Genomic DNA, 144,179 nt, shown 5'->3' with positions numbered 1-144,179 from the left:
TGATGACTTTGACATAAAACAATTGTCAACGAAACGAAGACATCGAATGGAGGGTCTGGGCGAATGATGGAACGGATGGTCAATTAACTTTACGCTTTTTGAGTTGTATCGAAAAATTCGAAAGGAGGAATCACAAAGTGATGATGGCAGCTGAGTCAGGATATGATGAAAGCCTTAATGAAATACTTTCTCCATCCTAGCCGAGACGAGGCAAGCAATTGGTGGTCGCCTTTACATCAGGCCATCGTGACAGGCATCATCGTTGCTGCTGCTGATGATGGGGATGATGATGCCTCCTGCTTCGAAATCAGTAAAAATCGAATGTGATGATGTTACCACAGAAAGGACAAAAATGTTTAAATAAACACGAACAAGCGCCAGCCACTGAGCTACACAAAATAAATGGGGCGAATAAATGCCATGGCGGAACAGTACAAGGATACGGTCGCGGCCTGGCTGGCTTATGGATTGGTGGGTGGGTGCTTGGTTGCATAAAATAAGCAAACAGCCACAGCACACCACAAATGTGATCTCTGATCCGTGTTTGAGTAGCCGTAGTCTGGTGTACACTTAACCATTATTCAGGACATTGTAATGCGGCAGCACCCAACTCTCCTGCTTATCTTCCGGTGCTCTGATGGTGACGGCACCATAAAAAGCATTGACAATTAAAATGTTCGGATACAGTTGGCTTATAAAATGTCATTGGAACAAAAAGTGGCTGACAATTGTTTGTTTATTGGCCAACGGCATCAGGATACAATTGTACCACGAATAATGGTCATTTGGTTATCCTGCCATAACATGAGTGGTGGTGGCAGGGTGCCATAGAGTATACAAACACACAGAATTGTCAATAGACAACATTTTCTGTGCACTTTTTTTGGATAAACAAAAATATTCCAACTATGAAAGAAGACAATGACAAAGTAAATACGAAGATGACTATTTTAAGACAAACGCAAATATGTACACTTATATTGCCCCCACGACAACAAAACAGCAGCAACAACAACGACTGTAGCAACAAAACTAAATAGCACAACTCTGAGAAGGACTAAAACAATTAACAAATGATGTCTAAAAATGCACTGCAATAAGAATAAAGTTAACAGAAACTGTCAACGAAATAATGGCACAGCAAATGTTCTCGGATGCCACGAAAATGGAACAGATAAACAAGGAAGTCGGAGTCGTGGAGGCAAGGAAAAAAGGACACAACACAGGAAACAAATAAACAAATGGGAAAAATAAGCCTAGACCATATTCTGTAAATAAATACAGCCTGATTTACTATTGAATAGAAATTGGGCAATGCGAACTTTTGGGTTCAATGTGGGAACAAGGACTAATAGATTAGTTAAGTGGAAATTTACGAAACTGTTTCTACTACGGCTAGCCGCTAACCTTATATGGGAGACATAGACGTTTAGAGATGCGTTTCAGAAATGCCTTTCAAAAGATGAATGTGTCAATTTTTAAAATCCTAAAAATCTGAACGAACAGTTATAGGGGGCTATATTGAAATCTGGATATGTAAACATTGCAATTTCATCTCAATTCGGGCTTTCTTTGAGCGTTTTGTTTTTCAAAATCTTGAATCCTATGGGGGTTGGGTGTCACCAGGTCTTGTGTTGATGGAAATATTGAGATGTACCAAGTCTGATTGGAATCGGATGTTAATTTCGCGTTTTATGATACTCAAAATATTGACCCTTTGTGGAGGAGGTACCAGAAGCAGTGGACCGATATATCCCATCTTCACAGCATATCTTGTGTTAGTAGAAATAAGGGAATGGGTGAAATATGAAGAGAACCGTATGCATATTTCGGATTTTATATTCGTTTTGGTTATTCAAAACTTTGACCCTGTGTGGGAGAGGTACCAAAAGAAATGGTCCGACCTCTACCATCTTTGTTGTGCCAAATATGAATGGATTCGAATGTTAATTTCGCATTTTATGAGCTTCATGGATACTCAAAATGTTGACCCTTTGTGGAGGAGCTACCAGCATATCTTGTGTTAGAAGAAATAATGGGATGTGTGAAATACGAAGAGAATTGGATGTTGATTTCGGATTTTATTTGCGTTTGGTTATTCAAAAATTTGACTTGTGTTTATGGAAATATTGAGATGTAACAGGTCTGAATGGAATCGGAAGTTAATTCCGTGATTTATGGGTTTCAAGGATATTCAAAATTTTGACCTTTATGAGGGAGGTACCAGAGGACCGATATATCCCATCTTCACACCAGAGCTTGGGTTAAAAAAATTATTGTGATACGTGAAGGGTGAAAATAATCGGACTCTAATTTTATTAGATTTATAATTATCACAAAATTTGACACTTTGTGGGGTAGGTTCTTCATGGAGTCGTCCGATATTGTCAATTTTCGCACCTACCACTGGCAAAAATATTACGATTTGCTAAGATTGTACAAAATCGGATGATCCTTTCCTGTTTTATACGGAAAAATATATTTTTGAAAATTTCGACCGTTTGCTGGGGAGGTACCAGAAGGAGTGGATGTTGTCTATATTGCCCACCTCCGAACTTGATCTAAGTTTGATAACAATATTACGATGTATGAAGTTTGGACCAAATCGGATGCTTCCTTCGAGAGATATCGTGCGCCCCAGCCAGGCAGACAGACAAATGGAACAAATGATATAGCCTCTATAGCCATAATGTAGAGGGTATAACAAGTACGCAAAGGCAATAATTTTACGGAGCCGAGCATGCAATGCCATACATCGCTATAATATATAGGAAAAACTAATATTTGACCTTTGGTTTTACCGATTGTATTGCCTTATATTTACAACATCTGCTGTGCGGCTAGGTAGGTATTCCAAGAAAAAAAGTCACACAGGAGTCGAAGTCCACTTCACCCTCTATATATCATCGGATGGCCATTCCAAATTCTAGGCTTTTGTCATGTCCTAAATTTTAACCTCTTACGAAATTCCGTGTCGATTAATCTATTTTTGGTACATTTCAAGCTTTCAAAATGGATCATTGATTGGCCTGTTTTTGGTCCATTTCAAGCTTTTAATATTTTGCGATCATCTCCAAAAACAATAGGTTTCTATTTTTATCCTAGCTCAATGGAAAATTTGTGAGTATAGGATCATACTTGCCATCTGTAGCTTGATTATAAATTAACATCGGATTACCTTCCACCATTTGTAACGAATTGGAAATTTTCAAAAAAAAAAAAAATCAGTTAAAAATGCTGTTAAAATCTTAAAAAATACCGAATGAAGAAGTCATATTGGGGTCTATACGAAGACGAGTACCTGCATAGGTAACTGTTGTCATAGGTCATTACAATATTCAAATACGAACTTTTAAATACTTTCGGTGAATAATGTACACAAAAATCTTCAAAATACTGAACACAAGGAGTTACTGATATATGGGGCCTATACCAAGACGTGAGCCTTCATACGCAATATTTTGTCATAGTCTGTAGTACCCATTACGAACTCTAAATAGGGAATTTGAAACGATTCCTGTGAATAATGTCGCTAAAATCTCCAAAATATCGAATTTCAAAGGCTACCGTTGTATGGGGGCTATACGATATTGTATACCTATGCAGACAATTTTCTTCCAGGGGTAAAGTGCTTAGAAAGAACTTGTGTGGATTTTCGGAAAATTCCATTGAAAAATGTAGCTAAAATCATCACAATACCCAAAATCGGGGGTACCTTAATATAAAGGCTATGCGTTATCGACCAACGAAATAGCCCATCTTCGAACTTGACCTGCCTGCAGACAAATGACTGATCTGTGCAAACTTTTAGCTTTCTATCTTTATTCGTTTTGACTCTAGCGTGATTAAAACAGATGGACAGACGGACTGACAGGGCTAAATCGTCTTAGAATGTTACGCTGATCAAGAATATATATATATATATGCTTTGTTAGGTCTAAAATTATTATTTCGATGAGTTACAAACGGAATGACAAATGGGTAGAAAAACAACAAAATTCCAAAAACCGATAGTAGTGGTTATATGGGGCTATACATATATACAGTTTTATATGTATAAAGTTCTATGGGAGTTTGGGAACAAAAAGGCGATAGACAACCATTATATTTATTGTAAGGCGGTACCGTCCGGTAGAGCAAAACATGTATACGTTTGACAATTCCCTGCATGAATAATTTCAACCCTCTGGGATAATAATAAGTTCTTTGCAGCCTATCCGATTTTAAAATGTGACTTAAACCACCAAAAATTAAATAATTATTTTGAGTTTAAACCATATTTTCAACCGAATTGTAAATTGTTATCTAAAGAAGTGGAAACGATTTTTGGAAAAATTGGTCGATATAGGTCCATTAAATAACTATATTCTGTCAACATTATCTTTGTTTAGAACCATATTAATTATATTTTATTTTATATTAATTATGCTTTAATTTTTCAAATTTCTCTAGATTGTTCTATTTGTATGGAAACCAGGCACTGAAATCCTTTTCTATGAAAATTTATGTTTTTTAAACCTTTTTGATTTGACTTTTTCACTTCATATTTTTATAAAACTAGAATTGAGCCCCAGAAATAGCTTCCGAAATACTAGGATTTTCTAATTACTACGGGAATTGGAGGTGATTTCTGTAGTTATCCTTGGTAAATATGACCCGCATCCTCAAAACCTTCTACATTATTTTATTTATATGTGTCTACATACACAACCCAATTCCCAATTCTCTCAATGAATTAGGAATTCATAATAATTATGAAGAACATTCATTATGGGGGGAGGGGTGGTAAGTGATCAATCCTTTTTCATTTGCCCCTGGAGCACATACATATTCATTTTCATTCTCAGCTAAGCTTATTAATGTTGGAAATTTATAATGATTTGTTTGCCAAGGTACATGAATCAAACAAGATGTTTATCAAGAGAGGAAGAGGAGAAAAAGAAAACACTTCATTTTGTAATTCAGTGATTTCTATCCATGGTTCGCCATTGCTAATAAAGGCTAGTAATATTTCTTTCCAAGGAAAACTTAAAGAAAACAAATTACCCTTGCTTTTGGGAAATGTGCTGACCAATGATTTGTCTAATATCTCCTTCCCTTCCCCACTTCGTCCCGAAACGGTGAACAGGGAATTTCACATTTAGATTTCTAGTTCAGGACCACCGCAAACCGATGCCTCACTGCATATTGACAGTCAAATCAAAATCACTCGATTCGTCATCATTATTTTCTTGATTTACGAGCTAAAAGTACTTCAAGTCATATTTAAAGAGGGACGTAACGTAAAACAGGAATAAAACCACAAGAAAACTCAAGGATATTCCATTGCGAGCAGCGATGGTTAAGAAAGAAGTTGCTGCTGACGATGATGATGATGACGAGAATGCGAACAGGAATAAGTCAACATGGATGTTTGACTGCTGCCATTCTCCATTCATTCATTCATTCTAGAAGAATAACTGCGAAGAATAAGACAAATTGATAGTGCTCTTATGGTTTATTTCATTTGATTTCACAATCATTCAGATAGAGAGAGTTGGCATAAGTTTTTTTGCATTACTCCCTCCCCACACCCGCAAGACCTCGGCACTTAAGTAAAAGTAATCAATATTTTTTCATTTGATCCTGCTGCACTTAATGATGGCCGCTGCATAGAAAATATATTTCAATAAAAATATGTTTGGAGTAGAGGTCAACAGCAATTTTCAAGTTTTCATAGTTCACTTATTGTTTGGGGAGGTTATTAATTGCATTTTCATGGAGGACGGAATGCACACACACACACACCCACACAAAAGACCGGCCAAAAAGTTAGGGAACCAAAAATTTGGAATAATTTTTCAATGGAAAATAAGAAGAAGGGATATAAAGGGTAGGGTGGTGAAATATACTTTTGGTTTTTATATAATGTAGTGGGCCAAAGATGAAGTTCATTAATTTCAGGGTATTTGTACTATTAGTAGTACGTCTGTTTGGTCCATACGCACGTTGATGAGTATTCCTTGCATTCCAGGGTACAATTCTATATTTTCTGTGAAATTTTTTACAAGGTCTTAGTCCTGTGGACTTATTTAGGAATATATTTTGGATTGCGCGCCCATAAGTCATGACATTTTTAAGGACTATTTGAAAAAAATCTCATCCTGTTAAAAATTATTGTTTTTTAGGCTTCGTGGGTTTTTTATACGAATATCTTTTCCGGATCTTCGTGAACAAAAATTATGTATTTTTTAAGAAATTGTTTAAAAGTTATTTCAAGAAAGTGTCGAAGGATAAAAGTCTTGGATTTTTTAATTTTTTTTTTAAGTATGCTTGGATATTAATCTAATTATTCGGTATTTTTATTGAACAAAACTAGTGTTGTATTAAAAAATCCTGGTAAAAAAATATTGAATTTCTATAATATTTTTCGATGACTTCGAAAAAAATCTACATTTGTTGGAGAATTTTTTTTAAGGATTTGCTGATTACAAACCCTTCGAATTATTGAAGAATATTGTTAAATCCTGCTGTCCAAACTTCCTGGAAAAAACATCATTGACTTTTATAATATTTTGAAGATTATTTCGTTTTTGGAGGCTTCCTGGCCAAAAGTCGGGAATTTGTAGAAGTTCATTTAAAACGCCATTCAAGAATTTCTCAAAAGACCTTCCAGGACAAAAAATCATGGATTTTTGAAAATACCTTTTTGGGAGGGCAAACACAATGCCAGAATTGGGTCCGTCAGTATAATCCAGGCAAGGAGGGTATATCATTAGACGGTAAGTGACGAATTTAAGTGTTACCTTTTGACAGCTTTCCATTGAGCACTCATCCAGGTCTTTAAGTCCTGAATCCTAAGTCCTGAATCCTATCCTTGTACACCACGCTTGAGTACTTTTAAAATTCTCTGCAGCAGTAGTCTCGCATATCCTTGCAGATTCTGCTTAAATACTTATTAAGGTCTCTTGCAGGCATAGCCTCATATATCCTAAAAAATCTGACTTGAGTACTTTTTAAGGTCTCTTGCTGTCCTTCTAACCTGAAAACCTGTCGTTTCCTTTGATAATATATTCCTGGATACAAATTTTGGTTTTTCTTAAAGAGAACTTCTGACCAATAACCCAAGATCTATTAAGAACATTTTTTAAATTTCCTGATCGAAAAACGGTAGCTTCGGACATCCTTGTAGATCCAGCCTGAATACTAATTTAAGTCTCTTGCAGGCGTAGCCTCATATATCCCAGAAATTTTGACATGAGTACTTACTAAGGTCTCCTGTTGTCCTTCTAACCGGAAAACCTGTCGTTATCTTTAATAATATATTCCTTGATACAAATCTTGGGTTTTCTTAAAGAGAACACCTGACCGAAAACCCAAGATATATTTAAGAATAATTTTAAAATTATCTGCTCCAAAAAAGGAATTAGTCGCGGACTTCAAGAAGTACACCGCGAGTCCTTTGCATATTTGCTCCGGTTATTTGTAAACAAAAATCGTGGATTTTCAAGAATTTTAGAAAATTTTTCTTTTTTTTTTTTGGGGGTATTTAAGGACAAAAGTCATGTTTTTTTAAGAATATTTTTACAAGACATTTCTGGATAAAAATCTAATATTACCATCAGCCTTTTGATACGCAAAAATATCTGTCTGTCTGGTGCTCAAGATAACTCTCGAAAGGAGTATCCGATTTGGCCCAAACTTGGACCATCCTAATATTTTTTGTCAAACTCAAATCAATTCCGAAAATGGGTAATATTGGTCTACTCCTTCCATTTCTGGTACCACTGTAAATTATAAAAATTGGCATCTAGTGTACAGATGTTATATGGCGGCCAACTCCTTCAGGTACCTCCCATACAATGGGTCACAATTTTAAATGTCTTTAACTATCTTAAAATACAAAATGACGATCCGATTCTTTTTAACCTTGGCACATCCTAATATTTCTACTAACACTAGATCTGTTCTGAAGATGGCATATGATGATTCATTCCTTCTGGTATCTCCCCAGGAAATAAATGAATATCTCCCTCAAGGAATCGGCCAACTTACCTCTTCCACAATTGACAAAGTATTTAATAATAGTAGAATTCATAAAGTATGACATTTGGATCCGATATTGATAAAAGCACGTGACAAATGTTTACCTATATTACACAATTTGTTAAAACACCGCATAAATTTGATTCCTAGTAACAATTCCATTAGATTTAGATCAGGAGGCAACAAGGAAAATATTGGCCTCCAATTTCTCGTACCTCCCCTCAAAAGCCTTGTTCGTCGACTTCTTCTGTTAAGTCTTCCAGAAAGGACAAACAATTTTAATAATTTTTTAATTGCGGAATTTTCTCTAGTTTTCATCAAAGTTACACTACATTGCAGGGACGTACACAGAAATAAGTTTTATCATCAATTTCAGAAAAAATTATTATATTGGAGAGGTCCCAGCCTCCACTCTGTAAACGTTAATTCAGCAATAAATTTATAGATAAATATATTTTGACTTGTTTTTTTTTTACATTTCCCTGTCCGACTTAATTAAGAATATTTTTTGAGATTTCTGCCCGTAATTAATAGATTTTATAGGGAATGCCTTCTAAAACATTCTAATTTTTGCAAGATTTTTTTGAGGTCTTCGTGGCAAAAATCGTGTACTTTTTTTAACCGTTCTATTGTAATACCAATTTTGTCAAGAAATTGTGAGTTTTACGAGGACCTTTTTAAGGATTTTCGGAGAAAAATAAATATCTTAGTATAAAGAAGCATATATAAATAGTCATAGGTTGTCTGCACCTCTCTAACTTGTTTAACAGGATTTTTTGTATTTTTATCCACTTTATTCCAAATAAATTTCAACATATTTGTCTCATCAAAGAACCATTAGCTTCGGTTACTCTTATGCTTCCATTTCATTACAGTAGTGCTTTGGTTGTTAGCATGTTAGTTTTTGTTGTTTTTTTTTTTTTTTTTCTTATCAAATTCCATGAGAGTTATTGAAATCATATACAAATAATATGTGAGAGAAATAATTAAAAACAAAAAACTATCAACTATTCTATGTTAACATTTAAGCGAAAAAAACCCACATTCATTAGTCGAAGTAGACGTTTCCATACAGCGTTTCTTCCCATCGCATCTAGTGATAAGGAGTTTTTTCGCCTCTGAATGCAGTAAGGCTTCTCTTTTGCCGGCGGTTTTTTCTTTTTGTGATTTTTATCACAGAAAATACAAACGAAGTTTTTCCATAGAAAAATTCTAATTAATTAGTCTAATTGAGGGTGATGCTTTTCCTCTCAATGATGCCACTCGTGGCAGACATCATAGGTGACTTTGGTTACGGACAGAAGGAAATTAGATGCACATATGTTGGTGTTCAAGGCTTGTTTTTTTCCACACATACCCGAGATTTTATGAAAAAATTAGGATTTTACAGAAATATTCCTGGAATATATTTGGTTAATATTAAAAGTCCATGCAATATTCATACCTTTAAGAAGCCCATGAATATAATTTTTGGCAATCCTTTGAGATGAAAAAACTGCAATTAACTTCAAACTGCTGTCATTTCTAAGCCACTCGTCCGACAGCTGTTAAAATCATTCCAGTGGAAGCTAATTATATTGTTAACAAGCGTATAAAAGCATTTTGGTGATCATTTTCCAGAAAAAAGTTATTTGTGATGGAATTCAAGCGTGTTAGTGTGATCTCTTACCGCAACAGAAAGAAAATAGACTCAAAAGAGCTAAAGAGTTGCTTCGCTTGGCCGAAAGTGGTAATCTGCCAAATGATCGTGTTTACTTGCCAAGAAGGTCAGCTGAAAATGTGCACCTTCAGTTGGTCACCAGAACTCAAGCGCCGGTCATGATGATGGTGTGGGCCGTCATGACAGCCGATGGTAGCTCTCCGCTCGTATTAATCGACCTTGGCATCAAAATAAATGCCGAATATTATTGCGAAAATATTTTGGAGGGTGTATTAAAGCGGCAAACATTTGAAGGCCATAATTCGTGCCAAAGGTGACCAATTCTAACAAATCTAAACTTATTCTAAAATTTGATGCTATGTCCAACGTGTTTTGCTTTCATTCAATAAAATGGCGTTTGACTTTGTTGCAGTTTTTTTATCTCACTCTGTATTTCAAATATCTTTCTCCCAATTCCCACTTTTTTCAAATTCCCAAAAATTAATGATTTTTTCGACTCCATTGACACCCCATACATAAACTCGTCACATGTGTTTCGACATATGCTTTTGCAAAATAAAGAAAAAACAACATGTATATATGCATGAAGCAATAATGCCTTACGTAAATTATATTTCAATTTGAATAAATGAAAGAAAAAAATAAACCAAGATGCCGTTCCGATCCGTTATGGCAACAGCAGCCTTATAACCGTCATCCAAAATGATACGTTAATTCGCATACGATGTCATTTAAAATAATCACCCAGTTAAAAACAAGCAGGAAAAACACTTTGTCGAGGCAACAACCAACCGAACCGAACGAACGAGCAACAGCACAAATGTGTGCCTGCTCGAACAAACGTTGCGGCGGCAATAGCCTGCCTGCCTTCCCATCTGACTGATGCTAAAATGTTTTTCCATATTATTAAAGCATCATTTTGAATGACACACATTTTTTTTTGTGTTGCGTTGTGTCCTCCTCTATGCAAATTGGAAAAATGAAAATAGCAAATTGAACAAAAGACAGCAAAAGCGCCGCTTTCACATCGAGCAAAATCATAACCGGTGAGGGGGTTTTTGGGTACATCAAAACAGCGAATGGGTATCATTGCTCTCCAACCCTCCAAAATGTGATGCAGATGTTTCGAATATGAAAGTTGAAAGCAGAAAAAAGATAATTGTCACTGATATTATAATCACATCGTAATGATTATCAAATTGTAATTAGAAATAAGTAAAAATATGACGGGAACATGTTATGTTTTTGTGAGCAGAAACAGTGGGGTGATTCACATAAATTTAACGGGAAATAACTCTAACCAAGAATTTTAAGGTTTCACTTGGTTTTTATTCATTATCAAAAAGACTAAGCTCGAATTTAAAATGTATCGAACTCAAACGTATTCCATTTTAAACTAAAAATACCAGTAAAACCATAGAGCATCATACACCCAAAGGCTGTCATGGGCACTTGGTGAGTGTAAAACACAATTACAGTTCTTAAAGTAAACTCACCGTCGATCTGTTAACCTCACCACCAATCTTACCGTTTACTAATATGAAGATAGTAGCTTATGAGCTTTCGGTGAAACGATTTTAGAATACTATGAGCTCGAGAGAAAGAGTTACTCTCCCAACGTTCATGTCTGTGAGCAAACATAAAAAAAAAACATTTGTAACATTTATTTAGAGCAATCCTCCAAAAACTAGAAACATAGAAAAAACCTTAGAGAATATTTTGGTCAGAACAAGTTCCTGCCCGTCAGATATATTTCTTTGACTTTCCCTAGATTGTCTTACAAATTCTAACAAAAAATCGAAAAAAAACTCCAATTATTTTTAAGAACTTTTAATTTGCCTTGACGAGAGGAACGGCATAAGAACATTTTTAAACCTGAATCTAAAACAGAAACTCTAGCTGAATGTCATAAGAGAACTCGTCAAAAAGAGACTTAAGGATCTGCGTCACACTAGAACTTGATGTCGATATTCCATAACCTTTCAAATTGATCGTTCCATACATCCTTATATTTTTCCTGTAGACCTTTGAGACTATGATGCAAGGAAACATCGGCTTATCATTCCGCTGAAATCTTTCCATTATATATCAAAAATTCTTAAAAACCTTTTTGTTATGGATCAAGAATTCTCCCTTTAAGAAAATTCAAGAGAAATTATTGTGCACCTTAGAAGGTGTTTCCAATCTTATCTATAGAGCTTTAAAGAAACATATAACTCCGTGAATTTGAAAAATGCTTCATTAACTCAATGAGATATGATTTAATCGTTTCGGTCTATATATGGTGGGATAGGGATATATCTCACTGAACAATTTCTTTTAAAGATTATATTTTTTACTAACGTTACTTTAAACTTAAAGTTGATAAATAAAGAAACAAAAAAATATCCATTTCATATGCATGCATAAACATAAATTGTGTACACTCAGCGTCTTTTTTATGTCCACTGATCTCATAATCATCTCATCATATTTTGTACTTTATGACGCGGAGGTAGGTATTCCACACTTCTATCGTAAACACAAAATATGCAATTTAGTAAAGACAACATAACCCTCAATCATCCAGCCTGATTGGGAGTGAAAAACACTCACACACACACGTTCGCACACGAACACACAATTTTAGGCAAGGCAACCGTCTCTAATGCTAAACATCTGTAAACTTTAAGGTGGGAAGTTATAACAAATGCCAACATACACCTAGGTGAACTATATAAGGAAACATACGTTGATATATACATACATATTTTTGTATAACCGTTTCACAATATCAGACACCAAACTCATGCCTTAAAATATTTAACACTGCAATTGGCTACCTCCACGCTCTCTCTCTCTCTCTCTACGTACGTATGTTGGTATGTAGGGCCCACCGAAGCGAGCGAGCGAACTAAGTAAACACAACCAGCAACAGAATTTTTAAATTGTTGGCTTTTATTACCTGGATCACCTTCATTCATCCATACCTGGAGAAGGTGATGGTGATGGCAGTGGAGCCTTGTGCAGCCCCTGTCGATGTTGCTGCAGTAAAAATCATGAATGAAGAAAATGTTGGCTACATTTAGAGCATGAGTTATGCTCACGGAAGTTATACTGCCATCGCCATGTACATATACATGATGGAACGAGGTCTTCGGCACTATGTATATACATACATATATTAAGTATACGACTTTCTTCTTTATTTTTTAAAAAATATGTTTCTTAGATGTGGGTAAGACAAAATTTAAAAATACCCTATACGAAAATTTTCCGAAATAGGACAAGTAAGTAAAAGTCAGTAAAATCAGTCTTGATATGTATTTCCGTTGTTCCCATATTTAAAGCTAAACTATTAACAAAATGTCCTTTACCCCTTTCTATCTCATTAACGTCCCTTACTGTTCCATACTTGCGCCTTCCCGCTGCGATATGTTTTTCTCTGTTTCTGTCAATGTGCTTATACCATAAATAAAACTGAAACCTGGAAAATTAGTTTCATTTATAAGGCCATAATGAGTTGTTTACCATATTCACAAGACTTAAAATTAACACCAAAAATATGGGTTCTATGCGGATTTAAAGAAAATGAAATAATACCACAGCGACGTTAACTTCATAGCTTAGCACAGAAAAAAGCAATTGCTTATCGTTTAAACGTGGTAAGCGTGGAAGCGCTTAAAGAAAGAAATTGTGTGTCATCAACATGGCTGCCAACTTCCTGACTGGAGCAAGTTTAATGTAAATTTATTTCAATCAATGTCGGCTGCAGAGTTAAGAAGTGAATAAACTCAGTGGCTTTTCTTGAAGTAAAGGTAAGCGGAGAAATTCAAGGAAGGTTGGAATAGTGAAAAGAATGATGTTGTCAGAGAACACAAACTTATTGATAGACTATGTCACTATAAACAGGAAGGGCTAAATCTGCGGTAGTTAAAATAGGTATAAGGGAATTTTGTACGAAGTTCATTTTGACAATTAAAATATTTTAATTATAAAGTCAAAATTAAAATTATTAATTCATAAATATAAATCATTACCTGAAATCCGAGATGACAAAGAAAAAAGCTAGAATTAGTTTACCTACTGCTGGTATATAACTACATAAATCTATTAACAATTTTCAACGATTAAATACCAACAACTTTGAAATATTTTTGGCCATCTTTACACGAGGGGTAACCATTATAAAAAAAATAATTGACGAATTTGGGTCAGCATAAACGTATCACGGTTAAAAATAAATGTCGAAGGAAATGTCCTAATGGACCCAAACTTTGCGCATAGTAATCCTTTTATCAAAATTAGCGGATTTGTCATACAAATCTACTCCTTCAGGTGCTTTAATAAGTTGATACGTTCCACCTAAACTTCACACACTCAAATCACCCTCACCTCTCATACATCACATAATAATTCTAAGGACTTTAAGCGTAGAGAATACCTGTTTTTGTTTAAAAATGTAATATAAGACATTTTATTTTATTATTCGCTCGTTCTTTTAAGATACGGATTTTTGAATAATTATAACGCGAATATCCTAAAATCTTCAACAGTATATAATAACTTATTAGAAGCGAACTGAGTATCAAATGGGGTCTAAACTTCGTAATCGTAATATTTGTATTACGCTGAGGAAATGGAAAATACCTGTCCACTTTACGTACCTCTCCCTCAAAACATTCAGCACAGGAAATGCTCTGATTAAATGTTAAATTATTGGTAGGACTTTGGTTAAGGCCTTCAAATTAACTTAAAGTTGGGATAGTTGGCAAATATAAGAAATCCTTTATCAATATTGAACTTTTTTCTCATTTTGAAATTTTTTGTTTGAGTTTCTTTCAAAAATTTTCGGTATGAAAATTTAGATTGTCATGTATTACACTCGAACCGATAAAAATGATTATTTATGGAATAGCTTTTTCTATAAGCTTTAATATGATACACATATTGTCAGAGCCGAATATTTTATTTTGTAATAAAAAAAATTGAAATTATTCGAGTAGAAACCTTAAACACAGCTTGCTCTAAAACCAGATATGTCAAACTACAAAATCCTAACAGTTTGAAGGTCTAAATCTAAAATGAAATGGAAATATCCGAAAATCCCTTTGCAATGTAGGTCAGATACGTTGATAGGGAGTTTTGAAGGGAAATGTGTCATCTCATTTCTCGATTATAGGTACAGTCTCAAATTTTCACAAAGACCAATATAAATTTTCAAACCGACATAAATGTATGCCATCAAGGCAAAGACAAAGGTCAAGCGCCGCAGATTTCAGGATACTCTACACCACTATATAAATTTAGAAGAGCTATTTCAAATTTTGAAATCGGGTGGAACTAATGCTTGAGAGCAATATATCTTAATCTGAATTGATAGTCACTAAGGGCCTGTTTTAGTATGACGATACGAAAGTGAGAGCAAAATTGGATTTTTTTAAGTTTTTTTAATTAAATTCAAAATATGTACAACACATTTGGTATAGGAATTTTCTTTCGCTTTCGTCATACAAAAACAAATTTTTTTATGCTGTATGTGACCCCTCGTACCTTTTTAGTGCGTATTATGACTCTAAGAAGGCTCAAACATAACATTAGACAAAACATACATGTGGTCCAGATTTTGCAGACTTTTTCCTGGTCGGATATTGATGTTGTAAACCAAAACTCAACTTAATTAGTGCGTCATATGTGTTTATTTCGTTTAATTTATGCATGTTCTATGTAAAAACATAAAAATGCCTATTTTATTATGTAAAAATTATGGTAGAAGAATATAGGTAGACACGTCGACACAGCTGCTGGGGCAATGAACTGTCAAACAAATTTTGTAATTGGAAATTTTGAATGAAAAATTATTTAAATTTGTACAAATTCCTGAAAAATGCATATCAAACAACTAAGAAAACTTATAAAAATCTGTTTATTTTTGAAAAAAATTAAAAATTCCTTGACATATCAATGTTCCCAAGCGTTGATGCATCAACCTGTATTCATCTACCAATGTAAAAATCCTATCATCTTCAAATAAAAAATATGTTTCGGGCGCCATCTTCACGCCACAATTACCCTTTATATTACCCGTATTGCATTTACCTTGCTACATATCAATAATCTTTGAAAATTTCGCAACCTTTCGCTCGACACCCCCTATATTTAACAAATTCGCACAAATAGCGATTCTGTAAAGTTGATTCAATAAAAAAGGAAAAATGTCAAATGAAAAAATTTAAAACAATATTTCTCATTCCATATTTTCATTAAATAAATCCAGCCGCTAGTCTTTAATAATCATAAAAATTATAAAATATCTTACCTGTTATCCAAATAATCGTTCAACAAAAGAAATAATAAATGAAGCATCTCTTTTATTTCCTAATTTCAATCGAAAACTTTTTATAAATACGATATTTTAGACCGACACATTGTACGACGATGAACAATTCCATTTAAAACTCATTAACTTTGTACCGCGCAAAGAACAATTCTTCACCATCTTATTAAAAATTACGAACGATTACACACACGCACGAACATTAAACACAATCAGCTATTTCCGCCAAAAACGAAGTTAAGAAATACCCGCAGTTAAAATCGCGCTTTTTTCACGTCTCACATACATTTCAGACAATTGTCATGCTTCCTTCATTCTCTTGTGTTTACCAAATCCACAATTTTTTTTGTCTATTGATAAATGCATTTTAATGGCGCACATGCTCTCTGACGAGTTCCCAAGCACATACGTTGACAAACGCGACGGCTACACTTTTGTTAACAATTTGCCACAACAATAATTTATCCATAGTCAATTTTTTTCATGACAAAAACAATATTGCCATGCTTTAATTACTATATTTTATTTGATATTTTCCATATGTTTTGAGAAATATGCCAAAAGTTTTACAATGAACAGTGCTTCCATATATCAATTACATTTCTAATTTGCCCTCTCAAAATACGAACGGTCACACACGAACGAAACTTGCATACTCATCTCTTACTACGAAAAACATAACACATCAATTGACCCGTAACAAAATCCTGACACCGATTGCTTATTGCCCGTTTATCAATTCCTTTACACACATATTTGTGCTGTTTCTTCATTCCCTCTGATTCACACACTTTACAGTCCCTGCCATTGTCCATTGCCTACTTCTCAGAATGGCTCTAGTTGAGACTCCAACAAATGCACTCCTCACACAAATATAGCCCCATCGACTAGTTCGTTTTACCGACGACAAACACGACGAAGAGACACTCATTACATTTTTACACACCTTTTATAAATAGTTTTAATCTTTACCGGATAAATTCAAACGAAATATGTTTTAATTTTTAATTTGTAAATTGTTTTAATTTTTGCCAGCCATTTTATTAATTTTCTCTAAAGGAAGTAATAGAACAAACGAAAGAAGTAAATGAAATGCGCGAATTGATTACCGACTGTTCTTCGTGCAAAACTGTTGCTCTCAAAACCTTTCTGTTTCTCTCCCTCTCTCTCCATTTCCCCCTGTGGCAAATAAGAAAACGAACACGAACTACAACACATCAACCACCGGCTCTTTGCAATCCCGATGGCATTTATTTTCTTATTGGAATCTACTTTTTTAACTTAAATTACCAAACACTTTCCGGCAAAACGTAATTTATCCATTTTCTTCAATTATTGCAATAATGCACACACTCCCGCAAATATGTAATGCTTTTTTATGAATTATTTAAATTATTTTCTATGAAACACAATTTGTGTTGCTACGAACGAAAACGACAACCGAACCGATCAAAGGAAATACGCGAACTACTTGCTAATTGAAGGGTTCACAGCTATACCGAACTAAGTCATAAAAACATAATTCGAAGATATTTAGAGGTAAAGTAAATGCACTGTCATTAATTTCTAGAAGGAATATTTCAGTCTACTAAAAGAAAATGTAAAAGTCTATATTCAAAATTAACTAATGATATAAATTTAAAAACAAAAATATATAAATATATTACTTAAAAAATATTTAAAAACAAAAAAATCTACTTTGGTTCATTATTATTCTGAATAAAATTTGAATGTTTCATAGCTAAAGCGAACCAAGTCAACAAAATATAATAAAGTGTTCGCTATATGACTAAATATAGTTGATGTTCCGCTTGTAATAAGCAACTGATGTTGATAGCTTTGGAAAAGGCAATGCTTTTTTAAGGTCGAAAGTACAGATATAGTGTTCATCAGATGGTACTTCTGTATTCAGTGAGTCTCGAGCTAGCTGTGCTGCTTTTAAATGAAGTTCCTGTTGCCAAATTAAATTTGTAGTTTCTTCTCCATCGAATTTTATTCTTATGTCAAGTCCATCACAAATTCGACAGGTATCCTTATTCGGAGACTTAAAATGTAAATAGAATTTCGTGCTGAATACTTTATAATAAAAATACATTTTATTTTGCATAATCTGCAAGTTTCCAAAATGACTTCTCTGTCAGATTCATTCACCTGGCTGTTACATTTTATTTTGCATCCACAATCATAATTAGGTATAAACGTTTTTGCGGAAATCGTAAGACCCTTCTGATTTGTGTATGCTTTTCCACTGTTGCAGCGAAGCTTACGCACATTGTGCTTCCACTTTGCCGGGATTATTCATCTTTTCAAAACGATTATATTTTTAAAAATTATAAAAATAGCGAATATAGGGAGTTACCGTAATATGGGGTCTATACGAAAACGTGGACCTGCACAGGCAAGTTTTGTCATAGTCCATTACAATATTTAAATGGGAAACTGGAAAACATCCGTTAAATAATATCGCAAAAACATCAAATTTCTGAATACGAAATACGAAAGTCACCAAAATACCGATCATTTTCAATACCAAACGCCCTGTAGACCAAACACACATCTGAGTAAAATTTTATCAACCTACCTCAATTGGCTCGGAAGCTAGAGTGATTTCCACCGATTGATGGACATCGCAAAACCGACATTGAATTTTATGCTGATCAAGAATATATATACTTTGTAGAGTCTAAAATTTATATTTCGTGGTGTTACAAACGGAATGACAAACTCAATATGCCCTCCATACTATACCCTCCACGTACTATGGCTGAGGGTATACATACCTTTTAACTAGTTTTTATACCCTACACCACAAGGGTATTATGTCTTTGTGCATTTGTTTCTAACAGGTAAATGGAAACGAAATAGACCCATAGTTCCTTTTGATGATCTGCATAGAATCACATTCTGAGTCGATTTATGCATGTGCGTCCGTCCGTCTGTCCATGTATTTTTGTAAACAAAGTACAGTTCGCATTTATTGCCCTATCCAGATGAAATTTTGCACAAATCATTTGTTTGGCCCAAGGACGAACCCTATTGAAATCGGTCAACATTTAGATATTGCTGCCATATATTTCTTCGTCCGATTTGCCTTTTATTGTGCACCAAACGTGTAATATCAGCCCGAATAGTATGGAATTTTGCACGTACGATTAGATTGGACCTGAAAATAAGTATGCCAAATTTGATCGAAATCGGTTCAGATATAGCTATAGCTCCCATATATATTGTTCATCCGATTTGTTATTTTTGTTCTCCGCAGACGTAATATGCACTCTGTAACAACAATGTTTGGGGAAATATATCAAATACAGCTCAGAAATACATTTGCTAAATTTTATCGACATCGGTTCAGATTTGGATATAGGTCCCATATATAACTTCGTCCGATTTATCTTTTATTTTGCACCAAACGTCAAATATTTCTCCAAATTAGATGAAATTTGGCACTTACGACCGAATTAAGTCTAAAAGCTGGTGTGTCAAATTTGGTGAAGATTGGTTAGATATTGCTATAGCTCCCATATATATTTTTAATCCGGTTTGTTATTTTTGTCCTCCGCAGCCGTAATATGCACTCTGTAACTACAATATTTGGGGAAATATATCAAATACAGCTCAGAAATATATTATTATATATGGATATAGCTCCCATATATACTTTTATCCGATTTCAAATTAATTGTGCAAATGGGCAATACAAGTCCGAATTTAAAAGATGCAAATGCTTCGGAATATTTAGTCCTTTGAACCTTAAATTTTAATTATAATCATAGCGTGTATGATTGAATTCTCACATCAAAAATTTTAATTGTTATGCGCAGCTCTACTAAATTAGCAAAGTGGTGTAGGGTACTGGTTTTTTTAATATTGCTGAAAAATGAACGGCAATATGCACTTGCTCACTAATAGTACTGATTCAAAGTGAAACACATTGACTTGGTTCATTTTTGCTTTGAATAAAAACGAAAAGGACAGTCGTTGACTTAGGTTTTTTACCGTTATCTTTGAAACGAAGCACTTTTTGACATTGTGCTTTGCAGAGTAAATAGATTTGCCACATGCGGGGACATTGGCACTAGTTTCGGCATTTTTTATTTTTCATGACTTGGTTCGCTATAGCAGTGAGCCCTCCAATTAACAACAGGTCGTTAGAACAAGTGTTGTCAATCAAAATCGCAGAATAAAATAGCGACATATGAGAAAAAGTGATGCCAACACAACAATAGATATCGATAAATGCAAATTAAAAGCAGAACTCATATAGTAGTTTATGTAATTTATCAATTAAAGTGGCTATTTTGTGCAAACATTTTTCATCCTTGATTGAAATAAACAATTTCTTTAAATAAAAGATAAACTGATTTATAAGAATTTTTATCTCTTATATATATTCTTTTACCATGATACGTACTATAAAGTTTTGCATATGCGTAAGTTAAAAATAATGAGTATGACTTATGTTTATCTGATACATGATGATAGATGAAATGGAATTCGGAAACCGGTTAAAAATAGTAAAAAAATATATAAAAAATAAAGCTGGAATTTCGAAGCAATTCTGACTATTATAAGAATAATAATAGAGTATAAATTTTAGAAATTTAGCACATGTTAATATAGGGAAGAATTTAACAATTTTTTGCAAGTTTTTACTAGAAAAAGATAAAATGGGAAATATAATTGTATATAAATTTGACAACAAATTCTTTTTTGGTCGCGCAAAAGGGTTGCCAATAACTCATAACCTGTTTTTGATGCCAATTTTTTTTAATATGCAATCGCCCTTATAAGTTAAAATTTATATTTATTACACCATTATCCAATACAGTAGATCATAATCATCAAATAACATAAAAAAAATTGTATTATTTTAATAATGATGTAAAAACTATTTTTTTCTTTTTGTCATACATATAAAACATATAAAAGAGATTGCCAATTCCAGTGGATTTGAAGGTCAATTTCATTTGACGTGTACGCAATGTCCTAGACAGTTGAAGTGTAGCTCCCTTAAGGCCAAAAGGTTACACTTTTCTTTTTAAACATCAACTTTTTCTTTGAAATGTCGACCAGGTCGAAACAATTCTAAATACCACTCTGAAGTCCAAGCATCCTTTTCATACCGAAAGGTCTGTTTAATTTGGTTTTTCGAGCCGCATCCAATAGACAAGTGTAGTAGTAGTTTTTTGGTTTTGATTTTATATATCAAAAATGATAAGTATGGACTCCCTGAAAGAGATTTACTAATTTAATTGTATCCGGAGTTCGCAAAATAGTTCATATTGAAGTTTCTTACAAGTTATGCAATAGAGAAAATATTACCAGACAAGCCCAATATTTCATTTACAACATTCAGAATTAAATGTTAAAATTACCTTCTTCGAAGTGTCCGCGTAGCAGTACATAAAATATTGATTTGTTTGGCATCTTACTATACAATCAAATTGTAAATAGATCGCGAGAACAATGCGGATCATAAACTAGAGAAAATTATAATTTAACCCTTAACTACAGACGTCAAATTACACGAACGTTAGTACAGACCACCGATAATTTTTACCGGTTGAGCAAAGATTTTCTGTAAAACAATTGAAAAATTTGTTTAATATATATCGTTTTATATTTCTTGTATATCAAGATCTTGAAAAAGTATTAAAACTATTTTAATAAAACCGCACAAGTTTTTTTAAAGGAAAATATATTATTATCCCCGAAATTAAAAAATTGTAAATGCTTACCGGTAAAAAATACCGGTCATCTGTAGTTAAGGGTTAACTTTGACCGATAAAATGATCTGATTATACCATTTTCGGTTTTTTTTTACTTGTCATTTTTAATTTTGAAAATTAGAGGTTTTTACTGAAATTTTAGGAAAAAATGAATATTATATGTTAGTCTGATACTACCTTGCATAATTTTGCCATTTCATTTTTAATAATTTAATAAAAAGTCTTGCAACTTGCTTGCTTGCTTTCAAGATAAACAATAATATTTCAACTTCACATTCTCTACCTTTTGATTTCGCGTTAATTTTAAAAGTCAGCCACAAAAATTATTTGCCTATAGTTTGGTAAAAAATTTACTAATTTTTGTTCAGTGTTTCTTTCAAAAAAAAAAAAAAATAATAAATAATAATAATAAATAAATTTAAGCAAATTGAAAATAGAATTGTAAAACATTCGTTTTTAAATGTCAAATGTCTTAAAACACGCTATAATGGGCAACACTGTTGTCTCTTCCTCCTTGCTCAATTAACACTTGTCAATTATCAGTTCGTGGATTAATCGTGTGGCCTTCGGTTGTTTTTTTCTTCGGTTTCTCAAGAAATGTTTAAATTCATAAAATTAACCAAGGATTTTGTATTGTATTTTTGTTTCCGGTATTCTGCTTGATTAAATTAAGTCGCGGATGTTAAAAGTTATTGAAAATAAAGTTAAATTCTGTGAACATTAAATGGATTTATGTAGAAAAGAATTACGCATTTTTCTCGTCGTTTTTTTCATTGCTGTGTCGTGTGCCTTTAATTGTTATTGGTGTTTTTTTTCGGTCGTGTCGGTAATCGTATGTGTTTGTGTGTGAACGTGGAATAGAAAAAGAAGAGCTAAATTGTTACTGAGATTAAAAGAGTAAGAGAGACTCAAAAACATTTTCTCTGAGAGTTGCAGTTTCTGATCCAAGGGAATATTTTGAAACAACAACAATGAACAAAACGACGATAAATAAGGTAATACATATTTGCAACATGAAAGAATTATTAAAGTATCATTGAATTTGTGGGGAATTTTGTCATTGTTTAATTATAAAAAGAACTAGAAGCTGCGTGTTCCAGCAAAACAATTCCTCTGAGATTGAATTTTCTGATTTTAAAATACATTAAGCAAAGACTGAATTAAGTGAAGACAGAGGGTGTTGTTATTTTTATTCCATCAGATAGTGCAACAACGGTTTCGCCCATTGAGTCCGCGGCCAGCTTTCTCGACTCAGGAAACAATTTATTCTTTTTTCAATGCAAATAAGGTAGAAAAGGAGAGGGAATCTACTAATTTGAGGACAACTTAGCTACATATTTTACCATTCTGAAGCAAAAATTAATTATCTGAGCATCAAACTTAAGCCTCCATTTTCTTCGAAGTATTTTACCTCTTTGAAAACGCACTTCTATCAGTGTCGACAAAAATTATTAAAGCTTTTATTTGCATGTCATCCTTTGAAAGCCAAAACTGCATTAAATTTCATATACTTTATGAGGCGACAGCCATAAAAATATTAACTTTTCGTAGCATTTCCCCCAATGATCGTCAAAAGGACAAGGGTAAAATGTGAAAATTCCCTAAGGCCAACCACCCATCGACATAAGCAAACATTCTCAGCATCTCTACAACCAATATCACCACAGGTTAATATTGCTCCTCCTGTTCATCTTTGCTTTTAAGCTTGTTAGCCCCAAAGAAGGACATTACTGCGTGCATTATGGTGGCAAATTGAAGGTAATTGACAGTTATTGGACAAGGGAGCCAGGCAAAAAGGAAGCTGTACTGAAATCCCGGTAATACCTTAAGAAGATAAGATTGTAAGTTTATCTGAAAATTCGGAAACCAGAAGGAGAAGAAACAATAGCACGGAATGACAGCATTATGGTTGATTGTGAACAGATGTCTTATTTGGGGGGAAGGAAAATTGACACATATTATTTTTCAGGAAAAAATATTGTACACAAAGTGTTGAAAGTAAATAGACCAAAAATAATCTTTTTTTGCCAAATATTCTTGGAGGAGCATTAAAGAGACATTTCTCCAAATTTATTTTCAATTATGAAAATAGATATCATTTAGTTTAAACAATTTTCTATCAATTCCTTTCTTGAAATGGAATAAATTTCAAAGCATTCGCTTTTTGCCAAGTTCCAAGTTAATGCTTTGGATCTGCTTTTTGTACATTTAACAGCCTCATAATTACGCTTGACTTGTTTGCAAGAAAATTTATGATTTTCTGTAGAAATAATAATAATATTCTGTAGAACCAATTAAATTAAACTGCCATTTGTTGCTGGCTTTTGTGCATCAAGAAATTAGAAATGGTTTTGAAATTTATTGATTCGAAAGCACTCAATTGTTAAAAAGTTTATTAGCTAAAGAAATTACTTTATAGGTCAAATAAAATGGAAAATAATTGCCACATCTGTCGGCAATAGTAAATACTTTGGAAATTTGATTTGATTAAGAAAACATTTACGACGAAACCGCTTCTATTAATAAATAGGAGAAAAACAAAATTAGGATTCAGCTTGACTATTTTGAAAAAATAAAACTAAAAGCTATGTATATTCTATGGAAAATGTTGGAGAATGTGAGGTATAGAAAAAACTGTCAACAACAAAAATCGTTAAACTGATCCTCAAAGGAGAGTCCAATACTTATAAAAGTATTAAATGTATTTTGCCAATTTTTTGTATAGGTAGTGGACAGTTATAGTGCATTTCACTGTTTGATAGGGAGAAGCATGATTAAAAAACTGGAACCTATCTGGTGGAGGTTCCAGAATGAGTTGACGAATATATTCTTCTTCTAATTTGGTCCAAATTTGATAGATATTTCAACATTTTGAAACTGTTCACTTGATTACGTTGAATGATTTGAAAAATATTTCTTAAATATTTTTTCCAACTTTGAAAGTCTTTCAAAATATTCTGGAAGTGTCAGAAAAAATCCGCGTTAGTCCAAAAATCAACTATTTTTGCCTCCTACAAATCTTTAAGTCTTTAAAAACATGTTTGTTGACTTAAAAGAAAATTAATGAAAAATGTATATGTATGTTTTTGGTTTAAAGACATTTTATTATTATTATATAAATACCTCTTTTTTAATTCCAAATTTTTGGTGCGGGGACCTTAAAAAATTCTTACGATAACCACATATTTGGTACTCACTGAAAAAATACTTCGTCGTCTAAAACAAACTATGTAGTCGTAAAAATCGCTGCAATGGGCAACACTGTACTGAGCCTTCTCCTTACTTAATTTTCACTTGTCAATTATCAGTTCGCGGATTAATCGTATGGCTTTCGGTTGTGCATTTCGTCGGTTTATTGAAAAATGCTGAAATTCATGAAATTAACCAAGGATATTGCATTGCGTTTGTGTTGTCGGTATTCTGCATGCTTTAATAAAATCGCCGATGTTAAAATTTATTGAAAATATACTTAAATTCTGTGAAAGTGGATCTATGTAATGCAAAAGTATTGGGCCTTTTTTCTCGTCGTTCATTTCATTGCTGTGTCGTCTGCCTTGAATTGTTATAGTTGTTTTTTTTTCGGTCGTGCCGGTAACACGTATGTGTTTGTGTGTGTGAAAGTGCATTAGAAATAGAAGAGTTAAATTGCTACAGAGATTAATACTGCAAGAGAGACTCAAAAACATTTTCTCTGAGAATTGTAGTTTCTGATCCAAGGGAATATTTTGAAACAACAACAATAAACAAAACAACGATAATTGAGGTAAGACTGAATACATTTACATTTATAACATGAAGTAATAATTAAAGTATGAATGAATTTTGTGAGGATGTTTATTATTGTTTATTGAGAAAATCAACCTGCTAGGATTATTAATAGAAATGGAAGTATCGTGTTCAGGCAAAAGAATCCCTTTGCGATGGAATATAAAATACTATAAGCATAGACTAAATATCGTAGATTCTAAGATGGGCCACACTGCAGATTCTTCCTACTTGTTAAATTAAGACTTGTCGTTGAAAAATTACGTTTATAACGTACAGGTTTTGAAAATTCTAAATAAAATGTACATCTTTTTTATTGAATAACTCTATAGGAAACCCACGTTTTTAAGTTGAAAAGCCTTTGAAAAAAATCTTTAAAAAAATCTAAATTATTTTGAAAAATTGTTCATTAAATCCATTTTCGAAAAATTCCTATCTTTGTTTGTGAAAAATTTTTTCGAAAATCCACATTTTTGTCTTGGAAAGTCCTTGAAAAATATTAAAAAAATTCATTGGACGATCCAAGGTTTCAGATTCGAAATCATTTACAAAACTCTTTGGAAAATCTGATTTCCATCATTGTATGGATGTATATTAAGTTTGTCATTCCGTTCCGAAATATATATTTTAGTCTCCACAAACTATATATATTCATGAAATTCTAATTTAGCAATGTCCGATGTACTAGCTTCTATGACAGAAAATTTCCTGTACTGGTTCACACCTTGGGATAGCCCCATATAGCAGTACCTCTCAATATTCAGTATTTTAATGATTTTAACTACATTTTTCAACAGAATTATCTTAAGCTTGGTAGTTGGAGTTCGAATGGTTTGTGGAAACTCCATGTTTATAAAAAATCCCTATTATGTTTAGAAAGTTCACAACAATTTCAACGTTTCTAACTTCGAGGGTCTTTTAAAAAAATCTATAAAAAAAAAATTGTCGTCTTTCGAAAATTTATTTCATGTTATTATCTTTAAAAATTCCTCAATCTTTAGAGACCTTCTCATCTTTGTCTTCGAAAGTCATTGAAAAACTTCTTAAGAAAACATCCGTTTTTGGCTTCCAAAGTCATTAAAAACTTCACGCTTTTGTCGAAAAATGTCATTGTTAGAAAAAATGCATTGAAAGTCCATTGGCTGTGAAGGTAGTTCTTATCTTAGAGATCTTACATCGAAAACATCGTTTTAGGTTTTAAGAGTAATTGAAAAAATATTTTTTCAAAAATGCAAAATTTTTGGAATAAAAATCTCCTGAAAAATATTGTTGTAAAAAATTAATGAAATGACCGTCAAATCGGCGCAAAAAGTTTCTTTGAAAAATCTTTAAATATTAAAATAGTAATTCCTTTGAAGGCCCCTATTTGTGATTTTTTTTTTTTTTTTGGGAATCGTTGACAAAATGTTCGTTTAAAAAATGCAAGTTTTTGGTGCTAAAAGTCCTTGTAAATAAATCGTTAAAAAATCGCAGTCTAAAATATTTAAAAAATTATATTAAATATTCACGAGTTGACTTTGATACGTTCACATATAGTGAACGTAGCTGAGCAAATTTTTTAAAATATATTCTTTAAAAAATTCTAGTTATTGATATTGACATTTCTTGAAAAAAATAACAAATAGATAAGTCAGACACTCGATTTTGAATCTTGAAATACTTAAAAGATCTCTAAAAAATCTAAATTAAAGTTGTCTTGAAAAATAATCTTTGAAAATTTCGAATGTTTTTAAACATATTTTGAAATCTTTATAAAAAGTGTTTAGAAAAACAAGGCTGTTAGGTGGCTCTAATGGTAATTTTTTTAAAATAATGTTATTTAAAAAATCAATTTTCAATAATATTATTTTTAATTAAATTTTCTAACATTGAAAGTATAAAAAAAGGAAATCTAAAATATTCAGGTTTTAGCTTTAAAAAATCTTTGAAAAATTTCTGACAAATTAAAATTTTTGCCTCTTTGAATGAATCTTCCGAAAGTCCTTCAGTCAGTCTCGATTCTTTAAAAAAAAACTTCGTCTTGTTTTTCTTAAGTGAATCCATCTTTTTTCTCCAAATTATAATATATTATTATATATATTTTTATACCCTACACCACAAGGTGGTCAGGGTATTATGTCTTTGTGCATTTGTTTGTAACAGAAAATGAGATAGACCCATAGTTCCTTTTGATGATCTGCATAGAATCACACTATGAGTCGATTTATGCATGTCCGTCCGTCCGTCTGCCCAAGCATTTTTGTAAACAAAGTACAGGTCGCATTTATTGCCCGATGAAATTTTGCACAGATCATTTGTTTGGCCCAAGAACGAACCCTATTGAAATTGGAGATAATCGGTCAAAATTTAGATATAGCTCCCATATATATCTTCGTCCGATTTACCTTTTGTTGTGCACCAAACGTGTAATATCAGCCCGAATTGTATGGAATTTTGCACATACAACCAAATTGGGCCTGAAAACAATTATGCCAAATTTGATCGAAATCGGTTCAGATATAGCTATAGCTCCCATATATATTGTTCATCCGATTTGTTATTTTTTTTTTCCTTCGCAGCCGTAATATGCACTATGTAACAACAATATTTGGGGAAATATATCAAATACAGCTCAGATATACGTTTGCTAAATTTTATAGAGATCGGTTCAGATTTGAATATAGCCCAATATATAACTTCGTCCGATTTACCTTTGATTGTGCACCAAACGTCTAATATTTGCCCAAATGGGATGAAATTTGACACTTACTACCGAATTGTGTCTAGAAGCTAACATGTCAAATTTGGTGAAGATCGGTTCAGATATAGCTATAGCACCCATATATACTGTTCATCCGATTTGTCATATTTGTTACCCACAGCCGTAATATGCACTCCGTAACAACGATATTCAGGGAAATATATCAAATACAGCTCAGAAATACTTTTGCTAAATTTTATCGAGTTCGGTTCAGATTTGGATATATCTCCCATATATAACTTCGTCCGATTTATCTTATATTTGCCCATATGGGATGAAATTTGGCACTTACGACTAGAAGCTAGTATGTCAACTTTGGTGAAGATCGGTTCAGATATAGATATAGTTCCCATATATACTGTTCATCCGATTTGTTATATTTGTTACCCACAGCCGTAATACGCACTCCTTAACAAAGATATTCAGGCAATTATATTAAATATAGCTCAGAAATATTTTTGCCAAATTTTATGGAGATCGGTTCCGATTTGGATATAGCTCCCATATATATTTTTATCCGATTTCAAATTAATTGTGCACCAAATGGGCAATACAAGTCCGAATTTAACAGATACAAATGCTTCGGCATATTTAGTCCTTTGAACTTTAAATTATAATTATAATCATAGAGTATATGATTGAATTCTCCCATAAAAACTTTTAATTGTTATATGGAGCTCTACTAAATTAGCAAAGTGGTCTAGGGTATCATAAGACTTTCTTTACTGGTTAAAATTATATATGTGCTTCACGTTTTCCATAATGAACATATTCCACTGCAATAATCTTCTAAAATATAGGTTATTCTTTCCACTATCACAACTCAAAATATTTCTATCAGTCTTCTCACTGACATATGACAGACCATTTTATATTATTCATTCATTTTAGCTGCAACATCATTTGAGAAATTGAAATTCCTCTACAGAAGTAATACAGAGTTTTGTTGCAAATTGCAATTTGCTTAACAAATTCTCGGAATTTGAATGACATTTTTGGTTGGTCTGCCAACTGAAAATTGGGTCAGGTGAAAATTAAATAAAAAAAACAACAAACAAACAGAACGTTCAAATTTATTTAACTAATGTTATGAATACCCTGTGAGAGACTAGTAAATAATATTATGCGATTAAAATGTTAGAAACTAATTTTAAAATTTAAAAGTTTTCAAAAAATAATGTGTGATAGTTTTAATTGCAAAACCTGTGATGTTGAGGGGTGGGGAAGATAGTTTGCCCCCACAAAATGGGTTTGATTTAGTTACTTTATTTCCTATGTTAATTTGTTAAACAGACAATAACTTAATATTTGTAATCGTTTCAAAGTCCCTGTGTGAGTTTGACATTTCGGAGGCACTTGAAAGCCAATATATGATAATGAGGTCTGAGAGTACAACTTAAAGTGGATCCCAAGCCATTATAAAACCATTAGCCCTCAATTTGAATTAAATGGCAATTCCTCCATTGACATGAAACAAAAAAGCAAAACATTTGAAATGCCCATTGCTTCTGCGGACCTCTTACAATTAATTTAATTCAACGAATATTTGAAGTGGTCCCAACAACTTTCATCCCCCCCCCCAAGGGCAACAGGCCCAGGTCCACTCGACGCACAAAACTAACAATGAATGGTCAAAGGATGTGCATTGTTTTGTGAACGACATTTGCGTTGAATTGCTTCCTAAAGTGTCCTGTTACTGTCATGTTAATGTCATTTGTAAATGTCAGCTGTTTGGTTACACTCAAGGATATAATTATCCTTTGGCATACACACGCACATCTATTTACGCACATAATCATCATTGCCATAATAATATCAAGAAAATTAGTAGACAATGTCTTTATGAATGCAAATGTACATGTGTGTATGTATGTATATGTGCAAATATAAAATGTATCGATATTATGGTACATAAAAATACCATTCCATTGAAATGTCATTCTAGTGTCAATTAGTGTTAATTTGGGTCATTTCAAAAAACAAATGATATTGTCGTAACGACTGCCAGCATTCCAGTTTGCCATCCAAGCAGGCCAACCAACCATCCGACACTGCACTTCCCCATGATATTGGTGGGGGTTTGCATTCTTCCCAGGTCCATATTGAATACGAAGAAATGGCGAAAAAGTAAGTGTTTTTTTTGTTGCATTTTGAAACCATGAAAAGAATAATTGAATTCGTAGTAAATCGTCAGTCAATGGACAATCAATAAAACTGTACTATCGAAGAAATCATTTTGTATAAATTTATTATTCGTTTCTATCAGATAAATATAAATGAGTCATTTAAAAATCGATGATATACATTTAAGAATGCAATGAATACAGAGATAAAAACTGGAGTTTTACAGGATCTATTGAATGGCAGAATTGATTTTTGGGCTATCAGGATTATTTGTACACCATTCACTTCCACATTTTAGGAAACATTTTTTGTGATTCCTTCAAGGCTATAATCGTTTGATCCAAGAACCTTTTTCAGAGGACTTGAAGAACTTCGATATGGATTCGATTGTAAAAACTTTCAAAGGATCAGAGGAGTTTTTTCAAAAACAGTTTTTTCTAGACATGTAGAGCTCCAAACGAGGATTTTTATAAAAAGTTTTCAAAGAACTAGCTCTATAAACGTGAATTTTTAAGAACAATTTTAAAGACCTTGTCGAGGTACAAGCGCTGATTTTCAAGTTTTTTAGGGCCTCCAGTGTTCCAAACATGAATTCAACTTGGAGTTGTTAAAAATTATTTTTTAAGGACTTTTAAGTGTATTTACAAAAAAAAAAAAAAAAAATAGCTTGGGCTCCTAACCTCGGATTTTTTATATTATTCCCCAGTTCTTGCTGAGTTATAAACATGGGGTTTTTAGAAAAATTCACATAGACTTTAGGAAGTTTTTTCGTCGATTTTTAAGAAATATTTTTCCGATTATCCATCTTTGGATTCTAATCAAAATTTCGGAGCTCTAGGACTTCCATAGTTATAAACGTGGAATTTAAAGTGCATTTTGAAAAGACTTATAGACGTAAACTTTAGGCGTGACTCTTTGGAAGGACTTGTCGAGCCTTAAAAGTGTTTTTTTTTTAATATTCTTTAAAGAACTTGATGAGCTACAACCTAAAAAAAGTTTTCAAAGAACTTGCTGATCTATAAACGAGAATTTTTAAGAAAAATTTCAAAGACCTGGTTGAGATACAAACGCTGTATTTCAAGTTTATCTTTGTACGGACCCACAGTGTTCCAAACATGATATTTTTAAAACGTTGGAGGTACCATCTTGGAGTTGTTAAAAATTATTTTCTTAAGGACTTATTGGCTGGGAACGTGGACCTTAAAATTAAGGATGTCTTTGCTCGCAGCTCTAAAACGTGGATTTTCATTATGTTATTTGACCGAGCTTTTAAAAAATCATTTTTATGGATTTTAAGAACAGTTTTTAAAGGGCTTCTTAAAAATGCACCACTTCCACTTTTTAAGAAATTTTTTTTCGTATAAATTTTTTAGACGAATTGAAGACCTTTAATATGAATTTTTTAATAACAACTTTAAAAGATCACAGGGGACTTTCTACAACATTTTTATCCACACATGTCGAAGAACCTGTCGAGCCTTAAAAGCCTGAATCTTTAAAGGAATATACAATAGACTTGGATGCTACGGACATAGATTTTTTAAGAATAGTTTTCGAAGGATTTGATGTGCTATTGGACTTTTCAGATAGAAGAAGAACTTGTGGCTTATTTTTAAGGACTTTTAAAGCTATCACTTTTTTCTTCTTTTTTTGGAGAATAGGTTCCAAGGGCTACAAAAGTGTTTTTGAATGGGACTTATAGAACTTAAAGGTATAAACAAAATATTTCAATAGACTTTCACAAATACTTTTTTTTACGGATTTTTGTGGAAAAATTTTGAACGAAGATTTTAGGAATATTTTTTTTTAACTGTAAACTTGGATTTTTTTAAGAATATATTCAAATTATGTATAGAGCTTCAAACATGGATTTTTAAGACTTAAGGAAATGTTTCAAATGACTTATACTACAAAACTTTTAAAAATATTTGCCTCCTATTAAGGTAACTTTCTTGGGAATATTTTGCAACGAGTTAGCTAGAACTTTTTTTCAAATGAGTTTTGGGAATATTTTTTAAAGGACATGACAAGCAAAAACTTTCAATTTTTTCAAAATATTTTACCCTTTGGGTTTAACTAACATAGAATATTTGTTGGGCTTAAACCCTAAAAATGCCAAAACAAAAAATTGCATGTTTTTGCGAAGAGTAAAAGTAGCCAATGAGAGCTCGAAATATGTAAAAGCCGCTAAATTTAATGGAAATTTCGACTAATACCATCGGAATACAAATGGAGCCAATTTAAACAAGTAAAAAAGCTGTAAGTTCGACCGGGTCGAACTTTGAATACCCTGCACCATTTGGAACGAATTGGGCAATTCTCAAAAACAATAAAATCCATTAAAATCTTAGAAATACCGAATGTAGCCGTTATATTAGGGTCAATACGACGACATGGACCTGCATAGGTAATTTTTATTCATAAGCCATTACAATATTCAAATGCGAAACAAAATCGGTGAATAATGTAGTTACAGTCATCGAAATACCGATTATCGGGATGTACCGTTATATGGGGGCTATACGAAGGCGTGGACCTGCACAAACAATTTTCTGTCTTAGGATTTAGTATTCATTGCGAACTTCAAATACCAAATTTGAAACAACTCCAATGAAAAATGTCCCTAAAATCATCAAAATACGGAATATCGGGAGGTACCTTCATATGGGGGCCATACGAAGACGTGGACCTGCACAGACAGTTTTCTGCCTTAGGCTGTAGTATCAATTATGAACTTCAAATAGCAAATTCGAAACAATTCCGGTGAATAATGTTGCTAAAATCATTAAAACACCGAATATCGAGAGGTACCGTTATATGGGGGCTATATGATAACGTGGACCTACATGACCCATTTACGAACTTAACCTGCCTACTGGCAAGATGTACATGTGTGCAAAATTTTAGCCTTCTATCTCAATTCGTTCGAAAGAAAGCGTGATTACAACAGACAGACGGACATGGCTAAATTGTCCTAGAATTTTACGCTGATCAAGAATATATATACTTTGTTGGGTCTGACAAGAGTATTTCGAGGAGTTACAAACGGAATTACAAAGTTAATATACCCTCCATAGTATGGTGGAGGGTATAAAAAGTGGCATTGCATTCAATACTTTTTGAGAGTAGCTTGAAAATAGTCCAATACCAAAACCACCTCCGTATGTCCAGGCTAAACAGGAACAGCGACCCTAACTGCAAATGCAGATTTAAAACACTATATGTTCACACAACACCAAATTGTACCAAATAGAAGTATTTATTTAATTTACAGGTATTGATTTATTTTACACTTATTTAAATATCTATTTTCGAAATTTTATCTCTATCTCTTTAATCTAAAGTACATTTAGCACAAATTGGTACTTTTCCTACAACATCAATACACACTTCCGAAACCACCTCCATATTTCAAGACTACAAATGAACAGCGTCCCTAATACAAACTATCGAACTGCAAGCGCCATCTGTTCTCCCAATACCAAATTGTACCAAATATAGTACGCATTAGTACTTTTCGTTCACTTGTAGTACACATTTGCCAAACCACCACTTTATCACAAATCTACCACCAACAGACACTCCAATTCAAAATCGTAAAATTCCAGCTTCATCCGTTTACCCTAAGCCAAACTTTTCCAAGTTTAATACCTAAAACCACCTTCATATACAAAATTTACTTTCTAACCTTGATTCTCATACTAAGTTTCACTTTTTTAGCTCTACCACATAATATCGAATGATACCATTATAGAAATTTACTATAATTTTAGAATTTTTTGTAACCTTAAAGTTTAAATGTCCAAAAATGTTCCTTGGTTTGGTACATCTATCCTGCACTTCATCATTGATTCACATTCCATATTCTAGATCATTTCGTTTTTCCAAGACAAAGTATCTAGATCTCGTTTGTACTTTCCGTAACTTATTGGTACGAATTTACACGCCTACGCTCCAAGACTTACCCTCGTGCAACATTTCAAGATTCTAACTTCAGCCGTTTCGTCTGGGCGTTGATTCTCAATAAGTCAGTTAGTTCCTTCACTTTAACATATACAAATAAATTTGCTTGAAAATCGGAGCCGAAACCTTCACATAAATTAAACTCGGGATACATTTTATAGGAGCTACATAAAAGAATGACTTATGTTCAATTTTTTTTTTCTCAGTTTATGACTTTTTGGTTCTATGATTGGCTGATTGGTTCAATGATTGGCTGATCGATTATTCTGATATCATGTGCATTTATATGGATCTCATTCTAAGCATAATTAGCCATTAGTTTCAATAGAATTTTTCAATGTGCCGCATTTTACGATTTCGTTGCTAATCTTTCAACCTCTATAATGCAGTGTTTTACCCCTTTTCATTTATTTGACCACCATTAACATTCTGAACTTTGTCATTTACTTAACAATAGTAATTTATTCGTGCCTCTTTTATCTATAAACTAAAACTTATTGACCACTTAGAAATACTTAATGACCATTTTTATGCTCCCCAGTTGCTACTGCTGGCGGTTGGGGTGGCCATCGTCATCATCTTCACGGTCTTCGTCTCCGTCTTATTTTAATCAATACGACTTCCTTATTAGCGACGACTAATGCAATGTGTCAATAATTGTGGCGATTTTGGCATTAGTATTGGTGTTGCTGATGACGGAGGGAGTTTTATTAACTCAAGACGACGATGGAGAACAAGATGCGCTTCTTAATCCACTTACATTTATTGGTATTCTTGAGTTCGTTTTTTTTTTATTCTTTTCATACTTTTATTTCGAAGAAAGAGATTGAAGATAAAGAAACGAGTGCTGGCTAAAGAAATCTAAAGAAACAAGTTATAAATAAAAGCCAAGTAAAGAAAATCAGCGGAAAAAACCAGCATTATACTGGCATTGGTAAATGGCTGGTGTAAGGGGTGGCAGTAGAGGGGTGAGACAAAACCACCAGACTTGAAGCTAGCTAGTAAAAGTAATGAAAAAGAAGCGGAAGCCAGCGAAAAAAGGCAAAAAACAAACTTAATGTGAATTTCCTGCTTAATGCTTTTAACCAGAGAATGTCATTTATAACGAATTATATAATAGAAAGCTAACCCAAAAAAGGATGAACTGGGTGTAATTTTCTCGATCATCCAACTGTGTATTTGAGGAAAATATTTTAGCTTATAACAATAAGGTGGGGAATGGAGGTTTTATGGGGGTGAGATACATACAAGCATATGATAAATAATCTCACAGTTTGGTATATGACATTATTTAATTTATTGTCAAAAATATTACTAACATGGATTTTCTTACTGTGTGACGACGGCTGTACTCCAGACATTTGACTGAACAAATCTTTACAACAAACCTTATTATGACATTCTTCTTTATTTTCTGGTCTTTTTCAAAAACACCTGCACGTCTTTGTTTATAATTATATTTCATGGACCTTTATTATGTTTATAATCCTGACTTTTGAGATCTCTATAGACACATCTTCCAATATGGAATGGGGGATTGTTATAATATATTTTTTTTTTAATCTTATCCACTGCTATTAATGTGGATTCGGTAGTGGAATTCTCTAACTCAATTTTCGAGTTACCCACAAATGTCGGTAAAATTAAAATGCTTATAATGTCGGTAATTGGAGAAATTATCGGTAAGTTAGCGACGAAACCAAAATGGTCACTAAGACCTACCGATATTATTTTACATTACGAAGTCCCATAATCAGCCTTTCACTTGTTACGGTATATGTTTATGACAATATTTGATCTTCCTTACATGTTTGACTTATATCAGATGCTAAGATTTTACAGAATATTTTTAGGAGATCTTCCTTGACAAATCCAATGCAGGATGCCACACATTTTTTGCAGTGCCTACTCGACAATTTCTTGGATTGTTACGAATTTTTTTAGGACTCCTGAACAAAACCCTGTTTTTAAATTATGAGGTACATCCAAAAATCGTGGACCATTATAAAAGATTTTAGAATTAACTCCTAATAAAAAGTCTTTTACATTTAAGAACTTTTCAAGTACTCTCAGGCCAAAACCCATTTATACCCTCAACCACATGACTACAGAAATAACGGTTAAATCTGGTTCAGGACATTAGGAGTCGCTCTAGAGGTGTCCGTCCGTCTGTCTGTCTGGTAGCTGGTAGTTCGATAACACTCAAAGGAAGTATCCGAGTTGTTCTTAACTTGGTACATCGTAATATTATTATCAAACTTAGTTCGAGTTCGGAGATGGACAATACCGGTCCACTCCTTATGACACCACCTCATATAATTGTCATAATATTCAAGTAAAATAGTTCACATCATAGAAATAGGAAAGATCATCCCATTTTGTTTAAATATTGTAAATCCTAATATTTTCTTCAGAGCTTGATCACGTGCGAAAATGGGTAATATTGACTCAAATCATCAAGTACCTCCCCCAGAAAAAAAATTTGAATAACTATACTTCTTATAAAATGTGAAAGAAGTGTCCGATTGTCTCCAAATTTCGATATTTATATCAACACAATATTTGCTATGAAGGACGGAAAGAACGGACCACAACTTCTGATACCTCCCGCACAACTTGTTAATTTTTCTAACAACCATGAAGCTCAGAAGGCGCGAAATGAACATCCTGTTCCTTTCAAACTCGACATCTCCCAATATTGTTAATAAAACAAGATCTGATGTGAAGATGAAATATATCGGGCCACTCCTCTTGGTACCCCCCTCACAACGGGTCAAAATATTGAATATTTATGTATCTCATTAAACGCGAAATGAGCATCCCAATTTTTTCAAACTCGGCACATCTCAATATTTTTATTCCCGCAAGATCTGGTGTGAAGTAGGGGTATATTGGCGCACTCATTCTGATAGCTCCCCCACAAATGGTTTAAAATTCTGAATAACCAAAACGCATTTTTTAAAATGCAAAAAAGCGTCCGTTCCATTCTAAAGTTGTCACATTCCAATATTTCCACTAGCAGAAGATATATTGTGAAGATGGTAAAAATCGGCGCACTTCTTCTGGTACCACCTCCACAAAGGGTTTCAATACTTTTAACTCTCATAAATTGTGCATGCGAAACTGATCGGCTCACTCCTTCTGGTACCTAAACTTTACAAATCTCAATATTCTTATTAGTTTAAGATGAAGTGGAATACATCGGTCCAAATTATCTAGGTCCTCACGTACTTTTCAAAAATTTCCAAAAATTATTTCATAACTCATATAAAGTGAAAGTAGTCTATGTAGTCTAAATCTGGCACATTGTTAAACTTATATCACATTTACTTCAGATATGAAATGGACAATATTGACCCATACCTTTGGAACCAAACCCATAAATGGTCAACATTTTCAATAATCATAACACAAGTGAAAATATATTTAAGTAAGCGAACATTGGCTGAGGTTAGACACACATCTGCAAAACCGACTTTTAATGAGTTTTAGTATGAAGGTGCTCCAAAAATCAGGGAGAATATTTTAATACCTTTTCCGAAGGACCCCCTAACCAATCGTGGAGTTTTAAGAGTTCTTGATCGACTCCCTGACCAAAATATAATTTGCTTTATATTTAGACACAAATCTTTTTAAACATTAAGAAATTCAAAAATCGTGGAATATATCAAAAAGTTTTTAGAAATTGCTTTTCATCCAAAACCGGTTTGTAAGCTCTCCTGACCCTTGGATTTCATTAGAATATATATTTTTTAAAGACGTTTTTGGCAAAAATCATGGTTTTATTATGAAATCAATTATTTCAGGATTTTGTAAGGACATATGGTAGCACTTCCAGTTTCCAAGGAATCAAAGTCTGATGTTATCAAAAAAATAAAAAATTAATAAAAGACAGTGAAATTCCTGGACTTTCATTCAAAAATATGATCCTAGGTTGGGTTAAATTCCGCTCCACTCGGAGACCTGCTGTCCCATTGTGATCATACTGTTTAGAGTAAAAGGAAAAAATAAAGAGAAATAAATATATGTTAAAGAAGAAGTATCCACGAAGAATTTATCGTGTTGTCTTTAGCCACTCTTTTGGCTAGCTGAAGAATTGTAGATGGTCATGCAGAGTTTGCTTACCCGCGATCCCCTGTCTGGCTTTAAAAAGAGTTGGAAAGTGACAGCGGTCCACTTTCCATCTTAGAGCCGTCCGTATAGGTAGCTGTATCGCTGAAAGGTGGAGTGTTCCGGGTCCAAGTCTAGCCTAGGTATATAGTCACTGGTCAAAACCCGACTCCCTATGTTCTCCACATACTTCATAATGACCGAATAATTGACTACGTCATTGACCAAGTTCCCTGAGCCTCAATGCACATTTCGCTGCTTGTTCCTCGCAACATAAAAATTCTTGTTTTTTTTTTTTAATATCTCTAAGTCCCTTGAAAAACGAAAACTAATGCTTATTATTCCTAGACTGTCGGACAGAAATAACTTTGTTGTGCCTCTATGAAAAATAGATGCAGCACAAAATAATGTTTTTCCATCTCCTCTTTTCTTGCTCTTTCTCATTCCCATTGTATTGTATTTCTACTCACATTTTGTTGCTACCATCCAGAGCACAGAGCAATTTCAATAGTTTACTTCATAAATTTGCCCAAACAATAACGACCAAAGTTTTATTACAGTCAAAAGGTTTTCAATTGAAAACTTTGACCATCGGATTTCGTCTTTGTGTAGCTCTGGCTGTGATGCAAACTTCTGACCTTACCACACACCGAACAAAGGGAAATCTACGAAAGCTCAATTGTATTTCCTAAATCAATTTGTTTGCAAATCATTTTATCGAAACGCAGGAAAGCATAAAAGAAGAAAAAAATCTTCCAATGTATTTCCACCTCAGTTCTTCTACTTAAATAGTAGCCGAGAAGTAGATAGAGAGATAAAAAGAGTGAAAATAAAAAAGAGAACATATGAAAATAGCCATGAAAATCATCGGCCAGGAAAACTAATTTTTTGATATTTTATTATTAACCACAAATGCATTACTTGTTTTCTGTTGCAAAATAATTTCTACTCGACCGCAAAAATTAGTTTTAAGGTATTTGAAGCCTTAAATTAGCCGATTATTTTTTAACCCTTATAAATGCATCTGTCAATTTTAAGAAACAATTTTTAATAAATGCATTATTTTAGTATTCGTCTTTCAACATTGACTATTTTAAGGTTAATACTTTTTATTTTTATTATTTTTTTTTTTCAAATGTATTTTTTTTTTTTCAAATGTATTTCTCACATTTGACCACAAAGAGAAAGCATTCACATAAATATTTTTTCCGAAATTAAATTCGTTCAAAAAATGCCAAAAGTTTCATAGAATGTCATCAAGGACAAGTCCATTATAGTTGAAATCATTCCATTTCTCTGTCAAAATATTGACACAACTTGAATTGTTTGTAAAAAGTCCAAAACTCGGAGAAGGTTGATAGAAAATATGTCGTGGTTGTTGTTGTTTTATTGTGTGGACATTTGCAGGACAGTGTAGCCATCCGTAGGAATAAGTGGTTGGTTAGTGGTTTGGCATGTAAGAGAAATAAATAAATACAATATTGTGGCCAGCAAATAGCATTTCGTTGACGATATTTGTACGGTATGAGGACAGAGAGTTTGCCTTTGCAAAAAAAAAAAAAAACAGAAGAAAGTGTTGACATTAAATCATGGCATTTTCCATTGGATTTCATTTGAAAAAAAAAACTCCAGTTTTTTATAAGAAGACATCTAGGTCTTCTATGAAAAGAAATTCAGGTCTTCTATGAGAAGACCTCCAGGTAATCCACGAGAAGACCACCAGGTTTTCTATGAGAATAGCTCCAGGATTTCTATGAGAAGACCTCCAGGATTTCTATGAGAAGGCCTCCATAAGATCTTCTATGAGAAGACCGCCAGGTCTGGTATGAGAAGACCGCCAGTTCTTCTATGAGAAGACCTCCAGTTCTTGTATGAGAAGACCTCCAGTTCTTGTATGAGAAGACCTCCAGTTCTTCTATTAAAAAACCTCCAGTTCTTCCATGAGAAATCCTCCAAGTCTTTTATGAGAAAACTTCCAGGTCTTCTATGAGAATACCTCCAGGTCTTCTAAGAGAAGACCTCTGGGTTTTTTATAAGAAGACTTCTAGTTTTTCTATGAACACCTCCAGGTCTTCTATGAGAAAACCTCTAGGTCTTCCATGAGAAAACCTACAGGTCTTCTATGAGAAGACCTCCAGCTCTTCTATGAGAAGACATTCAGCTCTTCTATGAGAAGACATTCAGCTCTTCTATGAGAAGACATTCAGCTCTTCTATGAGAAGACCTCCAGCTCTTCTATGAGAAGACCTCCAGCTCTTCTATGAGAAGACCTCCAGCTCTTCTATGAGAAGACCTCCAGCTCTTCTATGAGAAGACCTCCAGCTCTTCTATGAGAAGACCTCCAGCTCTTCTATGAGAAGACCTCCAGCTCTTCTATGAGAAGACCTCCAGCTCTTCTATGAGAAGACCTCCAGCTCTTCTATGAGAAGACCTCCAGCTCTTCTATGAGAAGACCTCCAGCTCTTCTATGAGAAGACCTCCAGCTCTTCTATGAGAAGACCTCCAGCTCTTCAATGAGAAGACCTCCAGCTCCTCTATGAGAAGACCTCCAGCTCTTCAATGAGAAGACCTCCAGCTCCTCTATGAGAAGACCTCCAGCTCTTCTATGAGAAGACCTCCAGCTCTTCAATGAGAAGACCTCCAGCTCTTCAATGAGAAGACCTCCAGCTCTTCAATGAGAAGACCTCCAGCTCTTCAATGAGAAGACCTCCAGCTCTTCTAAGAGAAGACCTCCAGGTCTTCTAAGAGAAGACCTCCAGGTCTTCTAAGAGAAGACCTCCAGGTCTTCTATGAGAAGACCTCCAGGTCTTCTATGAGAAGACCTCCAGGTCTTCTATGAGAAGACCTCCAGGTCTTCTATGAGAAGACCACCTGGTCTTCTATGAGAAGACCTCCAGGTCTTCTATGAGAAGACCTCCAGGTCTTCTATGAGAAGAACTCCAGGTCTTCTATGAGAAGAACTCCAGGTCTTCAATGAGAAGAACTCCAGGTCTTCTATGAGAAGAACTCCAGGTCTTCTATGAGAAGACCTCCAGTTCTTCTATGAGAAGACCTCCAGGTCTTCTATAAGAAGACCTTCAGGTCTTCAATGAAAAGACCTCCAGGTCTTCTATGGTACGACCTCCAGGTCTTCTATGAGAAGACCCCTAGGTCTTTTATGAGAAAACCTTCTTCTATGAGAAGACCTCTAGGTCTCCTACGAAAACACCTCCAAGTCTTCTATGAGAAGACCTCCAGGTGTTCTATAAGAAGACCTACAGTACCTCCCGGTATTCTACGGAAGGCCTTCTATGAGGAGACCTCCAGATCTTCTATGAGAAGACCTCCAGGGTATATATGAGAAGATCTCAAGGTCTTCTATGGGAAGACTTCCATATCTTCGACCTCCATGTTTTCAATGAGTAGACCTCCGAGGCTTCCTCGAGGAGATATTTCATATTCTATGAAAAGAAATAGGAAATCATCCAAAGCTTTTATGAGAAGTCCTCCATATACTCTCTGAGAAAACTTCAAAGTCCTCTATCAGAGAAAATACAAATCTTCTATAAAAAGACCACCAGGTCTGCTAAAGAACTCCCAAGGTGCCCCATTGAAAAACTCCTCTTCTTCTATTAGAATTTAAGGAATGTAATTCTGCCTACTTTTTCGGCTTTAAATTTCTTTACGTTAAATTCTTAAACATAAGCGCCATTGAAAATTGCGACAAATGATTATGCCGCCTTAATTTTGCGCATATTTACTTAAGGCTCTCTTGAGGTTGCGAAAAGCTGAATAAACAACAAAAAATATTAATTATTACGCTTTATGAATAATACATTGAATATTAGATGTGCGGAAAGCCAAACGTACACGGACAGAGTGTGTGTTGAATGACAATCAGAAAAAGAAGTAAAACAAACAAAGAAACAAAAATAATAAATTTTACAGATGTTGAACGTATTTTGGGCAATCGAATGTGGGAAGGCGTGAGAGGACAAGTCGAAAGGTATTATCTACACAAAATAAATTGAAAATCTTAAATTGTTTCGAATTAATGCTATTGGAAAAACCAGCATATATTCGAGTTCGGATATGGTTGAATATATTTCGGATATCGTAATATTTCAGATATATATGTAGCTAATTTCTCTAAACCGCAGGAGTTCAAGTGGTACTTTTAATAAATCAATATTTTTAATGCTCCTTTAGTACTCGAACTATCCCTACATATAGTGCATTTATACTATATCTGAATTTGTTGAATATCCGAATTTCGTAAAAAGTCTTCGGCAGCATATTCATTACGTTTATTCAAGCTTTGAAGTTTGTATCTGCAATTTGAAATACTATTCATTAATGACAAGTATAGAATTTGCCTAGTTCTCATTTGTCATTACGAATTTCTACATTACGAATTAAAAGTACCTAGCAATAACATATCAAGTTTTTTTCTTATACATATTTATTTAAACATTTTTTGGAAATTATTTTGTATTTTATTTGCCAGCCAAGAAGTATCTGCAACAAATGTTATTTCAAATGCATGACAATTTTCTACGAAATAATATTGCAGGGAATGATGGCATAAATCCACATCATAAACAAGTTCGTTCGACATGTAACACAGAAAGTCAAATTGATATCCTTTCCCCATCACCCATCCACCACCCTAGATTACATTGTAAAAAAAAAAAACACATACATACATAGGCGACGCAAGAGCGCGGGTGTTATGTGCTAGAGTTTGTGATTTTTGAGTAGTTGCCAAGCATCACGGCTGTCAGTGTTGCTTCGGTCCAGACAATGTCTGTTGAAGTTGTCAGTGTCGCGTTTTCTACAATTTCTTCGAAAAAAAAAAAAAAAAAATAACAACACCGACAAAAGATTTCACTAAAATACTGCATCTTATTTGACATTTTCTTGGAAAATACTGGAATTTATATGGAATACGAATGTGGTGTAATGAATGTCGCAGAGAAATGAAAACAAGTGAGTAAACAATGATGGCAGACCATGTGATACTTAAGGATGAACTCTACGCAGTTATTCCTGAAAATTATGCTGAGAGGGACATGAAAATATGATTTACTGTTTAAAAATTCAATTATTTCATTAATTCACAGCGTACGAATCACAAATTTATTTTGATGAATCAGCAGACCAAGGTTACCAAGTCAATGTGAAGGAAGGTATAAAAGGATGTTCGCCAAGATAAATTTAAATTTAATTAGCAAAGACACAAACCAAGGCGATTTTTTCTCCGGATCGCAAAGGGTTAATAAAGAGAGAGAGATAGAAAGAGAGGGAGAGATAGAGAGAGGGAGTAGTAAACCAGAGAAAAATTAAAGGTTAATTAAATTATATTAGTTTTCATCAATTTTCATAATTTTCCGTATAAATTTCAAATTTTAAATGAAATCGCTAGATAAAAACCTAATTAAAATTCACGTTGAAAAACTTTGAAACCCTTAACTCTACTTTTAAACCGAGAATAAAATATTTAAAAATGAAGCGGTGTCAAGGTTGGGCACAAATGAAAGGTCTCGAGGAGAACTTTCCGAAAAATTTTTGAATTTTCTGAAGAATTATCGCTCAATTTTAGGGAAATTGCAGATAAAAGCGTCTACAGAACAGAGACTAAAAATGAAGCGGTGTCGAGGCTGGGCACAAATTTAGAAATTAATTGAAAATGTGTTGCAATTATTTTTGTATTTTCTGTATTTATAATTTGAATTCAACAATTTTTTGTCAGTGCATGTGTACTACCTCGTACTCGTAAAGTACTCCTCGAGACCTTTCATTTGTGCCCAGCCTCGACACCGCTTCATTTAAGTTTATCTTGACGGACATGTATAAAAGGGTATATGTAAACAAAGAAAAAAGTCATGTTAGAAGATCTGAAGACCCAGAAGAAGAAGAAGTCATAAGTCAGTGAACTTTTATTTGTTTTAACGAGCTGAAAGTCTCTATAGTGAGCTGAAGGGCAAGGAGTCTCTAAAAACGTGATACAGTCTATGTTTATAAATGAGCCGAAGAACCAGATTTCTATACATATATGCTGAAGGGCTAGAGTCTCCATCAATGAAATAAAGACAATAAGCCTTTGTCTACGAACCGAATGACCAGGAGTGTCTATAATCGGGCTAAAGGGCCAGAAGTTTCCAAAAACCAGCTAAAGATTCAGGAGTCTCTATAGGCGAGCTGGAGGCTCAATGAGTCTCTATAGGCGAGATGAAGGCTCAGCGAGTCTCTATAGGCGAGCTGAAGGCTCAGTGAGTCTCTATAGGCGAGCTGAAGGCTCAGCGAGTTTTTATAGGCGAGCTTAAGGCTCTATAGGCGAGCTGAAGGCTCAGTGAGGCTCTATAGGAGAGCTGAAGCCCCAATGAGGCTCTATAGGCGAGCTGAAGGCTCAGTGAGGCTCTATAGGAGAGCTGAAGCCCCAATGAGGCTCTATAGGCGAGCTAAAGGCTCAGTGAGGCTCTATAGGCGAGCTGAAGGCTCAGTGAGGCTCTATAGGAGAGCTGAAGGCTTAGTGAGGCTCTATAGGCGTGCTGAAGGCTCAGTGAGTCTCTATAGGCGAGCTGAAGGCTCAGTGAGTCTCTATAGGCGAGCTGAAGGCTCAGTGAGTCTCTATAGGCGAGCTGGAGGCTCAGTGAGTCTCTATAGGCGAGCTGGAGGCTCAGCGAGATGAGCAGATGGCTCAGCGAGTCTCTATAGACGATCTGAAGGCTCAGTGAGTCTCTATAGGCGAGCTGAAGGCTCAGTGAGTCTCTATAGGCGAGCTGAAGGCTCAGTGAGTCTCTATAGGCGAGCTGGAGGCTCAGCGAGATGAGCAGATGGCTCAGCGAGTCTCTATAGACGAGCTGAAGGCTCAGTGAGTCTCTATAGGCGAGCTGAAGGCTCAGTGAGTCTCTATAGGCGAGCTGGAGGCTCAGCGAGATGAGCAGATGGCTCAGCGAGTCTCTATAGACGAGCTGATGGCTCAGTGAGTCTCTATAGGCGAGCTGGAGGGTCAGTGACTTTCTGCAAACGAACGGATGGACCAGGGAGTCTATGAAAGTCCAAGCAGTCGATCTATAAAAACGATCTTATGTCCCAGGGAGTCTACTAATAAGGGCCCTGAGAAGAGGAGGAGAATCTTTTAATAAATTGTCGAAAGGCAGAGATTCAAACGAGAAGATCTGAAGACCTCAGAGTCTTCAAAATCAAGATCAACAAGTATAGACTTTGATAGTCCTGTCGATATTTGAGCGGGCGGAAAAGGGTGGTACCTTAACGAATGTGTCGTCCTTGTGGCTACCCGTTTAAGCTGTGAAAGAAGTCTTGATCTGTTGAATTAGAATTGTAGTCGAAGTGTCGATAGATCTCCCCCATAACAGCCGATTATCGCTCTCCGCTCGTATTAATCATCCTTGGCATCAGAATAAATGCCGAATATTATTGCGAAAATATTCTGGAGGGTGTATTAAAGCCTTGGACACGCAAACATTTTGGCCGCAGACCTTGGACATTCCAACAGGACTCAGCACCATCGCACTCAGCACCCGCCACACAAGAATGGTAACAAAATAAGGTTCCTCGCTTCATTTCCAGCGCACAATGGCCACCAAAATCTCCGGATACCAATCCGGTGTACTATAGTGTTTGAAATATTTTGGAAAGGAAGGTTGGTACTAGGCGAGCTGAAAGCTCAGTGAGTCTCTATAGGCGAGCTAAAGGCTCAGTGAGTCTCTACAGTCGAGCTGAAGGCTCAGTGAGTCTCTATAGGCGAGCTAAAGGCTCAGTGAGTCTCTACAGGCGAGCTGAAGGCTCAGTGAGTCTCTACAGGCGAGCTGAAGGCTCAGTGAGTCGATCTATAGGCGAGCTGATAGCTCAGCGAGTCTCTATAAATGGGCTGAAGGCTTAGTGAGTGTCTATAGGCAAGCTGAAGGCTCTGTGAGTCTCTACAGGTGAGCTGTCTACAGGTAAGCTGAAGGCTCAGTGCGTGTCTACAGGTGAGCTGAAGGCTCAGCGCGTGTCTATAGATGAGCAAATGGGCCTGGGAGTGTCTATAGATGGGCAGATGGAAGTCTATCCATATAGTCGAGCTGAGGGCCTAGGCAGTCCGTTCACAAAAACCAGCTTATGTTCCAGCGATTCTACCTATATAGTAGGGAGGAGAATCCTTTTATAAAAGGTGGACAGGGGGAAGTCAAATATTCTAAAAAAACGACCTCTTGAAGGTCAATTAGTATTGACTCTGATATTCGTGTCCATATTTGGGCGGGCTGAAGAGAGTTCTGAGTGAAGTATAATAACTGGTGATCCACCCTGGAAGTGCTGAGTGTAAGTCGAGATATGTCGAAATTAGTTAAAGTGGTATGACTTCAAAATCTGTCCATAGCCGCAAGTGTCGATAAATCTAATGAGTTTACTTGAGGCAGGCAAATACGGTCCTTCCCAGACCTCTCCGAAATACATTTGTTCAGCTGTTGCTTGTTGGGTCCCACAATTTATTCTGAGTACGGTGCTGACTTGAGATATGATTTTTGTGTCTATATTGTTTTGATTTAAGGTCGTGTAGAATTTTCAGAACCCTTTCAGGACCAAAGCTTACATGGAATGCTAACCGTACATTTTACACTTCATTTGTAAAAAAAATCCCAGACAGAGAAAACCAAATTCCAGTATCTGCCATAAATTATATATTTTAATGGATCTCTCAATATGACCCTCTCTTCATATTATCCTACCTTTAAAATAGATAGCATGACCCAACATGTAATTTATTATCGTTGCCTTTTGGTAATTGACTTGTCCTATGGCCCAGAGCAATGAGTTTCTTGACCTTTTTGTTGTTGTTGTTGTTGTTGGCATTGTTCTTGCTTTTGTTTTGGTCACATGTATTGTTGTCATGACACACAATCAGATATTTCACACACGTTTAACTCTCATTACAAAGAGATTATGGGCCATTATTATGGCTTATCCATGGTTTGTTGACACATTCCATGTGACGGCTGTATTATTCTTCTTTTCTCTGGTTTTTCTCAACGGTCGGTACACCTTCAATTGCTTTAATGCCGCTTATAATGGATTAAGAGTCATTATCATTGACCCTGAAGTGGTTTTTGTAAAGATATTATTTTTTTGCTTCCTTTCATAGCTGAGATGACATTGAGGAAGGAATGAGGTGGAAAAAGTCAATGAAGCTATTGCCAGGGAAATATTTTTACAAGGGATACAAAGTTCAGGTTGTGGATTTTTTGGCAGGCTAAGGGAAAATTAACTTAAAGGCTGGAAAGTGAATAAAAATATCAGAGATTTTTAAAATAATTTCATTCACATCTTTAAATAACCAATCCTTGAATGCTACGGCAATCAACTCCATTTAAGCCCATTGCAAAGTTTAAATTAACCGTTATTGCCATCATTTCCCTTTCCTTTGGCCCAACCAAACACTCCATTTCCCCGGCAAAGCAAAAACTGTGTCAACTGTTTGTTGTTGCGGCCACAAATACAGGAAATAATTTTCGTTTATTATTATCGGTTTCCTGAAACAAATTTTGCGGTTTTTCGCTTTCCTCCGAACTTCACACGAACAAAAAAGTACGAAAAATAGGAAAATTTAGTTTCCATTATGTCACACACCAACCAACCGACACCACCCACCCAAGCGACGACCGACCCACATTACCACAGCAACCTCGATGTTGGGATCAGGCAAATTAATGGCCAAATATTCCACGGATTACTGTTTAGAAGTCGACACCAATAACGTTAGCTCTATGAACTGCTGGTATTAGTTAGCCACAAAAGCCCACCACAACAAGTAAAAGTTTATGACAATCCCGTTCTGAGTGGAAGGTTGCTAGTTCAGATCACCCATTCCCCAGACAATTTACCATGTTAGGGCATTTAACAAATTAAACTTTACAAATTTGTTAACAATTTTTTGGTTATTTTATGCGGCTTGGGGGTGAGGGGGTGGAAAGACATGCATGATTGTTGTAAAATGGTTGATGTCCTCCCTCAAGGCTTAGTTATGAAGGTAATTTTTTAAGCAGTGTGGCTGTAACTGCTTTTCATATTTGTATAACGTCGTCCTTGAGGGTAAATAAACCAAAAATAATATCCTCCAATTCCAAAATAATACCCAATCAATTCTACAATTTTGGTTATTATAACTCTAAATTTCTCAGTAGAATAGAATAATAGTAGAATTTCAAGGAATCGTTTTTCCAAAAGCTTTCAGAGATACAGTCGTGATCTATCAGAGCTTAAAAGTTGAATTTTTATAGAAAAGCTCCTTCGGCAACTGTGGGAGATGACCCCCTGATTTTAAATCAATATTTACCGAATTTTTGAGCGATAATTAAGATTACTTTTAGGAATAATCGTGCATTCTTACAGAACATTTTTCCAAAAGTTGTCAGAGGTGGGTTAATTTATACCCTATACCACATTGTTGTAAGGTTATTATGTCTTTCTGCATTTGTTTGTAACATGGAGAGATGAAGTTACTTTTGAGGATCTTCATAAAATCACTTTCTGAGTCGATTTATGCATGTCAATCTGTCTGTCCGTCCGTCTGACCATGCATTTTTGTGAACAAAATGCAGCTCGTATTTATTATTCGATTGAGATGACATTTTCCAAACAATATTTATTCGGTCCAAGGACGAACCCTAATGAAATTGATGAGGATAGGCTCATATTTAGATATAGCTCCCAAATATATATCTTCAACCGATTTCGATTTCACATCCGACCAAATTCTAGTCCAGATGCAAGTACATGAAATTTGGTAAAAATCGGTGCAGATATACCAATACAGGGTGAAATAAAAAACCACAACAAAGTCAAACGCCATCATTTTTACATTTTGTTTTTTAAATTTTATTAAATGAAAGCAAAAAATGTCGGAAATAGCATCAAATATTATAATAAGTTTAGATTTGTTCGAATTGGTCACCTTTGGCACAAATTATGACCCTCAAACGGCCAATGAAACCGTTACACGCTGCCCAAATGTTGCTCTACTGTATTTTGGCCCATTCCCGGCGAAGCGTTTGCTTGAGGTGATCGACACGAGCCATTTTTCGGTCACTGCGACGCGGGTTTCGATCAAGTCGCTTCTTTATTTTTCGAACCATTTCTGCTGATGTGGCTGTTTTCTTCCATCCACATCCTTTGCGTCGGGCTACCCTACTAGTATCACGGTAACGAGCGATGGTACGAGACACGAAAGATTTATTCACATTTAAATGTTGGAGTGCTCTAACGATAGCCACTTGTGGTTTTTCAGCCAAATATAAAGAAATCACACTATCACGCTTGAATTCCATGACAAATAACTTTTTTCTGGAAAATTCTCACCAAAATGCTTTTGAACGCTTGTAAACAATATAATGAGCTGTCACTGGATTAATTTTAACAGCTGTCGTACGAGTGGTTTAGAAATGACAGCAGTCTGAAGTTGGTTGCAGTTTTTTCATCTCACCCTGTATATCTTCAACCGATTTCGCGTTAATTGTGCACCAAATGGCCAATATCAGTCCAAATGACTTGAATTTCGGCACATCTGATCAAATTCAGTCTAGAAGCAAGTACATCAATTTTGGTAAAAATCGGTTCTGATATAGCTATAGGTCTCATATATATGTTTCATCCGATTTGGGGTCTTAGATCCCTCGAATGCGTAATATGGACTCCACAACAATGATCTTTGGTACACGATATCAGATATAGCTCAGAAATAAGAGCCTAAAATTTTGTTAAGATCGCTTCATATTTGAATATAGCTCCCGTATATATTTCTATCCGATTTCAGGTTTTTTGTGCACCAAATAATACCAGCCCAAGAGGACTGAAATTTGGCACTTCCGACGGAATTCAGCCCAGAAGAACATTCTTCATTTTTATTTTTGGTGAAAATCGGTTCAGATATAGCTATAGCTCCCATACATATGTTCATCCGATTTGGTGTTAAAGTCCCTCACATGCGTAATATGCACTCTACAACATGGATATTTGATACTGGACATCATATATAGCTCGAAAATACCTCTGCCAAATTTTATCGAAATAGGCTCAGATTTTTATATACCTTCGATTTTTATATACATCTTAATTCAATTTGTTATTGAATTTTTGGTGGTAAAATTTTTGCCCCCTTGTGAGGAAAGTACCAGAAGGAGTTGGCCATCTTCGCTCTAGATATTTTGTTTATATAGAAATATTGGAATGTATCAAGTTTGAAAGGAATCGTTTTATAAGCTTTCGAAACTTTTACTTGTTGTGGGGAAAGTACCAGAAGGAGTGGACCGATATTGCCCATCTTCGAACTAGATCTAAGTTTGATAATAATATTGCGGTGTACCAAGTTTGGACCAAATCTATTATTTATTTTTTCCTTTTTAGCAGGAATTTCCACAAACGCTGTTTTATTTTATATGTCACATTAAAAGTAACCTACATGCAAAATTTTCTACAAAAAAAAAATAGACTTTTCGTCTTAAAACCCTTTTTAGTACCTGTTCGTACGAATTTCTAAAATTTTCTTATTTAATTTAAAATTATAGCCCAATACAAAAGTGAGACTTAAAAGAATACCAGATTCGCAATCGAAATGTAGCCCAAAAACACAATTTTAGTACTTAGTGCGGATTTCCAAAATTCCGCCTTAAAACCTTCGTAGCCCTAGGCATTTTTCTGGTGCTGATGAGGACATTAGATACTTATCGTTTATTATTATTTTTGGCAGATAGGACTTCTATATATTGAAATTCCTTAATATAATATATTGAGGCTAAGGTAGCCCATTTTTAACACCAATAATCCTAGTCGTACTACAAACTCTTTTCTTAAATTTTGAAGATTTTGATTAAATTGAATTAAACTTACCATTCATCCTTTTATCTGTAAGATCTGGAAAAATTCGAACAAATTTGACTCACGCTTTACCCCACCAAGTTTCCCCTAACCCCCAATAAATACAAAATTCTTTAACATTTGGTTATTTTTTATTTCATATTTTTTCTTTGTTATTTCATATTTAATTATTATTTAATTGTAATTATTTTTATTTTCATATTTTTAGACAAAATTAGAAAAATTATTTTCTAAATGAAATTTGTTGTTTTTTGTTTTTGTTTTGTTTTGGAAAACTTGTTCATTATCTTAGAATTAATGCATATGTACCATGTTTCATTGTTATGTTTTAGCAATTATGTAGTTAGGCAACAAATTATACAAAAAAATTATGTAATTTAATTAATTAATTATACTAAATTTATGTTTTCATAATAATAATAGTAATAATACTTTGTCATATTACATTATTATTTCCATATCCTAAGCTGATTCTGCTTCGTCGGCTTCTCTTTTCTATGTCTTCCTCCTCCTCCTCGTCGTCGTCATCGTCGTTTTCATCTTCTACATCTGTTTCATTTAGTGTTTTTTTTACATTGATTTTAGAGGTCAACAATATTTATTTCATTTAAAGGCACTTTGGGATCAATACAAATCTAGTCTTATTTTGGAATTAGAAAACCGAAAAATATCGAATGCTGTTCAAAAATACAAAAGAAATTTTATTTTTTTTATTTTTTCGGCACTCGCTGCGGCGAGAATTGTGGCAAACCAATGGTGTGGATTTTTTATTTAACTTGTTTTTGTTGTTGTTTTAATGACATACCAAACCATACTCTACAGGACACGATGCTCAAATCCCCAGGGTGATAACAAAGAACATTATTGGGGGCTAAAGGGGGGGAATGAAAATAATGGCATTTTTGTGTATCCGCAACAAGTTGACTCCACTCACCTCTGTTCAGGACTTTACACTCGGTGTAACCATCCCAACAGCTTACAGCTGTGGCACCATTTACGGTTTTGATGGTCATCTTGTATTGATTTTGTTCAGAACCAATCCAAGATACAATTATCGTTTTGTTTGTTAATTGTCATTCCATTTGCAGCTTCTTCTTTAGATTGTTTTTGTTTGGCAAATACATTCGTTAAAAAGGAGCATTAGCTGAAAAGTGGATTTGTTTAAAGGTAAAACTAAATGAAAATTAAGCAATGTATTTAAGTTTTCCACTACTTACTCTAAAGCCTGAACCAGCGGCTAGACATTTCTGCGAACCCTGCTGCTACCCTCGTTACCGCAGCAATTTGAACGTCTCTTATTTGGGCTGTTAATGTCAGCTACAAATTTCTGAGTAAATGTTTCATTGTGTGAGACAATGTTGGAAAAATTGATGAATATGTCCTGGGGAATGACATTGGAAATGTCATCAAATTTGAAAAATACTGAAAACAAAATTCATAAAAAATGTTTGTATATTAGAAACTTTATGTAAGTACTTAATACTTAAAATTAATTTAGTACACGTATTACATATAAAATAAATAAATAAATATAGAATTAATGTTCAGTAAGAAAATTAAGAGAAATACACTTCTACTACAATAAAATTGCCTCAAAAATTAAAATTCTCTCCAATTATTTTTTCTTTCAGTTTTTTCTTTGTTTTAAATAAGATGTCTAAAATAAATGAACACATCACCAAAATAACCAACGATCCAATGGACTCGCTATTTTTATACCATCCATCATATATAGTATGAAGGGTATATTAAGATCGTTATTCCATTCTTAACTCGTCGATGTAATAATTTTAGACCTAACAAAGTATATAGTATTGATCAGCGTAAACTTCTAAAAGACGATTTATTCCGTCCGTTGTAATCGCGCTAGAGTCAAAACAAATTAATATAAGAAGCAAACATTTTCCACAGATCAGTCTTTTGTGTGCAGGCAGTTCAAGTTCGAAAATGGGCTATACCGGTCCAGGATTTCGTATAGCTCCCACATATGAGGTACCCCCCGATATTCGGTATTTTTATGATTTTAGGAACATTTTTTAAAGGAATTGTCTAAGAATTCACACCAGGGCTTGCTTCTGAGTACTTCACCCCTGGAAGAGAGTTGTCTTTATTGCTCCACGATATCGTATATCACCCATATAACGGTACCTCACAATAATCGGCATTTTCATGATTTTAACCACATTTTTCAATAAAATTGTCTGAAAAAACACACAAGGAGTTCCTTCTGAGTTCTTTACCACCTGAAAGAGAATTATCAATATAGGTTTACGATATCGTATATCTCCCATATAATGGTACCCCCGATATTCGGTATTTCGGCCTGGCTGGAAAATGTTCAATTTACACAATTGGTGTCAAAATGGGTTTTGGCTTTAAAAAAGTATTTGCCTGAAACAAGTAATGAGCTTTTCCTTATCAAGATCTTGCAAAGGCGGTAATTAAAAAACTGAGAACTACTAGTTGGGACCATTGCCCATTTTCTTCGGTAACTCTAAGTTTTGACCAAGAACATACACAGAAATGGAGTCAGCAGTTACGCTTCCTCTGCAGGTTATATCAACAGTTTCCGTAGATATCTTTGTCATTTTTGGCGATTTGGAATACATGAGTTCCTATAAGTTATTTATTTTTTCAATTTGACAGATATATTCCATTTTCATATAATATTAAGTACTTTTTGTATGTGGGAATGCCCGAGAATTACTTCTGTTTCAAAAATTACAGTGGGAGTCGAAATGCTCGAAATAGAGAAAAAGTTGACTCTAAGTGTGAAAAAATCTGAAATTGTTTGCTTATTTGTGTGCGTTTAAAAGTAAGGTGGTTTTAATGTTGTGTACAAATACCAAGAAGAGAAAAACAATAGGGAGGATGGTGTCGGAAATTTTTTTTTCTAGAATTATCGGCAATGCTCTTCAACAGGTTCGATTTTAATCTGTTTTTACATGAACTCAAAAAAAAAAACACTTTTTGCGATTTTGGAAAACAGATACACATGAATGAATTCAAGCATGGGGATGGCCATTAAATGACTTGGAAGTATCGCATCTAGTGGTTGAACATTTTCTTCTACTTTAATTTTTGGATGCTGAACATCGTGAACTGGCCTATTGTCGTTATCGAGTTGGATGCAATTCAACAATACATTGATTTCCCTGGAGTTAAATGTATGAGACTCTAACACAAACGAAGTTCAAGTTTTAAGAGGGAGAGACAAAATTGCATTGCAAAAACTAAAAGAATTCTCGGAAAGAGTAAATTTTGCCAAGAGAGCAAAGAGCAAAATGACATCCAAAAATATGATATTCTTTCAGGAGTCCTCCCTCTCGAATTCGACCGTTTTCATTCTCTACAGAAACGTGAGCGATCATTTCGTTTTTTTTTTTGCGAGGCAGTGGTCCAATATTTTCGATTTATGCTACCAAATGGGATGCGTCTTTTAATTTCTTTGAGATATTTGCCAATTTGAGCCTTTTGTGCAAGAGGTACCAGAAGGTATAGACAGTTGTATCTCATCTTCGCTATAGATTCGGTAGTAATATAAAAATCTGCAAACTTTAACGAAAGTTGAGGAATCACTTCGAGCTAAGATAATTTAAAATTTTTACTTTTTGGAGAATTAGCAGTGGAATTGAGCCGATATTATCGATTTTCGCATTAAATCTAAATTTTATACAACTATTAAGATATGTGAAGTTTCAATCAAATCTCATATCCCCTTTTTGTTTATATGAGATATATGATTATTGACCAATGTTGTTGGAACGAACCGATAAATTCTGTTTTCGTTTTTTATTATTTGCTAAGTTTAAGAAAATCGAAAAATAATTTTACCTTTTATAAAAGTTAAAATTATTCGAAATTTGAACGGGACATCACATTCAAATTTTTATTTTATTTTTATTTATTGAATATAAGTTTTTACTCTTTGCGGGTTTAGGGCACCAGAAAATTTGATATATGTGGGATTTTATTTTTTATTTAAAAAATTTGTACTTTCTATGTGAAGGAACCAAAAGGAGTGGACCGATATGACCATCCTTGAACTCGCTCTAAGCTTGACAAAAATATAACGATGTACAAAGCTTGGACCAAGCCTGATATTTACTTTGAGTCAACCAGACAGACAGTCAAAGGGACCGTCATTACTAAATCGATCCAAATTATCTTGAAACGGATGTTGTCTAACGAGACATAACATTTACCCCTTTCTTAGATGAGGCACAATTAGGAAAAAAGTTAAATTCCGAAACGAACTTTTTATGCCTGTTACCATAGGACAGCCTTAATATAGTTAAGTGACTGCAAAATGTAAAAAATATAGATTAAAATATCAAAATCTGTAAAAATAGAATCTGTTTATAACCCCAAAAAAAGGAATTTTAGCCCTTTTTTTTCAAAAAAGTAAAACGGTAGATAAGTTGGGGCGGGCCGAACTTTTAATACCATCCACAATTTTGAAGAAACTTCAACATTTTCAAAAAAAATCCGTTTAAAATTAGACCCCTTATATGGGGAAATACGAAGACGAGTTCCATCATAAGTAATTTTTCGTCATAGGCTGTAGTACCCATTACGGATTTTAAATACTAGATTTGAAACAATTCTGGTAAATAATGTCGCTAGAATCATAAAAATACTGAGTATGGGGAGGTACAGTTATCTGGGGCCTATACGAACACGTGAATCTGCATAGACAATTTTTTGTCATACATTGTAGAACCCATTTCGAACTTCATCTACGAAATTTTAAACAATTCCGGCTAATAATGTCGTTAAAATCATCAAAATACCGATTATGGGGAAGTATTATTCGATCTGTACACGGTTTTTGTTATATGCTGTAATACCTATTACGAACTTTAAAGTAAAAGTTAATATATGGCGGAGGGTATAAATTATAACTAGGACCTTCAAAAATCTATAGTTAAAGTCTGGTGTAAGAAGGAGCTAGTCCAAAACCAGGGTCAACGTTGTGTTTTTAAGCGAGAACGAAAAAAAAAACTCTTAAAATTTAATCGATATAGATGGCTTGGATCACACCGATAATTTAATGCCAACGATGGCCTAACTTATTCATTGTAGAAATTAATATCAAATGGGAAGCTCTAGTGGGAAAAATACATGATATATACTTTTTGTGAAGAGGGATCCAAAATGTCGATTAACTTCATATTCGTTTAATTAGTGGGGTCACCAACGAATATGTATGTCACAACCACTTAAAACTTCTTTTTTTAGAACAAACTTGTATCCCTAGCCTCTTCCCTCAACTATTTTCATTCTATGAAATCTTTTTTGCTATTTTAGTTATTTTATTTCCTGTGGCCATCCAACCCATTCATAATGCAAAACATAGTTCATACATAAGCCCACAAATAAAGTCATAATTTCATTTTCATTCCCAAACTAACCTATATATTTTTCCCTCCTCAAAAGATAAATTCAAAATTAGATTATAATTCCGAAAATTGTATTCATATGACTTAATTGAATTAATTTAATCATATTTTAGTTGAATTTGAAAATATTCTCCAACTTGGAGTCACACAATGCAAATGAAGTGCCAACAATCTCTATATTGTCACACATTTTGCATTAGGACAAATTGAATATGCAAATGTAACATTTCGAAATCCATTTTTCGAAACTGGGCATGTGGTCGGTCATATTGTGAACACATTTGTGTCATATGCCTAAAAGCCACAATACAAATACATGCATGGAATCCCACACACCCACGCACACATACATGCTTTAATGTATAGGAATTTGTAGTTTTTTGTTTTGGCATAAATGCAAAATATCCATGAATGTGAAAAACAGATAGGACAACAGATCTCTTTCACACTCGCACTCTCCCTCTCGCTCTCAAGCTCTATGTCTCTCCTCTTAAGTACAGTTTTGATAGAGGTTTTGCCGTTGTGGTTTTCCTGAAATTTGCAATAGAACAAAATATGACCACATCCAGCAGCAGCAGTAGTAGTTGTAGTACAAATGACATGAACTCAAAAATTTCAAAAAAAAAAAAAAACATTTTTTGCGACTTTGGAAAACAGATACACATGAATGAATGCATGCATGGGGATGGCCATTTAATGACTTGGAAGTATTGCATCTAGTGGTTGAACATTTTCTTCTACTTTAATTTTTGGATGCTGAACATCGTGAACTGGCCTATTGTCGTTATCGAGTTGGATGCAATTTGGAGCAACAACAATACATTGATTTCCCTGGAGTTAAATGTATGAGACTCTAACACAAATGAAGTTCATGCTTTAGGAGAGAGAGAGAAAGAGGAGAGAGAGAAAATTGCATAGTAGTATAAGTTAGAGATAAAGGGGAGCCATTAGAATAGTTTTTTATGCTGTTAATGTTTAAGGCGAAGGACATGTTTGGATATTTGAAATGTCTGTGTTCTTTTACACTGGTTTAAGTGGGGTTCCAGATACCTCGGAAGACTCAAACTACCTATATTTTATGCAATATAGGCAACTTGTGTCTTGTGAGATATCTGGAACCACAGTTAAACCTGTGTAAAAATCAAACTCATTTTCAAAATCTAGAGGAGATCCTGCAAAAATAGCTAATTGCCTCTGCGAATTTTTCAATATCACTCACCTGCCTTTATCAGAAGGATCTTCCAATAAATACCATATCTAACATCCCATATGACCTAAGGTATGAATAATTTTAAATAAAAGCTAACTGTGCGTTACATGTTTCCCTTTACCCCTTCCTCCCTAAAAATATATGCAACCTTATGCCAAAAGGTCAATGACTCCAAATTATTTACCAAATTCAAGTGCTCACACTAGACAACATCAATCGATAAAATTGTCCAATATTTTAGTGTGGTTTCAACATCAAATAATCCATTTGCTATTGTGATGACACAATGGTTGACCAAGAGCTGATTTTCCGTCCCGTCCGAAAAAAAGGCTAGAGGGGTTACGACAGATGGTTGATGCTGACATGGACAATGTTTAACACATCATGTTGCAATTAGCTGTCGTCTGTCAGCCTGCCTAAATTCCAGCAACAACATCAACAACAATAATATGGGGAACGTGTTTTAAGAAAACCACAGCAGACTATGTATAAAATTTGTCGAGGCTATTATGTCGTTGTGTTTGTGTATGTGTTTGGATTATTTATTTTTGTGGAGCTTCAAAATGTGTGAAATAAAATGTGTGACAAGTGGGAGAGTAATGACTTTAAAATAGTTATGTGGAAAATTTGGAAATTGTCAAATTTTGAATAATGGAAATTTGGAAATGACATGAATTTAGAAACAAGTTAGGAAGTTTTAGATATACACCATCAGCATTTGACCCCTTGTTTATATACCCTCCACCATTCTATGGATGTTATATTGACTTTGTCATTCCGATAGTAACTCCTCGAAATACTCATGATAGACTCCACAAAGTATATTTCCTTTGTATACAATTTTATACAATTTGTATACAATTTTAAGTCTTTTTCAATCACGCTACCCTTCGAACGAATTTACTACAGACTTTGACAAAAAAATTCGCATACAGGTCCACGTCTTCGTATAGGCCCATATAACGGTACATTTCGATATTCGGTATTTTTATGATTTTAGCGACATTATTTAGCGGAATTGTTCAAATTTCGTATTTAAAGGTCTTAACGGGTACTACAGCGTATTGACAAAAAATTTTGTATACAGGTCCACGTCTTCGTATAGACCCATATAACGGCTCCTTTCGATATTCGGTTATTTGATTATTTTAGCGACACTATTCAGCGGAATTGTTTCTAATCTCACATTCAAAGTTTTTAATGGGTACTACAACCTGTGACAAAAGATTTCTTATGAAGTTCCAGGTCTTCAAATAGTCCCAATTTAACGGTACCTCCCCTTATCCGGTATTTTGATGATTTTAGCAACATTATTCATCGGAATTGTGACAAATTTCTTATTTGAAGATCTTATTGGGTACAAAAGCCTATGAGAAAAAATTAGTTATGCATTCCACGTATTCGTATAGCACCCAGATAACGGTTTTCATTTAAGCGAAATTTTTCGGATTTTTTTTTTAATTTTTCAGGTCCCTTCCAAATGATGGATGGGTATTTACAGTTTGGCCCAAACGAACTTAGCTTGTTAACTTGTTGAAGATTGGATCTAAAACCCTCTTTTCGAAATATTTATACTTTTCTGGAGAGATAACAGGAAGAATGGGCCTAAATATTCTAATTTTACACTGGCAGAAAAAAATTAAAAAGTGAAAAGTTCAGACATTGATTTCCCACTTTTAGCGATTTTAATTAATTCAAAATGTGTACCTTTTTTGGGAAGGTATAGGATTACCAAGTTCGAATTATATAGGGTGCTGTCTTCGCTCAATTTGACATTTTGATATGGTTTTATGGGAAAATGTGAACCAATATATTCCAAGTTTAAACTTTTTCCAAAATAGGCAAAACTATTAGAATTTGGACTAATTTTAGGATAGTTATAATTGTTTTAACCAGAAGCAATAGTTGACTTCGAAATCGACGGTACTCATCCCCAATGAGAAAAACAAATTGTGCGACAATAGCAGCGTAACTGTTTTGCAGCTTCCTTTCTTACACTGTACCAGAGGTAGGCAAAGTTCAAATCCTTTCCAGGCAAAAATGAAGCCTCGTATCTATCGAGTCATTGATTGATCTAGAACCCACTTAACGCCAGTTGTACGTCTGGAGTTTGAGGTTCTTTCAATCCAGTATTTTTAGAATATGAACCGGATACACCGAATATTTGATCAGAACCTGCCTACATGGAATCTCAATATCTCAGTTCCTTCCCGTTGGCCTTGAATGAATGACATTCACTTTCCTGACTAGAGAGGTCTGGTTCTTTTCATTTTAATAACTGATATCTTTGATACCTTTGAAAAGGTGAGAAGACAATGACTGATCTCTCACTCTAGGTAATTTTTGTCAATGAAAGTCATTTGAAGTTGGTGTGTGTACAAAGCCTAGAAGTACATCCTTGCCTTGAGCTGAAACCTGATATAAACGCAGTGGTGCAACTCAGGCATAGAAAAGGTCCATTGAGATAAAATTCGTATTTGTTTAGCGAAGACACGAACCTGACACAAAGTGATTAAAAGAGCGTTAACAATTTTCGGGAAATCATTGTAAGAATCGTTGTAAGATTTAGAAGATTTTCCAAAAAAAAAAAAATAGTTTTTCTTTGGTTCCTCTTCTATTGAGCTTACGATCTCGTCACTTGGGTAAAAAAGTTTTTGTCATAGGAGTTATTTTAAAATAACTTCTGGGGAGAATATCCCAGGCAAAAAACAAAGGAACTGATGAGGATTGGTGGCTCTTTCCGAAACCTAGGTATTCCCTGCCTTACCCCTTTGGTAAACATTACCATCGTTCTCCACTAATAAACAAATGTTGTTTTATAAAAACAACAATAATGGGATTAAGCCTGACAATTTTTGCAACAACAAAATACTACGATATCCCAAACAAACATGCCAACACTGTTCTATTTATCAAAATTCTTAAAAGAATACAGTTTTTTATTTATAAAAAGTTAAGGGCGATTGGGAAGAATGCGAGGTATCCGAGATGAAGAATGTGGCTTGGAAGCTTTATACAGGTTTCTTGACCTTGGCTTGTCGTTGCTCCGTTGATCAATATATCCTCCCAGTAGTGCGAGGTGAAGGGTGTGTCTTGGTAGCCTGGTACAGTGAAGGTTTCCTGACCTTGGTGTGTCTTTTTTCAGTTGACCGATCTACCCTCCTAGTAGTACGTGGCATCCATACCGACTCTGAGCTGTGCCAAACTTCATGTTTTCTTCATTCCTTTCTTATGAGATGGCTATATTGTGTTCCTGTTCTTCTATGAGAAACCACCGACTGCAGAAGACAGTGCGTACTCAGTCAATAACTGCCATCTGATCTTCCAACTCAGGCTCCAAAGTCGTAAGGTCATTGGTTTCCTACCTGGTCCCAGTCTTTTTGGTGTTAGTAGATGAAGTGTAATGCATAGATTATGTCCTAGAAATCTGTTTTTGGGAGGATATCTTGCCCAAATAGGTGCGTTTTCTTGGCTCACCGTTCTCCTCTCACGACAGAGTGTTGTGAACAATGTTCAGATTCTTCGGTTCAACGAATTTAGAATTCGAATATCAAATGTTCGGCAATACCTTCATCCGAGAAGACAATGTGCCGTAGCTGGTTTTCAAATAGAAGTGATCAACTATCGGTAATAGGGTCTGAACTGTCTATAATAACATCCAAACTTGTATGGGCACAAAATCCAGAAGAATTTACGGTTTGTACTGCTCAGGCTAGAAAGGGTCTTAGTGCTCCACCATTTCGCAATATTCAAGATGATAGCATAAAAAGTGAAATGCTCAGGTAGTGGAAACCTGGCACAGTGAGGTCTTATTGACTCCACAAGGATTTCCTTGTCCAAACCTTTTACAAGCTACTAGTTGAACCCGTTATTTTTGTACTGATTTCCGTTACACATTCTAAATCTGGAGACTATATCTATAACCGATCAATAGATATGTGTATTCAAAAACTAAATCTTCTGGGGGTAACTCCGATTCGGATGCTATATCTCCAGTTCCAATTGGAATTTTAAAACTTTCTATGGCCTATGTTACTTTCAGGCGGTGCTGTAGTGTGTATGGAAATTTTCAGGAAAATCTGTTTCCCAGTTTTTGAGTCTATAAATTACAAACATACAAACATTTTCCTCTTTTATAGATATAGATTTTTCTTCTCCATGAAGTTCGTGTTTTGGCAGAAGTCATGACCTCCTCGATAGAGTCAGAGTGAGCGCTCCATAGAAAGAATTGACTGAAGGAATTGGCATTTAACCAAAGCGTACGAGTTTGCCGATCAATAGTCGGATTCCGTCCATGGGTGAATTAACAAAAAATTGGTGCCGGTGATTCTATTCTAATCAGAGATTCCTTCCAGTTTGCAATCCTCTCTCCTGCTATTATTGTGAACAAATATTGATCGATAATCGCTGTTTTACCTACAGAAAATGCTCTGATGAGGACTTTCCCTAAAGAGATCCCCCAATTATTTTTTTAAGGGCGGTACAGGAGTTGCCTTATTTTTTTTTTAACAGCTCTAAATCAAAAATTCCAATCTGTCTTTGATTAACATGTTTTGGATCAAGATTCAATGGATAATTTCTGCACTTTAAAATTGCACTCTCCAGGACATTTTTTTATTAAATTTATTGTGCTTCATTCATAAAACGGGACACAATTTCCCCTGTAAACTGGCAACAAGTTCTTTCCTTTTTTCAGATTTTTTTTTCACTTCCTCTTCTACTTCCACCTAATCAGCTATGGTTGCGTAAAATATGCACTACTTTAAACTGTACTGGAAAAACGCAACAAAAGAGACAGAATTGTATGAAAAGGTAGCTGCTGCATAAATAAGTGGAGATAGAAGATGATTGGTGTACGTGTGGGAGTTGTCATCTTGTCCCTGTTGACATGACTGGCTTTGCATGAACATCCGCCACGTAGAGGAACTCCATCTTGAAAGGAGCTAAAAATAAGAACAGCAACACAACAACTTCGAAAAATGAGGTTGCACTTAAGTGGTGGCACTACACAGACTACGTGGGTCATAATGAGGAAACTTGCCAAGAGCTCGTCAAAGTTGGGCGAGACCCCATGATATGTTAGGGCACGACAAAGGGGAATACGTGAGGTTTGTTAAGCTTAGAAATATTTTTGGAAAAGTTGATAAGTGTTTCATTATTTGGGCTTAAATCGAAATGCTTGGTGTAGGGTGTTAGTCTAGCTAATTCTAAAAAAACCCTTATTAACATAATGATGTCCATTCAAAACGTACTCCTGATAAATTAATAAACACAGCATGGAGAACAACCTGTTGGTTATTTCTTTCTTTTTTTTAATAAACTGCTGGAAATTAATATTAGACGTGTTTCTCTTTTGTATTCCTCTTTGGTACATTTGTAAATTACTTGTAAATACATTGGGGCATAACTCACCTGCAGTAGGTTGCTCGCCAGGCCATTAAGGAACGGCAGTAATAGCCAAACCTTGGTGTGGGGACTGCTGCTACCACTGCTACTGCTGCTGCTGCTGCCGTTTGACTGTGACAGTTCGCCATCCTGGGCCTGTTGAATTAAGTGGGAATGCTAAATGGGAAGTGGATAATAAGGAAACAAAAAAGGAAAGCAAAAATATGGAATGGATGAGAAATATAGAAAAAAGAAGAGGAGAGGAAATAAACATTTGATGTGATTATTATTGCTTTTGAATGAGACACTCTCTGGTTGGGTTTTGCCCTGCAACTATAAAAAACATAATAGAACAAAACTCCCCACTCGTCCTTAATTTAAACGATGCTTATCCTTTTTCTGTTTTTCCTACTTCTTGTGGTGTTTTTTGTTAGAAAACAAATTAAAGCAACCATTAAAACAACACTCCAACGACAATCAGCTTTTACTGGAGTATAACTCAAAATAATATAACTTTGCCACTTAAATTAATTTTTTGCTTTTGCGTTTTTTTGTAAAGTTGAATGGTCCTCCACGACCAGCTCTTGTTGCGGTTGCTGTGGCAAACACACAACAAAAAAGCGTTAGAGATGCCTGACAGCAACAATAGCAAAAAAAAACGTATAAAAGCGCGAAAACCAATTTGTGCAATCGAAAAAATACAAAATAAAATGAAATGGCTGTTTGAAACTTCTCAAATATCGGAGAAATTAAATGACTTTAGTTGTTCGTCTAGGTTGATGTCCAATTTTGTTAGTCAAAGGAAGAGCTAATCGTTAAGGGGACATTTATTGGGGATATATCTAAGAAAAAATTCGGCTTGATAGATTTCACGATACAACAGCCAGTCTGGAGTGTAGGAAAGATGAGGTTTTAGCAGTTAAGTTTTCAGCTATAACAACCTTTATGCTGAAGACCGTGACCATGGCAATATTTTCCGTTATTATTCTAAAATATACGTTTTTTCATGAAAATTAAGCACTGACTGGTAATTATTTCTAGAATCCTTCGAATTTTATTTATCTATCGACCTATATATATTAATATAAATATATTTATCAGTCTACCTATCTATCATACCAACCGTCCTATATACTTCCATTGATTTATGACGATTAATCTGTCAATCTATCAATTATCTACATATTTAAATGAACTTTTACAAGAGGGTCAGTTTCGGCTGAGAAGGCTGGGTCTTTGAAAAATCTTACTAAAAGGGTACGAAAAGAACTAAAATGTACTAATTAGAGAATACTTTGTATTAGACGAACGGTCCAGTGTCCAGGATAGATGCATCATAGGGTTTTGGGAAATTCAAAATATAAGGTTACGAAAATCTCTAAAATGGTACTAAATTTCCAAAATAATACCATTTGGTATTATATGAACGGATAGAACTAAAATCGTGAAAATATCAAGAGTCAAGGTTGAAAAGTTAGTATGAGTTAGTTTCCGAAATGTGTACTAAGTGTGTAAGCTGTGCTAAATTTGGAATAGTTTAGTTAAAGGTGAATGGATAAGGATGGAATTGTGAAAATTGGTGTTGGGGTCCCTGTTAGTGGTAGGTTTGAGGATTAAATTTGATTTTGAAAATTTGTACGAGAATTACTAAATGGTAGCAAATTTAGAACGATTTGGTATTGGGTGAACAGATTTTGTATTGGGGTCACTGTTCATGTATAGCTTTGTTGTAATAATTATGCGAAGAGTACTAAATGGTTCTATAGAATACTAAATTGTACTCTGGAACACTAAATGGTACCCTAGAATACTAAATTGTACTTTGGAATACTAAATGGCAGTCTTCGTACAATTATAATACTAACTATTAGGTGAAGCGATAGAAAAAGGGATTCTCAAATTTCATATTTAAATTACTGAAGGTATCTGTATTTGAGATTTTATTCTGGTTTGGAAATGCGTCCTATATTCATACGATAATACTAAGTTGTACTCAATTCGGTATTGAGTGAATGCATATAGGGTGAGATGAAAAAACTGCAACCAAATTCAGTATGCTATCATTTTTAAGCTACTCGTCCGACAGCTGTTAAAATTATTCCAGTGACAGCTCATTATATTGTTTACAAGCGTACAAAAGCATTTTGGTGAGAATTTTCCAGAAAAAAAGGTAATCGTGATGGAATTCAAGCGCGATAGTGTGATTTCTTTATATTTGGCTGGAAAACCACAAGTGGCTATCGTTAGAGCAATCCAGCATTTAAATGTGAATAAATCTTTTGTGTCTCCTACCATCGCTCGTTACCGTGATGGTGGTAGCGTAGCCCGATGTCAAGGAAGTGGACGGAAGAAAACAGCAACATCAGCAGATATGGCTAGAAAAGTAAAGAAACGACTTGATCGAAACTCGCGTCGGAATGCCCAAAAAATGGCTCATGAGCTAAAAATATCGCAATATTCCATTCGGAATATATTGAAAAATGAGCTCGGGGTAAAGCCATTGAAATTCCAAAAAGTGCAAGAACCTGTATGATGTGGGCCGCCATAACAACCGATTTTCGCTCTCCGCTCGTATTAATCGATCGTGGCATCAGAATAAATGCGAAAATATTCTAGAGGCAAGCATATTGGCCGCAGAGCTTGGACATTCCAACAGGACTCAGCACGCTCCACCCAAGAATGGTTACAAAATGAGGTTGCCCGTTTCATTTTCAACACACAATGGCCATCAAAACCTCCGGATACCAAACCGTTGGACTAGCTTGGCACTAAAAAAATACCAAAGTGTCGATCAACTCAAGCAAGCGCTTCGCCGGGAATGGACCTATATACCGCAGAGCAACATTCGGTCCGCGTGTGACGGTTTCATTGGCCGTTTGAAGGTCATAATTCGTGCCAAAGGTGACCAATTCGAACAAATCTAAACTTATTCTAAAATTTGATGCTATATCCGACATGTTTTGCTATCATTCAATAAAATTAAAAAAATGTAACAATTTGGCGTTTGACTTTGTTGCAGTTTTTTTTTATCTCAACCTGTATATAATTCGCATATAAATTTTCCAAATCGCAGATTTAAAATACAAAATTTGTTAAAGATTGTAACTGATTGTTAACGTAACATGAAAAAGAAAAATGTATTTACAAAAAAAAAATAAATAAATAAATAATAATGATAATAATATTATTAATAATAAACACCATAAAAATCAAATCGTATAATAATTAAAAAAAGAGAAAATGAGAGAAATTATTTTAGTTTGAGTGTTGTTGTTAATAAGGAGGTCAATGATGAAACCGACCTATCATAAAAACCACGCTAAAATAAAAATTAATTTCTCTCTCATTTTATAAACTGATTTCATTAAATTTAGATGTCCCAATATTGACATCTATTTCTGAGATCTAGACATAACATTTTTATTTTTTCTTCGATTTTGGCCGGGTGGTCTTCAATTAAAAAAGTTGAAATAATGTTAAGATAATCTTTAACAAAAAAAGGTTGGCGTAAATTAAATTCTTAGATAAGATTTTCTTAATTATAGGGATATATATTCCCATTACAATTTTGAGCAAAAGAATCCTATAGACATTCCCATAAAATTCGATTAGTTAAAAATTAAAAAAGAAACAATTTTTTTATATTATTTTTTAAAAACCCAACACTAGCCCAGTGATGCTACATTATTGACTTAAGTACTAACATTATAAAATTACATTTCGAAACTGAATCGAGTGGAAACTTACCTCATCGCCTGTAAGGCTGCCGTCCACATTCGGTTGTTGTTTGCCATCGTTCTTGGGACGTTGATTGCGTTCTCGGGCATAGCTCTGTTGCTGTTTGTGACGTGTGGTTTGTGTACTGCAATGATATGTCATAAAAAATAACGAATCAAAACAACAACGACAACAAGAACAGGAACAGGAACAAACATAAAAATGTCCAAGGGAATGTACACAGCTGGAGAAGGAAACAGTTTATAAAAATGAAATACCCTACAGTGGAACAGGTGGCGGACACTGACACAGGGAATCACATATTTTTTTGGTAATAAGGGGACTTAAAATCTTATACTGTCATGGTCTCCCCTGCCTATGAAAAGTATTTCGATTATATCATATTGCAATGTGGGAAAACTTTGCAAAACGTGACATTCTCAAAATTTCGAAAAATAACTAAGTCCATGTCCTTTTTTCCAACGGAATCAACATTAAACCCACAATGTCGTAGCAAAACCTACTTCCAGCAATTAAATGAAATGCTAGACTAGGCAAAAAAAGAAATCCATAACAAACTCGAAGAACTTCCTTCTTCGGAACATGTTGAATGCTGGCGAGGGGAATGGAGACATTGCAAATGATGTATGATGGGCTGTGTGCATGTGTGTGTGTGTGCGCTCGTTCAACTTTAAACAACACTCAGACACAGGCAAACATTTACACATTTGACCAACTATGAAATATTGTTTGCGGCCAGTGGTTTGGTCAAATGCTAGATGATGCTTAAATCATTGCTCCATTGGTTTCCCAAGTGGTTTTTAAAGTTAAACTGCCCACACATCAACAGCACATTTAGTTTAACACTCGTCCTCGTAGGATGATGAGAGGGGGTGGTGGTACGAAAACGGATGGATATATGTAATTGATTTTCAACATGGAAAATTCCAAGAAAAAAATGTAACACAAAGGCTGAGTAAAAATGAGCAGAAAAAATTGTAAAACCTTTTTCAATCAAGGAAAAATATTTATGAAATTCTATGGGATTTTCCTCAAAACACGCACAAATACATAGACCTAAAATATGGTCCTACCTCAGGACTATTTTTATGGTTAATTTATTAAAAACGCTAGATTTAAGAATCGACTTTAGAAGAGAATGTGGGAGGTAAGAAAAGCTAAAGATTGAATGTTTGAGGAGCAGATTTTCTATATTTTTTCCAAAATGCCAGGATTCGTCAAAAACTTGAGGTATATAAAAACCATTGACATCCGCTTATAGTATTTTATGGGACCTATGTCACAAAGTGGACTGAAATTGTCATTTTTATACCCTACACCACATAGTGGTAAGGCTATTATATCTTTGTGAATTGGTTTGTAACATGGCGAGAGAGAGCCATAGTTACTTTTGAGGATCTTCATAGAATCACTTTTTTATTTATTATCCAATTGAGATGAAATTTTCCTAACAATATTGTTTGGCCCATGAATGAAACCTATTGAAATTGGCGAGAATCGATGTAAATTTAGATATAGCTCCGATATATACAGGGTTGCCCATATTCGACGGACACATGACTCTTTGGGCCCATTCCAATTGACGAGGCTTGTCCGCAGGCAACATTCTTTGCGTCAATTGAATTTTGTACGGGAACAAATACAAATCAATGCGAATAATCCGTTGTAAAGTGGGCCGAGCCATGCCCAACTGCTGAGAACGGCGTTTTTGGGATATTATTGGGGACCTCTCAACACTGGCTCGTACGGCAGCGATATTCTCGGCCGATCGCCTTGGTCCACTTTTATATGGCCTCTTCGGATTAGAAAGAGCCTTACCAGTCGAAATTTTTTTGTATAAACGCTTAATGGTGTTCTTAGAAGGCGCACTTCTCACATTTTTTAATGTTTTAAAAGCACGTTGAGTTTTCACAATTGACTTCTTCTGTTGAATGTAAATTTAAACTATTTCAGGGCGCTCGCGTGGCGTGTATTGGTTCATGGTAAAAATCTGCTTGGACTGACGCCTCAAACGCGGTATGTCATTAAGCGATGTGACATCTCTGTCAAAAGTTATGTCGTTGCCAGATGGGTCCGTCGATATGGACAACCCTGTATCTTCAAATGATTTCGGGCTAATTGTGCACCAAATGGCCAATATCAGTCCAAATGACCTGAATTTTGGTATATCCCACCGAATTTAGTCTGGAAGCATGTACATCACTTGTGGTGAAAATCGGCTCAGATATAGCCATAGCTTCCATATATATGTTTCATCCGATTTGGTCTTTAAGTTCCTCACATTCGTAATATGCACTTCACAATAATTATATTTTGTACCAGATATCTTATGGATCTCGCAAATACCTTTGCCAAATTTTATTGAGATTGGCTCAGATTTGGTTATAACTCCAAAATATATCCTTAATCCGATTTTAGGTTTTTTTGTGCAAATAATGGCTAATATCAGCTCAAATGGAGTGAATTTCAGGACTTAATTTTCCATTTAGTAGAACTCGGCTCCGATACATATATTTTTATACCCTCCATCATACTATGGAGGGTATATTAATTTTGTCATTCCGTTTGTAACTCCTCGAAATACTCACGTCAGACCCAGCAAAGTATATATATTCTTGATCAGCGTAAAATTCTAAGACGATTTAGCCATGTCCGTCTGTCTGTCTGTTGTAATCACGCTATCTTTCGAACAAATTGAGATAGAAGGCTAAAATTTTGCACTCATGTATATTTTGCCAGTAGGCAGGTTAAGTTCGTAAATAGGCCATGTAGGTCCAAGTTATCATATAGCCCCCATATAACGGTACCTCCCGATATTCGGTATTTTGATGATTTTAGAGACATTATTTACCGGAATTATTTCAAATTTGGTATTTGAAGTTCGAAATAGATACTACATCCTAACCCAGAAAATGAGCCATGTAGGTCCACGCCTTTGTATAGCCTCCAAATAACGATACCTCCCGATATTCGGTATTTTGATGATTTTAGCGACATTATTTACCGGAATTGTTTCAAAATTGGTATTTAAAGTTCGTAGTAGATACTACGGCTAAAGACAGAAAATGGGCCATGTAGGTCCACGTCTTCGTATAGCCCCCCAATAACGGTACCCCCCCATATTCGGCATTTTGATGATTTTAGCGACATTAATTATACGAATTGTTTCAGTTTTGGTATTTGATGTTCGTAATGGATACCACATCTAAGGACAGAAAATGAACCATGTAGGTCCACGTCTTCGTATAGCCCCCATATAACGGTACCCCCCGATATTCTGTATTTTGATGATTTTAGCGACATTGTTTACCGGAACTATTTCAAATTTGGTATTTGAAGTTTGTAATGGATACTACAGCCTATGACAGAAAATTGTCTGTGCAGGTCCACGGGGTTTACAACCCCCATGGTACCTCCATATATTCGGTATTTTGGCGATTTTAGCTACATTATAAACATATTTTTTTCCAAGTTTCTCATTTGAATATTGTAATAGCTTGTGACAAAATTTGCCTATGCAGGACCACGTCGTCGTATAGACCCTAATATACGGCTACATTCGGTAGTTTTAAGATTTTAATAGAATTTTGAACGGATTTTATTTTTTTGAAAATTGTTAAATTTTTACCAAATGGTGAAGGGTATTCAACTTTTTTACTTGTTTAATATTTATAAACCTTCTGAAAGTCAGTACATGTACTCTATGTCAATGATATTTGTTACAAAAGGTCAGATAACGCAGAATTGCCCATCCAATTTCGAATTTTAAATTCTTAACATCAAATGTTTCTGTTAAATATGCAGCAACAATTTTGCAAAGGTATACCAGAAATACATTTCAAATATTTCGGGGTTCCCAACTAGTAAAAAGTAAACCTTTGCTTGTAAAACATACAAAAAGTGGAAAAAGTTGCTATTCAGTGGAACAGAGACCCTACGAATACGTACGTCTATAATGTAGAGTATCATATAGTCGGTTCTACTCGACTTTCGTCCTTTCCCAACTAGTTACTTACCTATTCGTTGGTGCCATTATTTCAGCAGCCTCCATTGAATCATCTCCACTACCTTCCGGAAGCATATTTTCTGGATAAAAGGAACAAAAACAAATTAAGAAATTTTCATTATTATTTTTTTGCATCGTTATTGTTGTTATTACTGTTAAAATTATTATCGTCATTATTATTATTATTATTTTTTTATTTATTTATTTATTTATTTATTTTTTTTTTTTGACAAAAAATAACCCTACCTTGTTGCTGCTCCAAATCCTCCTGCCGTTGTCCAGGTTTAGCCTTAACATCCACCGTTATGTCCGCACTTGATGGTCCCGCCTCACACGAATACACCCCCGCATCGCGGAATGTTATATTCAAGATATGCAAAGCTCCCTTTTTGGACACTCTAAACTTTTTACTCTTCTCCAGCGGTTTACCATCTTTGTTCCATTTAATTTTCGCTCGATCATAACCTTTGACATGACATTTTATTTTCACCTGGGTGCCAAAAAATACCACAGCCGCTCCTCCAATATTCAGTGTAACTTTCGTTTTCCTGGGATCATGTTGTATATGCGTTGTATTGCTTATCTCAATAACCGGTTTGGGTTCTTCAGCCGGACAAGGTCTTATGTTGCATGGCTTCTTTTCCGGTGGCTTGCCACTGGCACACATTATCTCCGGTCTTTCCAATTTATGTTCCTGGGCCATAACCTGTTTACACTCGACCTTACGTTCCTTGATGCCATAGCCACAGGTGTGGGAACATTTGGACCACTCGCCTACCTCCCAGCGCACAGGGCAATCAAGGACATTGCAGTATTGACGATCTGCTGGTGGGGGTTGAGGACACATACTGTTCGGCACCACCATGGCATTATCGCCACCTCGCGTTACCTCATGAACACACTGGACCTCTCGTGTTTTTATGCCTATGCCACAAGTTTTCGAGCAAGGTGTAAATTCGGTATAATTCCATCGAGGCGGGCAAGGACGATCGTTACATGTTCGTATTCGTGCCTCCGGCTTTGTTTCTGGAGAACACAAAAATGGCGATACCACTCGTCCATTATCCTCACGCACACAATTAATGATGAGTTCCTCAACACCACCCAAACAACTGCCACTGCACGAGGTATAACCCTGCTCACGCCACACATAGGTCTTTCCCGGCTCCGAGACACCCACTTTAATCGAATCACGATGATATGGTTCCTCATAACCATGCGAAGGCATAACACAGGGTTCTTCTACACAACGCTCGACCTCATCGTGGGGTTTCTTGCCCTCACACATCGTGTCGTTAATGGTGGCCAATGTCCGGGAAAATTGCAAGAAAATTTTGCATTTATAGGTGCGCCGACGTATTCCCACGCCACAGGTGACACTGCAGGGTGACCAGTCGGGGTCTTTCATGTAACTGTAAATGGAGAATAAGGGAAGTTTTTACAATATAAAATGGGAAGATGTAAACAACGGAAAGTTTCAGTTTAAAGAGATAGGTCCAAAGACCCTCTATAGAAGATCTATCGATGGAGTAGAACAATATTGTCCATTCCATAGTATAAGGTTGTTTCAAGTTGCCTCATGTTTTTATACCCTCCACCATACTATGGAGGGTATATTAAATTTGTCATTCCGTTTGTAACTCCTCGAAATACTCATGTCAGACCCAACAAAGTATATATATTCTTGATCAGCGTAAAATTCTAAGTCGATTTAGCGATGTCCGTCTTTCTGTCTGTCCGTCTGTTTGTCTGTCTGTTGTAATCACGCTATCTTTTGAATGAATAGAGATAGATGGCTAAAATTTTGCACACATGTTTATTTTTCCAGTAGGAAGGTTAAGTTCGTAAATGGGCCATGTAGGTCCACGTTTTCATATAGCCCCCATATAACGTCACCTCCCTATATTCGGTATTTTGATAATTTTAGCGACATTATTCACGGGAATTGTTTCAAATTTGGTATTTGAAGTTCAAAATGGATACTACACCCTAAGACGGAAAATTGTCTATGCAGGTCCACGTCTTCATATAGCCCCCATATAACGGTACCTCCCGATATTCGGTATTTTGATGATTTTAGCGACATTATTCACCGGAATTGTTTCAAAATTGGTATTTGAAGTATGTTATGGGAACTACAGTCTGTGGCAGAAAATTGTCTATGCTCGTCCAGGTCTTCGCACAGCTCCAATTTAACGCACCTCCTTATATACGATATTTTGATGATTTTAGCTACATTATTCACCGTTTATTTCAAGTTTCGAATTTGAATATGGTAATGGCTTATGACAAACAATGCCTATGTATGTCCACGTCGTATAGACCCCAATATAACGGCTATATTCAGTATTTTTAAAATTTTAACAAAATTTTTTAAGGATTTTATTTTTTAAAAATTTTCAAATTCGTTGCAAATGGTGGAGGGTATTTAAAGTTCGGCCCGGCCGAACTTACTGCTTTTTAACTTGTTTTTATTCAAAATATTGATCCGTTGTGGGTAAGGTATTAGAAGAGATTCAAAATTTTGACGTTTGTGGAGGAGGTACCAGAAGGTGTGAGCCGGCCCATTTTCACACCCTATCTTGTAATGGTTAAAATATTGGGATGTGCTAAATTTAAAGAAAATCTGAGGCATATATCGCATTTTATGAGCGGTTTAAATATTTCAAATGTTGAACCTTTGTAGGGAAGGTATTCAGTGTAGTCCGATATATCCCATCTTTACTTCAGATCTTGTTTTGGTAAAGATATTGGGATGTGCGAAGTTTAAAAATAATCGAATGCTTATTTCGCATTTTATGAGCGTTTTAGTTATTCAAAATTTTGACCCTTTGTGTGAAAAGTACTAGAAGGAGTGATGCCCTATACCCCATCTTTACACCAGATTTTGTAATGGTAAAAATATTGGTATATGTGAAATTTAAAGGGAATCTATAGTATATTTCGAATTTTATGAGCGTTTTAGATATTCCTTTGTGGGGGAGATACTGGAATCCTTTGTGGGGGAGGTACTTGAAGGAGTAGTCCGATCTGGTCAATTCTCGCATACGATCTTGCGGTAATGCAAATAACACGATTCGCAAAATTTGAATAAAATCCGACTATCCGTTCTCTTCTTATGCGGTAAATTATTTGGTAGGAAAATTTTGAACTTATGTGGGGGAGGTACCAGAAACAGTGGACAGATGTTGCCCAACTCCGAACTCAATCTAAATTTGAAAAATAAAAAAAAAAAATTCGATATGATGGCTATGCGCGCCCCAGCCGCACAGACGGGCGAACATCGTTAAATCGCCTCCAAATGTCTTGAAACGGATTTGGTTCAAAGAGACCAAGGGTGTAAAACAGTTATTTCGACTAGGCACGTTTTGGCCTTATCAAATAATATATACCCTCTCTAGTCATATGTCTGAGAGTATAAAAAAGTATCAGATTGGTATTTAGTATAAGATAGGATTTTAGATTTTTTTTTAAATAATCCAGACCATTTTGAAACAAATTTTTAAAGTCAAAGAAAAAAATTCCGCAATTAAAAAAAAAAAATGGGTATATGTGGCTCTTATTTCCTATTTATATTTTCAAGGCATCGATACATTTTTATGACATCCTTTTATTTATGTAAAAAATTTGTGTAAAAGGTTTTATAAATGGATCCAAATATGAAGTATTCAAGACTAATTTTTGAGGCCAAAAAGAAAATAATTGCACTATTTTAAGAGGAATTTATTTTTAGATGTATTTGTATTTTATTTTTTTAAGATACAGATATTTATGGACATATATTAATTTATAGGAAATTAGGGCTAATTAAGTATTGTCAGTGCCTCACTTAGAAAATATTTGAAGATTTAGACAAATATTTAAAGGAAAATTTCAAAACAGTTGAAGAGGTATTCAAAATGTTTTCAAGGTCTTTAGTTTCTATTTTTGCAATTTCTTTTAATTTATTCATGAGTTTCTTCCGAGAAAAAAATACAAATTCATGGGTTCCGTTTTGTCCTACATGTACTTGATACTTGATTATTTTATTTTTCTTTTTCAATTTAGTTTTTTCTTTACGAAATAGTGTTTCGATTCAATTTTTCGTTGACCTTTGAAACCTGTAATTCCTAATGGCATCAAATTGCTTGTCATTTTCTACAAATGACGGACATAAGTGACAGCTGCTATTTTCGATTGAATGACATTGAGTTAATGGATAATTTGAATGTTTTTTTTTTTTGTTTTGCTTTTTTTTACCAGAAGAATACAAAAGAAAATGGAAAAATAATAAAACAAATACTACAGGAGTCAAAAACTATAATTAACCTTAATTGCAAGCGAGAACAAGGCGGGTAATTTGTGAAATGGGGGTGTTTGTGGGTTGGTGTTTTTGTTAACACCACCCACACCAACGCGTTGGTCATTTATGAATATTTTTGGGTATTATACTTAAGTAAAATGTGGAAAAATACTAATTTCAAAGTTCAAATGTTAGGGGCAATTCATGTGTGTCGAATTGGTTTTCTGATTTTTAAATGAGCCAGAATTTATTGAAAATAAAAAAAAAACATGGCAAAGAAAGCCACCAAAGCTATGTGTATATTTAAAACGTTTTGGTTTAATTGCCAAAAATTCATAAAAAAACAAGGGAACTGATGAGGATTGGTGGCTCTTTCCAAAACCTAGGTATTCCCTGCCTTACCCCCTGGTAAACATTACCATCGTTCTCCACTAATAAACAAACGTTGTTTTTATAAAAACAACAATAAAGGGATAAGCCTGACCATTTTGTAACAACAAAATACTACGGTATCCCGAACAAACAAGCCACACTGTTCTAGAAAATCGTTTCGTAAAATGGAAAATTAAAATTGGAAAAGCTAATTGGAATGACTGTTTCTATTTCCAACTTCCTTTGAAATACTTAGCCAGACCTAAATAAATTTAAATGAACGTACCACAGGGCGTATGAGTTGCATGAACTTCTCTATGCTCTCTTTAAAAAAAAATTCATTTAAATACCTTATAATCCCAAAGCCTAACACACAATATTCAACTACTTTCCACCACATCATCTTGCATCGCCGATTTTTCTCATGAATTTCCAACGAATCATTAATTATCCAATAATCCCCAAAACTAATTGGAAAATTAATACAACGCCATCTCATCAACACATTTCCAATGAATTATTTAAATTTCGAATTAGCAAGTTTAGCACTTACGTCGGTTCGGATGGCATTGCTTCGTCGGAATTATAACGTCCAGAGGATTGTAAGCGCATCATTTGTGGCCCATCAGGCTCTTCGTGATGAAACCGGCTCATGCGATGATGCAAATAGACGGGTTGATTGCCAAAGAATGTATCATCGGCATAATCATCGATATCCGAATCATCGTCGACCACATCATCGTCATCATCAGCTAGATTATCATCATCGTGGGCATTTAGCAATTTATGGTCCATTTTTAAAGAGACCTGTAATTAAATGAAAAAAAAAACATAATTTTTAATTTTCAAAAGTGTGACTTAATTTTTAATTTATTAAATTCCAATTAATTTAAATAACTACTCATTTTAATTTTTAATAACATAATTACATTTGATATTAATAAATAATTATTTTAGAATAATATTAAAACTCACCCTAGAATTCAACACTGAATCCGATTCACAACGCAGTCCTGTTGTGCAGCTTTGTACACTGGCCGGTTTTGTTAGGGGATCGCATTTGTCACTCAGACCTCCGTCAGCAGCACTACACTCAACATTACGTATCTGTATTCCTTCGCCACAGGATTCGGAGCACTTTTTCAGGAAAAAATAAAATTAAAATAATAATGAGAGTTACTTGGCGGCAAAGTGGTCAGAAAATCAAGTTAAAGGGTATCAATCGGGTTTGCCGACAGATTGATAACCTCAGCTTTTATCCGTTTATACTAATATTTTTTGAAACAGTGTTGGCTTGTTTGTTCTGGATACCATAGTATTTTGTTGTTGCAAAATGGTCAGGCTTTTAGAACGATGGTACCAGGAGAATTTATTTAGAAATTATTTTTTTAAATATCTTCTGGGGAGAATTTCCCAGACTAAAAACAAGGGAACTGATGAAGATTGGTAGCTCTTTCCGAATCCTAGGTATTCCCTGCCTTACCCCTGGTAAACATTACCATCGTTCTCCACTAATAAACAAACGTTGTTTTTATAAAAAAACTACAATAAAGGGATTGAGCCTGACTTATATTTTTTGATATATTTTATTATTATTCAAAATATTGACCCTCATATTCCTTCTTATTCAAAATTTTGACATTTGTTAAGGAGGTACCAGAAGCTGTAAGCCGGTATATCTTATTTTCACACCCTATCTTGTAATGGTTAAAATATTGGGATGTGCGAAATTTAAAGAAAATCTGATGCATTTTTCGCATTTTATGAGCGTTTTAGATATTCAAAATTTTGACCCTTTGGGGGGAAGGTATTCAAATGAGTATATCCCTTCATTATAACATACATTGTTTTGGTAGATATCGTGGGATGTGCGAAGTTTAAAAATAATCAAATGCTTATTTCGCATTTTATGATCGTTTTGGTTACTGAAAATGTTGACCCTTTGTGGGGGAGGTACAGGAAGGAGAGGTCCGACATACTCCATCTTTACACCAGATTTTGTAGTAGTAATGATATTGGTATTTGTGAGATTTGAAGAGAATCAGCTGTATATTTCACCCTTTGGACCCTTTGTGGGGAAGGTATTCGAAGGAGTATATTCCTTCTTTACATCAGATATTGTTTTGGTAGAAATATTGGGATGTTCGAAGTTTGAAAGTAAACGATTGCTTATTTCGCATTTTATGAGCGTTTTGGTTATTGAAAATTTTGACCCTTTGTGGGGGAGTTACTAAAAGGAGTAGTCCAATAGTGACCATCCTCGCACCCACGATCCTCGCATCACGATTTGCGGAGTTTGAACAAAATCTGATTATCCTTTCTCTTCACATGCGGTAAATTATTTTCTATGAAAGTTTTAAACTTTTGCTTAGGAGGTACCAGAAGGAGTAGACTGATGTTGCCAATCTTCGTACTCGATCTAAGTTTGACAAAAATTTCACGATGTACCTAGTTTGGACCAAATTGGATACTCCCTTTGAGAGTTATCGTGTGCATCAGCCAGACAGACGGACATGGCTTGATCGACTCCAAATATCCCGAAACGGCTTTGGTCCAAAGGGGCCTATGGTCTAAAACCGTTCTTTCGATGAGACACGTTTTGGCCATATCAAATAAAATATACCCTCCGTAGCCATATGGCTGAGGGCATAATAATATAAAATAGAATCACGAACGAACTATGAGGAGTCCAATATGTTTTACATTTTTTAAATCGCATAAATATTATTGTTTGAATTTTCTGAGCCATGGAAAATTAATCACATCCTGACACTACTGTGTTATGGAGGATCAACAAAGAGGAGACAAGTTTCCTGGCGTTTTTCCCCATGATTCGCGCTTAAGTAGCAATCTTTGGTACCAGATTTTAGGTACCACATATTTTTCCTTTAAGTACTTGGGTGTACGAATTGTCAAACGTCCCATTCAACAAAATTTTCATTATCACAACTGTAGTGCTAAATTACTTTTACGACTTTTTACATCTCGCAATACGATTTTCTAACGACCTTGCCAGTACAGAGATCTCAAAATTTGAACTTTTCGCGATCATTTAACATCAGGGTATCTCGTTTAGTCTTTGCTTTTACGGACTCATTTCTATATAAATTACAATATACCGGAAGTAAAACAGGTTAAGAGAAGTACTTACCGTTGACCACTTTTCCACTTTCCATTTAGGACATTCGGTAATAATACATTGCTCTTGCATGGGCGGCTTTGGTTTGGGGCATAACATGTCTGCAACCTGCGGCAAAGGGAAAAAAGAAAAACAAAATCCAAACCATTTAAATTAAGAAGTTAATTTAATATTTTTAATGATTTTAAATCAAGTCGAACTCCCGTAAAAAAATCCTAAACATAATTTTTGGCAATGAAAAAATAAACAAGTTAAAAAGCAGTAAGTTCGGCCGGGCCGAACTTTGAATACCCTCCACCATTTGGAACTAATTTGGAAATTTAAAAAAAAAAATAAAATCCTTAAAAAATTCTGTTAAATTTTAAAAATACCGAATATTGCTGTTATATTGGGGTCTATACGGAGTGGACCTACATAGGCATTGTTTCCATTAGCCATTACCATATTTAAATTCGAAATTTGAAATAAACGGTGAATAATGTAGATAAAATCATCAAAATATCGTATATAGGGAGGTACCGTTATATCGGAGCTGTGCGAAAACCTGGACCTGCATAGACAATTTTCTGTCACAGGCTGTAGCATCCATTGCAAAGTTCAAATAACACATTTCAAACAATTTCGGTGGGTATTGTACCTAAAATCGGCAAAATAGGGAGGTACTGATATATGGGGCCTATACAAAGACCTGGACCTGCATAGACATTTTTCTGTCACAGACTGTAGTTCCAATTACGAACTCAAAATACGTAATTTGAGACAATTCCGGTGAATAATGGCGCTAATATCATCAAAATACCGAATATTGGGAAGTACCCTTATATGGGGGATATACGAAGACCTGGACCTGCATAGACATTTTTCTGTCACAGACTGTAGTTCCCGTTAGGAACTCTAAATACGTAATTTGAAACAATTCCGGTGAATAATAGAGCTAAAATCATCGAAATACCGTATTTTGGGAGTTACAGACGGACATTGCTAAATCGACTTAGAATTTTACGCTGATCAAGAATATATATATACTTTGTTGGGTCTGACATGAGTATTTCGAGAAGTTACAAATGGAATAACAAAGTTAATATACCCTCCATAGTATGGTGGAGGGTATAAAAATATATCCTTACTCAAACCATTACAAAACATTTTTTATTTGCAAATCTTTTTTTTCTAATCTTTCACGCCACAGAGAAGTTCGACTGTTGTTCTGCATATTTTTTTTTTTTTAGATTAATATAACCATTACATTTTTTTGTAGATTAAACTTACTCTAGTTTTTATGCCATTGTTTTCTTCGGCACAAACTACCATACGGGAACGCATTCCTGGGCCGCATGACCGGTCACAAGTACTCCAGTTGTCCGCAATCCATCTGAAATCGAAAAAAAAAATATTTTATTTCGATATTCTAGCGAAAATTAATTGAAATTCAAATTATTTTTGATTAAATTTTTCTTTTCCCTCAAACAGCAATACCTAAAAATTGCAACTGTTTGTCTTTGTGACTTATTGTTAAAATGGAAAGTTTTTGATGAGGTTTCTGGTTCCATAGAATCCTGTCATTAATTTAAATATTCCCATTGAAGTAATAAAGTAATAGGTTTTTTTCTAAAATACCTTTTACCCCAGGATTTACTGTTGACCCACTTACTTTTCTCTCAGTGCATTTACTGCAAACATCCGACATAAAATATTAATTTAGCTCTGAGATTTAAATTTGTTGGTTACTGGCTGGCATTGTTTGTCTTTTTTTTTGTTTTTTTTTTTTTTTTTTGTGGAACTTTAATTACACCGAAAACTCTATCTAAAACATTAAATTGCATTTTGTGGCCTGTGTATCCTGTAAAATAAAACAACAACAGCAAAGAAGAGAACAAAATGCCAAACACACACACTGTAACCAAACAAACTGACGAAAACATTTCTCTGTTCTGTTAAATTGAAAAGAAAATATCTCACATGCACACGTGGCAATCTTAAGCGAACCTAACCACTTGAAGAAAATTCCCTAACCAAAAAGTTTACTTTCCCTCGCTTCCCTTGTCACACTGAGATGAACTTTCCCATTAGTATTCTCCTTCTGGTTTCGCCACGCATTCCCCCAACTGCCATCTGGAGACACATAAAGTTAAACTTTGTTTACATTTACTTACCGGGGCGGACAGGTGTGTGTGTTGCACAATTCCACTGACGGTTCGGGACGATTAGCTGCATTGCAAAGGGTATCATCCACTTCGGAGCCAGTCATACGACTGCGGCACACAATACGTGGCATTTTATAGCCTGAATGCAGGACGAGAAAGAGGAGGAAATTGTAATAAAGAAAAGGAAAAGAAATAAATATATATATATAGTAAGGGGCAAAATATTGTACAGAAATAATAATGAACATATCAGGAAGGATCGATCGAACTGCCGACTAAAGAAATCTAGGATTTCATGTCATGAAGTTCTTGACAAAAACTTTAGTAAAAATTTAAATTTTTTGGCCAATGAAGATTTTGGATAAAATCAGACTCATGTTGCTAGGAAGTCGTTAAACTGGTGATCTACGATTTTGTGGCATGAATCTAACGAAAAATATTTTGAAATCATACGATTTTCTGCCTGAAGGTCCTTGAAAAAATATAATTTTTACCCGTAATTTCTTGAAAGAATTCTCCTACAAACAGCTAGATGTTTGATCAGAAAGTCCTGGAAATTTTTAAAAGACCCTCGAATTGTACAAGATTTTTTTAGACAAAAAATCATAAAAAGTCCTTGAAAGGATTTTAAAAATTCAAAATTTTTTCCTTAAAAATCCACAATTTTCAGCCAGGAAGCCCTGGAAAACACATATTAAAAAATCATGAATTTTGGCAGGAATTTCTGAAACTAAAGGACTTAAAAAAAAAAACAAATTATAAAAACTTGAAATTTTTTTCCTTAGAGTGTCTCTTTAGAAAGAACTCTATTTTCGGTCAGGAAGTCCTTGCCAGGAAGAAAATTTATCCTTTAAAAATACATTATTCAGTTAAGAGGTATTTAAAAAACAAACTTAAAAAATCCCCGGCTTTTGCCAAAAAGATGTTAAAAAATAATTCTGCCAGAAAGTCCTGGCAAAAATCTTTAAAACTTCTTCCCAGTAAATTTAAGAAAACATATTTATAACAAGTTAAAAAATAATAAGTTCGGCCGGGTCGAACTTTGAATACCCTCCACTATTTAGAAACATTTGGAATCTTCAAAAAAAAAAAAAAAACTATCGCAGGCTATAGCACCCTTTTCGAAGTGCAAATACGAACTTAGAAACAAATTCCGGAGAAAATCTAGCTAAAATCATCAAAATATAGGGGGGAACCAATATTTATGGGCTATACGAAGCCCTGGGCCTGCATATACAATTTTCTGTCATAGACTGTTGTACCCATTAGGAACTTCAAATTCGAAATTTGAAACAATTCGGGTAAATAAAATCATCAAAATATCGAATATCGGAAGATACCCTTATATGGGGGCTATACGAACACGTGGACCTGCAGAGACAGTTTTCAGTCATAGGCTGCAGTATTTATTACGAACTTCAAGTACCAAATTTGAAACAATTCCGGTAACTAATGTCGCTTAAATCACCAAAATATTGAAAATAGGGAGGTACGATTATATGGGAACTATATGAAGACGTGGATCTGCAGAAGCAATTTTCTGTCTTAGTCTGTAGTTTTCATTACGAAATTTAAGTGACAAATTTGAAACAATTCCGGTGAATAATGTCACTTAAATCACTAAAATACCGAATATCGGGAGGTACCGTTATAGGGGAGCTGTTCGAAGGCGTGGACCTGAAGAGACAATTTTCTGTCATAGATTGTAGAACTTATTAGGAACTTCAAATACGAAATTTGAAACAACTCCGGCGGATAATGTCGCTAAAATCATCAAAATACCGAAAATAGGGAGGTACCGTTATATGGGAGTTATACGAAGACGTGAACCTGCACAGACAATTTTCTGTCTTAGGCTGTAGTATTTATTATGAACTTCAAGTACCAAATTTGAAACAATTCCGGCGAACAATGTCGCTTAAATAACCAAAATACCGAAGATATGGAGGTACCGTTATATGGGGACTATACCAAAACGTGAACCTACCTCACCCATTTTCAATACCAAAAGTCATGCAGACCAAACGCACATCGGAGTGATATTTTATTAATCTACTTCATTTCGTTTAAAAGCTTGAGTGATTTCCACAGACGGACAAACGAACGGACGGTCTTCATGAAACCGACGTAGAATTTTATGCTGATCAAGAGTACATATACTTTGTGGAGTCTAAAATGTAGATTTCGAGGTGTTACAAACGGACTGACAAATTTAATATACCCTCCATACTATGGTGGAGGGTATAAAAAGGCATGATATTGGTTGTGGAGGTTCCTGAAAACGTTCTATAGAACCCCACGTTCTTTGAAGGAAAGGCCTGAAAAAATCGTTAAAACTTACGCAATATTCAGTCCAGATGTCTTAAAACAATTCTTAAAAGTAATTCATATTATTATGCCAGGACGTTCTTGAAAGAATATTCTTGAAAACTACACCCTTTCACAAATTCTAAATTCTTCATTATTTTGATATTACTTCTGCCTACGCCCATGCCCAATTTTTTCATTGCATCCCACACTTCCTTCACATCATTATCGATAAAAAAATCGATCATAACTTCATTTTTTTGTCGCTCATATCCCCCACTGACAAATCATTCTGTGATTTGCTACGCAAATTATCCTGCCGCGTCGGAGGGGGAAATGAGATACTTTTCCATTTCATACAAAATTATAGAAAAGTGTGTGTGTGTGTTTTTTGAAGTCGTCACAATAAAGTCAGACAGACAATCTCACGAGACTGAAATAGTATTCCAATATATTTTTTGTTTTTGTTGTTGTTTTCGATACACCATATCGTTGAACAACATGACATTATGTCACATCATATCGACATGAGATTTTGATGGAGTCTCACTGATTGGCCATGAAATACTGGCAATAAAAAGAAAACAAGAAAAAAATAAAAACAAACGGAAATGCGAAATAAGGCAACATCCCAAGGAGAACAAAAAAAAAAACAACAAAGCAAATCAAATATAAAATCGAATGCTCTTCTCGTTCTCGTAGACAGACCATCCGAACGACATAAACCACTTACCACCACCACAGGAGACAGTGCACAAGGACACCGGTACCAGTTCCCATTGGTAAAGCGTTGGCGAACAGGAGCTGCCGTTGCCGCCACAAATGCCGCAAATGTCAAGCTTTTTTGTCGAGCCAATTTTCAAGTCACAGCCAACGCGCTAAAAAACAAAAACAAGAAGAGAATGAAACAGGAGGAGAGGAAGAAGAAGTAGAAAAAATATAGACTTTGGTTTTGTTATGGTTAAAATATTGTGTTTTATGAGGAAGTCAGGCGGCTGCATTTGGGTGAGAAGGGAGGTTGGGTGGCTGGCTGGCTGGCTTGTTTGGTGACAGTGTAACCACAAACCAAACAAGGCAACAGCAACAAAAAATGACAAGAAAATAAAATAAATATTTAAATTGGTTTCAAGTATCGCCGTAATACAGGTATTTATTTTTATGTCTTCGTGGCTTCTATTTTTTGTTGTCGTCGTTTGTTGTTGTTGTTGTTTTTGCCATCTTATTAGACAAAATTGTATTGGTAATGGTCTATTAGAACAAAAACTTATTCATGACCATAAACAAAGGGATATTTCATGGGATTTTATGGAGACAATAGGAAATGAAATTATTATAGTTAGTTTGTAGTCACAAAAGTCTTAGTTTGAAATAATACTTTGACTTTCGATTGATCGAATTTTCACTTTGAAAAGTCTTAAACACGTAGTCAGTTTTTGTCGAAAAATCGCATTTCGGATTTTCATAATCGATTTTCGATCCTGCAATCATAAGTTTTGGGTCGGCTTTTAATTTTACAAGTTAAAAAAGTATCAGTCGGTTTTGCCAACAGATGTATACCCTCAGTCGATGTTCGATTATTTAAATACATTTTTTTGTTCCGAAGGAATGGGCCAATATTTTCCACTTCGTATCCGACCTAAATAAATGTGATATAAATATTGCGAGGTGCCTGGTACGGTCTATATCAAATTTTCCTTTTTAAAAAAATGTTAAAATGTGCGTGACCGACCGTGCGTATAGTCGACTGAAGTATTCCATTTTCATGCTTCATAAAAATATTGGTATGGCCAAAATTATAAGAAAATCGAAATTTTTATATCCAATTTTATGCGAAATCATAAATTCCATATTCATATCAGCTTTCCGGTCGAGATAAATATTTGATATAGCAAGTTGTAAAGAATCGCTGACTTGTTTCGCAAGTTATGATATTAACAAGTAAAAAAACATTAAGTTCGGCCGGGCCAAACTTTTAATACCCTCCACCTTACGGTAAAAGAAACATTAGAAGAAATGTGGCAAAAACCATTAAAATGCCGAATATCGGGAGGTACCGTTATATGGGGGCTACACCAAAACGTGGACCTATAATTACAATGTTTCGCCACACGAACTAGGACCCATTATAATCCACAAATACAAATTTTTAGACAAATCAGTGAAAAAATGTGGCAAAAACCATCAAAATACCGAATATCGGGAGGTGCCGAAATATGGGGGCTATATCAAATCATGGACCCATGCATGCAATGTTTCGCCACCGGAGCTGGAACCCATTATGACCAACAAATACCAATTTTCAGACAAATCCGTGAAAAAATGTGGCATTAATCATCAAATTACCGAATATCGGGAGGTACCTTTATATGGGGGCTATACCAAAACGTGGACCTATACATGCAATGTTTTGCCACACGCACAGGGACCCGTTATGACCTACAAATACCAAATTTCAAACAAATCCGTGAAAAAATGTGGCATAAATCATCAAAATACCGAATATCGGGAGGTACCGTTATATGGGGACTATATCAGAACGTGGACCGATATATCTCATTTTCAATACCAACCATCCTAGACACAATGCGAATTGCTCTGCAAAATTTTGGCGCTCTACGTCAAATACTGTGGGCTGTACCGTGATTTCAACAGACAGACGGACAGACAGACGGACATTGTTAAATCGACTTAGAATTTGGTTATGAATATATATACTTTATGGGGTCTACGACGAATATTTAAGGATGTTACAAACGGAATGACAAAGTTAATATACCCTCCTTACCAAGATGGATGGTATAAAAATGTTGACCAGCTGGGGGGTAGGTACTAGAAGGAGTGGTCCGATATATCTCATTTTCACTCCAGACCTTGGGTTAATAAAAACATTGTGTTGTGTGTAATTTGAAGAGAATTGGATGATAACATCGGATTTTATGATCGTTTTGGTTATCTAAAACTTTGACCCTGTGTGGAGACCAAGTGAGGTACCAGAAGGAATGGTTCGATCTCTACCATCTTTATAACAGATCTTGTGTTGATAGAAATACAGGTGAGATGAAACCAACTGCAACCAACCAACCGACTGCTGTCATATCTAAGCCATTCGCCCGACGGCTGTTAAAATTATTCCAGTGACAGCTTATTATATTGTTTACAAGCGTTCAAAAGAATTATCCAGAAAAAAAGTTATTCGTGATGTAATTCGAGGATGATAGTGTGATTTTTTTATATTTGTCTGGAAAACCACAAATGGCATCGTTAGAGCACTCCAGCATGTAAATGTGAATAAATATTTTGTGTCTCGTACCATCGCTGGTTACCGTGATACTGGTAGTGTAGCCCGACGTCAAGGAAGTGGGCGGAAGAAAACAGCAGCATCAGCAGAAATGGTTCTAAAAGTAAAGAAGCCACTTGATCGAAACTAGCGTCGCAGTGGCCGAAAAATAGCTCGTGAGCTGAACATATCGCAATATTCCATTGGGAATATGAGCTCGGGGTAAAGCCCTTGAAATTCCAAAAAGTGCAAGAACTTATACCGCTACTTAAAGAAAATAAACTCAAATGAGCTAAACAGTTGCTTCGCTTGACCGAAAGTGATGAACTGCCGAATTTGGTTTTTTCCGATGAGAAAACATTCGTAGTCCAGCAGTTTGTAAAAAAACAAAATTAGTGTGTTTACTTGCCAAAGAGGTCAGCTGAAAATGTGCACCTTCGGTTGGCCACCAGAACTCAAGCTGCCGGCCATGGTGATGGTGTGGGCTGCCATAACAGCCGATGGGCATCAGAATAAATGCCGAATATTATCGCGAAAAATATTCTGGAGTGTGTATTAATGCCTTGGGCACGTAAACATTTTGGGCGCAGACCTTGGACATTCCAACAGGACTCAGCACCATCGCAATCAGCACACGCCACCCAAGAATGAATACAAAATGAGGTTTCTCGTTTCATTTCCAGCGCACAATGGCCACCAAAATTGCCGGATACTAATCCGTTGGACTATTATGTCTGGAGTATTTTGGAAAGCAAGGTTGACACTAAAAATACCAAAGTGTCGATCACCTCAAGCAAGCGCTTCGCCGGGAATGGGCCAAAATAACGCAGAGCAACATTCGGCAGCGTGTGACGGTTTCATTGGCCGTTTGAAGGCCATAATTCGTGCCAAAGGTGACCAATTCGAACAAATCTAAACTTATTCTAAAATTTGATGCTATTTCCGACATTTTTTGCTTTCATTCAATAAAATGAATGAAAATAGAAAAATGTAAAAATTATGGCGATTGACTTTGTTCCAGTTTTTTTTTTTTCACCCGGTATATAGCTCACAGAACGAATGCAATTCCGACAAAGATAAACCTTCAATACCACATGTTTTAACTTTGGCCATTTGGACCTTTCTCATTGATAGTTTTGACTTCTTTTATTCTTATATTAAGCCTTCTTCCATTAAATAAAATACATTCAAGGTATTACCTGGCATTTCCCCTGCACACACATATCCAGCGAGGGAGGTCGGCAGCGTTCACCATCCATAACATGGAGGCTCATTGGCACCAATACGCTCTGGTCATCGCCATCACTTCCAGATGGTTTGTGTGAACGTTCGCTATCAATTAGATGACCTCTGAAAAGAAATTAAAACATTTAATTATGTCATTATACGATCCATGAAGGCGTGCCTGTGGTCAAACATTGCTATTACGAACAGGAGTTATTAGAAATCAAGTTCAATTTTTTAGTTGTATTTCGTAAAAAAAATTTGAGATTATGTGGATCATAGCTACACTTCCTCTTAACATTTTTGAATACCCTGAATCTAGCTTCCAAATTAGTTCGGTTTATAACATTTTGACTGTATACCTTATTTAATAAAATGCTTAGAAATGTTTAGCAAATATTTTCCTTACTCACCTACAAGCCAAAATACATGGCTCCTTGGCATCATACTCCGGTATCCATTTGTATAATTTCCCAGCATATGGCACCATATCCAGTGCGGTACAATGTTTTTCACGAAAATCGATTTTTTCCCGGCATGACTGAGTATTACAAATGCGATAACGCATTCGCTCGCCATTGCAACCGTTTGGGCTCACACAACGACGTGTTTGTTGCATTACGCCACCATTGCAGGGACGCGAACACATTGACCATTCCGACCAGGCGGACCAGCCGCCATAAATGGTCATACGATTCAGTAGGTCACTCGCCGATGGCGGATACATGTTCACAGATCTCTTTTGCTGGAAAAAATGAAATGGTTGTGGAAAAATCACAAGAAATAAGGACGAGGAGGAGATTGGGATCAGGGAAGGTTTTGTTGAATTACCTGCAACTCATTTTCCAAATCTGTGGCGGTGGTCCAGGTATCATCAAATGCTGTGCTAGCATTTAGCTCTTTGGCATAAATGGAGGTGGTGTGGATTGTTGAAAACTGCAAAGGAAAATAAATAATTATTTATACTGAGTTATTTATACTGAGTTATTTATACTGAGTATTTACAGAAACGGTTTATATTCAACATAGAAAACATTAAAGAATGTTAGGAGCCTCTCTTATATTCCTGAATAATTTTATTAGACAAATATTAAATGGTCCCACCAATCGAGAGAATTTTTATTCTTCCGAAACTTTGATGAGATTCCTATGCAATTAAGTCTTGCCTATTAGAATAAGAGAGTCATTTTGGACAAAAGAATCCTTGAAAGGTGTCAAAGGAATGCGAAAATATTTATTTAATGTTCGAGTCATAGGTAAAGTTAGTTTTCACATTTATCTTTAGATTTTTGTAGCAAATTTTTAGGCATTCCCAACAGATTTTGAACCTTAAGAAATGCCTCTACAATATAGTATATTGTTTACTAGGTTTTGTTTTTTTTTTTTTGACAATTGTTGAGAGCGCCTAAAAATATGCTATAAAAATGCTAAATATAAATGCGAGAAAGTAACTTTACATATGACACTAGCTTCATGTGTAAACAAGTCCGTAAATATATAGTATTGTTCCATTTAAAGGACTTTTATGTCCCCTAATGACATTCTCTCTCCCTCTCTCTTCCTAAATGCCTCTCTTGGCCTTTAACTTTTCCACAATCTTAAGGAAGTAATTTTGTTTTGTTTTGCTGTTTTTTCCCCTCTTGTAACACAAAATAAATACCTTCCACCAAAACCCACAACAACAACAAAAAAACCACCAAAAGTGATTGACTAACTGACTGACTGACTCTATTTCAATTAAAGTGATTTCCTCGTGATATGTTTTATATACCCTCAAAGTGATTTGTTATTTTAGTGCCATTAATTTCCCCTCCAGTGGTTTCTTGCCCCGTTAGAATCACACACAGACACACACACAGCAATCTCAAAAGTAAACGACGTACATTATTAACAAGAGCAACATGCGGTGGCCACTTCCGTTTCCTAGTCGCCGCCGGTTTTTGACAAACTCAAGTCAAAGATATACACGACGCTCTGCACGTTCGACCTTTCTTATGCTGTCCGACCTACGACTGTTGTGTGTGTGTGTGCTTGCGTCTTTGTGGCAATCGTGTCTTTGGCTTCTAATGGACAACTAAACCCTAACAAACGATGCCCGTGCACGCTTTCGTCGTGGTCATAGGGAAAGACAAATACTCGAACATAGACACATGCCCTCACATAATGAATGATTTCCTAAGCTGTTTTATTCTTGTGTGGCTTTTTTGTTGTCCCTATGAATATTTTTCGTACTCATTGGCTGAGCAGCAAGACACACACAAATATAGTTTTTGCAACTTATAGTAGCGATAACCCAGCAAACCAAGTTGTCAGAGTTTGAAAGATTTTGGACAGATAAAATAAAAAAAACCATTAGATTTTACGCTAGGGCCTCAGCTATATAGTGAATTGATGTGTCATTGGAACGAAGCATTAAATGTAATCGCATTTCCGATTTTTGTCTAAATCTCGTCCTTCAATCAAAAAAAAAAAAAAAAGTAAAATAAAAATACCTTGTAGAATTTTTTACAGAAATCTTTTCTAGAAGAAGCCCTTGGAATGCTTATAAAGGGAGGCCTTGAAAAGTTTTCCGGACACAGAACCCGGTTTGCTATGGAGAGAAAAACCTTAAGAGGTATATACCACTTTCTATATGTCTTGTATCAAATACAGTCGCCTCAATACAGAGAGAGATCTCTCTATACGTAGACTCTATAAATTAAAAGCTATCTATGAGTATTCTACACACAGTAGTCAAAATTTAGACCGAAAATATTGTACATCAATCAAAAATTCGCCTAAAGGTCCTCTGTATATAGAAAAATTTAAATGTGTCTTCGAATATATTATTTAGGTCTTACATCAATAGATGGCTCGTATTTTAGTTTTCGTATTTTAAATATTAAAGGCCTTCTATTGCTATCTTGAAACAATTAATAAAAAAAACTTTTCTTCAAAAAGGAAGGACAGACTTACCCATTCCCTCATACCTATTTGATATATGTTGGATCATCTACAGAATGATATGAATGATAGACCGCTAAAAAATATTCCCTTTCTTTATTTTGGAGGTCTTGGACCCCAATTTCTAATATTTCGGGCTATATGCCCCATCTCCCATATATAACGATACCGCCAAATCCGTACCAAATCCGTTTGAGGACATATGGATTCGATCTAGCAATGTCCGTCTGCCCGTCTGTCAGCCTGCTGGCTGGTGAGCACGATAACTCTCGATGAGAGTATCCGATTTGGTCCAAACTTTGCACATCTTAACATTATTATCAAACTTAGATCGAGTTTAGAGATCCGATTCTGTTCTAACTTTGCAAATTTTAATATTTGCATTAGTGCTAGGTCAGGTAAGAAAATGGAATATATCGGTCTACTCCATCAAGTACCTCCCCCACAAACAGTCAAAATTTTGAATATCCATGCAGCTCATAAAACGCGAAATTGACATCCGATTCCATTCAGAATTGGGATATCTCAATATTTCCATCGACACAAGATTTTTTATAAATGTGGTGAAGATCGGATTATTTCTTCTGGTACCTCTCCCACATAGGATTCAAGGTTTTGAAAAAGAAAGCGCTCAAAGAAAGCGAAATAAGCATCCAATTCTCTTCCAATTTCAAATATACGAACATAGAGGGTCAACAGTTTGAACAATCATAACAGATATCAAAATGTATTTAAATAATCGAACATTGGCTGAGGGTAGGCATCTGTCGACAAAACTGGCCGATACTTTTTAACTTGTTTTTGCAATTTTTTCTATCCCGAATCATCTTTCCCTCTTTTTTTTTTTTTTTTTTTTTTGGGTTATCGTAGGAAGTATTCAACGATGGTCCATTTTTGGGGTACCCCATATTACGGTACCTCCTGGTATTCAGTATTTTATGGAATTCTAACCCAACTCCAATCAAATCAAGTATAGGTTAATCTTGCTCATGCTCAAACCTAGTCCTCGGAAAAAATATTAAATGTAGGTCCATTTTTCGCTGTAGCCCCATATTATGATACCTCCTAGTTGGTGGAATTTTCAATGATTTGCAGTTAGTTTGTAACTTGCTGTTAGTTGGCATTTCGGCCACTCCGTGGGTAGTTTAACTTCTCTTATATAATATTCACTGTAGATATAGCCTTTACATTAGCGAATTTCCACATTTAAGTTATTTTGAGTACAGCCGATTTGACTTTCTATGAATATGCTATAGAATTTCTTCACCCATGGAAGTTCTTCTAGCTATCCGCTAAAAAAACTCCTACAGATTTACGTTAGATCTACAATCATCATTTGATTAAATTTGAATTATAACTTTCCATATATATATTTTCATTTAAAGTCAAAAATTACGTTTTCGCACTCTAAAGTCCACTCAAGGTATCTCTGGTTTACTGGGCCTTCCAACACAATTTTTTGTCTATATGTGTGTGCGGGGGAATTTCTTGTCGAGTTATTAGTAGTTGTAGTTGTTAGTGCGCGCATATGTCTGCCATACTTGTCTTGCTATGCCACACACGTCGTAAGGAAAATTGTTATTTTCCCCGGTGGACGAAAGCGTGCCGCATTACTTAGATGCGAAGAGGACGACATTCCGCTCACTCCATCAATTCAACAAGGTAATGGCAGAGTCACAAGAACGGTTTACTAATGCAGCCACATACACACACCAACACATACTCATGTATATTGGAGGGTAGTGGAAAATGTGAAAGAGCAGGTGATTTTTGGTGAATTTTTCAACATCTAATGGATTTTTTCAAAAGACATTAGTAATATGCCAAAGCATTAGAAATAATTTAAAATCAATAGGAAGATCGAACATTTTTAGACTTTAGACTGACTAAAGTATAGCCAGAGAACAGAAATGATTATATACGTAACCATCAACCAGATGAAATGATTGTAAGAGCTATAGCGGCTCGTGTGGAAACTTGTACTGCAAGGATGCGAAAAAAACTTAAAATTAGTGTTAGATTTAAATACATGTGCGCCATCTCGATATCGATATTTGCAGTATACGTATTGCAGTAGGCTACAGCTAGAGTCGGATCTAAATATATAGAAAAGGTTATTAAAAACATAACGAAGGCGTACACGAGACAATGGTATGAGCTATAGCGGGTCGTTTGGAAAATTTCTTTGTAAGGATGTCAACATTCCAAAAATATGATTATTGTAAGAATGAAGTACATCTTATAATGAACGCCACCTAAATATCGATATTTGGAAGATAACTACTTATGGCATACATTTAGGCACAAACTTGTGTAACAACTTAGGCATAACTTATACGAAAATACCACTTTCCCTTCATCACTAGAGTTAAATTTAATTACATTTTACAGCGAACCCCATCTAGATATCGATATTTGAACGAAGTGGACTTGGCTGAAAACGCATTTACTAAAACTGAAGTATAGATGGCGCTCAACTATTTTATTTATATTTTACTATATATTTGGGCGCCATTTATACCTCAGTTCTGATTTTACCAACTTCTAATAATTATTTTAAATAATTTCATTTTTTTTAAATTCGCTTCATAACCTCATCACCCTAATCCACACTTTACAATTTTCTTAACATGTTCCCGGTATTCTCCATAGGCATTTAAAGATCTACAACTATGACAACAAATAAAAACCGAACATAAAAGCCAAGTTAATGTTTAAATACTTTGCCATTCCATTCCCTAACAGTTTTTGCGAGTGTGTGTGCGAGTGTATGTTTGGAAAATTTTAAATCATTTGCACGACAAGGACATCTAGCCTAAATGTAGGTGAGTGCGTCTCTGGGTGGGTGTGTGTGTGCGTGGTAGTACATGGAGGCGTATGCATGCATGCACGCACACACACACCCACAACATATTCATGTTTTAGAGGATATACATTTTTAAACGGCGATTATAGTTGACTTGGCCTAAGTGGTATATAAACGTTTTAGAATATAAAGAAAAGCGAAATTTAAATGTTAATTGGCCTCTGGGTAGGATTTTGTATTTCGTTGAATTTTTTAAAGTGGGGTCTACATAAAAAATTGTGAAAGTTTATAATGAAATATGACTAAGGAAAGGATTTTCAGGTACATTTTTATGAAGGACCATTGATCTATAGAAGCACATACATACGATTTTATGGATGTATTTCTAAATGATCAAGTTGTCATGGCCCAATCAAACCAATAAATTGGGATTTGTGAAATCATTTTTTCAGAAGACCATAAGCTATTTGTATCTGACCTGAAAACGTAAATTTTTTAAATCATCTTCCCAAGGGACACTCGGATCTACAAATTTGATTTCTAAAATATATGTTTCCAATGAACAGTTAGATATATAAGTAGGAATTTAAAAGGTATTTTTGAAGGAAATTTTACAGATATATTTTACAGGAAAGATCAGACCAATAGGCGCAAATTTTTAAGGACATTTTTAAAGCCATAAACTATTTTCCAAGGGACTTCCCAAGCCAAGAGCTCGCATGTTTACGACATTTAATTAAGATATCACCATAGCTATAACGATAGATTTTTAAAAACAGTTTCCCAGGGGACTTTTTGGGCTATAAATGAGATTTGTTAAGACATTTCTCATAGGGCTGTTAGGGTTAAAAACGAGAATTTTCGAATATAATTTAAAAACCATCATACGGGTTTAAATCCCGAACTTTTACAATTTTTCAAATAAAGTTCAAGGGATCTTTTTCAAGGAATCGTCCCAGGTAAAGGCTTGGATTTTGAAAATATTCTCCAATCGAAAACGTAAATTTCCAAAAACATGTGTTCGCATTATCCCCCGAGAAAAACGCTCTTTGAATTTCCATAATATTTTCAAAGAACCCTTAGAAATTTTAATACGGATTTCTAAGGACATATTCCAAGGAACCACTAAAGCAATCTTGAATTTTCAAAAATATTTTCCTAGGAACCAATAAACATAGATTTTCAAAGGCATTTTCTTAGGAACCTTCAGAGCTCTAAAAACTGGTTAGCCAAGGAACCTATTTTTCCTAAAGAACCTTTGGAGGCTATAACGATGGGTTTTTGTGAGATATTTCCTGAGGATCGTTTGAAGCTAAATTTTCAAATAAACATTTAGAGCTGTAAACGTAGACCTTTAAAGGCATTTTCAAATAAACATTTCTGAAAATGAATCTTCGCTCTTAGCTCTAGATTCATTTTCAGAAACCTTTTCTAAGCAACGTTTGAAATGAAAAGTTTTTTTTTTTGAGACACTTTTCGAGGAACCATCAGAGCTAAAATAGTGGATCTTTAAAGATTTTCTAAGACATTTTCCAAAGAACCTTTAGAACATCAAGAGGGTATTTTCAAAGAACCTTTAAAACTATAAGCATCGATATTGAAGACCCTTTTTTCAAGGATTATTTGGATGTATAAATGTTTTTATCAAAGACATTTTCTGAGCAACCAGAAGAAATATTAACCGCAACATTTTCCAAGGTACCTTTAGAGCTATAAACGAATATTTCTAAAGACATTTCTCCAACGGGAAATTAAATCCATTAAAAGTTCTGTTAAAATCTTTAAAATACCGAATGTTGCCGTTATATTAGGGTCTATACAACGACGTGGACCTGCATAGGCAACATTTGTCATAAACCATTAGAATATTCAAATGTGAAACTTGAAAAAAAATATTCGGTGAATAATCAAACCGAATATCGGGACGTACCGTTATATGGGGCCTTTACGAAGACGTGGACCAGCACAGACAATTTTCTGTCTTAGGCAGTAGTACCCTTTACGAACTTCAAATACCAAATTTGAAACAATTTCGGAGAATAATGTCGCTAAAATCATCAAAATACCGATTATCCGAAGGTACCGTTATATGGGGGCTTACGAAGATGTGAACCTGAACAGACAATTTTTATCTCATAAACTGTGGTATCCCTTACGAACTTCAAATACCAAGTTTGAAACAATTCCGGTGAATAATGTCGCCTTAATCACAAAAATGCCCAAAATAGGGAGGTACCAATATATGTGGTCTATACGAAGACGTAGACCTGAACAGACAATTTTTCCGTCATAAGCTGTGGTATCCCTTACGAACTTCAAATACTAAATTTGAAACAATTCTAGTGAATAATGTCGCTTTAATCACAAAAATACCGAAAATAGGGAGGTACCAGTATATGGGGGCTATTCCAAAACGTGGACAGACGGACAGGCGGACATCGCTAAATCGACATAGAATTTTATGTAGATCAAAAATATATATACTTTGTGGGGTCTAAAATGTATAGTTCGAGGTGTTGCAAATACAATGACAAACTAAGATACCTTCCATACTGTGGTGGAGGGTATAAAAACAAAAATGGTATCTCTCTGAGACTCATATAGACACCAACATTTTTCCCAAAATTTTTATTTGCAATTCTGGAACATTTGGTCAGAATGTTTCTCAAAGTGTCCACTTAAATCACCTCCAAAAAATTACAAATCTCTTAAATTTCGATGAACTTCATCTATTAAATTTTCTACCCACTCCAAAGAAGCAAGTACAAACCACCGCAAAAATAGACCGGACCACACGAAATGGCACAGCAGGAAGTAAAAATAAACTTTTCATAATCACAAAAGAAAAGCGAAATGAAATGTATAAAACTGTACAGGAAAATGTCCTGACAAGGTCAGGAAATACAATCACCGGCATAGGCACGTAATTATAAACATGATATAACCATTACAAAACATGAGAAAAATCTGCCGACTCCTCCTCCTCGCCACTTCATGTGGAAAACTCGCCATACACATTTTCCAGAAAGACTATTTTCAGCTATAATAGATTTCTTAAAATTTCTGTTTTGGGTTGCTAACCTTTAACTTATCATGTCTGTCTGTCCGTCTCACTGACTGACTGACTGACTACCTGGCCTTAGCCAGGAAATCACATCACAAAAGTTAAAAATAAACAATATGCCAATGTGGCGAGGTCGGGGAGGTGAGCTGCTGTCAGTCAGGCATTTGATGTGGCACAACATGCCAACCCGCCTGCCAACGTAACCATACAATTTCCTTATTATCTCTATCTACTTAAATTTTTAATCGTGGAAAAAGCGTTGGAAATCTTTTGAAATGTGTGAAACCAGATCGCCGGTAACAACAACAACAATAAGGACTGCCAACATCATTACCAATGATGATTTTTCCATAAAATCCGTACTCGCCCGCTGCCTCTCTCTCGGTTTAAGCTTTTCAACACAAAAGGAAAATGTGAAAACAATTTTTTGAGTTTGCATACAAAAAGGACCAGCATGCTGCTTCTTATATACCTATCCACATAATATTGTAAATGCCATTACCAATACACAGATATGTATCTTGACATTTGTGTGTATGTATGTGTGTGCGTTTGTATTCACTTAACTTGACAGGATGTAATGTTTAGGCCAACCATTGTTTTGACAAGGGATGATGATGATGACGATGCTGCCGCTCCTGACGATGAGATGCTGTAGTAAAAGGTAAAAAAGCTACATAGTATTTTACAAAGGCATTAATACACACACAGCCATATAAACTCACCAATACACCATTACAAACCTTAAATGAAATAACAATCTGCTGCTAACGAATATTCATATCACATCACACAAAACAAGAGACTCGTTTCAAATGCCAAAGTTGGGTTGTTGAATGAGTAGATGGATGGTTGGATGGATGCCTGGTTCGTTTCGAACATTTTGGTTGACTGACTTACATTAGACAGCCATTAATATTTAATGCGATTGTATTCAATCTCATATTTATTGGACCGTTTTCAAAAAGTCGTTGTGATTTTCTGAGATTATCTCGAATATGAAAGAATATACGGGGATTTAAATTCTTTGGCGATAGAGAAGTGGTCTGAGATGGCAGTAAGAGAAAGAGAGGAAAATTCGTATTTCATGGCTAATGTTCAGTAATTCTATGCAGCTGATTTCAGAGATAATATTCCTCAAATGACCCAATGCTGAAGAATTATTAAGGAAATACATTGGCAATTAAAAACTCAAAAAAAGAGCTGAGATTACATTTGTACAGCAGATAACAAGGATAAATGCAAGGGTCGGCAAAGGTTTTTGGTTTGGTTCAGTGATGATTTTCTCAAATTATTGAGAGAAATATTGCCATAATTTTTTAATCAAACTTTGTTTAATCTATTCTAATTGGGGCCTGCTTCCGAAGTCCGAAAAGAAAGCTGCCTGTATTGTTTGAGGTCATAGCGAAAAGGAAGTTAGGTGAGTAGGTTTAGCTGGACAGTTGAAGAGGTGCAGCGTGTCATAGTGGCCTGTGCCACACGCTGGGCAGGTGTCCTATGAACTGGTGGCAAAGCCACTCTGGTTTATCGCGGCAGCTCTCTTTCTTCAGCTCTAATGGGAAGAGGATGGTTTTCGAGTATGGTATTCTCTCTGCTATAACCGGTCTGACCTTCGCCTTGTTATATAGATGGTCAATGGGTGCCATAAAGAGCTGTTACGATTCTTAGGGTGGCGTTCTGGCAGGAATGAATACCTTTCATTTGCACACGTTACTAGCGTGTAAAGCTGTTGTTGTGCAATTTCCGGAATCCGTGTTGATGTTCGGTTATTGGGGAGGAGTAATGCCTGGAGCGTCTTTACTACCGGCGAAAGTGCTATTGGCCTGTACGAATAACTTTTGATGGAGTCCTTGCCTGGCAGTAGAAAAAAACCACCTGTAACCTTCCCGGCATCCAGGCCTATTAGGGTGGCTAACGAGAGATTGAGGATTTTGGTTAGATACTTATATCCTGGTTCATCCAGTTGATTCAACATAACCATAGAAATTCGGTAAGGACCAATCGCTTTGAATGACTTCTCGGTTCTGATAATATAAGCAACATCTTCCAATGTAAACTGTGGCGGTAATGCCTCGGCTGGGAGAGATCGTACATGGCGTAGGATCCTTCTCTTAGCCCTTTTACTCACGGGGTAATCTGTAAATTTTCGGTTAAAATAATTCGCGATGACAAATGTCCGATCATCCTTTTTCCAGGGTTCGTGAGGGACTTAATCATTATCCAAAGTTGCAATGCTTCAGAAGTTCTACCCACCTTTTTCGCCTTAATATATATGTTCGAGGTATGTAGCGAGAGGTTGTACCTTTGAAGTTGTCCAAGAAACACCTATCTGCTACCTGAACATCAGATGAGTTGGACAGTTCTCTGAAGCGATGATTGGTGTACTCTCTGAATTCTTTCCTATTGGCTTTCCCATGGTTAAGGGAAATGGAGTTCAGAGTATATTAAGTCGGAGGTCTGTTGATAGATAGACGATAATGTGGAGGTGGTCTGAGCCTAATGAAATGACCGATTACAAGGTTATGTAATTTGACAGACCTGTGTACACGATAGATATGTCCGGTGAGCTGTGTTAGTCTCCCCTTATTCTGGTGTGTGAGTCCTCATTTACTGTGCTAAAACGTTGAGCTATAAATTTGCTCAGCTAATCTGGGACGGAATGCCATCTAGTAACAGCCGATTTTATGCAGCCGCTTTTCTCGGAGGACCAAACCTCCAACCAGATGCTGTCAACCCCGTAACTTCATGTTTAAAACCACGTGGATTTGAAAAATAAACTCTTTACCACACACAAAAAGGCAAATATTTATTTATTCATAATATTTCCTACAAAAACAAGAAGAAGAAAAAACCAACCCCCAAGGTCAAGGAAGTCATAACAGAAAGAGCAAATCGCTAAATAATTTTTATTAATTTCATAGAACATCTCATTACAATTCACTACCAACTACATATTATTACGGCTTCTTAAAGACATTACGACACGTAAAAGTACGTGACTTAAGTGATTTGGCCATGATTTAAATCTCTTTCTTCCCGGAAGTCCAACAAAAATAATAACAGCGTCATTAGGAGCAATAAACAGCAAGGGGGCCAACTGGGCCGAACAGGCAAATAATCAACGAAAGGATTCCAAGCCAAGATTCTGTCACAAACATCCCACGCCATTTTGCTAGGCAATTAAATTAAATATTCCAAAACGAAAGGCAAACAAACTGTATCCATATTTCATTAACACCCTAACGCCGGCCATTCCACGCATCACCCACTCCTGCCACCCGGACTCTAGTTGATGGCCTTCTTGGAATGGCATTCCTGATTTGTTTTTTCTTTGCTCTCGCATAATTGTTTAAAGGAATGTGCGTGTTATATGGGTATTTAGCTGGCCACGTACGCCAATGTGTTGCTTGGTTGCACTTGCTTGGGGTGAAGCTTTAAAATGACGCTCAGGCCTCCTGCTGCTGTCCGACGCTATTCACGTTGCATGCCAGTCACATTAATCGTTAGCGCCAGCGCCACCACTTAATGTGAATGATTTTAAGTGGTCATAATGTTAAAAGGTCTATTGAGTGGGGGGATGGGGAGGTTTGGATGGAGAGGTGGGGGAGAGGCTTTAGCATAACTAACTGGCAGTGTGGAAAGGCTTATGTTTTTTTTTTTTTGCAATTCAATAAATTAACTTACAAAACATTCCAGAAGCAAATTGAACATTTTGTGTAAAATAATGTGGGTTTTAATTGCATTGTTAGCAGGTCAGTGGTGATGGCATTTTAGCCTTTTAGTTGTTGTCAGATAAGAATAGAAAAAGTATATATCGTCTGGGCAACTTCAATTATAAATATTAATTCCACGAACTAGGGAAAGCTAAATTTTAAACGATTTCGATAATATCGCGAAACAAATCTCATTATGGGTAAAGGATTGCAGATGTTGCAAGAGGAGGAACAAGTAGTTAGTTAAAGAGAGGCCAATATTATTATTCATTGGGATGGCATCGAAGGAGTGAACCAATATTTTATTTTATATTTTGCATATGACCTTAGTCTGATATAATTATTGGGACGTACCAGGTTTGGACTATACCGAAGTAGTCGTATTAATTTATTTGAGATAGTTGTACATATTTTTTTTTGGAAAATGTTGAAGTTTGGTGGTGAAGGCAGGATAAGGAGTGGATGTATTAAAACAGATAATGGTAATTCTGATAAAAATATTGAGATGAGCAATAATTACTTATTTCCAGATTTGTGGGATTAATTGGTAATCAACATTATTTGTATTTTGTAGGGAAGGTACCAGTGAGTGGATGATTTCCGCACCTGACATAGCACTAATAAAAAATTATTTTCTCTAAATTTTTGACCTTTTGTGGGGGAGATACCAGAAGATTCCCATGTTAAAGCGCCTATTATTTAGCAAATATCCACATTATTGTGAATTTCTGAAGAAATATGCAGTAATTTCTCGAGAATTATTACGGATATTTTTGAAGAATTTCCCTGCGAAGAATATTGAACTTTCCAAAACCGTTGTTTGCATTCATCTTTTTACAAGAGCTTTGGACGGCGTAACTATAGGCCTAGGATTTATTAAGGACACTCTATCAAGGACCTCTTGAGCAAAAATTGCGATTTTCGCAAAATAATAGATACCTTAACATGGGTGGACTTAGTTTTTTTTTTTTTGTTTGTTAAAACTAAAGTTTAAATCCTAACATATTGAGTAATGTTCTGGATCTACATATGCAAAGTAAAAATTTCGCAAAAAATATGCGAATATATGCGATTGCTTTTAATCAACATTTCAAAGGACTTACTGGTTAAAAACTTTTTTAAAAAATATTTTTCAAGAGTGAGTTTTTAAAATTTTTTAAATAATATTTATTTAAGGGGTTGCGAAGAAAAATCCTGAATTTAAGAAAATGTTCTAAAACACCCGGATTTTTGGAGGAGTTTTTGAGATTATTTTTTGAATGGGTAGAAAGAATGTAGTTTCTTACTCAGCCATATGCCTACAGAGGGTAGATATCATTGAATATGGCCAAAACGTGCCTCATCAAAATAACTGTTTTAGACCCTGGGTCTCTTTGGACCAAATCCGTTTCAGGAAAAGCCTGCCTGGCTGGCTGGTACTCACGATAACTCTCCAAGGGAATATCCAATTTGTTCCAAACTTGGTACATCGTAAAATTAATATCAATCTTAGATCGAATTCAGAGATGGGCCACATCGTTCCACTCCTTCTGGTACCTCCCCCACAAAAGTCAAAGTTTTTACAGAAAATAATATAATAGAAGAAGAAAGGATCATGAAATTTGGTGCAAAAATTGCAAATCTTAATACTAAGGTTGGTGCTATGTCAGGTGCGAAAATGGACCATATCGGCCCACTCCATTAAGTACCTCCCTCACAAGGGGTCAAATGTTTTAATAATTATGTTTTTCCGAAAATGTAAAATAAGCAGCCGATTCTCTTTAAATTTCGCACATCTCCACATTTTTGATAACACAGATCTGGTAGAAGATGGATGATGTCGTTGTAGTTACCTCCCCCACAACGGGTACAATTTTTGAATAATTGTATCTCTCATGGAATGCGAAATAAGCATCCATTTCTCTTGAATTTGCATTTATCCCAATATTTTTACTAACGCAAGTAAAGATGCGATATATCGGTCTACTTCTTCTGGTACCTCCCCCACAAAGGGGTCAACATTTTGAATAACTATCAAGCTCATAGAATCAAATTATTTTCAAATATAGCACGTCTCAATATTTCTACCAAAACATGCAAAGATGGGTTTTGTCGGACCATTTCTTCTGCTATCTCCCTAACAACGTGTCAAATTTTTGAATAATTACATCTCTAAGAAATTTGAAATAATCATCCGATTCTCTTCAAATTTTACATATAAAAATACTTTTAGTAATTTTAAGAAAATGGTAGATGTCGGACTACTCCTTCGGCATAACTCTTATAACTTGCGAAACAAGTCGGTGATTGCCTTAAAACTTGGTATATACATATTTTTCTCTAAGGTAAGATGTGAATATGGAATTTATCGGCTCACTCCTTCTCGTAGCTCCCCTACAAAACGTTTAGATTAACAATTATTTCCAAAAATTAATTATAGATGGCTGATTTTTTCAAATATTATTTCCACACATTTGGTCCAATATATCTGGTAACTCAGAATATTTCAACATTTTCCAAAATTCATTACGTATTTCATATGAAGTGAAGGAATTTGTCGATAAGGTCCAAATCGGGCATAGATATATACAATGTGAAATTCAACACACCTCGCACACAATCATATGTTTGTGTATAAAACTCACCATCGATCAGTAAGTTTTGAAAATACACAATGTTTACTGCCAGAAGGAGAGTTACTATCTCTCTACCTCTCTCTCTCGATATCCACGTCTGTGAGACATACACACATACACAAGACGATTTATGGATGTCCGTCTTTCTGTCTGTCACGATAGAGTTCACATTTATTTAATCTATTGCTTCGAAATTTAACCCAAAGCGTTATGGTGTATGCAGGATGATTGGTGCTGAAAATGGGCAATGTTGTCCCCCGTTTAGGTATAGCTACCATATGGCCAAAACCATTCAGTCCCACTAATTGGTATAGCCCCTATACAACTTAAATTCCCGATTTTTTAATTGTTTCATAGTGGTTGTGTTCCCACTAAGTATCCGAAATATCATATTTCAACCAATTCGATTAGCAACTGCCCTCTGAGAATGCTCGACTGTCGATTCGGCTGAAAAATGATTCTATTATACTTTTTCCCCCTCTTTGATTGAAGCATGAATTCCAAATTACTGCAATGTTCCTCATCATTCCTGACTCTTGTTCCTCCTTCCCAACCCTACATGGTTTTCTTAAATTCAAATGGACTAATGAATTTTCCTTAAAATCTAAAATTAGAAATTATTGATTACTCGTTTTGAAATTAAACATTTCTGCGATTTTTAAGAAAATTTTAATTTGCTCCTTTGATATAGTAATTTATTATGTTATTCTTATCCTGATCACTTTGAATTGATTTAAATAGGACATTTTTCATTTATCTCCCTCCCTCTCTCCTTGACACAAAAATTAAGTTGACTTTTCAAAATCACAAAAAAGAAATGATTTCCTGTTGTCGCTATTTTTTCCTCCTTCTGAGCTTCATTTACCTAATTAATGCTTTCTATGTTTTATTACCTGATTTGTTTGTAAATTAATTTATTGTGCCCAACTGCCATACCCATGCAGAAGTGGGAGACAGGCATAACAGAGCAGAAAATACCGCCCGAGTGAGGCAAAATGATAAATTAATTTTGTAATGTGGGCTACTGTCCCCAGCAAACATGCTGTTTGCTAGGTATTGGAATACATGTATGTGTGTATATTTGCGTGGGTGGATTTTTGGCAAACCCAGCAGGAACTACTTACCGATCATGATGTATATCGCCAAAAAAAATATCTCGGTACTCTGCTCCAGGAGAAAGGAAAAACTTTTTCATTTATGTGAAATGGTGCGTGATTTGAGGTGCCAACCAATGCGCCACAGTCTGGCCAATAGTGTGGAGTAGTGCTAAATGTAATTACCGTTACTACTATTTAAAATCCACCCTCCCCTCATATCTCCTCACCAAAACATTTGGGGTGTTTCCTCCCCTCCCCGGTTGGATGGCATTACAAAGTTGTTTCTCATTTCTTTCTCCTGGCATAAATAAAATGAAAATTAATGATTTGCTCCTTTGTCCAGCGGAGGGCAGAATCGTAATTAATTATTTTGATGGAGTTTGAAATGTTTCTGGGTTTTTTACGCGCCACAAAAAATTATTTATGATGATGATGGTGATTTCTTTTCTATGAAGCAAGGCACGTTTGTGCTCTGCAAAAAAATGGCTAACAAACAATTGCAAAATTTCCTTTGGAGAAAATACATTTTCTTTCCTACTTTTCTTAATGAATATTTTAAAATGTTATTCAATAAATCTAAATGTATTCCTCTGTAGAAAAATTGAAAAAGGATTTCCAGAACTCCACCTTACTCTCGTTTCATTGTAAACTAAAACCAAAAAAGGGTCTGTGTTACGATTTAATCTTGAAATCAATTTGCTCAAGTGTTATTCCTAATAAAAAATTATTTTAAGTGTCACACGCAACCGTCCCCAAAAAAAAGCCCCGCCTCTTTCCATGGACTAAAGTCCATTATGAAATTACAGCAAAAAGGACAAATCCTTCGTGGAATTAATGACAAAATAAAACAACCCAAAACTAAGCAACAACGACAACAAAAAGCAGACATAACACCAGAGGACAGGACACACGCACGCAAACACCCAGACAACTTTACAGGCCATCAAAGAGGGATTAGAGAGTTTTTCGTCAACGGATATTTGTTGATGTCTGTAATTGTAGCATTAAAACCAAAATTTGTTTGTGGCCAGGATATTGTTGGACAATTCAAGGATGTAACCTTTTTGTTCAGCCAACAACAAAATAAAATACAAAATATATACCAGAATTAAATTTAAATGAAATAAAAATTTCATAAAAAATATTTAAAAATTTTGGTTGATTGGACCGATTTTGTGAGGGGAAATTACGCTACAGAACACTGGATGTATCATGAAGTGTAAAAAGGCACGGATTCGATTGCATTATTGCCCAATAATTCGTAAAGTTCGTGATGAAAACTTACTGCCTAAATAACTAACCTAGCATTTGTACCCACCTAATAAGAGACATTCTTGCCATATTAAAAAGGGCGGGTACCTCCCGATTTTCTGTATTTAGAAGGTATCTGCCACAATTTCCAACCAAATTTACTGAAACTTTACATTTGGGGTAAATCTGTTCTCTCCATGCAAAAAATGTTTGTTTCTGGTCTACTACTTGGTATAGCCCCCATATAACGGAACCTTCCAATTTTTTATGGTTTCAAAGTGGTTTTTCCCTGCCAGTATCCAAAATAAAATTTCAACCAATTTGTTTAAGGACTGAAAAATGTATCTGCTATACTTTAAATGTTTAAAACAGGGATAATTGAATATCAACCCTTCGAGCTGTTCAATTGAGGAGTTTTCAAAAATTATTCTTTTATATGAGTACAAGCGACGTAGCCAGAAATGTCTAATTTATTTTTCTCTGTAAACTGTAAAAAATGTAAGAAAATGAAGCATTTCGGAGAGGAGCATTCCCCAGGTAATCCACATACATACCTGATGAGGATTAAACTTAAACATGGACTCATATGGTTTATCATTGGAGTTGTACAGCCTTCTAAAAAAACATATCTCAACTTGCGCTCCATAGTATTGTAAAGCTCTTGAAGAACCTAAGCCCTCGGACAGGACTGAACCCAATGTTTAGAGAGCCAACAATTTCAACCGAATTATTATGAGATTTCAATATTAATAAAAAAAACTGCAACAAAGTCAAACGCCATAATTTTTACTTTTTTTTCTAAATTTTATTGAATGAAAGCAAAAAATGTCGGAAATAGCATCCAATTTTAGAATAAGTTTAGATTTGTTCGAATTGGTAACCTTTGGTACGAATTATGGCCTTCAAACGGGCAATGAAACCGTCACACGCTGCCCGAATGTTGTTCTGCGGTATTTTGACCCATTCCCGGCGAAGCGCTTGCTTGAGGTGATCGACACTTTGGTATTTTTTAGTGCCAACCTTGCTTTCCAAAATTCTCACGACACAACAGTCCAACGGATTGGTATCCGGAGATTTTGGTGGCCATTGTGCACTTGAAATGAAGCGAGGAACCTAATTTTGTAACCATTCTTGGGTGGCGCGTGCTGAGTGACATGGTACTGAGTCCTGTTGGAATGTCCAAGGTCTGCGGTCAAAATGTTTGCGTGCCCAAGGCTTTAATACACCCTCCAGAATATTTTCGCGATAATATTTGGCATTTATTCTGATGCCACGGTCGATTAATACGAACGGAGAGCGAACCAGTTTTTTTATCTCACCCTGTATATCTTTACCCTCTTTAGAAACATTTCATTAAAGATCTCGTATAAGGTCTTCATTCTGTTGCATTCCAATTTGTTCGGAAAAAGGCAAGTTTCTTTTGCCAAAGCAAATCCGTAAAAATATGATTCCTTAAAAGGGACTTTCTGCAGATAAAAGTCTTTATTTAAAAATTCTGCTTCTCATCCATAGGACACCCCTTTAAAAGTTCTCATATTATTTAAAACTCCACTCCATCATAGTGATACCCGCTTAAATGTCCCTTCTTGAAAAACCCTCTCCTCCTAGAATACCTTATAAATGATTGATCTTGAACAGCTATCTGCATATAGAGGTCTCTATCTCACAGATCAACCATAAGATGCCTGTGGAAAGAATTAAATTGAAATGCACTTAAATCTTTCTTAAAACCCCTACCAAAATTAGCGTTTTTTAAAGGGATTTTATCTTCCGGACTGTCCGCGAAAAAAATCCTTTGCAGTTTTGGAGCTTTGGCACCTAAATAAGCCGTATTTTTGGATGCCAAAGTCCGATTTGGTGGATTCCTAAACAGAAAAATAGCCAACTGCCCAGAGCTACCAGAACCTTTAATCTTGATTATAAAATGCAGCCTCCGTGATTCAAGGGTTATCATTACCGCTTTGCAAACACTTTTTCAAAGCAATTCGGCAATGAAAAAACTTTCTATTGTTCCACTTTGTCAAATTAGAGTTTAAATTTCCGAACATGAATGAGTCACGAAATTAGTATATCTTTATATTATTCCAACTTCAAAGATTGAATTCGTTTTTATCAGCGAAAATTCCACACAGTTCCAAAAAAAAAAGGAAAAAAAAAACATCAACATATCTTGGCCTACATCAATGTTTTCATTGACTTCAATTATTTACACTATCAAAAAATGACTGGGGGGAAAATTGTTTGCAAATCGCTATTTTGCCATGCATTTACCCCATACAGTCAAAAAAGAGTTCAGTCGTAAATTCTTATGGATTTTCCCACCACAACAGAAAGGCAGTATTTCGATGTTTCCCCCCTCTATTTGAGAGAGGATAAAACTAAAAGAAACATTCATATGTAATGCTGACAACACACACATATGTAGTATATTACTCATGAACTCTCGCCTTCCAACCGACCATCAACACACATTCAAATGCCATAACAATTGGTTTTATGCTGCACATTGTATATTAACATTTAATGATGAATTCTGCCATAAAAAAGCAGGACTTCAAATGGCTTGACTGGCTGGCGAGTAATAATAATCAGTCTCTCCTCACTAAGTATTCACTAAAATGGCCATCTGAATATTTGCCACCCCCAACTGCTGCTGCTACAGACTTTTTATAATCATTAAACTGTAATCACCGGCCATATATGTGGTAGCTTTTGGCCCAGAATGAATATGACTTACCATAAACAGAAAAATCAGCCATAAACATCGAAATGTAGACATTTTGGTTCCACTAATGATGGCGATGATGTTGTGACTACTGCTGTTGTTACTTCTGCTGCTGCTGTTGCTGATGTTTGACTTTTTGTTGAGTTGTAAGAAAGTCCAAGTCGCAGGACTTTTACTGTAAAGAAGTGATGAAAAGAATGTTATATAAAAGGGGTGTTTATCAAGTTTTATTAAATCATAAATTTGAAAATATTCAAAATAGTGTTAATATTTTTATTTTACACTTCAAAAGGACATAAAATTAAACATAACTTTTTGACATAATTTTTTCTTTAAAAAATAATTTATAACTTTCTAGATAAGGGAAATATCACAGCTAATATTTACATATCAAAATGAAAATGGGAAAATACGGCTATAAACGGATCTTTCAATATCTTTCACCATTTTGAGAGTAATAATTTTCAGAGTAGTTACGGAAATCGGGTATTCAAAAGACATATTTTGTTCTGTTTCTAATAAATTTGTAATATAAAAACCGTTGGAAATGGCGTTTAAAATTATCAACATACAAAACTTCAAAATCGGAAGGTACCCTTTTATGGGGATTATATCAAATCTTGGACCTAGGTAGATAGTTATATGCAAGAACACAAACTTCCAATTTGCATCAAACTAGGCCTAAAACACCTCCAATCAGGCGGTGGATATTCCAAAACCTGGACCTGTATGAACCAAAAATTCTACTGACCAAAAATGCATCTGAGTAAAATTTGAACACACTACTTCATTTCCTTCGGAAGCGTGTGAAATTTCCATAGACTGCCAGATAAACAAATGGACCTACATTGCTAAATCGACATAAACTTGTATGCTGATCAAGAGTATGCATACTTTTTGGGGTCCAAAAAGGATTTTTCGAGGTGTTATAAGCGGATTTAACAAGCATTATATACCTTCCATATTACCTCTATTATTACGAGGGAATATAAATTATTAGAGAATACCCTATTCTAGTCAAACTCCTAACTTCTTTGCAGTTGGGTTGGAAATAGCGTCCAATAAAAATAAAAGTAAAATTACAATTTTTTTCACTCCTAGAAGGCCAGATGGTTTAGAGATGAAAGGCCAAACAACTTCTCATATTAGGCCACAATATCTTTTGGTACGATATAATAAGTTTTCATAAAAGAAGACACAGAAGATCAAAAGATCTTCTTATAGGAAATCAGAGAACTTTAGAAAAAAAACATAGGTCTTTTCAAAAAATGAGCACCTCATCCTCTCAAAGGCAACCAAAAGATCTTCGAGAAGTCTACGAAAGCTTCTCACAAAATACGAGAGTTGTTCTTATAGATGTGAAAATAGAGTTTCTCAAAGACTAGGTCAATCATAGAGTATCAGTTGGTATTTTCATAGAAAACTGAAAGAACTTGTCATATAAGAAGTTCAGAGGTGAAATGTATGCATATAAATGATTTCCTAAAGAAGTCCTGAAGATAGAGTTCCTCAAAGAGAGTCTCTACTTACCAAAGGCATAAAGGAATTCTCAAAAAGCATGAGAAGGTATTTTCTTAAAAGTGCCGTTTGTCAATCATGGGCTATAAATTGGACTTTTCACAGAAAATCCAAAGGACTCCTCATAGAAGAAGGTCTGTGGTCTAAGTTCTGTTTAAACAAGCCTTTTTAAAGAAGACCCGCAGGCCATCCCATTGGAACTTGTACAGAAGACTCAAAAGTCTTTTTATAGAAGACCTAAAGATCAGCTCAAAGAAGACCCCATGGTCTTCTTATAAATGACTCTGACGTATTCTCAAGGATGATCCGAAGGTCTTCTCGTTGGAAGTTTTACAGAAGACTCAAATATCTCTATATAGAAGACCTAAATATTTTCTCAAAGATGACCCAAAGGTCTTCTCATAAAAGGCCTGAATCATTACTCATAGAAGCAGGAGGCCAGAAGCTTTTCGGATAAAAACGCCTTAGGTCTTCTCAAAGAAGACACGGCGGTCTACTGTTAAAAGTCCAAAAGGCCTTCTCATAAACGAACCATCGGTTTTTAAATGGTTGTTTCCATTGAAGACACGATTGTCTTCTCAAAAGTGGTCAGAGAGTTTTCAGATAAAAAACAAAGGTCTGAAGACCCAATATTCCTCTAACAAAAGTACCAGTGGTGTTCTCATAGAAGACCCAAAAGTCTTCTCATAAATGATCCGAATTTATTCCCATAGAAGATATGAAAGTCTTGCCTTCCATGACCCGAATAATTTCACATAAAAGATCGAAGTCACGAAGAAGATGAGAAGGTTTTCTGATAGAGAAAGCGAAGTCATCCTCATTTAAAATGAGAAGATCGTCTCACAGTAGACGAGAAGGTCTTCTCATAGAAGTCTATAAGGCTTTCTCATAGATAACGGGAGCGTTTTCTCTTAGAAGACAAGATGGCCATAACATGGAAGACAAGAAGGTCTACTCTTAAGTGGCCACAAGGTCTTCTCATTAAAGACGAGAATTCCTTCAAATAGAGGACGGTCAGTGTTTCTCATAGAGGACCAGATTTTTCATGGAAGCCAAAAGAAACTAGAGGTCATCTCATAGAAGAGGGGTTATTTAAAAAAAAAAAAAAACAACTTGGTTTCTCATAAGCCAAATATGAATCTTGTCGTAGAAGACGAGAAGGTCTTCCCAATAGAGAAAGAAAAGGTATCTTCATTTAGAAAGAGAAGACCGTCTTATAGAAAACGAGAGTGTTTTCTCTTAGAAGAGGAGATGGTCATCTCATAGAAGACGAGAAAGTCTTTTCTTAGGTGGCCACAAGATTTTCTCTTAGAAGACGAGAACGTCTAGTGGACTACATTTTCTCATAGAAGTCGAGAAGGTCATCCGATAAAAGACGAGAATGTCTTCTAATAGAGAAAGAGAAGTCATCCTCTTCTAAAAAAATAGTATCAGAGAAGGTCTTCCCATAGAAGTTTCTGGGGGTTTCTCTTAGAAGGCGAGAAGGTCTCCACGTAAATTACCATTACGTCTTCTCATCAAAGACAAGAAGGCCTTCAAATAGTGGCCGAGCAAAGTTTCTCATAGAGGACCAAATTTTTTCATTGAAGCCGAGAGGATCATCATATAGAAGAAGAGGAGGTCATCTCATAGAAGGCCGATTAGTTTACACATGGAATTCCGGCTGGTCGTCTCATAAGAAACTGCTTGGTTTGTCATAAGCCAAACATGAATATAGCCGAGAGAGAAGGTCTTCTCGTGGAGAATGAAAATGCATTCTCATTGAAAAAGTGGAGATCGACTCATAGAAAACGAGAGTGTTTTCTCTTAGAAGAGGAGATGGTCATCTCATAGAGAACGACGGTCGACGAAAGCCGGTCTTTTCTTTGATGGCCACAAGGTCTTCTCTTAGAAGACGAGAACGTCTTCTCATGGAATACGAGCAGAGTTTCTCATAGCGGACCAGATTTTTTCATGGAAGCCGAAAAGAAGATCTTATAGAAGAAAAGGAGGTCATCCCACAGAAGACCGGTTAGTTTACTCATGGATTTCCGGTTGGTTTTCCCATTAAAGAAAAACTAGTTGATTTCTCATATGCCAAACATGAATCTTGTCGTAGAAGTAGAGAAGATCTTCTCATAGAGAAAGTAAAGGCATTCTCATTGAAAAAGATATGATCGACAAATAGCAAATGAGAGTGTTTTCTATTAGAAGACGAGACTCTTCTCTTATATGTCCACAAGGTATTCTCTTAGAATACCTCATGGAATACGAGCAGTGGTTTTCATAGGGGACTTGATTTTCTCATAGATGTCAAGAAGGTCATCTCGTACAAGAGTCAAGTCATATCATTGAAGACCGATTAGTCCAATCATAGAATTCCTGTTGGTCTTCTCTTAAAAATCTACCTGGTTTCTTAGAAGCTAAACATGAATATTATCGTAGAAGATCGGTTGCTTGTTCCATAGATGACCATAGATCTTCTTTTCTGAAAGCTCAAATGAACCTCTCATAGAATACTCAAAGGCCTTCCCATAATAAGTCCAAAATTGTTCTTAAGAATCAAGCATTCTAAGGAAAACCCAAGGTTTTTTTAACAAATACACGAATAGAATATCAATTGGCCTTATTATAGAATATCATTTGGACTTTTCATAAAAAATCATAAATATCTTTGCAAAGGGGACAGGATGGTTTTCTTATAGAACACTAAAAGTCTTTTGTCAAAGACCACATAATGTCTACATAGTGGGCCAATAAGTATACCATACATGTTTCCTCATCCATCAAACAGTTCTAACTTCATATGTGGTATAGAAGATAGAAAAAAGAGAGTATCTCCTTTTATTGGCTACCCTCTATTAGCTTCAAGTTACCACAAGTTTTCATTCTTGTTCTTGGTAGAATAGCCTAGTTGTTTTACAACTCTGACCACCACTTTTAACTTTATCATGGTCTCTTTCATAATGTTGCCCTTGAACTATCCAACAAAGCGACCTACTATCTTTGTTTTCAAACAAAAGACGCAGGCGCCACAATAATTTTACAAACGAAACAAAGGCGCCATAATCAAATTAAATTTAATGTAAACTAAATTCCAAACACACATTTACATCGTTAAATTTGGAACGTGAGCGAGCACTGGTTGGGAAAGGATTTTAATCTCCTCGTGTTTTTTATGAGAGTAATTCAGATTTGATTGGGCCTCTGACTGGCAATTTAAGATAATTTAACTCATTTTTAAATGCAAGGGAACATGTTCGGTTTGTTCGAAACATAAATAAATAAATGTAACAACATTAAGAGATAAAAATCCAATAAAGGGACCGAGGACATTAAACACCACACACACACACATGGAAAGGGGTTTGAAAATGAATCTGTGATTTTTCATTCAAAACAAAAGTCATTTGCCTTTCTCTTCTCTGTCTCTCAAACTAATGTGATTTTTACAACTCCCAGGAGACATTAGCATTTTTATTTGTTAGTGAGTTTGCCACATGCGGTTGGTGGTCAGTTATAGATACGAATAAGTGACTATTTTAGATTATCGGAGAGAGTAAGGAATTTATGACTCATAAATTTGTACACAAGCCTGATACTCAGTGATAGCGGAAAACTGATACTATTTCAGTTGAACAAAATTTACATGGCTACTTTGATGTGGAGCTGAAATGTTTGAGTTCAATGTTTGATTTAGAATTTTATCGCTTTAAACGAATTATAAAACCGAATATTCTCTTTGATTGAAAAATGCTTTGATTTTAATCTTAAAAACATATATGTAAGCATACATCGCACTAATCTCTTTCCTCTTACACCTGTCTATTTTGCAGAAAATAACGCAATATTTTAGCAGTTGTCAAGCGGCGAAAACGTGCACCTACACAGCTTGTGGCGAATTGAATCTGACGGTAAGTATGTATTTATTTATGTGCTGTTGTTACTGTTTCCGACAAAAAGAAAAGCTGAGACATTTGAAATAATAAATTTGTTTTACAAACAAGCTCCGAGTGAAATAGAAGCAATCTATAAACAAAATTCTAGAATATATTACCTCAAAGATAATATTCAGAAACAACAAAAGGAAGATAATAAACAAAATAAAGAAAGACAAAAATACGACGCCGTGTGTCTCCTTTTCGCAATTTCAAGGTCGCCGATTAACATCTTGCCACAGATAAACTTGAATCTATTAAAAACCAAGTAAAATAAGCAGTAAGTTCGGCAGGTCCGAACTTTGAGTACCCTCCAACATTTGGAAGGAATTTGAAAATTTAAAAAAAAATACGTTGAATAATACTGGTCAAAATACCGAATATAGGGGGTCACCGTTATATTGGGGTCTATAGGAAGACGTGGATCTGCATAGGCAGTTTTCTGACACAGCCTATAGTACCCATTACGAGCTTCAAAGACGAAATTTGAAACAAGTCCGATAAATAATGCCGCTAAAATCATAAAAATACCGAATATAGGGAGATACCGTTATGTAAAGGCTATACAAAGGCATAGATCAGTATACGCAATTATCTATCACAGGATGTAGTACCCATTACAAACTTCAAAGTAAAAAAGCAGTAAGTTCGGCTAGACCGCACTTTTAATACCCTTTACCATTTGGAAGGAGTTTGACGGTTACAAACAAGTAAAAAAGCAGCTAAGTTGGACCGGGCGGAACTTTTAATACCCTCCACCATTTGGAACGAACTTGAATAATTTCAAAAAGCTTCCGGAAACTGCTACTTAAATATAAACTGTTATATGAAGACTATACGAAGACGTGGACCTGCTCACATTTTTTAAATTAAATTTTTTGTCATAGGCTGTAGTACCCATAACGAACTTCAAATACCAAATTGTTGGTGAATAATGTCGCACAAAGCACAAAAATACCGAGTATTGGGAGGCACCGTCATATGTGGGCTATATGAAGACGTGGATCTACATATAAAAATTGTTGACAAAGGCTGTAGCACCCATTACGAACTTTAAATACGAAATTTGAAACCATTCCAGTTAATAATGTAGTCGTCAAGTCGTCAAAATATCGAATATACGAAGGTACCGTTATATGGGGGCTATACAAACACATGGACCTGCATAAGCCATTTTCCATCACAGGCTGTAGTACCCGTTACGAACTGCAAATACAAAATTTGAAACAACTCCCGTGAATAATGTCAAATAAAAATAAAATTGTCAAAATATAGAATATCGGGGTATACCGTTATATGTGGGATATACGATATCGTGGACCTATATGGACATTTCTCTTCCAGGGGGTAAAGTGCTTAGAAGGGCATTCTTCTATGGATTTTTAGACAATTCCCTTGAAAATGTAGCAAAAATCATCAAAATACCGAATGTATTGAGGTACCGTAATGTGGGGGATATACGATCTCGTTGACCGATATAGCCCATCTTGGAACTTAACCTGCCTACAGACAAAAGACTGAACAAAGCAAAATTTTAGCTTCCTATCTTTATTCGTTTTGCCTCTAGCATGATTACAACAGAAGGACAGACAGGGCTAAATCGTTTTAAATTTTACGCCGATCAAAAATATACAGGGTGAGATTAAAAAACTATAACAAAGTCAAAGACCATAATTTTAACATTTTTTTTAATTTTTTTTTTTTTTTTTTTGAATGAAAGCAAAAGATGTCGGAAATAGCATCAAATTTTAGAATAAGTTTAGATTTGATCGAATTGGTCACCTTTGGCACGAATTATGGCCTCCAAACGGCCAATGAAACCGTCACGCGCTGCCCGAATGTTGCTCTGCGCTATTTTGACCCATTCCCGACGAAGCGCTTACTTGATCGACACTTTGCTATTTTTTAGTGCCAACCTTGCTTTCCCAAATACTCCAGACACAATAGTCCAACGGATTGGTATCCGGAGATTTTGGTAGCCATTGTGCGCTGGAAATGAAGCGAGGAACCTAATTTTGTAACCATTCTAGGGTGCCGCGTGCCGAGCGCAATGGTCCTGAGTCCTGTTGGAAAGTCAAAGGTCTGCGGCCAAAATGTTTGCGTGCCCAAGGCTTTAATACCCCTCCAGAATATTTTCCCGATAATATTCGGCATTTATTCTGATGCCACGGTCAATTAATACGAGCGAAGAGCAACCATCGGCTGTTATGGCGGCCCACACCATCACCATGGCCGGCGTTTGAGTTCTGGTGGCCAACCGAAGGTGCACATTTTCAGCTGACCTCTTTGGCAAGTAAATACGATCATTTAGTTCGTTTACGAACTGCTGGACAACGAATGTTTTCTCATCGGAGAAAACCAAATTCGGCAGTTCACCACTTTCGGCCAAGCAAAGCAACTCTTTAGCTCTTTTGAGTCTATTTTCCTTCTGTTGCGGTGTAAGTTCTTGCACTTTTTGGAAATTTAATGGCTTCACCCCGAGCTCATTTTTCAATATTTGCCGAATGGAATATTGCAATATGTTCAGCTCTCGAACCATTTTTCGGCCACTGCGACGAGGGTTTTGATCAAGTCGCTTTTTTACTTTTCAAACCATTTCTGCTGATGTTGCTGTTTTCTTCCGTCCACTTCCTTGACGTCGGGCTACGCTACCAGTATCACGGTAACGAGCCATGGTACGAGACACGAAAGATTTAGTCACATTTAAATGTTGGAGTGCTCTAACGATAGCCACTTGTGGTTTTCCAGCCAAATATAAGGAAATCACACTATCACGCTTGAATTCCATCACAAATAACTTTTTTTCTGGAAAATTCTCACCAAAATGCTTTTGTACGCTTTTAAACAATATAATGAGCTGTCACTGGAATAATTTTAACAGCTGTCGGACGAGTGGCTTAGAAATGACAGCAGTCTGAAGTTGGTTGCAGTTTTTTTCAGCTCACCCTGTATATACTTTGTTATATCTGAAATTGTTATTTCGATGAGTTGCAAGCCGAATGATGAACTCAGTATACTCTCCATATTATGTATGGTGGAGGGTAAAAAATTTCACTTGCACTCTGCGCTCTGCTCTGGTAGAGAGTAGAAGCGAAGAAGAGGAGACAGCGCAAGTTCAAAATTAAAATAACATTTGCAAATTTTACAAAATCTCATGAATTACAAAGAGGTCATTTAAATGATTTATGGCCATCAGATTCGTTACTGTCGGGTCACTTCAACTCAAGGAGAAACCACAGACCCCTCCCTTCACAGAAAAATATATAAACAATATTTCTCAAATTTTTGGAGATAATAATGTGATTTTAATTTTCAAATTGTGTATGCATAATTTTTGGACAAATATTTGATATTTTAAAGAAAATATAAATGTTTTTTCTCTTTGTTGTTTTTTTTTTTTGTTTTTGCTATTTATGCATTCATTCTTCATTCATTCATTCATTCATCACTTATATCTAAAGCACTTGGCCAACAAACGGTTTCCAGATCATTGATGCATAATTATCTGCAGTGGCAACAAATCATCATCTGAATGGGCAACTGAATTGAAATGAAATCAAATGAAATTAATCGTTAAAATCCACATCAAATACATTTTTGTGTTTATCTGCCATGGATTGTGGGAATAATTAGTTTAAACAATTCGGAAATTATGCAAATATGATTATTATTCATTATCGGCCATTTTATAGAGCATCACTGAAGGATGCAATAATGAATGCGGCAACAGCTGCTGAACACAAATATTGCTATGAATATGTTCATATATGTATACACATACATCTACATAATGAATAGTCTAATAGCATTGATTACTTAGTACATAAAGCAGCAAACAAAAAACGGAAACAGTGCCTGAATGCGATAATGAATTGTTGTGCGTTAAATGTAAATAAGATGGGCTCTCAGTTGATAACTGATGGAGATATTAGGATTTAGATAATACAAAATCAAATAGACAAGTATAAGTTGTGTATCTCAATTTATATTTCACCTGAAAGTAGGACTCAATGTCAATCCTAAGTTATATCCTACAAAATTATGTGTTATAAGTTTGATTGGGCCAAAAATTGTGTAACACATCGAAATATTGGTCCCCGACGTAGGAATCTGTATAAGTTCCTATCTCTTTGAGCTGTGTAGACCTAGCTATGTATGTCCGATCGTCCGTCCGTCCGTCTGTTCATATTAAATTGTAATCACGCTACAGGTCGCAATTATGGCCCGATCCTCACGAAATTGAGAATAGAGGTGGGGTTAAAGTCAAAATAGAACCCTATTGTTTTTGGTCAATGGACCAAAAACAGCAAAATTTCCTGTTTTGCAGCTGCAAATATTGACCAATTTACACGGAATTTAGCAAGGGGGTAAAGTTTAGGGCTTGGTCAGCCGTAATATTTTGTTTGGTCATTGGTCAATATTCAGCGGGTAAAATAGACCATAACTTTTACATGAAAAAATACGAAAATTTCCACTAAACCGCGAACATTTTTAATCCCGACGAAATCATAAATACACTAAAATGTCACTTCTGAGCGTTACGGTCGTACAACAGCCAAGATATCGGGCACATAGCAAAATAGGTACAATCTATATGTACTTGCCAGAAAAGGATAAAATCTAAGGAAATCTCGCAAAAATAAACCAATAAAAAAGTGAATATTTATTTGTCAAATTTTTTTATCGCATGCGATTCGGAGTAAAATGCTATTTTGTATAACAGTCACGGACAGTGAGATTGTCTAGTAGGAGGAAATGATGATTTCAGCCAGTGCAATAATTGGTGGACAAATACATGTGCGAGACATCGGAAGAGAACGACAGGAAGGCCAAGTAGAAATAAAGTAAATTGATGTACCTGTTGATCGAACAAATTGCAATCTTAGAGTTGGAGCTATACTCATAAACATACCTCCGAAATTCGATCGAGTTTCACTCTCTACTCGATTTCAATCGGAAATACTATTCTGAGTCGAAGCAAGTAAAAAACAGCTATGTTCGGCCGATAAGAACTTTTAATACCCTCCCCCATTTTGAAGGATCTTGAATAATTTCAAAAAAAGATCCGTCGAAAAATACCTCTTAAATGAAAACCGTTATATTGGGGATATACAAAGACGTGGACCCGCATATACAATTTTTTGGCATAGGTTGCAATACTTATTACGAGCTTAATACCTTAAATAAGAAATTGGAAACTATTCCGGTCTAAAGAGGTCGCTAAAATCATAAAAATTCCGAATATCGGAGGGTTCCGTTATATGGTGCCATACGATATCGTGATCCTATATAGACAATTCACAGGGAGCGAAGTACTCAGAAGCAACGGCTGGTATGGAATTTCAGACGATTCCATTGAAAATCATACAATACAGAATATCGGGAGGTATCGTTATATGGGGGATATACGATATCGTGGACCTATATGGACAATTCTCTTCCAGGGGGCAAACTACTAAGATAGAACTCGTGTGGATTTTCAGACAAAATGTGTCTACAATCATCAAAATTCCGAATATCGGGGGGTATAGTTATATGGGGGCTATACGATATCGTAAACCTATGCAGACAATTCTTTCGAATCTTCGAAATTGACCTGACTGCATACAAAAGACTGATCTGTGCAAAATATTAACTTCCTATCTTAATTCGTCTTGACTCTAGCGTCATTACAACAGACGGACGGACAAACACGGCTAAATCGTCTTAGAATTTTACTCTGACCAAGAATATACCGGGTGAGATGAAACAACTGCAACAAACTTCAGACTGCTTTCATTTACATGTTTACAAGCGCACAAAAGCATTTTGATGAGAATTTTCCTGAAAAAAGTTATTCGTGATGGAATTCAAGCGTGATAGTGTGATTTCTCTATATTTGGCTGGAAAACCACAAGTGGCTATCGTTAGAGCACTCCAGCATTTAAATGTGAATAAATCTTTTGTGTCTCGTACCATCGCTCGTTATCGTGATACTGGTAGCGTAGCCCGACGTTAAGGAAGTGGACGGACAGTGAGTGGACAGCAACATCAGCAGAAATGGTTCGAAAAGTAATGAAGCGCCTTGATCGAAACCGGCGTTGCAGAGGCCGAAAAATGGCTCGTGAGCTGAACATATCGAAATATTCCATTCGGCAAATATTGAAATGAGCAATTGAAATTCCAAAAATTACAAGAACTTACACCGCAACAGAAAGAAAATAGACTCAAAAGGGCTAAAGAGTAGCTTCGATTGGCCGAAAGTGGTGAACTGCCGATGAGCAAACATTCGTTGTCTCGCAGTCTAAAATCCAAAATGATCATGTTTACTTGCCAAAGAGGTCAGCTGGAAATGTGCACCTTCAGTTGGCCAACAGAACTCAAGCGCCGGCATTGGTGATGGTATGGGCCGCCATAAATGCCGAATATTATCGCGAACATATTCTGGAGGGTGTATTAATGCCTTGAGCAAGCAAACATTTTGGCCGCAGACCTTGGACATTCCAACAGGACTCAGCACGTGCCACCCAAGAATGGTTACAAAATGAGGTTCTCGTTTCATTTCCAGCGCACAATTGCCACCAAAATCTCCGGATACCAATCCGTTGGACTATTGTGTCTGGAGTATTTTGGAAAGCAAGGTTGGCACTAAAAAATACCAAAGTGTCTATCACCTCAAGCAAGCGCTTCGCCGGGAATGGCAGAGCAAAATTCGGGCAATGTGTGACGGTTTCATTGGCCGTTTGAAGGCCATAAATCGTGCCAAAAGTGACCAACTCTAACAACTCTAAACTTATTCTAAAATTTGATGCTATTTCCGACATTTTTTTGCTTTTATTCAATAAAATTAAAAAAAAAATGTAAAAATTATGACGTTTGACTTTGTTGCATTTTTTTATCCACCCTGTGTATACTTATTAGGTCTAAAATTATTTCTATGAGTTGCAAAGGTCATTCCCTTTGAACTTAATATAACCTCCATTTTATATATGGTGGAGGGTATAAAAATAAACGTAAATGACATGGGATATTATCTTATTTTAAAGTAGTCAGCCTTCCTATCAAATTATCATAAAAACTACGGAAAAAATGGCCAATATATTTTTATCAGGGGTAATTAGGAAAAGAGAACGGTATTGAAATGAGCCACAAATTTTTGTCCGTTTCCTAGTTTTTTTTTCAGGGGATATTCTGACCAGAAATTCTTTAAAAACAGCGGGTCATAAAATAACTTATATACCAAAGAGGCGATTGCCAGTCAATAGAAAATCGAAAAAAGGAAACTGTTACTTATCTGTCATTTCCTCTAATTATATATGTAATCCAATTGAAAATTAGATTCAAAAGAAAATGTATCTGACTCACTTAAGACGTGGCTAAAGGTCTAATTAATAGTTTTCATATTAATCGCCTTCTGTGAACCCCCCTTAATGTCATTAGATCCCATATGTTAAGGTAAATAAATTTTCAACTTCAATGATTAAGAGTTATACATAATTAAGTACATACAAACATATGTGGAAATATCATTATTATCCTTATTATCCATTGGCTATTGCAGTGTGTGCGTGTGTGAGTGGCTGTGTTTGTGTGTGTATGCATAGGTATGCGTGTGTTATTGTTATTATTATATTTGTTTCTGTTATTGCGGCTTCGGCATTAATTCATATAATTATTGTATGCATACACTTGGCTCAATGTGAGTGTGTGTGTGCGCGCATATTTGTGCGTGTGTGTGTGCATACCATAATTATGGTCTACACTTTCACTTTGATTACCATCTACGGGGCATTGTTTGCCGTAAATATAATAAAAATTAAGGTAAATATTTAGCTAGTAATAAAAGAATCGCACAAATCACGATACGAACACAAAAGGCCAAGGAGTTTGGTGGCAAATGGTTAAATTATCCTGAGGGGAGGGTGTGCAATAAAATATTTATAATGTATTAACAAATCATATGGTGCAATAAACGCATAATGCAATAATTCATTGGATTTTATTGGTTCAATTTGTCCTTAAGCGGAAATAGCGGCACTTGGTCATTGCGATTTGTTTTATTAATTCTCACCACCAGCATTTCCTTTTCGTTTTTTACCAATAATCTAATAAAGATAATACCTGTTGAGCCATAGAACCCACCGAGTGTTTCATTACAGCATATGACCTTTGTAAATCCCTTGTTTTATTATCTGTCTCTTTTAAGTCTTTCTGAGAAAATATTTATCACTTCCCGTGGCCAATATTGCAGATATACGACGCTTAATTAGATTTGTTTGTGGCTTGCAGTTGCTCTTAGTAACGTGGCCAATAAAGATAAACCCGCATTTGTTGGACAACTCAACAGAGCACCCTTAGACTAAAGGTCACCACAGGTGTGTTTGCTAGAAAAGGATGTGTGGTTGTTGTGTTGTGTTGCTCAGCGCGTGTTAGTTTAAGGCTAGAAGGTGTGCCAAACAAAGACCATACAAAAAAACTATGGCTTAAACCAACGGGAGTGACAATAATAATAGTCGGAACAAGATAAGGTGGCCACCTACCTGTTTGCACAAGCAACCTCACAACGTAATGTACTTCAAATACACATACATACACTCAAACCAACATATTCATTTGTCAGTAACTTCTCCTCAAGGATCCATATAAAAACATCTATTGATTGAAGTCGGAAAATGGCATTACAATGCAAAAACATCTATGTTTTGTTGAAAATCGGTAAATGATTAGAAAAGTCAGGTCAACAAAATGTTTTATTTTTATTCCAGATCAAATTCGAAATAAGTAGAAAGGGATACAAAAATTGATTTGAACATGAAAAACAATATTTCCAGAATTGAAAGACGTAGAGAAAAACACATATGTGATATGATGTGGGCCATTAATAGTCTTGCCCACTTGGATTTGTGTGGACCTAAACAATTTCAGAGCAATTGTTGCTACATTTTTTTACCCTGCACCATACATAGTATGGAGGGTATATTTAGTTAGTCATTCCATTTGTAACTCATCGAAATAATAATTTAGACCTAACAAAGCATACATATTCTTGATTAGCGTAGAATTGTTAGATGATTTAACCCTGTCCGTCCGTCCATCTGTTGTAATCACGCTAGAGTCAAAAAGAATTAAGATAAGAAGCTAAAATTTTGCACAGATTTGTCTTTTGTCTGCAGTTTGAAGATGGGCAATATTGGTCCACGAAATCGTATCCCTATATAACGGTACCGCTGATATTCGGTTTTTAATGATTTTAACCACAGTTTCATGGAAATTGCCTGAAATTCTGTACAAGGAGTATGTTCGTGACTACTTTACCCCTTGAAATTGTCTATATAGGTCTACGATATCGTATATCCCCCATATAAGATTTCCTTCCGATATTCGGTATTTTGATGATTTTAGCCACATTCTTTAATGAAATTGTCTGAAATTCTACACAAGGAGTTTTCTGTGTGTACTTTACCCCCTGAAAGAGAATTGTCTATATAGGTCCACGATTTCGTATAGCCCCCATACAACGGTACCCACCGATATTCGGTATTTTGACAATTTTAGGGTTGCTATTTACCGGAATTGTTTCAAATTTCGTATTTAAAGTTCGTAATGGTTACTAGAGACTACGACGGAAAATTGTCTATGTAGGTTTTACGACACCTCCCTTTATTCGCTATTTTGATGATAATATCCTACAGCTGATTACCAAAATGACGTCCACATCTTCGTATAGCCCCCATGTAACGGGTTCCCTTTGAGCGGTATTTTTGGACGGATTTTTTTTTTTTGTTTTTTTTTTTTTTTTTTTTTTTTGGACAATTTTTAAGTTTCTTCAAAATGATTTAGGGTATTAAATGTTCTTCAAGGCCGAACTTAGCTGTTTTTTTTATTTGTTTATAACTATGCAATATTTGAGGTTTTATAAACCTTGACTCTTCATGAGGGTAGTACCGGAATGTGTAGGCTAATATTAACTATTTTCAGGCCCAAATCTAAATTTATTACAAATATTACTATGTACGAAACTTCCAACCAATCGAGCACTTTGTTCGTTTATATGTCACTAAAAATTGTTCAAAATGTGTACTTTTTCCCAGAGGGTTCAGGAAGAGAGGGCCCATGTATATATTATCTTTGCGCTAGATAAATGAATGATTAAGATGCGCCAAAATCGGAGACATGTTTCACATTTGGTTATTGTTATGTTTATAATTCATTATTATGCCCTCAGCCATATGGCTAGAGAGAGGGTATATATCGTTTGATACGGACAACAGTATACGGCCTCTTCGAAATAACGGTTTTGGGCCCTAGATCTTCTTGGACCATAACCGTTTCAGGATATTTGGAGTCAATCTAGCGATGTCCGTCTGTCTGTCTGGCTGGTTCGCACGATAACTCTCGAAGAGAGTATCCGATTTGGTCCAAACTTGATATATCGCAATATTATTATCAAACTTAGATTTAGTTCGGAGATGGGCAATATCGGTCCACTACCTTCCCCACAAAAGGTCGAAATTTTCAAAAAAAAAGGATTTACTGAACGGAGAGATAAAGGATAATCCGATTTTGCTTCAAGTTTGCAAATCCTAATATTTGCATCAGTCAGGTGAGAAAATGGACAATGTCGGTCCACTCCATCAAGTACCTCCCCCACAAAGGGTCAACATTATGAATAATTATAACTCTTATAACATGTGATGTAATAGTCCGATTGTTTCAAATTACACACATCACAATATTTTTATTATCCCACTCCTTCTGGAACCTCTTCCACAAATGGTCAACATTTTGAATACCTATGACGCTCATAAGACGCAAAATTAACATCCGATTCTATTCAAATTTGGTGCATCTCAACATTTTTATCAACACAAGATCTGTCATAAAGATGGCAGAGATCGGACCATTCCCTTTGGCAACTATCCCACAAAGGTCAACATTTTTAAGAACCAAAACGATTTTAAAATCTGAAATAAGTATCCGGTTCTCTTCATATTTCCTACATCCCATTAATTCTACTAACACAACATCTGCTGTGAAGATGATCCACTCTGTCCACTTCTTGTGGTACCTCCCCCAAAAATGGTCAAATTTTTGAATACCCCCGAAGTTCATAAAACGCGAAATAAACATCCGATTCCATTCAGACTTGGTACATCTCAATATTTCCATCAACACAAGATCTGTCATAAATATGGTAGAGATCGGACCATTTCTTCGGGTACCTTGGTTCGGTTCATTTTTAATGGAATCTTTCCGATATGCCAACTTTTACCAAAGAATTATAATTCGCAACAGTTAGTCAGTCCTGTTGACGGACAAACGGGCCTAGCTGAACCCTTTCTAAATGTCCTGAAAAGTATTTCGTCTAAAATGGCATGTGGTATAAAACAGATATTTCGATGAGATCAAATCGAATGATATCTACGGTAGGAAGGCAATATCATAGTGTGGAGTTTGGTATTGCAGAAAAATAATTACGACTGGACAATACCTTCGATATTCCAAAAATTAGAAATTAAACTACCCACGAAGAACATACCATTTTAAATTACAGCTGATTTCATTTTAATCTAGGAACAAAAACTTTAAAATACCGAAAATCAGGATGTATCCTTTTATGATGGGGGTTATAAGAAAAGTTGGACCTGTATTAAATAATGCTTGCGAAAATCTGCCCAGACCGAACGCTAAATATCAAATTACAGCTGATTGAGTTGGAATCGGCTCCAAAATCTCAAAAATATCTTAAAGCAGCAGGTGCCATTGTATGGAGGCCTATTTCATTTTCAATACCAAATATCCTAGAAATATTATCTAAGCCTGTGCAAAATTTCACAGCTCTATCTTTTATACAACGAGCTCTATCATGAATTCAACGAATTGACATAGAATTTTACGCTGATCATGAATATATACTTTATGGGATCTAGGAATAATATTTCGAGATCCTGCGAACGGAATAGAAAATTTAATATACCCGCAGCCGTAATATGCACTCTGTAACAACAATATTTAAAGAAATATATCAAATACAGCTCAGAAATACATTTGCTAAATTTTATCGACATGGGTTCAGATTTGGATATAGCTCCCATATATATCTTTGTCCGATTTATTTTGGTTGTGCACCAAACGTCTAATATTTGCCCAAATGGGATGAAATTTGGCAATTACGACCAAATTGAGTCTAGAATATAGTATGTCAAATTTGGTGAAGATCGGTTCAGATATAGCTATAGCTCCCATATATACTGTTCATCCGATTTGTCATATTTGTTACCCAAAGCCGTAATATGCACTCTGTAACAACGATATTCAGGGAAATATATCAAATACAGCTCAGAAATATCTTTGCCAAATTTTATCGAGATCGGTTCCGATTTGGATATAGCTCCCATATATTTTTTTATCCGATTTCAAATTAATTGTGTACCAAATGGGTAATACAAGTCCGAATTTAAAAGATACAAATGCTTCGGCATATTTAGTCCTTTGAACTTTAAATTATAATTATAATCATAGCGTGTATGATAGAATTCTCCCATAAAAACTTTTAATTGTTATGCGGAGCTCTTCTAAATTAGCAAAGTGGTGTAGGGTATCATAAAGTCGGCCCTGCCCGACTTATGATTTTCTTTACTGGTTTTTAATTATATTATTTTATAATTTATATTTAATATATTGAAACAACTGTGATGGTAACGTAATATGAGAATCCTAACCAATTATGAAAATATTCTGCACTTATTCTACATGAATAATTAATTGTGCGACTAAAAGCTCCTGATGACACTCGGGTTAATATGAGCTATTTTCATCTCCACAATCCCACTTTTCTTGGCCATTCCAGATTGGAAGTTATTTGAATAATACATACGGCTAATCTATACCAGAAAGTATACCAGATTTCAAGTAAATTACAACTAATGTTAAAGCCCATATTTTCTTAAAATAAGCCCCACAAAAATTCTCTATTTTTTAAGGATGACACACAAAATTGCACCCAGTAATGCCATCAAATATTTCTCCCATTACAAAATACACGAACCTAATGCTAGCCATAAACAACATATATTTTAATATTCACTTTTGCCCGCATCTTGTTTGTTATCCTCACCATCAAACATTTCCAGGTGTTCAACATTGAAAGCAGAAAAAAGAACCAACCAAATCTTTCAGAGTAACAAAAAATCGAAGATCCCTCACCTTTAATGCAATAGCCAAAGGATGTGCCCACAAGCGAGACACAAAAAAATACAAAAAACACGAACGAACAGAAACTATACGGAACTAAGTTCAGGTTACTGACACACTTAAACGTGAAAGGCGACAACAAGAAGACAACATTCTTGTTGCAACAAAGCTGGTACTCGGCTAATGTAACACCTTAGACAACTACAACAACAACAAGAAAAAAGGAAGTAAGTAAAGTTTTTTTACATGAACACGTCTCTAAGTAACAACTAACACTGCACACGCACACACCTTTACCTAAACTAAGAGACATGGAGTGGAGTTTCGTTTCGTTCCCTTCTTTTTTTCTGGTCTTTTGCCCAGACACGTTCCCTGGAAGAATACAAACATAATGAAATAACATCATTGCATGCTTAGCTCCTGGAGTTATCCGGTAACTTCCTTTTAGTTTTCCTGTTTTTGTTACTTTCTTCTTGCAATTTGCCTGCACCCCTCCTTCTTCCTTGTTTTTTCCTGCTGTGGCGAATAATAAAAATTTGAGCTGCTTTAGCCAGAATTACATCCCAGCAGCAAATGTAAGAAAAGGGGAAACGGAATTGAGGTAATGAGTTGCGTTCGTCGTCTTTTAAAAAAGTAGTGGAGATATGTTTGTTTTCCTCCTTTTTTTCTTCTTCTGTCTCTCATATCCTTGGATTTGTAAGGAAATTTGATCCCAGAGACATAGGATGGGTGGGAGAGAGAGAAGCAGCTCAAACTTTGTATGGCTTCAAAATACATTACACGAAATAGAAATGCATTAAGGACCTTTGAATAGTGTAGAAGTAAATTGAAAAACACTTCTCATATGCAATGTCCTTTAGAGGGTTTTTTTCTCTTTTGGACAGGCCATCATATCTTGCTACAAAAAGGGCTCTTTAAGTAAGGAGACAATTTGTAAGAAACAAGTTACCCTTCTTTGTCCAATTCTTCATTTCTTTCATTATCAAGGTGTTAAGTATTCGGCATTCGGAAGTGCGAATGAATGGATAATGTTGCTTTAAGGTTGGACACATGTAAGTACTTTGGGGAACATTTTGGAGAAATAAGAAGTGAGATGGCGAATATACCTAATTTTCGATAAAGTATAGTAACTACAGGGTGGGATGAAAAATATGAAAACAATTTCGGACTGCTGTCATTTCTAAGCCACTCAACCGACAACTGTTAAAATTATTCCAGTGACAACTCATTATATTGTTTACTAGGGTACAAAAACATTTTGTTGAGAACTTTCCAGAAAAAAGTTGTTCGTGATGGAATTCAAGCGTGATAGTGTGATTTCTTTATATTTGGCTTTAAATTCACAAGTGGCTATCGTTAGAGCACTCCAGCATTTAAATGTAAATAAATCTTTTGTGTCTCGCACCATTGCTCGTTACCGTGATACTGGTAGCGTAGTCCGACGTCATGGAAGTGGACGGAAGAAAACAGCAACATCAGCAGAAATGGTTCGAAAAGTGAAGAAGCGACTTGATCGAAACCCGCGTGGCAGTGGCTCGTGGCCTGAACATATCGCAATATTCCATTCGGCAAATATTGAAAAATGAGCTCAGGGTAAAGCCATTGAAATTCCAAAAAGTGGAAGAACTTACACCGCAACGGAATGAAAATAGACTCAAAAGAGCTAAAGAGTTGCTTCGCTTAGCCGAAAGTGGTGAACTGCCGAATTTGGTTTTCTCCGATGAGAAAACACACTCGTTGTCCAGCAGTTTGTAAACAAACAAAATGATCGTGTTTACTTGCCAAAGAGGTCAGCTGAAAATGTGCACCTTCGGTTGGCCACCAAAACTCAAGCGTCGGCCATGGTGATGGTGTGGGCCACCATAACAGCCGATGTTCGCTCTCCGCTCATATTATTCGAAAGTGGCATCAGAATAAATGCCGAATATTATCGCGAAAATATTCTGGACGGTGTATTAAAGCCTTGGACATGCAAAATGTTTGGCCGCAGACCTCGAACATTCCAACAGGACTCAGCACCATCGCACTCAGCACACGTCACCCAAGAATGGTTACAAAATGAGGTTCCTTGCTTAATTTCCAGCGCACAATGGCCACCAAAATCCCCGGATACCAATCCATGTGACTATTATGTCTGGAGTATTTTGGAAAGCATGGTTGGCACTAAAAATACCAAAGTGTCGGTCACCTCAAGCAAGCGCTTCGCCGGGAATGGGCCAAAATACCGCAGAGCAACATTCGGGCAGCGTGTGACGGTTTCATTGGCCGTTTGAAGGCCATAATCGTGTCAAAGGTGACCATTTCGAACACATCTAAAATAATTGTGAAGGTATTTCCGACATTTTTTGATTTCATTTAATAAAATTTAAAAAAATAAATGTTAAAGTTATGGCGATAGACTTTGACATGTCTACATATTTCTAGAACACATCTATAACCTCCATTGAAACTTAAGGTTTAAGAACTGGTTTTCCATTAAGCGAAATTTCTATACAACAAAATATTTTCAATATTTATTCACATTTTACACCCAAATACCGGTAATTTGATAAATTTTACCTCAACACAAGCCGTATCTACAAATCTAGCATTAGGCCTGTGTTGATAAGCCCTTTATCTCTATGTTTCTCAATTTTTCCAAGACTAATATAAGTGCTTGGATAATAGCAATAAAAATACTTCGTCTCCGTTTTGGGAAAAGTGTTCAGTGTTATAGAAATATGCGGAGTATTTGAAGTTATCCTAGTTATAGTATACATAGGCTGTACGAACATTCAAGTAGGACCATATATTATAGGGCAGGTGGAGAAAGAATTGACAAGGTCCTAGTCTCAGAAGCACTTGAGTTTTTAGACAGATCTGACGGACTTAACGATATTATACTGTGGCTAAGGATGCTCTGAATTGCAGCTTGAAGACAGGCTTTTAGAGGAAGGGTTGTTGTATGTTGATAGTGAGCTTCGTTTCTACCTATCTTAGCTATGATTTCAATTAAAACGAATTTAATTTAAATATCTTTCATACTTCTTCTCTGAGCTTGAGAAAAATTTCCGTATTTTAATAAGCGTTAGGCAAATATGGAAGTATACGGAGTATTTAAAGTTATCTTAGTCTCAGTATATGCTTTAGGAACTATCAGGAATTATTCAATACGATCATAGCAGGTGAAGATAGAATTGACCAGGCCCTGGTCTCAGGGGCATTGGAGTTCTTAGACAGATCTTAACAATTTTAGGGCTGAGGACCTTTTTATATTTTTATATCCTCCTCCATAGTATATTAAGTTTTTTACTTCATTTGTAACACCTCGAAATATACATTGTAGATCCCACAAAGTATATATATTCTTAATCAGCATAAAATTCCATGTCTATTTAGTGATGTCCGTTCATCCGTCTGTCTGTTCGTCTGTGAAAATCACTTTAGAATCCGAACGGATTGAAGCAGGTTGATAACATTAAATTCAAATATGGGTTTGGTCCACATTTAGGTATAGCCACCATATAACTATGCCTCCCCATTTAAATGATTTTAGCGACATTATTCACCAGAATGTCAGACCCAACAAAGTATATATATTCTTGGTCAGCGTAAAATTCTAAGTCGATTTAGCGATGTCCGTCTGTCTGTCTGTGCGTATGTCTGTTGTAATCACGCTATTTTTCGAACGAATTGAGAGAGAAGGCTTACATTTTGCACATATGTTTATTTTTCAAGTAGGAAGGTTAAGTTGGTAAATGGGCCATGTAGGTCAACGTTTTCATATAGCCCCATATAACGGTACCTTCCGATATTCAGTATTTTGATGATTTTAGCGACATTATTCACCAGAATTGTTTCAAACTTGGTACTTGAAGTTCGTAATTGTTCGGAATTGTTTCAAATTTGGTATTTGAAGTTCGAAATGGACACTAAAACCTAAGACAGAAAATTATCTGTGCAGGTCCACGTCTCGTATAGACCCCAAATAACGGTACCTCCCTATATTCAGTATTTTGCTGATTTTAACGACATTATTGACCGGAATTGTTTCAAATTTGGTACTTGTAGTTCGTAATGGATTCTACAGCCTAAGACAGAAAATTATCTGTGCATATCCACGTCTTCTTATAGCCCCCATATAACGGTATCTCCCAATATTCGGTATTTTGATAATTTTAGCGTCATTATTCACCGGAATTGTTTCACATTACGTATTTAGAGTTCGTAATGGAAACTACAGTCTGTGACAGAAAATTGTCTATGTAGATCCAGGTCTGCGTATAGGCCCCATATATCAGCACATCCTTTTATTCGGTATTTTGACGAGTTTAGGTACAATACCCACCGAAATTGTTTAAGATTTCGTATTTGAAGTTTGTAATGGATGCTATACCCTAAGACAGAATATTGTCTATGCTGGTCCAGGTCTTCGCACAGCTCCGATATAACGGTACCTCCCTTTATACGATATTTTGATGATTTTATCTACATTATTCAACGTTTATTTCAAGTTTCGAATTTGAATATGGTAATGGCTTCTGACAAACAATGCCTATGTAGGTCCACGTCGTATAGACCCCAATATAGCGGCTATAATCGGTATTTTTAAAATTTTAACAGAATATTTTAAGGGTTTTATTTTTTTTTTTAATTTCCAAATATCGTTCCAAATGGTGGAGGGTATTCAAAGTTCGGACCGGCCGAACTTACTGCTATTTAACTTGTTTTCTTTTGAAAATTTTTAAATTCGTTCCAAGTGGAAATTTTATGCAATACTAATTGTAAATAGCGAGTAGCTATATTGTTGAAGAACAAGCTGAAATCACTTAGGAAAATGCCAATTCTCTGCACATTGACCTGGAAACAAATTCAGTTTCCCGATTTCTACGTTGGCATATCTTCCGCATAACCTCAAAAGGGCTGTTTTATAAAAATTAAAAAACAAATTTTAGTTGAGACGCCTTTTATACGTTTTTCTTTAAGGTATGTCAAATTTATGATAACTAAGATGTGATATGCTCGGGAGCAAAATTCGAAAAACACATTTAGTTTAAGTAAACACGGATTGAACAACCATAGTAAAGTTAGATGCTGAATTGAAACCTTGGGCATTAAAAAAAATATATTACATTTTTAAGTCGTTCTTTGAAACATTGGAGCATTTTCTCTTTTATTTTCATTTGCAAATATCAGATTTCTATTCTGAGGGTACGACTCCATACCCGACCTTCATCAGATCATGGTTAATGAAATAAAACAGTCAAGTAATTGTTTTAAGGCAATTGATTTTCTAATATAATTAATGCTCCGAATTAAATTCAATAAAATGTGGTCTAGACCGCACAACAGGCCTATACCAACTTTAGTGTATATCCAGGAGATGTAGCGATTTCTTCACCGCTTTTTTAACCTAACTTAACCTAAGTATTTCCTTCATAGCCTGTTCATATGTATGTTAAAAAGGAACGGCGTTTTAAAATCTTAAAAGGTAAAACACATTCTTGTTCAATGTATATCCAGGATTTGGAATAATACACATAACTTTATTTTTCAAATACCTTAAATGCTCCCTCATTTCAAAATTGTTCCTTTATTTTCTATATAAATTTTTTTTAACATAAAACTAAATTTTTTGTAATATTTTCCCAAATATACAAATAATTCCAATTCTTCTTTACAAAGTTCTCTTACAAGTATGCAAAAACTTACAGTAACATTATGACGAGGACGACGACGATGTCCTTAACAATTTATGACGGCATCCAATATCCAAAAAACAAAAAACTGGAATCAAGGAAAATTTGTTGTAATCCACTCAATTAGAGTAAAAAGTTTTGCACTCAAACTGAATATAGTTCATTCGCTGTCATACAATGTCTAAATTTATTGCAGTTCTACAAAACACGATGCACAGTTATGCATTTTTATTTTTATTTCCGATCATAAAATGCATCTATCGAAAGCAGCATCCTTTGTCTGCCAAATGATAGTCAATTATAGTTGTTTTTTTTTTAATATTAGTTTCGATTGCTGTAATGTTCTATTGAAATGATTTTACTCCAAGTTTTTTTTGTCGTTTTTTTTTTTCCAATAGTTTAGGATTCCATTTTTTATGGCTGCACTTTTATTTCGTGACTTTTTTAGAACTTGCACTTTGGTTTTATGGTCACAATCGAAAGGAATCTATTCTGTTTTCAAAATATCCTGTGGATGGCGGCATTTGCCTTTTGGCTCCTCTTTGGTAATATTAGGAATTTTTTCTACTTTTTTTGTTTTTTTTTTTTTAATACCCACAAACGTACGAATATCCTTCCTTGTGTGTGCAGGATAAAGCTATCCAAGGTAATAAATATTTTTATGGACTTTTTATGAAGTTATTTGTTTGTTGTTTCTTTTTTCTCGATGAAATAACTTATTTATGCTGTTTTAGATTTTGAACACGCGCCACACTAACACATTAATACACAAAGCACACACACACTAGCACACACGCACATTTAAACTATAAATAATCTCTGGCATTTATGTTTTACGTTACAAAGTCGTAGTTGAATGTAAATAGCTGTTTAATAACCTTTGATGATATTCATGGATTTATTTTTTTGTAAGTTTTATTTTTTTTCTAATGATTATTTAAACTTTTTTTCCATAATTTATTCATTTCCACTTTTTTTTGATATAATTTTTTTTTTTTGTTATTTCAAATAATTTCCCATCTAAGATATGACTTCGGTTCCTTATTCCTGTTTTCTTCCTCTACTTGGTTTTTTTTTTTGGGGGGCAAACACGTGTTAACTCGTTTAGCGTAAACTGAAAACTAAACTTCACACATTCACGCACTTTCGTACAAAGCTCTGGCCGCATTGAACGGTGCCAAGAAAACACAAATTTACGACAGCGCCAGTTTCCTTCGAAATCCTACTCAGCAGCACCAAACACATTCACATCCATCGAAGAGAGCAATAAATGTGTCGAACGATTGAATTTCAAACGAGAGCACAAAAGAGTCCTTCTTCCGAAATTGCCAAAAAAAAAAGTAAGCCAGCAATGACACAACACGCAAGAGGAAGGATATAGCCCAAATTCACCTCCAGCCAGCTAGCGAGTGAGTGACTGACTGAACGCCAGTGCTAGTATCACCATTCGTTGTTGAGTCTCAACTCTCTGTCTCTCAGTTTTTAGGTTAAACTACTGCCAAAGTTCAAAATCTCTTGTCTGTCGTTCACGTAACATTGCGACCATTCGTGGCGAAACGTGTCCGTCCGGTCTATGGCAACGTTTTTATTGCATCAATGGCACCACAATGACTGATACAAGAACAGTATCCTTCCGCTGGCATAAAGCACGTGTTGTATCCTAGCGCTAAGTTTATTTGTTTGATGTTTCCACACTTTGGTAGTGGTGACTTTCTTTGTGTTGCTGGTGATGGGTGAATGTATGGAAGTTGCTGCAACATGTTTCTGAAACATATTCCTTTGTCAACATGTGTTTGAATTAAGTAGTTTGTTTTCAAACATTTGGGAGTATGTGGTGTCCGTTGGAATTGCAATTTTCGAATTTCGAAAAAAGGAAACTTGTGCTGAATTGTGCTAGGTTTGTTCTCAATTGTGCCGAAATTTCTTTTTCGAAATTCAAAAAAAAATTCTGAGATATTCGAAAAAAGATTTTTTTTCGAAAAAATCTGAGAGAATTGCAATTTTCGAATTTCGAAAAAATTAAAGTTGCGCTGAGTCGTACTCGGTTTGTGCCCATTTGTGCCGTTAAAATTTTTTCGATATCTCTTACCAATTTCGAAAAAACGATAATTTCGAAAGTATGTCAGAATTGCAATTTTCGAATTTCGAAAAATTAAAGTTGTGCTGGGTCGCGCTTGATTTGTGCTAACTTGTGCCGTTTATTTTTTCTCAATATTTTCAACCGTTTTCAAGATATGGTAATTTCGAAAAAAAAACAGTATTTTTCAGAAAAATTGCTGTAATTTTTGTAAAAATTCAAATATCGAGATGCTGTAAATTGAGCAATTTTCGAAATTGGTAAGAGATATCGAAAAAATTTTAACGGCACAAATGGGCACAAACCGAGTACGACTCAGCACAACTTTAATTTTTTCGAAATTCGAAAATTGCAATTCTCTCAGATTTTTTTCAAAAAAAATCTTTTTTCAAATATCTCAGAATTTTTTTCGAATTTCAATTGAGCACAAACCTAGTACAATTCAGCACAACTTTCCTTTTTTCGAAATTCGAAAATTGCAATTCCAACGGACACCACATTTTGGGAGTTCGATAATCTGATTCAGGTAACAATCTGTTTGGCATAAAAGGATTGACAAAAGGGAATTAAGGCTAGTTTACACGTCATTGTAAGGCCAGGAATCCCAAAAAAGTTGAAAACTTAAAAGAAACCATATATCCGTATAAAATATATAATTCACAAAAATATTTAATATCTTTATACCCTACAACACTATGTGTTGGGGGTATTATAAGTTTGATTGGGCCAAAAATTATGTAACCCCTAGAAATATTGGTTTCCAACATAGGAAAATATATATGGATCTTCCTATCTCGCCGAGATGAGTCGATCTAGCCATGTATGTCCGTCCGTCCGTCTGTCCATGTTAATTTGTAATCACTATACAGGTCGTAATTATGGCCCGATCTTCACAAAATTTAGAATGGAGGTGGGTCTAGGGCCAGAATAGAACGCAATTTCTTTTGGATATGATCGTATAATATTTAGTGATTGAAATGGACCAAAAACTGAAAAATTTTCTGATCACACAATTGAAACCAATCGACACAGAAATTTGCATGAGAAGAGAGTTAAGGACAGGTAAGAAGTTTAGAATTTTTTATGACCATTGGATTATATTTAGCAGTAAAATGGACCACAACAACTAACAGCACGACGGAGTGCGTAAATATTGGACAAAAGGTCCTAGTCAAAAAAAAAAAAAAAAAAACTAATGGTAATATCTGGGCAGTGCTCTATGACATCATTTCAAAAGCGAAATCTTCCCAAATGGACAGAAGAGAGCTTCTAACATATTGTAGTGTTGTAGGGTATCACATGGTCGGCCCCGCAATTTAAAGAATATCTGAAGCTTATTTCGCTTTTATGAGTGCTTTGTTACTCAAAATTTTGTGATGCCAGAAGGAGTAGTCCGGTATTTACCATCTTCACAACAGATCTTGTGTTAGTAGAAATCTTGCAGTATGTGAAGTTTCGCTTATTTCGCCTTTTATGGATAATATGAGTATTCAAAATTCAGACCTGTTGTTGGTGAGGAGAAAATAAATATATCCCATCTTCGCACCAGATATTTTATAAATAAAATGTTGGGTTGTGTGAAATTTGAAGAAAATGGGGTACTTATTTTTCATTTCATGATTAATTATTCAAAACTTTGACGCGTTATGTGAGAGGTACAAGAAGGAGTGGTTCGATGTATTTCATCTTTAAACCAGATCTTGTGTTGGTAGAAACATTGAGATTTGCGAAATTAACAAGAGAATCGGTCTTTGTTTTACATTTTATTAGAATTATGATTATTCAAAATGTTTACCCTTTGTGGGGGAGGTACTTTACGGAGTTGACCGATATTATTCATATTCAAGCCTGACATAGCACTAACAACAATATTTGGATTTACAAAGTAATTTATGCACCATTATGTGAGGGATAAAAACAAAATATGAGCCTATATTGGGACATTTCTACACAAAGATGTCCTATCCCCCCTCCAAAAAAACCTAAAAAAAGTGCAAAATGTCGCTGTATGAGAACTCGATATTGGGAACCCCGGTTTTATTGAAAATTTCTGGCTTAAAAGTGTTATATCTCCCGAAAATACAAAAATTCCCGTCACACCCAAATCCATTGGAAAATTTAACTTAGGACCTCCAATATTCTAACAACAGGAGATATATCACATTTTTTTTTAATTACTACTTACTGAGAACCGAAAATGTATACAACTTAGCAAGGGTCACATTTTTTTTTTTTTTTTTTTTTTTTTTTGAAAAAAGTACTACTTATTGAGAACCCGACAAAAATTCAACAAAATCCAGATTAAACATTTGGCCAAGTCGAAAATATACTCCCAATTAGGGATAACCTTATATGGGGGCTATATCAAAACGCGACCAATTTCCAATCTATATTGAAATTGCCAACTCCAAGACCATAACCCTAAAATTTTTGTACACCTTTAAAATTAATTTTATCCTAACTAAACTACCGATTACCATTATACATTACATTAATCTAAGGTAATTTATTTTCTTTGAACATTTTGTGGGGGAGGTACCAGAAGGAGCTGACTGATGTTGCCCATTTCCGAATTTGATCTAAGTTTGACAATTATATTACGATGTGCAGAGTTTTGACGGACAACCCCATATCGATTTCAAATGTCCTGAAACGGATTTGACCCAAAGAAACCTTGGATCTAAAACCATGGTTTCGGTAAGGCACGTTGTGGCCGTATCAAATGATAAATACACATGTAGCCATATGGCTGTGGGTATAACAATTGTGGGGAGCCCCCATAAATATACAGGGTGAGATAAAAAACTGCAAAAAGTCCAACGCCATGATTTTTACTTTTTTTAATTTTATTGAACAAAAGCAACAAATATCGGAAAAGCGTCAAATTTTAGATTAAGTTGAGATTTGTTCGAATTGGTCACCTTTGGCACGAATTATGACCATCAAACGGCCAATGAAACGTCACACGCTGCCCGAATGTTGCTCTGAGGTATTTTGGCCCATTCCCGACGAATGCGCTTGCTTGAGGTGATCGAAACTTTGGTATTTTTAAGTGCCAACCTTGCTTTCCAAAATACTCCAGACACAATAGTCCAACGGATTGGTATCCCGAGTTCTTGGTGGCCATTGTGCGCTGGAAATGAAACTAGGAACCTTATTTTGTAACCATTCTTGGGTGGCGCGTGCTGAGTGCTGTTGAAATGTCCAAAAAGGTTTGCGTGCCCAAGGCTTTGATACACCCTCCAGGATATTTTTCGATAATATTCGGCATTTATTCTGATGCCGAGGTCGATTTATACAAGCGGAGAGTGACCATCGGCTGTTATGGTCCACATCATCACCATGGCCGGCGCTTGAGTTCTGGTGGCCAACCTAAGGTGCACATTTTCTGCTGACCTCTTTGGCAAGTAAACACGATCATTTTGTTTGTTTACAAACTGCTGGACAACTAATGTTTTCTCATCGGAGAAAACCAAATTCGGCAGTTCACCACTTTCGGCCAAGCGAAGCAACTCTTTAGCTATTTTGAGTATATTTTCTTTCTGTTGTGGTGTAAGTTCTTGCACTTTTTGGAATTTCAATGGCTTTAGCCCGAGCTCATTTTTCAATATTTGCCGAATGGAATGTTGCGATATATTCAGCTCACGAGGCATTTTTCGGCCATTGCGACGCGGGTTTCGATCAAGTCGCTTCTTTATTTTTCGAATCATTTCTGCTGATGTTGCTGTTTTCTTCCGACCACTTCCTTGACGTCGGGCTACGCTACCAGTATCACGGTAACGAGAGATGGTACAAGACACAAAAGATTTATACACATTTAAATGCTGGAGTGCTCTAACGATAGCCACTTGTGGTTTCCCAGCCAAATATAAGGAAATCACACTGCCACGCTTGAATTCTATCACGAATAACTTTTTTTCTGGAAAATTCTCACCAAAATGCTTTTGTACGGTTGTAAACAATATAATGAGCTGTCATTGGAATAATTTTAACAGCTGTCGGACGAGTGGTTTAGGAATGACAGTAGTCTGAAGTTAGGTGCAGTTTTTTCATCATACCCTGTATTCATGATCAGCATAAAATTATATGTCGATTTAGCGATGTTCGTCAGTCTGTGGAAATTCCTATAGCTTCTGATCGAAATGAAGAAGGTTTATAAAATTTTACTCAATGTTTGTTTGTTCTTTTCGTAGTGGAAGTGGGCTGTATGAGTCCTCGTTTTGGAATAGGCCTCATTTAAGTTCTTTTGCTGCTTAAGTCACAATTTTAACTCAAATATGTACATATTATATAAGAAACATCCTTGCATAGAACTGTCAACGTAGGTCTATATTTTGATGTAGTCCCCATATAACTGTTGCTCCAAATATTTGGTATTTTGGTTATTTGTGTCACACTTTTCACTCCGGCAACCCCCTATATTCGATGTTTATATGAATTTTGCAGTATTTTTTTTAACGAATTATGTTTTTTTGAAAATTTGCAAATTTCTTCCAAATAGTGTGGGGTATTAAAAGATCGGCACGGCCTTACTTAAATTAAAAAATAAGTAATCCTTGCTTTTTGATTGCTTTTGTATTACACCAAAAGTGATGATATCTGCCGAGTAGGTGGTGCTAGGTATGTTAATATTCTTCTGTCACAAATACAGTCACCATGTAAATTGGTCGGTCGGATTCTCGCACTTGTAAACGTTCAGATTAAATTTCGGCACAATTTATAAAGTTTCATAAATATGTATATGATATGGTATAACGAAAGGTTGGCACTCCACTCCATAATTCTGTATTGTATATTACTGGATCTCCACTACTTGGTAGGTATTAGTAAGCATAGTGAAATTCGTTCAAAAACTATTAACTGACAGTGGTCTTTAATATTTTATTTTGTTTAAATATCGTAGGTTTTTTTATGGAAATTTGGAATTTTTAAATTATCAACAACATTTTTTCAAGCTCCTTCCAAATGGTGAAGGGTATTAAAGGTTCGGCCCGGTCGAACATAGTTGCTGTTTTAACTTATTTTCAATGAAACTCTGCATAGAATTGGGAATGTTATTTATGTCCTGAATCATAACAAATTTCCAGTGATGTTAAAAAGAGCTTCTACATTTATACCAGAATAAGCGGACTTTTCTGAAAAAATAATTTGTTGTGGTCGTCTCTGAAAAATTAGCTAATAAGTGGTAGATTGTTTGCGCTGTGGCAATAAAAAATTAGCGCCTACAAATCCACTACTTAATAACAATAATTCTTCAAGTTTTTCGTGCTTATCACAATTTTTCGATCCACAATAAGAACACTTTTCTCACTCTGATGATCTCAATATAATTTATACAAAGTAGCGAAAAAATGGCAAGCTTTTTCACAACAGACTTGCCCACTTTTTTACTACTTAAGATAAACGGTATTGTTAATGTTAATGAGGTTAAGATGATCAAACCAAACTTATGTTTCAACGAAAGACTACTATTTTTAAATATTCTAATAATTAATTATTTAAAAAAAATGTTTTTTTTCAAAATTACACTTTTTTCTATTTTAGGCGCCACCAATGCTGCTGGTTAGAAAGCTGAACTGTTATTGATGTCATCCACTGCATTTCCGCTGACATTTATATGCCATGAAAGTGAAAATTTCCACACTTAGGTAAGTAGCGATGAATTGAAATCTGTTTTGTTTGCCATGAGGGCGGATTAAATGTTTTTCACTGATAATTATGGTAATGTTTGTTTCACTGTCGGACAAATATGTTTGTTATCAACTGGACAATGAATGGTGTGTGACACAAGCGCACACACACGCATGTCACTCATTTACACATGTAAGATATTTTGAATTTGTTATTTCAGTAACATCTTTTAGGTAGCCGAGAATAATCTATCCATTTGTTATCTGCGGGTTGTTTTCGTCAATAAGAATCACAAATAGAAAATACCAAGATGTGTTTACTTTTTCCCAAAATTGAAGGGATTTTTAATGTAATTAGTTTAGCAAACAGAATGTAAAGGAAAACATTTTAAGGTTTTCGTAATTACTGGGGAATAACAAGTATAATTAAAGAAAAATTAATTTAAAATTAATTCTTGATCAATAGAGAAGACTGGATTTTGAGCATGTCGTTACAATAGGCATAAAATAACTGTTCTGATATAATTGTTGTTAACGAGAGGTTCTATAAAGTAAAAATTGAAAAAAAAAAAAATCACTGAAGGAACATATATGGCGATTTGGTGTTTTGCCTATTGACAATTAAAAAGTCCAAATTTCTGCGACTTCTGTTGAAAAATTGGTGTAGAACATTCAAGACAAATGAAAATCATCAATATAGCTACATAAAACTTATATCAAAACTAGGATCCCAAACTAGAAAATCATAGAACAAGTTAAAAAGTCTCAGTCGGTTTTGTCGACAGATGTATACAGGGTTGCCCATATTCGACGGACCCATCTGGCAACGCCATAACTTTTGACAGAGATGTCACATCGCTTAATGACATATAGCGTTTGAAGCGTCAGTCCAAACAAATTTTTACCATGAACCAATACACGCCACGCGAAATAGTTGAAATTTACATTCAACAGAAGATGTCAATTGTGAAAACTCAACGTGCTTTTAAAACATTAAAAAATGTGAGAAGTGCGCCGTCTAAGAACACCATTAAGCGTTTATACGAAAAAAGTTCGACTGGTAAGGCTTTTTCTAATCCGAAGAGGCCATATAAAAGTCGACCAAGGCGATCGGCCGAGAATATCGCTGCCGTACGAGCCAGTGTTGAGAGGTCCCCAAGAACATCCCAAAAACGCCGTCCTCAGCAGTTGGACATGGCTCGGTCCACTTTACAACGGATTATTCGCATTGATTTGCATTTGTTCCCATACAAAATTCAATTGTCGCAAAGACTGTTGCCAGCGGACAAGCCTCGTCGATTGGAATGGGCCCATGGGTCCGTCGAATATGGGCAACCCTGTACCTTCAGCCAATTTTCGATTATTTAAATATATTTTCACTTCTGTTATGATTATTCAAATATTTGACCACTCCATAGGGGGCTCCGAATGAATGCGCCAATATTGTCCATTTTGTATCGGACATAAATAAATATGATATAAATATTGCGGCGTGCCAGGTTTGGACTATATATGAGTAACTGCCTTCAATTTATATGAGATATGTGATCATTTTTAGAAAATATTAAAGTGTGCGTTAGTTACCAGATATAGTCGACCGAAATATTTCATTTTCACATCTTATCTAATACAGACAAAAATATTGGTCCTGGTTGAGAGAAATATGGAGGTATGGCTAAATGCAAAGAATCGCTGACTTGTTTCGATATATATCATCTTCATAACAGATCTTTATGTAAGCAATGTTTGTGTGTGTAAAATTTGCGTTTTATCAGCCATGAAGCGCGGGAGGTACCAGAAGAATTGGACCGATATATTCCATCTTTACAGCAGATCTTGTTTTGGTTATTCAAACTTTGGCCCTTTGTGGGGGAGGTAATGGTTCGATCTCTACCATCTTTATAACAGATCTTGTGCTGATAGGAATATCGAGATATACCAAATCTAAACGGAATTGACTCTTAATTTCGCGTTTTATGAGCTTCATGGATATTGAAATTGTTGTCCCTTTTGTGCAGGATATACCAGAAGTAGTGGAGCGATATATTCCATCTTCACACCAGACTTTAGGTTAACAAAAATATTGTAATGAGTGTTTTTTGAAGACAATCGAACTCTTACATCAAATCTTATAAGAGCTATAATTATTGAAAACTTTTGCCCTTTGTGGAGGAGGTACTTTATTGAGTGGGCCAATGTTGTCCATTTTCTCCCCTGACGTAGCTCTGATGCAAATATTAGGATTTGCAAAGCCAAGTCTAAACGGAATTGGACCAATATATTTCATCTACACACCAGACCTTGGGCCAACAAAAATATTGTGATTTGTGTAATTTGAATACCATCGAACCCTTACATCACATTTTATAAGATTTATAATTATCAAAAATTTTGACCCTTTGGGGGAGAGAACCGATATTGTCCATTTTCGTACATGACCTAGCACTGATACAAATATTAGGATTGGCAAAATTGGAGGGAGATCGGATCATCCTTTCTGTTCCTGTCCATTAAAATATTTTTGTTTATGAAAATGTCGACCTTTTGTTGGGTACCAAAAGGAATGAAGCGATATTGCCCATCTCCGAAGTCGATCTAAGAATGATAATAATATTACAATGTACCAAATTTGGACCAAATCGGATACTCCCTTTGAGAATTATCATGCGCACCAGCCAGCAGATAGACAGACAGACGGACTGTCATCCCTAGATAGACTCCAAGTGTCCTAAAACGGATTTGGTCCACAGAGACCTAGTTCCTAAAATTGTTAGTTCGGCGAGGCACGGTTTGGCCGTATCAAATGATAAATACCCCCTCTAGCCATATGCCTTAGTGTATAAAAATCGGTGGGTACTTTTGACTAAACCTTCCCAAGTTCAAAAAGTCAGTAGATATCGCTCCATGAGAGCTATAAAAATAGTGAATTTTTATCCTTGAAAGTAATAAACCTAGAGAGGTATGCTAATATGGGTTCTATATCATATTTTGGACTTTTGTTATTTATCCAGGAGAAATTCTATAAACGAAGAAACCTCAAAGGTCTAATTACAACTTATTCAGTTACTAGCCGTGGATATGATTTTTAAAATACCGAAAATCAGATTCTTTTTCATCCCTCACATTTTTTCATCTCCGATTTCTGAAATACTGGAAGCATTTGATTACACTGTGCAACACAAAAAATAATTGCAGGAAAAATCCAGCAGATCATGAAATGTTGTTCTAAAAACAGAAGACACTTGCAACGGAGTTTTGAAAGTTTACATCGCATAGCTGGAGGGGAAAAGTTCCCCGCTTCCACATATTCTCATTTTTCCGCTTAAGATTCCTTGGAATCCGTGCATTTTTGGTATTTGCTTTGTGTGTACACCCTACACCAGAAGGTTGTCATTATATCCTACACCAACAACAGGGTATTATGTCTTCGTTCATGTGTTTGTAACAGGCAAAAAGAAACGAGATAGACCGATAGTTCCTCTTGATGATCTGAATAGAATCGCATTCTGAGTCGATTTATGCATGTCCGTCCGTCCGCCTGAGCGTTTGCCATATATTTTTGTAAACAAAGTACAGGTCGTATGTATTGCCCGATGCAGATGAAATTTTGCACAAGTAATTCGTTTGACTCAAGGACAAATCCTATTAAAATTAAAAATCGATCAAACGTTGGATGTAGCTCCAATATATACATCTTCGTTCGATTTGCCTTTTATTGTACACCAAACGTGTAATTTCAGCCCAGAAATATGTAATTAAGAAGCTTTCTGGGCCACCATGGAACTCTACAGCTTTGGCAAAGGCTAAAAATGTGAAAAATAAACAATATAAGAAATATAAAAAGACAGGATCTTCCATTGACTACGGAAGATATTCTGTAGCACGGTCTGAATATACTACTATGAATAATATTTGCTATTCAAATTATCTGACAAAACTCAAAAACAACTTTAAACAGAATCCGAAGTCTTTCTTCAAATTTGTCAATTCGAAGCGCAAATCCACCGATTTTCCACCAAATTTAAAGTACGATGATGCTGAATCCTGTGATATAAATGTTATATCTAACATGTTTGCAGACTTCTTCAGTACAACATATTCTACTAAAACATTTAGCGGCAACAACTACCCCTTCGAAATTAATACTAATCAATCAATAGCTATTTCACTATTAAACAGCTCTATGGTTTTAAATGGAT

At 35.3% G+C, this 144,179-nt stretch overlaps 1 protein-coding gene across 2 annotated transcripts; it reads right to left on the bottom strand.

The window, feature by feature from the left end:
• Positions 1–51,450: 51,450 nt before the first annotated feature.
• LOC101889341 (ADAMTS-like protein 1) lies at positions 51,451–134,027 on the bottom strand. Of its 2 annotated transcripts, none has more exons than XM_059125211.1 (18): positions 132,287–134,027; positions 108,000–108,162; positions 88,605–88,709; positions 88,187–88,518; positions 87,749–87,899; positions 84,006–84,150; positions 80,975–81,104; positions 80,091–80,193; positions 78,834–78,929; positions 76,658–76,819; positions 76,236–76,489; positions 71,275–72,440; positions 71,039–71,108; positions 67,032–67,146; positions 63,312–63,440; positions 52,505–52,709; positions 52,222–52,431; positions 51,451–52,158 (listed from the first exon to the last, which is right to left on the bottom strand). In XM_059125211.1, the coding sequence occupies exons 1-16, from the start codon at positions 132,292–132,294 to the stop codon at positions 52,605–52,607; spliced, it is 3,234 nt and encodes a 1,077-aa protein (XP_058981194.1). In that variant the 5' UTR covers positions 132,295–134,027; the 3' UTR covers positions 51,451–52,158; positions 52,222–52,431; positions 52,505–52,604. The 2 variants fall into 2 exon arrangements, with proteins under 2 accessions (XP_058981194.1, XP_011296497.3); XM_011298195.3 differs by having other exon boundaries at positions 51,452–52,158; positions 63,312–63,461; positions 132,287–134,026.
• Between the last annotated feature and the right edge of the window lie 10,152 nt (positions 134,028–144,179).

This window comes from Musca domestica, unplaced genomic scaffold, assembly GCF_030504385.1.
Source record: "Musca domestica strain aabys unplaced genomic scaffold, Musca_domestica.polishedcontigs.V.1.1 32, whole genome shotgun sequence".
Classification (NCBI taxonomy): Eukaryota; Metazoa; Arthropoda; class Insecta; order Diptera; family Muscidae; genus Musca; species Musca domestica.
Note: the sequence above shows the minus strand (reverse complement) of the source record. Positions and strands in the feature narration are given on the sequence as shown.

Bases quoted from the DNA above. Each gene is read 5' to 3' on its own strand.
- LOC101889341 (XM_011298195.3), bottom strand. The intron at 88,710-107,999 runs GTAAGTCATATT...TTTCCTTTGCAG, and splicing joins GGCTGATTTTTCTGTTTATG to TTTTCAACAATCCACACCAC. The intron at 81,105-84,005 runs GTAAGTGGTTTA...TCCTGCATTCAG, and splicing joins CACTGTCTCCTGTGGTGGTG to GCTATAAAATGCCACGTATT.